This window comes from Astatotilapia calliptera, chromosome 6, assembly GCF_964374335.1.
Source record: "Astatotilapia calliptera chromosome 6, fAstCal68.1, whole genome shotgun sequence".
Lineage (NCBI taxonomy): Eukaryota > Metazoa > Chordata > Actinopteri > Cichliformes > Cichlidae > Astatotilapia > Astatotilapia calliptera.
In genome coordinates this window covers 8,311,265-8,452,014 of record NC_137427.1, presented here as the reverse complement: position 1 = coordinate 8,452,014, position 140,750 = coordinate 8,311,265, and the positions used below count along the sequence as shown (strand labels likewise).

Here is a 140,750-nt window from a genome sequence, read left to right as displayed (position 1 = left end):
AAGATTTTGTATCGAAGTAAAAGTATTTTAGAATCAATACTGTAAGATTCTGGAAGCCTACACTCTTTGCTAAGAGTGGACATGTGTTACTGGTTTCTAACGCTGACATTTTTATGAGTAAATTTATACTGGTGAACTCTGTGATGCTAGATCAGGTGGTTTACAAGGTTCAAATGAGGACTCAAAATGTTATTACGCGCGTTGATATTTTGCACAATATTTCAGTTACATAATCCCCGGTGCAGAGTGGACACGTCGCCAACGAAGCATGTCCACTGATGCTGGTTGATGTTATGACTTTAATCTTTAGTTCAATACACAGGGACACGGTAAGAGTCATGGTGGATCAGAGCAGGTGTTCAGAGGTGAGTGTGTATGCACACCTACACAGTCTGTGATTATAAACTCTCCTCTTTATTGGAAATTACTTTGTTCTGGCAGACATGAGAGAGTTAAAGCAAATCCATTTGGTACTGAAGAATCCAGCTGTTTTGAAAATGCAGAACACAAAGTGCTGAATTAATTCTAAAGGACACTTAACTTTAGACATTTCTCCAAAAAGCTCCATTTAAATTGGAAACAGTTTACATTACAGATTCTATATCCATCATGACTCTTGTGATGGCAGAGCTGTACCTCAGGCCTACATGGAAATGTACCAATACCTGCTGGGAAGACTACCACGGACTTTGACACTCATGTTCAGCTCCCCTTCTGTGTGAATTATAGTAATGCTTGTGACCCCTTTTATTTCATCTAGAACCACCACCAGGTTTAACATGATATAACATTTCCAGAATCCCTCAGGGGCCAGTTAACATACCAGCATGCAGACTTGCTGCTCTAACAAAGGGAAAGAGTGCTGCACATCCATCATTTAACCTTATTTACAGTTTGCTGCTCATTCAGCTCAATTTTTTTGCTCCAGCCTCCAAAACCTCCACGGTACGTTGCAGCATGCACCCCTGGATCGTATTTGCTCTGTAAAGTTCGTAGAAACATTTCCACAGTCACACTGTTGTCACCAAACCTTTGATGAAAAACCCCCCCAAATAGTGAATTTTAGTTCATGAGTCCACATTTCTCTCAAGCGGGGAACAGCAAACGTGTTACATAATAGGGTGACCGGACCTTGCAAATGGAGTATGGGGCAAAAAGTACGTTTGTTTTTGACAATGCTGGACACATTAGAAATGCTAAGAGGCATTTGACGTGTAAAGGTCATGTTTTATTTGAATGCAACCTTACCAAGTGTTATTAGAAAGCTCGAAGGTAAGATAAAGTTGTTGTCACCATGGCAAAGAAAAGAGCCATCAATGATTGTGCAGTGGGACTGGCTTTATTTCACTTTAACTTAAAGACACACAGGGGCTGCTAAACTCTGAAAGACAAAACAAAGTTGGACGTTAACTAATTAACTTAAAGGTTTAAACTCAGAAAAACAAATCAAACTCACCTCAGCTGTCACCCACTGTGGGAGTGAAAAGAGTGAGTAACAGGAAGCACAGTCCATATATAATGTGTGCCAGTTGAGTTCAATTAAGGTACAAAGAAACTCAGAAACCAATCAGTGATGAGAAAGTCAAGACAGTGAGTGAGGCGTGAGAGAGTGAGGAAATGGGTAAATACAACAAGAAACTTTACTACACTAAGTAAATATAAACACTATTAAAGGAAAGTAAATTTTAGTTTTGTGCAATAATCTTCTTCTAATACTTTTGAAAGTATTTCCACAAAATAAAAATGCCTGAGTTCAATTCCACCATCAGGCCGGGGTCTTTCTGTATGGAGCTGCATGTTCTCCATGTGTTTGCGTGGGCTCTCCCCAGGTCCCCCAGCTTCCTCCCACAGTCCAAAGACATGCACTTAGTGGGGGTAGGTTAATTGGAAACTCTAAATTGCCCATAGGTGTGAATGTCAGTGTGAATGGCTGCCTGTGTATATGTGTTTGCCCTGCGACAGACTCGCGACCTGTCCAGGGTGTACCCTGCTTCTCACCCTAAGACAGGTGGGATAGGCTTCAGCACCCCCCGTGACCCTGAAATAGAATAAACAGAAGCAAATGGATGGATGGATAAAAATGCTGTGAACTCTTTAAGTTGCTATTTTGTTTAGTAATGTCACTGAAGCAATGTGGTGACCTGCATTTTTCCATATTGGACATTGTGCAGATAGTGTACAATGATGGTCTGTCAACCTGCCTGAGAACCATGATAGCATCCTCTCATTAAAGTCATTCAGTGTCTGTCTTCATGCTAAACAGAATGTGGAACATTGTCTCAATATTTGGGACAGTGGGACAAGGGATAAAAAAGTGCTGTACAGTCCCACATAAAGTGGAACATCCAGTTGCTGCGTTGCATAATACCCTATGAGAAATAAACACCGCTCAGTTTTTGCATTGATTTTATAGTAAAGGAATACAAGTACTGCTTTTTCATTTACAAAACAGGTCAGCAGCATGAGAAATCTTAAGAAAAATAAATGCATTGCCAGCTGTATGTCTCAGTCCTTCCATATTCAGTCAGTGTATATTACAAAGAAACACAAACACTGACACAACTCCTTGGCCTGACTACCTTGCTTTGATGTGGTATAACAGGACATAGTTCATATTTATGTCTGTGAGAAAACGTCAAAACTAACAATAATTCAGGCCTCTGGCTTGGATGAAATGATGAAATTTGCACAACAGTTCCCATGACTTGATGAGATGTTGTAACATGATGCTTCTTTGTGCCAAATACAGTGAAAAATGATGCTCTCATGGACTGCTCTTTTCCCATTTTACATATCCAACTTTTGCCTTGATTGGACCCTTTGACCAGTCGTTTCTGGCTCTGGGCCGAGTCTTTGACACCCAGCGTAGATCTGCATAAATTAAATGAAAAGTATTGCCTTGTTTAATGGAAACTAAAGAGGCCAACACAGAAAAAGGAGAGGTTCAGTGTGAAGAAGTCCCATGTGCAAGGAGGAAGTATCACTGTGGCACAACGCTTATGGAACAGTGTTCCTTTTTTCTGCAAAAACTCACCCCAACTGAACTTTCAGCATGGCACAGTCCTCACATGCACTTTCTCTGAGTATTATGCAACAGCTTGCTTCCCCATTTACACTAGCTTTCAGGGCACAGTCTCCATAAAGATGTCTTTACATTTTTCATTAACAGGATTAAATAATTTACAGATTAGCTCATAGGTGTAGTATATCTGTGATTAGCTTCTCTTGTTTTTAACACAGCAAAGCTATAGTCCTGAAAGAGAGAAAACATACATGGTGAGCTACATTACACAACTATGCTGCCTAATAGCCTGATGTTGTAATGGAAAGAAAAACAGAATCATATTGTCTATGTGCTCATTTGAATGTAAGAGACACAAAAAAAGCATGTGCACAGTATTTTTTCCCCATGTTTCTGTGTACCTTGAACTGCCCGTTAGTGGTGCTTACTTGGAAAGAGCAAATGAGGACAACTTAAGCAACCACGAGCACTGCCCGCACAGGCTTTGGCAAACCTTATGACCTCATGTAAAAATATAATCAGACGAAACAAAGCAGTTAATGAAAATCTGCTTTTCTCCCTAAGCTTCCATAAAAAATATTTATCCTTAGTTATATCTTCTAGGTTACACAGCCATTCCAATTCTTATTTTTGAGAGGCCTTTATGGAAACCTAAACTATCAAGTTAAATTAAATATTTTGTTTACTTGATAAATGACATGCAGTTTCGGAGATTTCTAAAGCAGCACTTCCAGGCGCAGCTATAAGGGTAAAATTGATGTTGTTGTAGAACATACAGTATTCAACACTTAAAGCCCCTGAAAGGTAGAGTGAATAACATTATCTCAATATAATAGGACTTCGATACATCAGAGCACCTTTGATGAGGCCCAGACTGTGATAACTACAGAAATGGTTTCCAAAGTGGGGTCTGGGGACTCCTAGGAGTCTATGACTCATAGCCCAGGGATGCAAAGAATAAGGAGTAGTAAACTATACAAGTTTTTTGCCATATTAAAGAGTGTTTATCTACAGATGGGTACTAACTTTTTAGGACATTTTCTAATGTTATTGACCACCCAAAGCGCATAACCCAATCACACACATTCATACGGTGCTATTTTATGTGCACTTTAAGCATTGCACACACCCACCCACACCGATGGGAATCAGGGGTAGACTGGCGTTCAATATCTCAAACACTTTCAGACTTTCTCACTGACTTTATCCACAGCAGCACTTAGTTTTAACATCTGTGTATTTAGAGCAAGCGTTGCTCTTGAAACTTGGAGAGGCTTTTACATGATGTGGGTCACTGGGAACATAATTTACTTGGTGAAATAGTAGAAACAGGAAGTGTTATGTGACGAGAACAAGCTTATGGTAATATGATGACAAGGTCACTGGCCTCAGGTTTTTACTGTTTTATTTTTTTTTTAATTCTTGGTTAATATGTTTGAGTTGGGCTTCTGTGGTGTTTTGTCACTCCAAGTGTTTGAAATTTTCATTTTTTGTGGTTGCTGGATTTCTGGGTTTCTATTTTGATTTCTTTACTCTGAAAATGCAAGTTTTGTTTCTAGTGACATCTTTGAGTCTTTAATTCCTGTTTTAGTATGTGGTTGTTCCAGTAATGAGTTTCAGTTTTGTATCCCATGTTTTGGTTCATGTTTTGGTTTCTGTTGGTAGCAGTTAAAGTTCCCTCAGTGTTTCCCTATCTGCTCTTCTCTCTGTGCCGCTGTGTATCATCCAGTGTTCCTTAGTCTTTGTCGTAATGTTTACTGTAAGTCTTCTTCTCTACATGTTCAGTGTGTTTCCTTATCTTGTGCTTGTTCAGTCGCCTTTGGTTATCTCCTGATTTATTTTGAAGGTTTCTCTTTCTTTCTGTCCTGCGTTTGTTATGCTTCCTATTTGTCTGCTAATAATCCCCCCCCCCCCCCCCCCCCATGTTTACACATTTAAATTGGTCTTCAGCTTTTTGGTGCCCTCTCTAATTGGTGAAATTTCTTTAACATGGTTTTGTAAGACCTTCATAGTGACATTATTCCCAGTGGTCTCTTTCAGCAGGACAATGTGACATTGCAAAATTGATTACCGGTAAGCATGGTCTAAACATGCCAAAGAGAAACCACAGACCTCGATTCAATCAGATCAAACATCTATGTATAGTATGTCGGCCACTGGTTACAGGACTTAAAGGATCTGCTGCTTGAACAGGACACTTTTAGATGTTGTGTGCCTCCAAAGGTCAAAGCTGTTGGAGTGTATCATTTTAATCTGTTAGAAGAATCCTGCTGACTGTGATTGATTCATAAATTTATATAGTGCCAGTTCTTAACAACAGTTATCTAAATATTGCTTTAGTAGGTTAAAGACACTTTTAGAAAGAAAACATCAAAGTTCAGTCAGTCCCCTATGACAAAGCACCTGGCAAGAGTGGGAAAGGAGAACGCCTTTTAAACAGGAAGGAGTCTTCAGCAAAACCAGGGTCCCATAGGGGAAGCCATTTACCTTGTTTAGTTGGAGGTTTGAGGGGACCAAAAATATGAGGAAAAAAGAATGAAAAAGAATGGTGTGGGATTTACTGCTGTATCTGCTGAAGTTTAATAAAAAAATATGTCTGATAAATTCTGGTAAACTTCTGAACAACTGGACCCTCCTGGGAGGAGAAAAAAATTCTAATTTAAGGTATGTCTGCCACTTTTCAGGCCCGGAAACTACATCGATATTTTATATACAGTCTGTGAGTAAAAGGAAGGACATCATTACACATTATTAATCCAAGTGCATATTTCATGCCTAAAATCAAAATGTTCGACGATGTCAAGTGACCCATGGTGATCAACTTGATACTTACAGAAAGGTACTTTACAAAAATTAAGCCCATAAAAAGAAACTCCAAACTGTCTCAAACTCTTTTATCAATAATCATGATGAAACTTATCAGAACCAAACGTATTTTAATTGAATATGAGAAGTTTTACTTATACTTTAAAAACATTTCGACATTTCATCTTATTTCTGTTCAAACATAAAGCCAAAAATCTTATTCGCCCCCTGGTGGCTGGTTGCAGTACAAGCCATTAACCACGCCCCCTCAATGTTACTCGGTGAGATAAATTAAACTATAATTGAAGTACTTAAAGCTTAAACGTAGAGCTTCTGTCTTATTAAGGCCGTACATCATCGTAAATGTGTTTCTGATGATGACGCTAATTTGTCCTCCTTTTTTGTCCTCTAGTAACCTCAGATATGTCAGTTATGATCGGAGTCCCATCTCTGCGTGTCAGGCAGACACGTCACACGAGAGTTAAAAGCACCGCAGATCACAGCTGCCGTGGAAGTATAAATTTAACAAGCCCATCAGACTTATTTTCCCCCCTGCCTGTCTGTTTTGACTCGGCTGGCTTCCCGTTAGGAGGAGGAGGAGGGTGAAGAGAACAAGGAGGAGGAGGAGTGTGTTACCCGGGGTGAGGTTCCGACCCCGGCTGAACCAGTGAGCGGGGGAAGGAACGGCAGGGAGATGCGGTGTGTTGAGGAGCGGAAACGTCTGAATGACCGGCAGAGATTTGCAGTCTCCTCTCCGAGCCAGAAGGTTTTTATCAGTTTGCAGCTGCTTGATTTGTAAGTAATATACATTTGCGGCTTTTAAAGTAACCTTTACAGTCATTATTTTATCCTGTTAAGATACGTGTGCTATATTTTATTATTCTGTGTGGGGTAAACATGAAGAACTAAATGACCCATTACACATTTATGGCCATTTGATGCCAGTAAATCAAAGTTTTCATGTATAATTTTGGACAGAATCAAATAAGACATCTGGTATTTCTAAGTTTAAGTGAAGGAAGATTCATCCAGCTTTTATGTTTGTAATTATTCATTTTGAAAGCTTTTCCCTTTAAATCTTGTATTTAAAAATATTTTCCTGCTAACATTAATTTGACAATCGGTTTAAATTTTACAACATTACAAATTTTCATCTCACCACGTGGATTTTTTTTTCTCCTCTAGGTGGAGCCATTACAGCATATTTCACCGGGAGCTGCCAGCCCTACAGCTCCTTGCAGTCAGGAGTGAGTGAACATGACGGGTCAGACTGTGGGAGGCGTCATCCAGGATCTGTCGGTGCCCTCTCTGCTGGGTGTGGGGTCCAGGCCTCAGGGGGAAACCGGCTCCTTCACCGAGGAGGCTGTTTCCATCCTGACCTCCACGAGTCAGCTGGCCCGAAGCCTCCTGGGTCACACGTTTGCCTTCAAACGCAAAGACAGCTTTAACAACGCTGAAGCCATGGCTGGCAACAGCTGTGACGAAGACAGCGGTAATAATGCACGTCGCAAACGGGAGTTCATCCCTAATGAGAAAAAAGATGATGGCTACTGGGACAAGAGGAAAAAAAACAACGAGGCAGCTAGACGCTCCAGAGAAAAGCGGAGAGTCAATGACATGGTGCTGGAGAGGCGGGTGATGGGTCTGCTGGAGGAGAACGCCCGCCTCAGGGCCGAGCTGTTGGCCCTCAAGTTTCGCTTTGGGCTTGTTAAGGACCCCTCTAATGTGTCCATCCTACCGTTGACTGCGCCCTTCTGTCCTCATCCCACCCCCAGATCAACAAATCACTACCAGGCTCACACTGATGGCTCCCCATATGTCGGCACACAGGCCAGTGCCAACACTCACCAGATCCTCTCTCAGGCTCCGCAGCAGGGCGCCATCTATGGTGCAAGAACAGCTGAGTTGAGTCATAGTGGATCGCAGGAGACTGGGGTTGTGACCTCATGTGGCTCAAACGTGGGTAGCCCTGTGTTTTTTGATGACACACTGGGTGAGAGTGGCAGGCCTTCTCCGAGGGATGTGACGGAGGAGCAGCAGTGCTGTGAGAGTCAGTATTTAAGCAGGCGAGACTCATCGGAGGGTTTGAGGAGTCTTCCACACAAGCTTCGTTTTAAAAGCCCTGGGGGAGGCAGCAACGGAGGGGAAATTTCTGCATCACCTGACAGCAGGAATAGTGGCCTGCCTATAGCCATGGTGGGACCAAACATCCAAATGAGAAACCACCAGCAAGTGGGGTGGGACGGCCAGGTGGAGAGCCAGGCTTCTTGGTCTAGAGAGGATGCCTGGGGTGTGCAGTATCAGGGTTCACCTTCAGGATATAATAACTCATCTTTTCCGCAGAATTCAAGCGACCACAGATATCCAGCAGAGGACAACAGCCTCAGGTCGCAGATCAGCAGTTTGTCCCAGGAAGTGGCTCAGCTCAAGAAGCTCCTGTCTCAACAGCTGCTTCCTAAGATGGCCTAAAACCAGATGAGGGGACGGTCAGATCCACACCATATTTCCCCAAATAATCAAACTCATTTTCCCAGAGTGGGATGAGCATAAGCAGCTACCTCTGAAATGGCATGACATTTTTTAGTGGCCTGTTTGCTCCAGTGATGAACAATACAGCAGGAGCAGAATTAAGGAAAGTCATCACGTATACGCAACACTGTATGTACTGGACTGAAACACAAGAATGTGTCCATCATCTGCAAAAACCTCTTTCTCATCAGATTCAACCTCATCTTCAATCTTGTCATATTTCGAGACACCTGGCACTTATTTTGTGTGTAAAATTGAGCTGTTATGACGTTTTGGAGTGTACTGTGGTTTTTGTGCCATTCACTATCGTAACCTCGATGTTACTTTTCAAAACTGTGAGTGCACTCAACTGTGTGGAAATAAAATCCTGCTTTATGTAAACCACTGTGAGCATTTTTCATGATAAGAAATTGCAATTTTTTTTACTACAATTTTAAAATCACAAACAATCTGCATTTGGTTTTGCACTCACACACATCCCCATCTGTTTAATAATCATCACAAATAAGTGTCAAATTCTTACATTAATCCTAACCTAAAAGTTGGCTTTTAATACTAAAACCAAGGCTTAACCCTCAACACACCTTAAAGGGGTTTTTAAGGGTTTATTTGAAGGTATTTAATAGTTTAATTGTCTTTAATTGATATTTAATCATCTTTATCTTTGGCTACCTTAGACAGTCAACTTAAATGTTGTTTGGACAACCTATCGGCCTGCATATGCACAATCACAAACACTGAAAACTCCAAATAAATTTAGACTGATCATAGTTTAACAGTGAATGACTGTGTTGCATTTTTCTGAATGACAGATATTTTTAAGAAAATGATTTTTAAGCCACATCTGGCACTAATGCTGGGCACAACAGGAGCAATGGTGTGGCACTGGACCTGTGTAGGGTCCACTGTGCCAGACTTTGAATGTTGCAATCCGGCTCAAAAGCTGCAACATAAATATGGAGACTAACACCAGAATTTCACAGAGACAAGGTTTTATTTTAAATAACATAACAAGTTAGCTAAAAAGCTAGTACCACTAAGACAAAGACTAGTGAGGCTCCATGAAAGCCTGCCTCAGGTATACCTTTATCCACACCTGACTAGGTGTAGTCAATTAGCTGCAGCTGAAGACGCTTGCATTGCCAATGCAAAGAGATTAGGGGCTGCAGAGGGGTGTAACAACCAAAGTTTTCTTCTTTCCATAAACTAATATCATTTCAGTTTTGTTTATGGCCTTTCCTCCTTCAACAAATACTTTAAAACTGTAAACACCACCTCACTGTTGATCCATTTGCACTGAGTTAAGGATACTGAAAAAAATGGACAGTGGAGTGTGTGGGACAGAGCTGGGGAGAGAGGGGTGAATGCAGGGAGAGCGGTGTGACACTGCATGAGTCATCTATCACGTCAGCAGCAGAAAAGCTATTTTTAGCCTCGAAGCAGCTGCGGTGGAGACTGAACGACCCACATGGAAGTGAAGGATATAGGTTCAGAATACATTAGTAACACAAGAAAACAATAGAAATGAGCTCGCAGACATATGAAATGTAATAGTAAAACACACTCTGAGAACAGCACAGAGCCAGAAAGCAGTTGTAGATAAAATGAATGATTGCATTTTGTCTCAGAAGATGACTGAATGGCATAATTCTGTATTCTTGGAAAAATCCATTTTCACTTTTAGTTTGTTTTTTACCAGCACCAGGTGGCGCCAAGTGTCTTTAGCAGCATGCTGTATGACTTTCATTCAGTCATTCCATTCATTCACAGCAGTGTTACTCCTTTGTGCTTACTACAGTAACACATGCTGCACACGCACAACAACAAGATTTGCAAAGCATTGTTTACTGACTTCTTTCACCCCACAAAGCACAGTGCGAGTATGAGGCAAGAAAACAAAATGAAAACAAACTGAACAAAACAAATTTGCTTGCTCATTTTTTAAAAGCACATTTCATTTCAGATGGAAACACAATGAGCTGCACAAAGCATGAGCTATAATCGGGTTTACAGTCACAAAATCATTTAGAAAACAGACATAAGTGAATAAATACATAGAAATGATTAAGGTGAGGGAAGGGAGGTGTGGCATATGACTTGTCTCCCCCAAAACAACCAAAAAACAAAAATAGTAAATTGGATTCAAGAGATAAATCAATTTAAGAAATATGATTTTAAAGAGATCATAATTAAGACAACAATAGACCAGCAAAAATTGGTAAGTGGTGTGTAGTTGTGATTGAGTAAGGACCAAACCAAACAGTAACAGCACTAATAACAGTCATATTGACCTCAAAAACTGTGGCTTAAAGCTGAAATATGAGGTTATCTCTCTGCAGACCTGTGCAGCTGCAGAGACCCATCCTTTAGGTCCCGCTTCTCTCGCTTTCTCCCCAACAAAACCGCAACATACTTATGAGATCTTTTGTCTGTGATTAGACTGCTACCGCCCCCCCACCACCACCACTCCACCCATACCATAAGCCATATAAGATGGAGTAGAAGGGTTGCTAGGCAGACACCACCACACCACAGTTGCCAGGGGAATGCCTGCATGCAGAGGCAGCTAGAGAAATGGAGGAGTGTGTTGGGGGTTGGTGGTTCTAAATGAGGACTGGTGGTGGGAGGGGGAGGAGCCAGACAAGTTCAAGGCCGCTGTTTCCCCTGCATGGTAATGGTGGTGGTGGTGATGATGTGTGTGCGTGTGTGTGTAACTGGTGTACATGTGTGGATTCAGATAAAGCAGGGGGAAGGGACACGAGTGTGAAAGTGGCTTGGAAGTGGCTGTGTGTCTGATACAAAGCAGGGCTGACGTAACGGTAGATGAAAAATGGTGAGGATGAGAACAACGGGTTTTGTGGGATAATAGAAAAAGCTCCTATGCAGATTCCACTTCCTGTATAGAGAAATAAAAATGCAGACAAAACAAATTTATGATCATTTTTAGTCTGTGAGAATAAAATTCTGCCTTACTGCCATGAGTAGTGAGATTATTTCACTTTAGGGTTTTGCAATAACAGTAATTATTCCAAAAATCTTAGTGCAATGATCAAATATAATGCAATCAAAAGCTTAATGAATATAGAATTTATGTAAAGCTTTAAAAAAGTAAAAATCAATTACTACTACATCCAGGAGAAATGTATATTAATGCTAAAGTCAGTGCTTCCAGTTAGAAACAAAGCAGATTCTACATTAAACTCAGTGTCTTTTCAGGACAAACTGATGTTACATTTTTCCAAATTTCTCATTTTTATGTTTGTCACATCCATTTGTGCAGCATAAGCCATCCAGGTATATTGTATCATAAAAATGCTTACATCAAAGAAAAAAGCAGCATGAATAACAATGCTGCAGGCCATTTGGGGTTGAATGGTCCCTTTAAAATAATAATAATTTGAAAAATTACCGCAGGTTTTATCACAATAAAACTAACACCTCAATGTGTAAAACAGTATAAAATATGGTTGGATTGAAGGGTTAAGATTAGGGTTAACAAACTGCCCCTCCATGCATACCCAGATACAAATGACCCCTAATATCTAACACATACACACAGACTCATTCGCCCTGGTATTGTAACTGCTATCTAAGCATTGAATTTTCATATTAATAGCCTTTATGCAAAAATCTGTTGCATATATGCTTCAAAACGGAACATGCATTTATGTGGGTTTAAATTATAGGGAGAATGTGCAGGTAGAAGAGGGAAATAATTACAGGCCTGGATTTAAACTCACCGGCCTATGGTTCCACAGTGAAGGAAGGAAGGAAGGAAGGAAGGAAGGAAGGAAGGAAGGAAGGAAGGAAGGAAGGAAGGAAGGAAGGAAGGAAGGAAGGAAGGAATCAGAATCAGAATCAGAATCTTATCTGTCATTGTAGAGGTGGAGCTCTCTCAGTGAACAAGAAGACACAGTCACTCAATAAAATTAAAATTAAATTAGAACATATATAAAAATTTGGGAGGATAGATAAAGAAAGATGAATAAAAAAGAAAATAGTAAAGTTGTTACTTTCACTCATATTTCATACTCCACAAAGAATATTAGTATATACCTAAATGTAATAGTGTAGTAGTAATAGGACAACGTGTTGGAATTGAGTTCAAACTCCCATATTTGCAGGCAATCAGTGACAAAATCCAAAGTCTTCCTCTGTAAATAATTGAAAAAACACCAAGAAAAAAACACTAGTGTACAGTATTTCCTTTGCCATACCATGAAGTCCAGGTTAGCCCTAAAATTTAATTTTGTATCACAAGAAAAGCACGTGAAAACTGATTTTTACTTCTTTAAGTGAACGTACTTACTAAAGCACCCAATGTGCTCTTATTTTGTGAGAAATAGTTTTGGATCAAATTAATATTAATAATAAACAAATAAATAAACAAGCCAGAGTGGTAAACAAACATCAGTTATTATTATGATTTTTATGAAACTTTTGTTTCCCAGTATGTGTAATACGCTTCATCCTATATATTGTCAGTTAACAATGAATGTGTTTTCCTCCCTCTTCTTTCGTTTCCTTGGTGTCATTCGTTTATTTATACGGGTGTTTCTGATGATTAACAGGTCGTGCTGTTGTTGGGCCATGGCGTCTGTTTAAAGGCATTCGTGGCCTCGTTAGAAAATCTTGTAAATGAGATGACATTACAACGTGGAGTAAGGAAGAACCCGGAGATTAAGGGGCGGGCAGGAGAACAAAAAGAGAGGGGCTAATAACACACACAGAGAGGGGGGTGAGAGAGAGAGAGAGTCTCGCGCGGAGAGACAGTGGACAGAAACGTGACTAGGCAGCCTAAGAGCTGTTATGCAACTGCTGACCTACTAACACATATTTCTAGAAAGGGAACCGGAGAAACTGGAGCAAAGTGTCCTGCAGCGCACAACACACGGGCAGTCCGAGCCAAAAGACAGAAAGGACATCCAGCCGACCCACTGACTCAACGACAGCTGACCCGAGCAGCGACAGGAAAAGGAGAAGAAAGTTTTTTTTTCTCAGTCGGGAGGTTTCTTCTAAAGGGACACGGGAAGGAGGAAACGGGAGCGAGACAGCTTTTGTGTCGGGGAAGCCTGAATGTTTTCGTCCCTCTCCTGCGTGGAAAGGTAGGTTATAACTGAGCGGCTGGCTGCCGTGTGCTGTTTCTATCTGCCTATTTGCATGTTTTTTTAAATCATTCTGTGCGGGTAGATACGTCTCTGGGTGTGTGTGAGTGTGTTTTGAGGCGAGGACGTGATGCTCATGGCCGGTTATTGTTCACATGGCGACTCTCGGCTGCGCCGGCAGATCCCGCGTCCCTCCGTGACTTTCAGCCGTATGCGGCTCTTTTTGTGTCACGTAAAACACGCAGCTCACCGGGCAAGTGTGATACTTCAGTTGGCGTTTTGTTGCCTTTTTTGTTTCTTTGATGCTTTTACGAAACACCGAGTCCGCTTGGTAAAAACGTGGTTGGCCGTATCGCCGCACACTATGAGGTCAATGTCAAAGCGATGTAATTTCCTCTCATGGTGGTGTTTTCCAGGGAGCACGGGGCTGCTGCTGCTCGGCTCGGACTGTGCTGTGCGGTCAATACACCGTATTAGCTCCTGCACGTGGCATATTGGCATGATATTTTTATGTAGGTCATTGGATCAGTTCAGTTACCCAGATATTGGCAGCCCAGCTAATGCAAAGGCTGGGATTAACGCATGGCTGTTTTGAGGTTATGAATTAATTTGAAGGTCTATCACAGACATCTGTGGGAATCTCATGTCAGAGTAAATGATAAAAGGAAAAAAAATCATATTTTTTAAACGAGTTTTGGACAAATGATTTGCAGATAGGGTGTGTGTAAACATATGTTAGGGCTTTTTCTCCGTTGAGAAAGATTACTTGGTTGGGTTTTGGGGATTTATTAAATAAATGGTCACATGCAAAGGGGGAAATGTCTGATTTCTATTCAAAGTGGGCCACTGGGCGATTTTTTTTTTTTTTTTTTACTCATAAGGTGCGTTAAGTAAAGCACAGAGCTTTGCTTTGAGGGAGTTGGAGGCTATGACATAACCAGCACACAGCAGGGAAAAGCAATAAATAGCAGCTCCCTCCTGGGACAGAGACGCTTTGTAATTGATTCTCGTTCCCACCCTGCACTTTTCCCCTGTCATTTATATCTACATTAACAACAAAATTCTTGTATCTAAAGAAGGCATTTAGCCAGAAAAGCTGCTATCAGTGATGTAACCCAGCTACTCAGTGTCTGCGAGCTATTTTTAACTTGCTTAGTCTTTTTTCTTTTTTCTCCACCACAAAGGAAGCACCGAGCAGAAAAAGCAGAAGGCTGAACCAGATATAACACTGTTTTCTTTTATTTTTGTGTCTCAAACAAGATTCCAGTGAGGGCTTAGGGAGACCGTTTGTAAAGTTAGAATAACAAGTGAGCATTCAGGATGTGATGCAATGTGTGGAAACCCCTGTCTGGCAAAAGCAGGCACAGTTTTGGTTAGTCCACCTACTGCCAGCTGGTCTGGTTTCAGAGCCACTGCTCTCTGTCCCGACCAGCTTTCTGAATATAGGTCAGACTTGTATCTGGGTGAGGAGACATGAGGTTTAACAGGGCAAGCGGTGGACTACTTTGGCTGCTCTGTCTGTTGCTCTGAGGAATACAGGAACACAGATGGCAGAAGACTTATCTAAGTTCAGCTATTTCCATGGTTTTGGCAACTTTTATTTTTTTACTTTGCAAATCTGCACCACACTTATCTGGTGAATGTAAGTAACAAAAACTTTTGACACATACTTTAATGCAAATCAGATTTGACTAAAAAGAAAAAAGGCTCTTGAAAGGCTATTAAAATGCATATGAATAAAGAATTTTCACAGATAAGTGAATCGAGAATAATTTGTTGTCTTTAGCCCACAGTTCAAAGTGTCATTTAGTCACTTGTTACTTTGGGTACTTGCTAAATGACACGTAGTCGTATATATGTCCCCGTAGCTGACCTGGAATGTCTGGATTCCCGTCTCTTAGTTTTGTTTAACACAAAGCCGCAGGGCAAAATGGTTCCTAGCTGGGGCCCCTCCACGTGTGTGGTGTTGGATCATTTAAAAGATGGGGGAGAGGAAGAGGACGGCATGTGTTTTACTCACGCTTGCCTCAGAGGGGTCAGAGGTGAAGCATTCTTCCTGGAGCGGCAAGTGTCTGGGAACTACTTCAAAGTTGTGTCTCAGTGAAAAACACGGAAACAATCCGTACAGTAGCTGGAGTGAATAATTCTTCTTAATGGGGAAATTAGCTTCTGCAGAAAAAGCCAGTTAGATTATACCGCGCTGAGTATCCCTTTATTTTCTAGCATTAGTCTTGGGTAAGAGAGATTGGAAGACATTCAGAGACTTTAACCTGTAGCTCCTGCTTCTGTGTATTACGCATGTATTACACAAGCTTTTCTCTGTAGCAAGAGAAATTCAGAGCACGTACACTACGAGCAACAACAGCAGCCCCTCCCCTTGCAGTCCTAAGAGAGAACCTGTTATATGTGAATTTGGCTGCAGAGATGGGTGTGTGCTCTGACGTCAGTGCTGTATCGCTCACTATCAATTTTGCTGCCGATTCTTATTGTTGTGTGCAGCAAAAGGCGTAGCAACGTTTCTGGAGCGGACAGGAATTAATGTTGCGTGAAAATCACCGAGGCTTTCGTAATATGATTTTTAGGCACATGACGTATTCAAGTGGGTCTCTTTTTTTTTTGCTCCCGCTGCAGATTCTGTAAAATTCCTCTCATGTCCCCCCCCCCCCCCCCCCCCCTTTAGAAAAAAAAAAAGAAATCTCTCTGCTTCTGCGTCTCACTCCCTCACCTTTCTGTTGCTCTATTTTTAGAGTGCACTCTAATACTCTCTTTCCCTCTCCTGCCCTCCCTTCGTTGCAGTCCCACTGACCTATTTTATGGCGCACCGTCAAAGACAGGAGGAGTGTTTACCGCTTAGCGTCGTTTCTAGGTCACTGGGACAACATAGACGTATGTGAGCTTCCTTCCCACCCTCCTTTGTCTCGCACCACCCTCGCACCACCACCTCACACACACACACACACACTCTTCCTGCATGTCTTTACAAAGATTTTTCAGGATTGGAAAGGGGTGGGTGGGGAGGGGTCATCCTACGTGTTTCCACATCTGTTGCTATTCGTATTCAAAGCGCTTATGGTCCAGTGGGGCTTTACACAAGTTTTTTGAGAAGAAGCAGCCAACAAGACAAAGCCAACTCAATTATAAGACCAGCCTGCAGCATATCTACAATAGACCTTGCCCCTGAGTTACAACATAACACATGATTAAATAAATGGTTAGTTATTCAGGGCAGCTTTCAAGCTGTTCCAAGGTCACAATGTGGGTTTTTTTTTTTTTTTTAAAGTGAGATTATGTAACAGGGTGACTGACTCGCAGTGAAGAAGAAGAAATGCAGTCACCGGTCGGGAGAAGAGATCACTAGATTAGATAGTTATGCAGCACTGTCTTGTCTTGTTTGTTATAGGAAAACAAAAAAACACAATAGCAGAGGTAGATATGAACTTGTCTTGTTAGTGAGAGCTTTTGTTCTCCTCTCATTGACTTCGGTCCATCGTTTACATAACAGGAACAGTCTGTTTCTTTTGGTTTTTGTCTCATTTAAGGCTTCACTGCACTGAAAGAGCACAAGGCGAATATCGAAGCAAAACCGGATCTGCTTTCTGTTTTGTTTTTTAAATTCTGTGCTACGTCTTATTTTTACTAACAGAAGGACTCAAATAGGACGGGCAGCGATAATAAATCTGTAAATCTACATAATAAAAACGTAATCAGTAGAATTGCAGTAATCAAGTCACAAAGCAGAGAATATTCAGCGGGGATTCCTGCGCTCCTAATGATAGAAGAAGGTCATGTTTGTGCGCTGTTTAATTCCGTTATTGCAAATGAAAAGCGACACCAGAGCCATTGTTGCCCACAGGCACAGTGACCTAGATTATTGCATTTGCTCAGTGTGTGTGCGTGTGTGTCGTAAAAAGGATGTTTTTATGTTTGTAAAGGACTTCAGGGCCCTGTGTAATGACGTGTTCTTAATTAATGCATATCATCTGTGTAATCCAATGGAGTGAGTGAGGCAAAGAAAAATAAGGGCAGATCTAGTTATTACATAACACACCACGACTGTCAACATCCGCCTGCGCTGCGTTTGCCATTGTTTTTAACTTTGCAAGACAGGTCGGGTGGGCAAGGCTTCCTGTTGATAAGATGTTGACACCGCACAAGGAAGTTCAGCGGCTTGTGGTGTTGAGTAAATTCAGTCAGTGAGATGAACTACCAGAGAAGCTGTGGCAAAAGACAAACCCCTTTTTGCCCTCTTCCCCATATTTTAGAAAATGAAATCTATAAGTAGAAACCATAAATGCACAGTTTGTGTTGTCATTTTACAACTACGGTAAAGCCGAATCAGTGTGCAGATCACATTTGTATCATTCCCCCTCTAGCTTTTTATCTGTCAGTCTCTGCAGAGCTGGCAGCAGGTCAGCCTGCCTCGGCTCTAGTTATGTGATGGAGCTCCGTCTTACACAAGAGCTCTGCAGCAAGAGCACATACACATGTTTATTCCCAGACTCAGCCCTGAGTGTGTGTGTGTGTGTGTGTGTGTGTGTGTGTGTGTGTGTGTGTGGCTACCCAGACTCTGCAACCAGCTTCATTTTCTTTCTGAAGTCAGTCAAACACAGACAAGAAAGAAAAACACTGTCTAAACCCTCGGGGGTTATGTCATAGTTTTTTCTGTGCTGGCTGAATTGAACTGAATAGACGGTGTATTGATCTCAACCCTTAGACCAAAAGCACCCAGAGTAAAGCTTTGTACTACAGTTAATACATATAACCTGAACTGACTTGCATGTAAATACATGTCACAATGAACTGGAGTAATTTTACAGCTAATCTAACTCCCTCTCTGCTTCTGTTCCCCTCCCTTCCTCTGTCACTGTTTCAGTAACCCATTTAGTGGTCGACTAACGGCGGCGTTGAAGCTGGATCCTTAAAGAACCCAAAAGTAGACAGACCGACCTACATCCCATGTAAGACACCGAAAGAAGCGGGTCTGACAGACATCACAGCTCTGCTGAAGATCGAGGAAGACACTGATAAACTCAAAGTCACCCCAAACGAACCTCCAGAGACTACTTTGAACTACTTGCCAAGACAGCTGGAAAACCGTTTGCACAAAATACAGTTTCTTGTTTTAGTTTTCTTGCTCAGAACACTACTTCAATGTCTGAGGTTTTTGTGGAGTTCCACCTCTTTTTAATCTTCCTGGCTAATTTAGACACTTGAACATTTTGATATTATAATTTAAGTAACAGAAATCAATGAGGCTTTCGTTTCGAGGAGCACAAATACCTCATCCAGAAGTTTTCGCTGAACCTGCGACATAGGTCAGACGTCTTAGTAACAAAGCAGAAGGCTCATATAGTTTTACATTTTTTCCCTACTCCCCCTTTGCCCTTTGCTAGAGTGATACTCTAGCACCCTGCGGGGAAGAAAACATGGAAAGTCTCAGTATACACCTCCCATCCACCAGCAATAACAATGACGAGGAGGGTGACAGTTTTTCCCCGTACAATGGGAGCCTGCCATCCCCTTCTCCCGAAGGATCGGCACGCATTAGCCGCCAGTCTAAAGGTAGCAAGCCTACCGTCACCTCCCGTCGCAAGAGAGAGTTCATTTCTGATGAGAAGAAAGATGCTTGCTATTGGGAAAAACGGAGAAAGAACAACGAAGCAGCCAAGCGCTCAAGAGAAAAGCGTCGCCTCAATGACATGGTGTTGGAAAACCGAGTGATGGCACTGAATGAGGAGAATGTTCGTCTCAAGACGGAGCTCCTTCAGCTCAAGTTGCGCTTTGGCCTCATCAGCACAGCCTCCTACATGGAGAAAAGTCAGCAAATCTCCAACAGCGCCGCTGATGGAAACACTGGCGGCAATGGGAGCAGCACCAACGGCACCCCGAATGGTAACGCATACCTTTCGAGCAGCGGCTACTCCAGCGCATCCCAGGTGATGCTGAATTCAGACTCGTCAGAAGCTGAACAGTCGAGTCTCGGCGAGCGCCACTCCACGCTCCCCAAATATTCCCCCCGTGGCTCCGTGTCTGACATGTCTGACAGCTCTTCCAGCCCTGAACCCATGAGCTACAACATAAAGAAGGAGCCCACAAGCATGGAGATGGCTGGTCTGGAAAACAACATGATTCCCAGTGGGATCACTAATGGGATCCCCAATGGAATGCAGAATGGGGCTTACCATGGCAGCCACAGTGCTCTGGTTTCTCCTCACCAGCAAAGCCCCCCATTGGCTGAAAATGTCATGGACTTCCAGCATCATCATCAACAGCAACAGCAGCAGTGCCACATGGAGATCTCCAACCCCGCTCCTCAGGCCACCTCAGCTCAAAGGAGCGTCATTTTGTATCGCTCCAGCAGTGGCTGTTATCCCATGGAGAGCCAGAGGTCTGAGGAGCAGCAGTCCCAGCAGAGCAGAGCTCCTCAACATTGTCAGGACATGCTGACTTCCAAGTTCTCCGACTGCTCGATGACCATCACAGAGGTCGCTGAGAAGCTGGAGAGAACGAAGACCTTGGACTCTCCACAGTATGAGTACACCAACGGTCACTCTGAGTCAATAGAGGAACTGCAGCAAAGGTATAATCAGCAGCATGACAACCACAGTCTTCAGCACACTAAAAACCACCAGAACCCCTTCGCCCCTGATCTGATCCACAACAACGAGGAGCGGAGGTCCTCCTTCATACAGCACAATGGTTACCTCAACACACTGGACGAAGAGCCCCCGGTGCTCACCTATGAGGGAGGTCCCCAAGCTGATGGTTTCTATCAGGAGAACTCCTCTGCTAAAGACACTTGTTCAAGTGACGGAGACCCTCGTAGCTCTGATAAGGAGGGCTCCACAGATGATGAATCCCCCTCCTCATCCTCCTCAGATATCAGCAGCTACCACCAGAAGATTGAGGGAATTGGTGGTTTGTACGGTGAGTGCCAAGCCGAGGTCAAAGGCACTGCCCTTCCCCACAAGCTCCGCCTCAAGTACAGAGCTCTGTCCAATGGGGCATCGAGAGCACAGGTGGAGGGACTGGTCAGGACCTCGATGTCCCCTTCTCCCACTTTGCCTCAGCATCCTTACCTAGCTCTGTCCAGCAACCCTCACAGTGGCAATGGCAACGGGGAGAGCAAAGATGCTGAGAATGAGCCAGAGTATGTGGAAGACATCAAGTGTCAGGTGAATGAGAGGCCAGAGGCTAAAAATGAGGGAGGTAAAAGGGGATCCAGCGGTGGGAGCGGTGGGCGCAATAAGAGGCGAGATTAAGGACAAATAGGAGCAGCTGTCGTCTGCGGTGGACAGACAAAAAAGAACTGTCACTCACATTGGCACCTTGCGAGGTATAAAAGAAGCCAGTGATCAGTGTGAGATGTAGTTAGGATGTGATTTCACCACCAAGTTTCACTGTGTCACCTGTACCCCTTCCTGTACTCTCTCCTACCTCCCGCCTATCCCTCCAGGTAGATTAACGAGGGATGTGACAGAATGAAACTCTTCAGAGCTGGAGTTTGGGATATTTCCCTCATGGAAAATTCAAACATTATTCAATTATTCATTATTGTAAACTGCCTTAGTGGCTGGCCAGTGTTTATTGTGGCATTATGGGAACATTCCTTTAACCAAAGACACACATCCTTCCTTTAACATCTCCCCTTTTGGCAAAGAGTTACATTCTTCCTCCCTCTCGTCCCTCTTCTTCCTCTCCATTCTCTGAACGATCTGCACACAAGTCCTCTTCACTATTGAAGCACTTAGATTGTATATTACTGTGACATATAAATTTGCATATATGGAATATATATTTTAAGAAGAAAACTGTGGCAAAAACAATAAAAATTAAAGCATTGGGATGTGGAAGTCGTAGACTTTAAAGCGATCAGCTTGTTTGTTGTTTCGAGACACCTTGTACAGTCCTTTTTTGTTTAAAAAAAAAAACAAAACGCCTCAAAGTTTCTCTTTTACTAAAAGTATGAGCCACAACTTGTAAAAAAAAATAAAAAAAATCAAATAAGTGAGGTACCCTTCTTTTTTTAAAAGTTTGAGTTCAGATCGGGGTCCTTATTTAGAGGATCTGACCTCTTTGACACTCAAAGTTGTCAAAACAAGCGAAGGCCAGTTACTCGCATATCAGTCCAGGCTATGCAGTCACACTTTCCTGTTGGCAAGCACAAGGTGAACCTTGTTTGCCGGCCATCCAACAGAAATCAATACGTCTTCATTTCAAGACAAAAATCGTCTGTCCAGTAAATGAAATGGCTCTCCAGTCACAACCAGCAAAGCTGCTCTCTCTCTTCATAAGGTGCCTCTTTATTGTGTTGTTCCTTGTCCCCACGTTGGCAGCGTCTTAACGATCCCGCTCACCTCCGCACTGAGTTTTAGCAACTGTAGCTGCAGTAGATCATAAAGTATGTACAAGTTTAACTGTTTCACTTCCTGGTGCCTGCCTCTGGCCACTATGTATAAATGTAAAGTTGTCTATCTCTTGTATACTGCTGTCATTATTTTATTATTGTTTTATTAATATTATTTTCTGTTGTATTCGGTTATTCTTTTCGCTGTTATGTGTATTTTTCTGTCATTCACTTGTGTCATTTTTGCTCTAAACTCTTTCTGGTTGTGCTGTGTATTTATTCATGCTACCCTTTGCCCCAGTTACCGTTTGTACTCTGTGTTATTGTATAACCTTTGCTGAAAAGCTTTTTCAGAAGAGAAAAAAAAATGAATAAAGCTTGGCCAGAAGTGATTATGTAATGCTATACTTCACGTGGATATGCAAATGGTTAGAAAAAAACACTCATTTTCGATTGTGAAAGATTCAAAATGGGGGGAAAAAAAATAAAATGTTGTTGAATTTATATACGTCTCTTTTGGATTTTTTTGGAGTTCTTATGAAATTTGACAGGAAATTATCCAGACAAGGAGAAATCCAACTAGCTGATTCACAGCACTCAGATGGTCACTTCCCAGTCTGCCAGCTCGGTGTGGAACCACTTCAACACGTCATCACTTCATACTGTCGACTGGCAAACATTTACTGACTGTGGCACATCAGTACAGCAGGGCATCTGTTGGCTAACCCAGATCTCTGTCTGAATATTCATGTGATATATTTATACTGACAGGTACAAACTAAACATGACTGCGATGGAAACCAAAAATATCACCTTTCAAAGTCACACCTGCTCCCAGAGAGTATTTTATTCAGCAGATCAAATATAACAATATAACAATAAAATCAAACTTATTGCTTTAATTAATTTCATTTAAAGACCTGTTAGGAAATAAAGCTGACAAGGAATACAGTGTCAGTGCAATTACAGTTTGTATGCAACAACTAATAGGAGGTAACATTTAACCAAAACTAGGCAATAGTCTTGAAGAGATTTAGTAAAGCTATACCTAGAAATATCTTATGTTCTGCAACCTCAGTTCATTTTAAGCTTTTTAGCTCAGTGGTTTTGGTTTTAGGGACTAAATGTTTGAGGTTTTTGCCCATTTATTGGTCCCATTTACATGGAGGTTGCTGTTTTTACGTCATGTGTGCCACAGGAAAGACGAAACTTGCAAGTAGCTTTTGAGCACTATGGAGCATTTAGCGGCACTTTTGCCAAGAATTTACCACAAAAACAATCCTAAAAAGAGAATTGCAGGTAATATTGCAAAGAACACAGGTCAAATTGATGATGCTATTGTATATGTAAATAGGTACTGGTTAGCAAGTATGTGTCACCAGCACAGCCTTGCCTCACTTGATGGATTGAACCAAAAGTCAGACTTTTTACAGATACTCAGCTGAAATTAATTTTCATACTGCACATTAAGTTGTGTTTCATCAGAAAATCAAAGTTGAGGTTGTGATAAATTCTGTTTCTGGTGTTGTCCAGAATTGCTCAATTCTTGTTTTAGTTGCAGAAATAAAGGGAGGAAAAAAAGTGTTTTAACGTGCAACAAGCCAAAACAAGTTACACAAGTCTCTTGGGAGAAAACTGCATCAAACTAAATGCTGACATCTCCGAGCAATCCTGCCGTTAATGAAACACAAGCTAATGGGAACAGCAGGCTGGCATGCTGAGTGCATGCCACTGACACGGGTTACATAAGAGCCATAACAAAAAGGAGAACCTTTCAGATAGAGAGGTTTTGCAATGTGAAAGGAACACCCAAGTTGCTAGAGAATCTCAAGAGAGAGCAACTCTGGTCTGAAAAGGTCAACAAAGATGGGAGGGACCCCAACAAATATCTCATCAACATGTTTTCAGCCTCTAAGTAGTTCACATTGTGCAATTTATGACGCAGATTCGCTGCATCCACAGCACATAATGCTTCCATGTGAGTTTCACAAAAATGGAATAAGGATGTAGGCAGCTGACCACAGAGTGACCTCCTGTTTTCAGCAATTTGACACTGATGTGTTTTTATTTCAGCTATCCAAACCAACCACCAACCGACTCTAACAAGGTGACATTCCCGAGAAAACCGCAGTGCCTTGTAGTTCGCGCTCCATCCACCCCCAATTTCCTTCCTCTCCTCCCTCATCCCTGTCATCAATATCGCTTGCTCTTTTTCTCTTATCCCCTCCTTTTTTCCCCAGCACATCTTTGAGCTGTAAAAACTGCTTTGTGCAGAGGCTTGTGAAAACAAGCCAGGAGAGTAAAAGTAGGTCAGCGAGGAGGGATAGAAGAGAAGAGGGTGAGGAGTGAGAGAGACAAAGAGTGGGGTTATTCAGAGTGGAGGGAGACAAAGAGAAAGGGGGAAGGAATAGAATAGAGTTACATCAAATTCCTCTACAGCATAAACTTGAGCAAACTACTCATAAAAAGCACTCTTGCTGCTGCCTGAGGCAGCAGGTCAGTAGCACACAAGTACACAAATGCACAGTTACACACTGGAGTCAAGTTTGCGTTTGCTCCAGCTGAAATTTATAGATATACATGTATAAAATGCACACACAGTGGAAAGCTCTGAGAGATTTATTATTACAGTTTATCCATTCTTTGACGTAATTGATGCATATATATTTTACTTCATTACATAACCATAGTTTGAGCAGGTGGATATTTTTGTCTGCGAGATTCAATCTCCTAAGGAATTTATAAATATCCACCTTGATAAATGTCACTGCAACATTCCCACCGAGTCAGAACATCTGATAGTGACTCATGAGCTAGATACTCAGCTCTGATTTGAGTTGACCTCATTTCAAATTATAGTTTATTTTTACCTGACACAAACGCCACAGACTCACCTACCTGCCCCCCATGTGTGCACAGTAGCAGTGGCTACATGACCCACGACAGAAACTTTGCTAAAATAAAATATGAAAGAAGTTAAAAGTTGTAGTGAGAGGTATATGTGCGTGTTTATGAAAGAGAGTGAGCAAGGGGGTGTTGGCCCTGCTCTGCCTGCAGTGATCAACAGCCCCGGCTGGTTATGTAACTCAGATGCTGCAGTATGTAGGTCAGCAGCGCAGGGAGAGGCAGCGATCGGGTAAGGAAGATGAAGCTGAAGAGTGTGTATTTCAGCTTCCGCGTTGGTATGTGTGGATCTGAATCCTTTCTTTAAACCCTTTTCCACATAAAGAGAATGTGCAAATTTTTAAATGATGCCAAGCTGGTATCCAATACAATCAGAATCAAAAAAATCTTCTTAAAGAGCTGAAATTTACAAGCCAAGAGGATGAAAGAAGCTTGCTGCTGCGTTGCAGTGAAGACAAATGTACCTACCTTCAAGTCCTCATAAACTTTGAATAGCAAAAGTTTGAATGTTCTAATGCCTATAAAAAGATTTAAGCATGTCAAATTGAAAAAAAGAAAAGAAAAATAGCACCATTATGAGCTAAAAGCCCCCCAAAAAGTCTTGATTTGATTGCAATTGGTTAGATTTTGTTTTTCTACAAAAACAATCAGACATTAGCTCGGTTCACAGAAGAGAGATTGTTGAAGAAACTCTGGAATTCAGCTAATCAATTATTAAACTCTTTGAAGCATGACTAGACATGGTGGCTAGGAGAGTCTCAAGTTCCTTCTCTGAGCATTGTTAGAGCTATTAAAATCCCGTGCCTTTTCCTGTTATGATTACTCTAATGATCTGAATTCAGATTTGGGGTCGTGATTAGCTGCTGAGAGTGAATTTGCAACTTGAAAGTTACACCTTCAAAGTATTAAATTAAATCAACATAAAAGTGTGATATCAACAAAATGTAGCATATTTTATTTGCAACACAACAAATGGGGCTTAGAGTTGGTGCATGCCTGCAGGAAGCCAGAGAGAGAAAAAGGGAGAAAAATGACTCCTCTGTTGAACATGCTTGGTTGGCTGCCATTCAGGACAGAGTTATGTTGCTTGCCATGACCCATTCAGTCTCTGCTGCCTCTGACCGCCAGAGCACTGTAAAATAGGTCACTCAATGTATGTGTGTCTAATCCTACAGATGTGTGTAGAACAATGATTTGAGGACTGCCAACTTCAGTGACACACTTTAGCACACACATAGACACACATCTGTATACACAGCATTTACATCATAGCCTTAAAATAGGACACAAGAAAGTTGTGCACTTCTGAAATGAAAGTAGGCCACAGGGAAGAACTGTGTGCGTGTTGGTATGCGCATGTGTGAGAGATGAATCAGCTCCATGTTATGCAATGCTAAACCACGTATTACCATATCTTGTGCCCTTGTGCTACAGGAAGAAGGCTGTAGGCGTGTTTGTCCAAACGGAGGGTACAGAGAGTCGTACCCTTTCACTCTGACTTCAGCGATGCATCATGTGCCCGTTGAATTTAATGGGCTGTAATTTTGTTTTCCTAAAGCTTAATTCAGTTTTGCTCTTCGATGTTGAATTGTGGTCATGATCCCCGGTGGAGCCAAGGTGAAGCCAGGGGTGGCCATGGCTACCACTGACTAACAGCCACGCCAAACAATCAACAGTGAAACCCATTACACTGCCAGCTCACTGAGATTTCAGGAACACTGTGTTGTCTTTAAAAAGAAACTTGGCAAGGGCATTAAATTTCAAGTATGTAGAGCAGAGGTTCACGTCTTTTTTCCGTATTTGTTTCCATGCTACCCCCTGCTTACGCAGATCACAAGATCTGGAAGATATAACTAATGCTACAACTCAACTAGATACCTCCATCTTTTCCATTTGTCTTTCTTTTTCCATGAATGCCAGGTGTCACCATGATCTGTGCATTATTTAATGCTACAATCATATAAACTGTGTAACACTGTGAAATTTGTCCCCATCCTACAGCCAGCTTTGAACTTCTCTCACTGTCCGATGTAGTATGGTAGTTTCATTTCTTTCCCTACACAAATATCCACCCATTTATTCCTTAAACTGCTTATGCATTTCAGCGGGGGCTTCAGGCTATCCAGCTGTCACACAGTGAAAGACAAGGTTACATCCTGGACAGCCCTGCAGTCTGTTTTCGAGTTAATTGTAAGACATACAAACATTTGTGCTCACGTTCAAACCACGGCCAATTTCAAATCACCAAACATTCAACAATTCCACATTTTGTTAATCAGTTCAGCTTTTCACAAAAAGATTGTCGTGGTAATGGTTTACTCCAACAGGGCACTCATGCCCGGTAACAGGAAGTGACCACAAATCATTTGGCCACCAATGATTTGTCATGCAGAAAAACTGTAATGAATCATCTGTTTATGTTTAACCTCAGCGTAAGTAATGATCTCATCCTGGCCACCACTATAAAACTGGCTTGGTTCTGCCACTTGTCACAATCCAATTGCAGAAAGGTTTTCCAGAGTTGAGAGCATGGGAAATATCCCCAACACTGTTTCTAAGCTCTTAGCTTTTATTTGATCAAAATCTCAGAAATATACTCTTCACGCTCTTTAACCTTTCGTTATTCAGCAGATCTGCACAGTAAAAGATTCACATTACCTAAGAGAGAAACAGCTCCTGATTCAGTCTAGACATGTTGGCTTCCCACCTAGCTGTTGGAGAGCTCTGACTCAGCCATTATGCATGTCTCTTTCCTGTTTCCACATTAAAAAAAGATTCATATTTGTAAGATGTGTGTAGACAATTCAAATATTTTACTGACATCAAAGGAACTCTAATGGTCCACAAACACGTTGGTTCGAGTCCATAGCTTTAAATCAGCTGTTACAGTGCTCCATAAATATTTTAACTGGAACATCGCTGATCAATAAAGTTAATTAAACACAGAAGAGGAGGCTACCTGCATTTTCAAAGTTTTCTAGTAACAATTTGCAGGATGGCAATAAGGGCTTATATATTGATTGTAATTAAAACTGGCTCAATACTGATGGGACGTTTAACAGTTTAATATCCCGCAGTGCACCAAGGTGTGTAAGTTTTATCTTTTTATCTTTTTTTAATGACCAGTGAAAAACCAAACTTTTACACTCTTTATTAGTCTGATTTTCTACTTAAACCTTAAACTTTCATTTTGAAACAAGCCCACGTGTTTCCTGCTGGTCAAATAGCCGGCGTGTGGATGCATCCAGCTAATTGTTAGCCAGGTTTGCGCACCATGATTAAGATACTCTGGAATGTGATGTTCATCTCTAACGTTCTGGTTTACTGATTATTGTGTAATATTTACTGAAGCACATCACAAAATACATAGTTTAGCCATGAGTGTGAGCAAACAGTATAGATGGGGGAAGTAAAACTCACAGGTCCACGTACAGTGACAAATGGTTCTTGGTACACATCCCTTCTAAATCAATAGAAATAGGATCTAAGGAGGACAAAGTTACAGCTTAAATTCAAGTTATGCTCACGAGAGCAGGTTTATTTAATAAAGGGAGTATTTTCCACTGATGTGCGTGGCAAAGAAGCTATATAGTGATATAGAAAAAGTGATTTTTTTCAGATTATTTGGAAGATATCCAGTTGATTTGCTTCAACGTGCTAATTTTCAGATTTATTTGAGAGTACCTTTCCACTCAAAATGACTATATCGTATCCCCCATTGCTTTAGAGATTTAATCAAGGTTAGGACAGAAAGGAAAAATAATAACAGACATTCATGGATGCATGAAAGTATTCAAAATCATGCAGCTGCAAGACTGAAAGAGATTGTAAGCCCTTTGGCACAGCATTTTATATTTCTGCATAAATTCATAAGAGATTTTTAAGCTGATAAAGGGAGCAGAAGGTAACTGAAAACTCCATTATTTGGCATTTCTGTATTGAGGAAATATTAAAAAGCATGCAGACCTCTATGATTAAAAGTTCATTTGATGATAAATTGGAGTCAGGGGGTTTCCCGTTATTGACTGACTCAGGTTTAAGTCTTTTTATTTAAGGAATGGTGAACTATCAAAGCATGATCTTTGCAAAGCAAATAAAAGGAATCACTAGAAGTTTTAAAAAGAGACTACTAATGTACTAATGAATGATGCCACCGTGGGTGAGCGTTTTCCTTTTCGCTATCTCAGCTTTTTGAAACCAGATGTCAAAAGAATGGATCTGGCTGTGAAGCCGAGGAAGACTACAGGCCTGTAGCAGTAGTGGGTTGTCAGTCACAAAGCAGGCTTTCTGGACACTAATAAACTTCAAAATGTTCATGTTGTTTTCAGTATGGCTTGAATTCAGCAAGAACATAATCTTCAGGAAAGTGTTTAGTGAGAGCAAGAGAAAGGAGCCAAGGGCTGTTGTACAACTGTTGTGGACTTATTTTTGCAGCCCAGTGCATTTCTAATGGCCTTCTTCAGGCCATTAGAAATAATTCAGTCAGTAATTGAATACATTGATAATTCAATATACAATCAGATAAAGTGAAAGAGATGAAAAGATTAAAGAGTTTTGTCATCCTCACACAAAGGCAAGATGTGCAACGACTTCAGAAGTCATGAAGGAGCCCAGGGCAGCTTTGAAGAAGCTAAAGGCCTCTTTTATATAGGCTATTATCAATCATCAGTCCACCATCAGAATGATGCTTAATGATGGTGTAACCTCAGTTTTTACACTTTACTGAATAAACAGATGAGACAAAATTGGCTTTTTGTTTTAAATACAAGACATTACGTTTGCAGTAAAGCGTTATAACACTATCAAGCACTATCCACGTGCACCAAGACAGCAACACTTAGCGCGCGCACACACACACACACACACACACACACACACACACACACACACACACACACACACACACACACACACACACACACACACACCACTGTCAAGTAGAAGTCTTGATTTCACTCCACTAAATGTCTTTGATTTAGTTCATTGCAGTTCATTGCAGTAAACCATCAAAGATCACAGATTTGAAACGGTTAGTTTGGGGAAATGCCTCCAAGACAACAAAACAGAGGCAACAAAGGAACCAGAGACACAAAATTGAGTTATTACCAAAAATAATAAAATCTATTGTCCCTGTGTAAAAACAAAGGGAGACATAGACAATCAAAAAAAAATTGATAAAATCAAAAGCTGAACAAAAGAAACTCAAATACAATCATGACAGAAACATTGGTACACAGGGAGTCACATCAGCCACCAAAAGAAAAGGTTCACATATGTTTGACCCTTTTGTATATGCAATATTGCATCTTTTCTTCTATAAAATAATCACTGAAAATATTATTTTTTCTTCATTTGTTCAAACGGGTTCTCTTAATGCACTTTTTGCACTTCTGATGATGTTTTAGGTCATGTCCATACATTGTGTTTGTTTTCTTTTGTTTTTGTGAGCTCTTCTACATTTCTGCAGTGTTTGCAAAAAAACTCACAATACAGTGCACAAAGCTGGCGATGTGTTATTTAACCACATAAATGCCCAGTCAGCATTCTCCTCACAGTCAAACTTTAATGGCGCTCCAGCAGCTCGACAGACTACAAACAACATGTTGGAGCTGGAATCAGTGAGGTAACCTGCAGTCATTTGTAGTTGGTTATTAAGGGATTAACCCCTTTGGATTAGTCTCAGCTATGTTTCCCATCTGTCCACCGTTACAGCACAGACCTGCTGATGCACGAGCTCTGCAGGACGCACGCTAAGACACTAGCAAAGCACATACACGCAGGAGAACACAACAAAAGACATATTAGAAATATGTCTCCATGAGCATGTGAGCAAATCTTTTCCAACTGACCTACTGTACTGTAAATCTACAATATGTGTGATCATACATGCACGGGCACGCACACACACTGAACACATTTGCTCACGTCACATGCATGCATTCTGCAGACACGCTTATGAAAAATACATGCACACACTAATCTGTGATTAGCTGAGTGAACAGGAGACATGCAACTCATGTACACGAGAAGGTGGAATCAGTGGCGTGTGGCTTTGAACACAGCTGTCTCTGTTTAGATTAAATGTATAAGTATGTGACTGTGCTTGTGAGAAACTGTGCATAACTTTTCGTCTTAATGGGATTGTTGTTTAATTTAATTTATATTATTTAGCTGAAGAAAATCTAAAAGTTGAATATGAAGACCTGGGATTTACTACAGAAAACAGTGAGGTTATACATGTAGATATTTTCTGTGGCTTAGTTCGAAAAAGCCATTAAAGAAAACACTTTAGGTTATAGTGGATTTAAATGAATAATAGCTTTTCAGTTATGTGAGACCCCAACCTGAACAATTGCCTTACATGCATGTCTCTGTCACACTTTGTGTATTGTAGTTATTACCTAACTTAATAAATTACCCAATTCATTAACTTAAGCCAAAGGCTCATTAAACCAGATTAGTTTTGCTAGAGTCAGCAGCATCGTATGGGGATTTAAATAACTTTTTAAACATATAATGCATAAAAAATCATTTGTGCCATTTTAATAAAAAAATCTATTCATATTTTCATAATGTTTTAAAATATGTAACCAACCAGTAAGTGTCTTTAAAAACCCAACAAACAAAGCTGCTAATTAATGACTAATTTAATTTAATTTATTTATTTATTTTTGTAACATGCATTCTGCTAGATACACACCAAAAAACGTCCAGGTAAAACATTTCGTTCTTAAAATAACAAATTTACAGCATTAGGCACAATTTAGAGTTGAATGCTGAATGCTTTTCATTCAAGCAACCATATTTGTTCTGTATTGTGACCCAGCAGGACTAATCTGAACTGACATGAAATAATATCCACTCACATGAAGCCACTTTACTATTAGTCACCCTGTCAGCTGATTCCACAATATCTGCAGAGTAAGTTCAGATGAGGAAAATGGCCTGAAGTGACCTGTAAAAAACGGACGTCATAAACAATCAATCAGTCTGAGGCGTCAGGGGCAGCGGAGGACAACAAGAAACCAAAAACCACAAGTGGGAAGAGAAAACGGCTCTGCCCTCAAGGGCCATGCCACTGATTATTTCAGTTCATCTTATTATTTTGCTGCTGCATATATAAAAAGAAAAGGCAGTCTTTTAACATGTTGATACAATTTATACTGTTTTTTTCATAGATAAAAGAAAGAGTGTAAGGGAGGAAAAAATTTAATCTAAAGTATTGTTAAGCTTGATAATCAGAGGAGGGGAATATATTTGATTCACAAACACCTCAGTAACTCTGAGCTTGATGCTACTGACAGTTTAAAATATGGAAATCCAACATCAGAGCTGTAGTCACAGGCAGCAGAACTGGCCAGACAGGTCACAACCTCCCACACATCTGTCAGTGTGAACTCTGACCTCCCACACTGCCTCATCAGAGTAAAGGGTGCAGAAGCAGAAGAATGGCCTGCTTGACTAGACTTTCCTCATGTGTTCCTGCTGCTCTTTGGTTGTGGTTTTTGGACTTTTTTATTTTATTTTTATTTTTATTCTCATTTCAACTCAGTTTCCTATGAAACACTTTAAGCGAACACGTTTGATATTGCATCAAATGTAGGCCATGGCCAAGAAGTGTTTAACTAAAGGGTGAACCAGTTGTTTGTTTTTGAAAGGCGCCAAGCAACGCCTCAAAAGCAGTCTTTGTGACTATCGCCACCTAGTGGCCGCCTACAACACATCATTTATCCAGCAGGGTTACACTGTAAAAAACAAGCCTGTCTTCTAGAGAGCTAACCGACTTCCTTTGTCTCAAAAACAGTAACTTTCCCCCAGTTTAAACACATTTTAAGGTAGTTACATTTTTAACAGCCTATCTGGTTAAAAAAACCCACGAGGGGACATGCATTTAAAGGGCCACTCTAATGTTTTCCTTGTGTTGTAGGCTTCTAGCATATATACACTTCACAGTCACTTTATGTACACCTGCTCAAACGCTTGTTAATGCAAATATGTAATTAATCAATCCCATGGCAGTATCGTTTAGGCATGTAGACAAGCTCAAGATGATGTGCTGAAGTTCAAACTGAGCATCATAATTGCAGAAAAGGGTGATTTAAGTCTTGATGTCTTTGAGTCTTGTGTTAACCATTCCTCGCCGTCAGTCCCCTGACCGTGGTCGGGAGACACGAGGGGAGATGCTTCCTCCAGGGCCGAAGTTTGTCCTCCTTCGGGGTTAACTCCCTTCACTTCTGTGGAGTAGTGAGGCAGACAGAAATCAGCCGAGGCACCGGAGAGTACTGAAGAGATGAGGCTTTAATAACAGTACTGCACACTTTGGAAACACACTGCATAGCCTGTAGCCCGTTAGAACGCTGCTCCCGGTCGCCCTCTACCCATGACACACTCTCTCACTCCCTTTTTCCTCTTTCGCTCCCCGCGTTTCCTTCACGCGCATGCTCACACACACATTACATACACTCCTTACTGCACCCAGTCACACACAAGACAGCAATTCCTGCAACACTACCCCCACTCTGGATGGCAATTAAACAATAATTCCACTCCAGCATTGTAATGCATAAAACTGGTACACAATCCCCTTTACCACTTGGAGCCCACAGGAGATAAAAGTGTTAGCCATTACCGCATATAAGGTGAGGTATAGTATCAACGAGTGCACTTCAGTGACAAAGAGGTTGGCTCAAGTAAGGTGTACATACATGTGCAAAATAAAGCATTTCAAGTGCTGTTAAGTAGAAAAGAAATTACACAATTGTAACTATTACATGGCGACCGGGAATAACCAACGTATCCTAGCATCTAGGAAGGCACAAATACAAATGGATAAGTGCATGTAGATAACCCCGTAGGTCCTTCAGATACTTTTTTAAAAAAATATGTAAACACTGGAACAATGAAAAAAAAATATAACTCTTTTAAACCATTGTAGCTAACAGTATAGGAGGCTGAAACGATTTAAACTTGAACCGAATCTTCAGTCCTACTTGGAACTGTCCATGGTAGGTAAACCAAGTTAAGTGATCCACACTCCATACCGGTCTGGAGCTCTGCGCCGACGAGTTGGTCGCTGAAACTGCTGGCCCGGGTGGTCTGGCTCACCCACCACACCCCCACCATTCTCATGGTCTACATGGGAAGGGGACGATGGGACAACCACAACCAGAGCGGGATCAGCTGCAACTGAGACAGAAGGCTGAGAGGAGCTGGGGCCATTGCCAGTTGCAGTAGAGAACAGACTGTGCAGACCCAGATCACGGTCTGCTGGGTCATCTTCTAAAGCTGGTGGTGGGACCTCTGTAGGGGACCACTGATGAGCCTGATCAAGGACCCAGGTATTGTCCAGTGGCTCGCGGCAGCGATAATGCTTTAGCTGGTCATGGTGGACAACTTTCACTTTAGACCTTGGGTTCTTCTGGATCCGATAAACTAGGTCATCCAATTGTCCCAGGACAAAGAATGGTCCTTCATACGATGGGAGGAACTTTCTGACCTTGTTCTTGACGTGACGTGTTCCTTTGATGAGATACCACACAGGATCTCCAGTCTTATACTGTGTGTGGCAACAGTTCTTGTCATATTGCCTTTTTGCGCGCTTGACTGACTCACCCAGGGCTTCCCTGGCGATGAGGTGGGCCAGCTCCAGCCGCTCACGCATTTGCTGCACATACTCTGGAACTGAGGGTTGGTTGCCTGGATCAGGAGGTAGACCTGCGACAAGGTCCACTGGCTCACTCAGTTCTCGGCCAAACATCATGAAGTTCGGGGTGAAACCTGTAGCACTGTGTTTGGTCGCCCTGTAGGCCATAACAGCGTACGGGATCATCAGGTCCCAGTCCCAATGACAACGCTCTGCTGTGGAGGCCAGGATCTTCTGGAGAGTGGCATTGAAACGTTCAACCTGGCCATCTGACTGGGGTCGGAATGGCGTTGTATGAGTCTTATCTATGCCAAACAAACTGCACACCCCTTGGAACACATCAGATTCAAAATTGCGTCCCTGATCACTGTGTAGTGCTTGAGGTATCCCGTAGCGGCACACCCACTCAGACGCAACGACCTCGGCAACGGTTGCAGCCCGTTCATCTGGGATAGGAAAGGCTTCAGTCCACTTTGTAAAGTAGTCTTGTATCACAAGCACATATCGGTTTCTGCGCTCTGTCTCATTCAGTGGTCCCATAATGTCCAGCGCAACGCGCTCCATTGGGGCTCCTACCCGGACAGTTCCCATCGGAGCTTGCGGTGTCTTCTGGGGTCGGGCCCTGGATGCACAGCTGGTACAAGTACGGCACCAAAGAGCGACGTCTTCCCTCATGTGATACCAATAGAATCGGGTTCGTAGTCTGGCCACAGTCCTCTCGACACCAAAATGTCCACCCACTGGCCCTTCGTGCATCTGGCCCATCACTTCTGGTTGTAGCTTACGTGGCAGTACGATTTGGGGATAGAACTGGGTCTCGTCAAGGCAGTAGAAGCGACGGACCAGAACTCCATCTCTGAAGTAGAGCCGTTTCCATTGAGCCCAGTATGTCTTAGTTGCTGGGCTGCATGGTGAAACAATAGTCCATGGGGGGCGCTCACTGCTGGCCTCCATCCAGGCGCGTATGGGTGCAATGTCTGCATCAGCGTCCTGGGCTTGGCTCAGCTCCCCCATGGTCCAACCATGAAACAGAGAAGCAGTATCAAGGGTTTTAGCCACATATACTTTCTCAGTCAGCTTTACAGTGTGTGTATTAGTGGACATGTTCTGGTGTGATATGTCTGTTCTAGTGTGAATTGTCTGTTCTGAGATGTCTGTGTTGATAGAAGTGTTTTGACATAAAATGTCTGACTTTGTAAGAGCAGTTTGGTCTAAAGTCTTTGTTTCTGGTGTGGTGGTGTTATGACTTACCCCCACTAGACACACCGCTGTAGTAGCTGGTTGTCCCTCCACCCTCACCGGACTCAGCAACAGGGAGCTGGTGTCAGAGTCCAACTCGCATTGAACTGCCTGATGACTGGTCCCCCCGAGATGCTTGGGGGGGTCCTGCACTCTGCATGGACAAGACTGGCGACAGGGTCTTCTGGAGAGGCTATCAGCATTGGTGTGCACTCGACCTGGACGGTGGATGATCTCAAAGTTGTACTCGGCAAGCTTCTCGAGCCATCGAGCTAATTGTCCCTCTGGCTCTTTCATTTTTGTTAGCCACCGTAGACTGCTGTGGTCTGTGCGCACTTTGAAAGGCCGTCCAAGGAGATACTGGCGAAAGTGGGACGTGAAATCCACGACGGCTAGTAGTTCACGTCGTGTGGTGCAGTAGTTTTGTTCAGTTCTTGATAGCTTACGACTGCCATATGCCAGCACACGTTCCACGCCCTGTTGCATCTGTGACAGCACCGCGCCGATGCCAGTGTCGCTGGCATCAGTGTCTAGTGTCATTTCTCCATGGTCAAGTGGATAGCCAAGAACAGGGGCAGAGGTGAGTCGACACTTCAGCTTGTCGAAAGCTGCTTGGTGCTCAGCATGCCACTGAAAATGTGCATTCTTCTTGGTCAGGTTGTGCAGGGGTTCGGCTATAGAGGCAAAATCTTTCACAAACCGGCGGTAATATGAGGCCAGGCCGATGAAGCGTCTGACCTCCTGGATGGACGTAGGTGTGGGCCACATCTGAACCTTTTGAACTTTGCTGGGGTCGGTAGCCACACCATGCTCGGATACCACATGGCCAAGATAAGCAACTTCGCGGCGAAAGAGGCAGCATTTGGCAGGTTTCAGTTTCAAGTTAGCTTGTTGAAGTCTATAGAATACCTGGCCAAGCCGTTGCAGCATCCCCGACACGTCCTTAGCCAGCACGATGATGTCGTCCAAGTAGACCAGGCAGGTCTCCCACTGCATGCCAGCCAGGACGCGGTCCATCAGCCGCTGGAACGTTGCCGGGGCATTGCATAGTCCAAATGGCATGACGTTCCACTCAAAGAGGCCTGTCCTAGTGCAGAAAGCGGCGGCCCTGCGTGCTCTAGGCGTCAGCTCAACCTGCCAGTAGCCAGATGCGAGGTCTAATGTGCTGAACCATCTGGCAGTTGAGAGTGTGTCCAGCGTGTCCTGGATGCGGGGCAGTGGGTAGGCGTCTGTTATGGTGCGGTCGTTGAGAGCCCTGTAGTCAATGCAGAGACGGTATGTCCCATCTTTCTTACGCACCATAACGATGGGCGAGGCCCAGCTGCTGCAGCTGCGTTGGGCGAGACCGCTCTGTAGACTGTCGTAGATCTGCTGATCAGCATTTTGCTGCTTTTCCCCTGCCATTCTTCGTGGATTTTGTTTGACTGGGGCACCAGGACGGGTTATGATGTCATGCTGCACAAGGCTGGTTCGGCCCAGGTCAGCAGGCCCTGTAGAAAACACATGTCCATAAGTGCAAAGCAAGCGTTTCAGTTGGAGCTGTTCATAGTCATTGAGGTCTGTGGAGCTCTGGGCATAGAGCTCCTGCAGGTGCAGAGGAACCACAGGAGGGCTGGTCAGAGAGTCTGCAGCTGGGGAGACCATGGAGGGTTCCACGGCCTCAGCTGGCTGGAGGAGCCCGGCAATGGATCCCGCCTTAATTGTTACTGCTTTATTGCCAAGGTTAAAAAGGCGAAGTGGGACAGCTTTAGAAGGCTGTGCGTTGACTAGGACTCTGGCGATAAGTACTTTGTGCTTCTCAACAAAACCTTTGGTGGGACTAAGCATCATGTCACCTCGAGCTGCTGCACCAGGATGCACGTTGCCTTTCACCATATACTCTTGCCCCGGTTCCACCACCACAGTTCTAGCTATTCTCACTGCGTGTGACTTTGTACTGGCTTCGGTTTGGTAGTAGAGCACCTCTTCACCGAAAAGGATGATGCGGCGTTTGCCAAAATCAAGACGTGCTTCAGCTTGAGTGAGGAAGGGATGCCCAAGCAGCACCTCATTTCCTGCTATATCTGCCACCAAGAAATCAACATCCACCTGTCGATTGTTGATATTGACAGGTATCTGGGCTTCACCTAGCACCGGCACATCCCCAGGTCCCACACCAAGCAAGGTCTCAACAACTGAGGGCTGTAGTGGTGGTCTCACGTCTGGGTGGATGGAGTTGTAGTAGGGCAGCGGCAGCACGCTCCTCCGGGCTCCACTGTCCAAAACAGCACATACCTCCACTTCGTAGAGGCGCATGGGGATACTCATTTCTTGGCTTTGGCACTTAAGGTGGAGCACAGTGGGTTTTGGGCTGTCCCAAGGGCTACTGTTCAATGTTAAGGCCTTGGTGGTTTTGTGAGGAGAAGGGCACTGCTTTTGGACATGGCCCCAACCTTGACAGTTATGGCAGCGAACCCCACTCCTTTTAAAATTTCTGTGATTGTTCGGTGTTGTCGAGGGTGTGTGTGGGACAAAACGATTCGGTGAGGGGCTAGCTGCAGGTGCATGCTCAGCAACAGTCTCATCTCTGTCTTTTTCTCTGACGACGGCAGCTCGGGGCCGGCGTTCAGCTGCGTTACGGGCTCCTTGCTGCATGGCACTGGTTACATAAGATGCAGCCCTTTTAGTGGTTTCGTGTGGGTGGGCTATTTCGTATGCGCAGGCAAGTGTGGCTGGGTGCCTCTCTAGCAACTTCTGTACTATTTCTGCATCACCCAGCCCATTGGTGAAAACTTCAACAGCTATAGAGTCTTGTTCAATCTCTGCTCTATTACCATATGCAACAGCCACTTTCCCATAAATGTCATCTCTGAAAACATGCAGGGCCTCACCAGGTTTACGCACTCGCTGCCTCAGTTCTACAGCAACAGCAGCTGCATGGTCAGAAGAAGGGCCATATGCAGTTTCCAGTTCGTCCACCAGGCGGCGGTAATCCCATTTGGATGAGCGGGGATTTCTGTGGATAATGGCCCCTGCTGCTCCAACTAGGCAGAATTTAAGCTGAGTTGTCATTGTTTTTTCTGACCAATAGTTGGCTTCAGCGCAGCTCTCAAACCTGTGCAGAAATTCCTTCCACGGTGTGGTGCCGTCATATTGGCCCGGACGTAGGGTGGGGACTCTCTCTCTAGTGTCACCGTCCTCTTCACTGTCAGATGGGGGCTGACGGGGCACACAGCGGGTCTTGCCTGGTTTCGAGCGGGGTTTATGCTGTGCAGTGATTTCCCCATAGCTTATGGCTTCATTAAGGCTACTGGAAGGCATACATTGCATGGGTGTATTTAACATTGCGTTAAACTGAGCCGGTGTGCTGTGTACAAAACTGTCCATGTGAGCGGAGGAAAATGGGTTTGAGTCTGGATAGTGGATTTTCATTTGGGGAGTAGGAGCTGGATAATAGTTCATGCTGCTGCCTGTGTTTCTCTCACGGCCGTAGCTGCGGCATTCAGCATCAACGAAGGGATTCGTGCGGGAAAACTGCGGCCGGGCAGGACCATCGGGCGGCGCGAATACACACTCTCCATTAGCGTGTGTGTTAGCACAACTTTCGGCACACAGGAATGGGTTCATATGTTCACATTTAGTCACAGCTCTGTCTCTGTTAGCTTCCCTAATGCTCGCGGCACCCTCGGAGACACTGGTCAGCGATATGAACGGGTTGGAGTAATTGGTCTCAAGTCCGTACTTTTCACGAGAATGGCGAGCAGCGGCCATCGCGAGTTAGCTTAGCTGCGGGCTAATACACTTGTAATTACAGTCACTCGGCTTTATCGTTAGCCGCTTTAGCCTGTCGGTTTTTCTCTGTGCTCACCACTTCTTTAACAACGTGAGAGGGTCCCTTCGTGGTCGCCAGTGTTAACCATTCCTCGCCGTCAGTCCCCTGACCGTGGTCGGGAGACACGAGGGGAGATGCTTCCTCCAGGGCCGAAGTTTGTCCTCCTTCGGGGTTAACTCCCTTCACTTCTGTGGAGTAGTGAGGCAGACAGAAATCAGCCGAGGCACCGGAGAGTACTGAAGAGATGAGGCTTTAATAACAGTACTGCACACTTTGGAAACACACTGCATAGCCTGTAGCCCGTTAGAACGCTGCTCCCGGTCGCCCTCTACCCATGACACACTCTCTCACTCCCTTTTTCCTCTTTCGCTCCCCGCGTTTCCTTCACGCGCATGCTCACACACACATTACATACACTCCTTACTGCACCCAGTCACACACAAGACAGCAATTCCTGCAACACTTGATTTTTGCTGCAACAGCCCGATGGAAGGCCAGAATGTGCTGTGAACAACTTGAAAACATGGCTCTTTCCTACCTTTTGCCATTGGTTTTGGCCAGTGGTGGTGGTTTAATGGTGTGGACAATATTTTCTTGGCACACTTCTCGCCTCTTTGTTCAGTTGCACATCGTTTAAATGCCACAGCCTAGCTGAGTATTACTGCTGACGATATCTATCTCTTTTTGATCACAGTGTGCCTATCCACACGTGGCTCCTGTGAGCTGGATAATGTGCCACATCATGAAGCTCCAACTGATCATCTCCAACTGATTTCTTGAAGATGACTATTAGTTCATGGCCTCCACAGTCACCAGATCTCAATCCAATATAACACCTGTGAGAAGCGGTGAAACGGGAAATCTACAGTAACTGCGTGACGTCGTCATTTCAATATGGACCAAATTCTCTCTGCCGTGAATAAAGTCTGATACGAGTGTATCATGTCCCTATTGCCAGTCTTGGCAGCCGGGGGTCAGTCCGCCAGGGCCTCCGCTCCTGGCCGCCACCCGGCACACAATGCACCCGACCCCTATGGCGCCTCCTGCGGGTGGTGGGCCTGCGGGAGGATGGGCCCATGTCTCCTCTTCGGGCTGTGCCCGGCCGGGCCCCATGGACTAAGGCCCGGCCACCAGACGCTCGCCCTCGGGCACCCTCCCCGGGCCTGGCTCCAGGGCGAGGCCCCGGTAACCCTATCCCGGGCAGGGTAAACTGTTCCCTCAGTTTCCTTTTCATAAGGGTCTTATGAATCGCTCTTTGTTTGGTCCCTCACCAAAGTCTATGCCAGGGTGCTGGAAAGGAGAGTTCGTCCGTTAGTCGAACCTCGGATACAGGAGGAACAATGCGGTTTTCGTCCTGGTCGCGGAACACTGGACCAGCTCTTTATCCTCTCCAGGATACTTGAGGGTGCATGGGAGTTTGCCCAACCAGTCTACATGTGTTTTGTGGACTTGGAGAAGGCATTCGACCGTGTCCCTCGGGGTGTCCTGTGGGAGGTGTTGCGGGAATGTGGGGTGTCTGGCCCATTGCTACGGGCCATTCGATCCCTATACAACCGTTGCAAGAGCTTGGTTTGCATTGCCGGCAATAAGTCGGACTCGTTCCCGGTGGGTGATGGGCTCCGCCAGGGCTGCCCTTTGTCTCCGGTTCTGTTCATAATTTTTATGGACAGGATTTCTAGGCGCAGCCAAGTGACGGAGGGCTTTCACTTTGGTGGCCTCAGAATCTCATCTCTGATTTTTGCAGATGATGTGGTTCTGTTGGCTTCATCGGGTGAGGGCCTCCAGCTCGCACTGGAACGGTTCGCAGCCGAGTGTGAAGCAGCGGGAATGAGGATCAGCACCTCCAAATCTGAGGCCATGGTTCTCAGCCGGAAAAGGGTGGAGTGCCCACTCCGGGTCGGGGATGAGTTCCTGCCCCAAGTGGCGGAGTTCAAGTATCTTGGGGTCTTGTTCGCGAGTGATGGGAGAAGGGAGCCGGAGATCGACAGACGGATTGGGGCTGCAGCTGCAGTAATGCGGACGCTGCACCGGTCCGTCGTGGTGAAGAGGGAGCTGAGTGTAAAAGCGAAGCTCTCAATTTACCGGTCGATCTACGTCCCTACCCTCACCTATGGCCACGAGCTGTGGGTAGTGACCGAAAGAACGAGATCGCGGATACAAGCGGCAGAAATGAGCTTCCTCCGAAGGGTGGCTGGCCTCTCCCTTAGAGATAGGGTGAGAAGTTCGGCCATCCGGGAGGGGCTCAGAGTAGAGCAGCTGCTGCTCCACATCGAAAGGAGCCAGCTGAGGTGGTTCGGGCATCTGACAAGGATGCCCCCTGGGCACCTCCTGGGTGAGGTGTTCCAGGCATGTCCCACCGGGAGGAGGCCCCGGGGCAGACCCAGGACACGCTGGAGAGATTATATCTCTCGGCTGGCCTGGGAACGCCTTGGTATTCCCCCGGATAAGCTGGAGGAGGTGGCTGGGGAGAGGGAGGTCTGGGCCTCTTTGCTTAGGCTGCTGCCCCCGCGACCCGGCCCCGGACAAAGCGGATGAGGATGGATGGATGGATGGATGGATGGATGGATGGACGAGTGTATCATTTCTTCTGTGTTCAAGGAAGTCACACCATTAAAAATGGAATAAATTAAAACAACTGATTACAGTGTCACTATGACAAAAATCATTTTATTACTAAACATTTAACATCAGTTATTATGAGCAAATGCTTAGATGAAACTTAAATAAAGAATCTGCTGAAATAAAGTGTTTAAAAAATGTTCATACCGAACTTCTGATGTGCAAAAAAACAAACAAAGATGAAAACCTGCTAATTCATTTCCTTCATTTAATGCAGCTGCCACTCCTTTTGCTACCAACTTTTCACTTGATTTTTTTTAAACCAGATCATAGAAGCTTTAAAATGAATGGGTGATGCAAAATCCTGCAAAAAACAACCCACCAGTGTGCAAAAGCTAAAAAACAAAACAAAAAATATTTTATGTCGTTCAGTGACTGAACACTTTTGAACTTGACTTAAATTTTCATCTTAGATGCATAAAAACATCTGGCTGGTAGTTTTCAGGAGGATTAGCCTCACAGAGTAGCTCTAACCTGCTAATTTAATTCACATGCTAGTTCATCCTTATTTTCACATACGAGAACCATTTTTCAGATTAATTTCATGCACAGTGATGCATGCAAACTGACTTATTATAGTAGGCCTGGTGGTCTATAATTACCCCAGATTACAGACATTAGTGACCATAAGCGGCACCTGAATAACAGTTTGGGTAGGGGAAAATGATCTGTGTGATGTCCCATGTAAGCATTAAAACTTAAAACAAATGCCACAATCCAGGCAAGGCCACAGACTATATAAACATACATAATGTGCATATTATCTTACTTAAAAAGAGTCCTTCATTTCACCGTAGCAAATTAAAAAAGAAACATAGAAAAAGAAAAGAGAAATAGCTTTCTTCGATCAAACAGATACAAAACTGAGTTGAGCTTATGAGAACTAAATGTTAACATGATTTCTACAGCACTTCATCAAAGACTAGAAAACATGAAAAAACATACAGACACGTTTTTACTACATCACCGTAGCTCTAAAAGCTGAATACTGAAACACTATAAATAATTTTAAATGACGAGATTTCATTAAGTTACATTAAAATATTGAAATCATTTACTACAAAACAAATGAATACTTGTTGCAGACACGTCCACATCAGGGTCAGTAGGTGTTGGTCTAAACAGAGCTTCACTCCATCCAATGCACTCAGCATGAGTAAAATTCAACCTCGATCTGTTTGGGAATCTGTGCTCATCATCTGAGAGCGAACATCTCATATTTAATCATCCTGACTCACTGTTCTTCCATTTGTTCTGCCGGGTTTGTGAAAGACAGCAGCCCCTGTTGCTCACGCAGCCGAACAGGCTGAGAGAAAAGTGTCATGTGTGCTAAACTGGTCACAGACAGAAGCCGCACAGCAAGTTAATTTTGGGTCATGACACAGGACTGCTTTGTAAGACCAGCTGATGCTGATATGTGTCATCTCCTGCGGTGAAAGCTGAAGAGTTCTTCGTGGCACCAATCCTTGGTGAGATTGCACTTTTTGTTACTCAGGTTATTCTCTGCATTCAGTCTTATGTATATCTGAACATTTCCTTCAAACTTTTTCAAGGAGCACAGGATCGCTTTTGTTCCAGTGCTGCTCCTGATGAATATTAAGCTTCGATGAGAACTTCTCCGGGTTATGTTTCAGTCGAAGTCTGGGAATCTCTGCTCTCGTCTGCTGCTACATAGTAACAATCTCATCTTGATAAGTAGATGCAAACAGCCACAGATGTGTCTTGAAGTGGTTGGTGCAGATAAACAGCTCCACTCTCGCTCTAAAAAAAGTGTCCTTCGATCCTTTCATTCAGACCAAATACTTTTCACCTTCCACGGCGGCACCTGGGCAGAGCTCCAGGGCTGGTTGAAGAGCCAAAATTTCTCCCGTGGCTCCTCCAGCGCTGGCGCAGGACAAAGTCATAGTTGGCAGTGGGGCACATTGCATAAAACACGTTGGCTTTGTCAGGTATCTGGAGCTCTGTGGCAAGAAGAGAAGTAAAGTACCATTTAGTTTTCTCCATTTGCAAGACTAATGCAGAAACAAATTTCCAATAATGTCTGCCCTTCAAGTCTATTTAAGAAATTAAAAGCTATTAAAATATTACAAGAGCAGGAGTTAGAATATATATATGTCATCTTGTGCTGAGGCTGATTTGCATTTTAATTTATGGAAAGCTGCAGACTGATGGTGAAACATATCATTGCACAAGTGAAAATGTTTCCTGCTTTCAGAGATTAAATATTGGTATATCGTTTATCTAGTTAATGCAGTGCACAGTTTAAGGTCACATTTCATGATTTATTTACTTTTTAGAACATACTCTTGTGTTTTTGCAAACAGCTAAAAGCAGAGGAGACACACAGTTTGAAAGTCCTCACTGATAAAGGTTCATTCTGTTCTGAGCAGGTTACACCAGCACTCAAATGTTTAGACTGTTTGAATTGAAGTGTGAAGCAGAGATATTCACCTTTTCCATTTTTGAGCACCTGGTAGAGGCCGAAGTCACTGCAACTGAAGTCCTCCATGTTGTGCTTTTCAAGAGCTCTCTGAATCACCTGAGGTGTGTGCTCCTGACTGGTCAGCTGGAGAGGAAATAACAGAGTCAACACTTCACATCCGCATTGATGCATTTGAAATTTGAACGTTGCGCTGAACTGTCACCTTAAAAGGAAGCTAAAAACACACCTAACTTTTTCCGTCAACACAAAGGGGGACAAGAAAGTTCATCATGTAATCCCGACACTACTCTTCTAATTTCTTATTTTAGAACAAAGTTTGCCAAAAACATTCTGGCTGACCTTTAAAGAGCAGATATACCAGATCACCAGACGTACCACTATGCTCTTATAGACGTTTCCATTGCTGACACACTCCACACTGACTCTGATGATACACGAGTCAGAAACCTGTTTGTTGTAAACAGGCAGCGCCCGAGGAGAGCAGCTGGATGATGATGAGGACGATGGGTCTGGGTTTAGCACCAGGGAGGGGGATGTGAGGTCTGGATGTGAGGAGCTGCAGGAGGATCTAGACAGGGATGGGGAGGAGGACCCGGAGGAGGTGCCTTCTGTGACGTTGTGAAGGGAGCCCGAGAACGACTGAGGGGAGAGAGACGAGGAAAGAATATGAATACAACATTTGTCCCTGGTAACCGTTATACTGTCTGACTATATACAGGAGTGTGGAGGTTTCATACCTTTAGTTTCAGTCTGAGGGGGGAGAGCTGAGGCACAGACAGGTCCTCCATGTCTGAACCGCTCGAGCCAGAAGACGACACACTGATCTGGTCAGCGTGGGTCTTCCTGACAGGAGTGTCGACAGATGTTCTCAACCTGCAAATGCAATTTGAGTTGAGCACTTCTGAGCACTTTAACACTTACAGCTTTCATTCAACTGACTCAAAAAGCTATAAACAGAATTTAAAGAGTGGCTATTATGATTTTCCTAATTTTGTGTCATATTTATAGTGTAGCAAAAGTAGATACTCATGTTAAACATGACCAACACTTCAAATCATGAGGCCAAAGTATATACAAGTGATCTCTGTGAGCCAAAATCTCAGACTGCAGACTGATCTACATGCTCAGATCTCTTGTTCTGCTCTTGGCTCCCATGAAGCCTCCTCCACCTGCTTTTTTAAAAAACCTTCTATTTAAGAGGAACAGCCAATCGGAAGAAAGCTGTTTTACAGAGAGAGGCATTAAAGCGACTGACTGGTCGTGTGTAAGATAAATAAGGATGACATTCTAAAGTTATGGAGTCAGAAATGAACACCCACCTTAACTAAATAATGTTCAATTAACTAAAATTGTAACCTCTAAAGCACCTAAAAATAAACCGACAGACTTTAAACTTACGCGGCGAGCTTCCTTGTGAGCAGATAACTGCTCCATGTGTTGGGAGAGCTGGGGCAGAGGTCAGCTGGAGGCTCCAGTCCACGAGACAGTTCATAGCTACAACAGACAAAAACAAATAAAATAAGGCATGATGGACTTCACCAAAACCTACTTCATAATGTATATGAAGGGGTTTTATGTGATTCTCACCTCTCCTGGTCTGTGAGCAGCGTGTGCGTCTGCAGCCAGGCGGCGATACGAGGGTTGACTGGAAAACGGTAGTGGGAACAAGAAGCTTGAAGCTGCCTAATCTGAGAAAGAATCTCAAATTCCTATAAAGGAAACAATAAAATACAGCAGAGGTTAAAATATAGAACAGAAAGAACAAGGCGGCATATAGAAATCTGTCAGTAATTTATGCAAGACACCACTAGGAGGCGACACCTACCCGTCTGCGTTTCTCAAAGTTTATGAGGCCACCCTGTGAACAAAAGAGGGAAAAATAAACAACCTGAGTTATATTGGATAATAGATCCACTGAAGTGCCATAAAGGCAAACAAATAAAGAACTCACGTCCACTGTGTCGTTCAACGCTGTGTCCAGCATGGTGAGGACTGTCAGGTAAGTGCCCAGGTATGGTACCACACCACTGCTGTAGTTCTAAGCACAAAAAAGCCAAATCCATTATTTAAGACTGAGAACATCCCCGCAAAATGAGCAGAAAAAAAAACTAGTGAGATTTTAAGACGGTGGTGAGCAGAGCAGAAGGAAACCAGGGAAAATGATATTTAATACGTAAGCAGGCACAGAAACAAAACAGCAGAGAGAAGAGCATCTCAGTATATAGACATCATGACTATGGGGGTATAAAACATTTTACACACAGCCACACCCAGACTGAGTAAACAAATGGACGTGGGAAATGCTACACACACCTCTTGGGTGTATGCATCTTTCCATACATGCAAACATTTGTGTGAGCTGTCAGTGCATTTAAAATTTCCATTAAATATATTTCTATTAAACAAGAAGTGGAACTTAGCAACATATCTAGAAATTGAGAACAAGTGATATTTAAGGAAGCTAAATTGATGATGGGGGGGAAAATGACTTCTTTCTTTTAGTTTTACCAGCCTGCTTAGTTGACAGATTCACTTTTTTTTTTTAGGTGAAATCTAAAATTGAGGAACCAGAAATGATGATGAGTATCCTCTTACCATCTGCCTGGACTCCGAGCAGAGCCGGGGTGATTTATCAGCCGACATGCCACTGCTGTGTGGGTGAGTCCCATCCTACAGGAAAATGGAAATTCAGGTTTGTAATGTGAGATGAAAACAAAGTAGGCATGTTATATAATTCTTCCTGTCAGGGTTGAGGGCCTCCTAACAGGGTGCTGTGGGAGGGTACTTCTGAAGAACAAATGTGTTTAAAACTTGCAAACGAGTGTTAGACATGTGCACTCAACATATTAATAACCACTGAGTAGGACAAATGCCCAGGGAGTAACTTTTATTTGCAGTTTTATTAGTGTCAGCTAAGAACAATGGGCTTCTCTTTGTCACTGATAAAAGCAGTATCATTGAATACACACTCGTATCAGTTTCTTTCCACAGGGAAAGGCTCTCAGAACAAAAAGCAAAGTGGTAAGTGAACTGGACACACCTTTAGACTTGTGAATTAAATTCAGAAGAATATGTGACTCAACCATCAAAAAGGAGAAAGTAATTAATGAACAATAACAGGCCACTTGACAGGACTTCTCTATGAAGCTTCTCTATGAAATGATTAAGGACCTCCTTTGAAACATTTTAGTTTGAAAATGTGATCACGGAGCTGTGTGAGAATTCATGTGACTGTATTGGTATTCGTGGCTGGAATTTTAAGTAGCAGTACACTCTCTAGGCTAGTTTTTAAAAGGTGTTTCTCTGTCCATGTTTGTTTGTCAGGTTTTAATTTACCACAGTTTACATTTATCATCATCCAGCTGTAATTACAGACCCAAGAGGCACATATACAAGTAAAGCAGGTTTTATGAGAAGTCAAACAAGGCTCTTGTTGTACATTCCAGGAAGAATCCTGGTAATGTCTTCCTGCAGTGCATTCATTATTGTATTCCTTGATTCTCTGAGGACTGAGCTAAAGATACAGATACCCCGAAGGCAGTACAGTTCTGCCTATTTCAAGAACACTTGGTACTAATAACAGCTTTCTTCTCTCATCTTCGGTCCACGTTCTCCCACATGTGTATGTGTAGAAAATACATGTAGTTACCTCCACCAGGATCTCCCTGTTGGTCAGCACACAGTTCTCATCAGGAAAAGTCTCACAAAGGTGGTCAAAGGTGGCCATGCTTTCCCTGAAAACCCCAAATATTTATTACATAAAGATCGTTTCTTTTTCCTGCAGTAGTATATTCTTCTTTTGAGTGAAACAACCCTGTAATATAAATGAAATATTTGCTGACCTGCTGACAGCAGCCCATGTCTTTTTGAGGCGATACACAGCGTTGGATTGCAGGGCTGAAAGGATGGCCCTTAAAGAAGAGAAGTTCTTCAGCTCTCTGCACTCCTGCACAGATACAATAAGATTGTTAGTGTCTTTCTTGTGTCCTCATTTTGTTTTTGGATGGAAACTTTTTGTTAATCTCTAAATATTTTGTGATGCAAACCTGTGCAACAGCGATCCACCGCTCGATGACGCGTGCTCTGTGACAGGGGCTGGTGCGCAAGATGCAAGGTGAGCTCGGAGCAGAGGAGGGGTACAGGAAGTTAGAGGACAAAGAAGGTGACAAGCCAGGGGAGGAAGTGGAAGGGAGGTGCGGGGATGTGCAGAGGAGTGAGGTGATGACACTGTTGGTGACAGCGTTAAACTGGGAGATGGTGGCGCGGACCGTTGGTGCCAGGTTTCGGTTTTCTTTTTTGTCACGTTGGGACCAGACGCAGCCCAGGCAGTGGAAGGGCTCCACTTTGACAAACAGGTCCTGGGGGAAAAAATTGTCATAAGACAGGAAAAAATTAATGAGAAAAAAAAAACCCTCCCACAATCACCCGAGAAACACAGAACTTCAATTTTTTATAAAAACGAAACCTACAGCGTCCAGTCTGGTCAGCTGCTCAGCCACTTCCCTCACGGGCAAGTCCATAAAGTTGTATTTGTCTTCATTCTTAGTGGACATCTCGGCTTCATCTACCTGCTGCAGTGATTCACTGCTGTGCTCTGACGCAGGCTGGCCGCAATCTGTCAAATACGCCAAATCATAAATGACATTAAAACGTGCAGCTCAATGCACACGTGAAGGAAAACACTCGTGAACCCGCGGCGGTATTTGTAAATAAGGAGAACTGTTTCAGATGCTGCAAAAATGACCTTGTAAAAATCAACAGACCAATGAGGTCATTGAAACAAGTATCTCACAGGTAGCTTCCTTCTTTTAGATAAATAGCCAAGATTAGATTATTAGAAGTAATTAGCTTAATCTGGACCTGTAAATTAAATGATTTATTGTTGATATAAGGTCTTGAACATCAGGTTATACTAAATTCTTCTGATAAAAACTGATTCACACATTATGTATCTGTTTTTTGTTTTTTTTACCTTGTTCCTGGAACCTCTTGAGCAGGCCCTCTGCATGATGAACCAAACATCTGAAGCAGAGCCGATGTTGCATGTGGACACACAAAGTCCGGAGAGCCTGGTACTGAGGGGGCTCATTGAAGTCTTCGCTGTATTCCTCTAACCAAAGCCGGATCACTGGGACCAAGGTACTAAAGGAGATTCATGGGAGATGACGATTACTGATTGATTGTTAATTTTACTCCACAAGGTTAGTTTACATGAGACTTGATGATATCTGAGGAACACATGCATAATTTACAACAGATTAACTAAAAAACAAACAAACTTGTAACTGTTTTTTGTACTCACCTGTTCGCGTTCACTGAGTTATCCAGGTTTGTGACCGAGTCATTTCTGTAATCGGCAAGGGAGACAGGATTATGTATTATCACCACAGAAAAGGACAACATAGTGAGCGAATGATGACAGAATAAACCCTGTAAACAAGGAAAGTCCCAGGGTTGCAGCTTAACAACTGTTCATCCTGTGGAAATGTCCTGCAACACTCTAACTCCCTGCAGACACACCGTGTCCTTGTTACAGAGTGTAAACAGATAAATGCCCCCCATGGTGTTTAATAATGATATGCGTGCAGTAAAACTGGAGAATGGTGCCACGTTGTCGCATGTGCAGGAAGTTTTATAACAGGATCCTGTGCCTTTATTGCATGAAAGCAGGGAACAAAACAGAACTTTAAGAACCTTAGTGGTCACAGCACAGGAGCAAGTCAAAGACTGTGTAAGCTGGGTAAATTAATTCAACCCAACTTATGCAGTTAAAATATAGTTCTTTAAGAAGTTTTACAACAGCAGCAAAAGGCCACATCCTGTACAAAATCCTGTAAGGCAAAAGACGGAAAACACAATTCAGAGTTTGTTCTGATGGTGATCGCTTCTAAGAAATTTCCCAGGAAATCTTTTGCCACCAGCACTGCAGTCATGAGGGCGACTGTTTGACAAATAATATATGAACTCCACACTAGTGGTCACAGATCCATACATGATGTAATTAGCAAAGTTGAGTTAGAAAGAAAAGAGACATAAAAGTTTCTTTGAGCTGTGTTTGTTTTATAACTTTAGAACATCCTATTCTCCTCCTAATAGAAATTAGGAGGAGAATAGAATAATTTCTATTATCATCCTAACACATTGGTGTATACACAACTCCGAAATATGTACTTTGCAAAAGATTCCTGAAGGTATTTCCTGAGGCAAAATCAATAAGTTAACTGTAAATAGTTGCTGGGTGTGGAGGGTGTAGCCATGATCGTTTCACAATGGAATAAAGCTCGAGACTGCTTTGTTTAGTTCATGACGATAATACCTGTCATAGAAACCTGCTGAGGCGATGTAAACAGGCTGTTAAACTGCTCTGTCCTTTGGAAATTGATTTGTGCACTGGGCATGTTGTAAACCTGGTTATTACGCATGCGCTCCACTTTCATTTGTAAGCAGTGATGACCTTTTTAAAAGCAGCACAAAGTGGAATAATAAATAAATGTCAATAAGTTAGAAGGCAATTATTAAAGCCTTCTTATCTGTGGCTTCTGATAAGGAGCGATGATTAGGGCTTAACTGATTTCGTCTTTCAAATGGTCCATTTCACAAAAAATTAAGGCCTTCATCTGACTCCAGCTGTGTACATTTATACATGTTAAATCAAGCAGCAAAATTATCTCATATACGGGCTTACACACCAGCTGACAGCACCCTCATGCTTTCTGTTAACACAAGTCTACAAAATCTCACCTCTGAAACAGCAGCTCAATGAGGGTGCTGGTGGAGGTGAAGGCCCTGTAGGTGGAGAGGAACACTTGGATGAAGTCGGACTCCCTTTTCTCAGGGTCCAGTAGATGGGTAACCAGACGCTCCAGGGTAGCTGCCTTCAGCCTGCGCACCTTCACCGTGTGGTACTGGACGAAGCTCATTGGAAGCTCTCCCATGGTCGAGGTCGGCACAGGCTCCCTGCGTAGCGTGATCCCAAACACTGCCCCGTCCTCCTCCTCTTCGCCCCACTCCTGAACCGGGTCCTGCAGGAGAAAATTCAGGTAATGATCTGACAAATCTGGACCTAGCACATGAAATTTCTTCCTGTGTTCTGCTCTGGTCTTTGTGATTCTGCAGAGCCCCCAGAATTCATTCAGTGTATAAGAGAGAATAAAAAAATGTGATCTAAATTTGTTTAAAGCCTTGGAATACGCAGATGATTGTTTCAAAATTAACTTAACAAATTCCATGATTTTATTTAAAAAGATCGAACTCTGCTTCGTTAAACTCACTGATGACATACGCACATACACACACACCTAGTGACCAATGACAGAAAATTTTGTTTTACTGACGTATTTGTTTATGCCAAAAAACATGGGGATGATTCATTGCACCTGACACAGTTGACTACAATTTGATGAGGAATTTGAAAGTCTTAGTTAGATACAACCTCATATTTCCTCCTCCAAAACTTTAGAGAAATAGTCAGATGTAATAGGGGAAAAAAACGGGCCATTGGTTTATTTTTACGTGTGACACAAAATTATGACATTTTGTAATGGAAAGATTAACTTAAAACTTATTTTAACATCAGATCGGAGAAAACTCCAGATGTCTCTAGATTGGAATTTTGTAATTTAGTCATATTAATGACAAACAACAACATTATAACATCTTTGACAGTCAAACAACAATGATGATTTTTAAGAGCATAAAAATTTACCACTCTTACTTTAAAAGGAATTTAAACAGACCACTGATCAGCTGAATTATTAATTATATAAGCTATGGAAGACATGTGAGATCAGGCAGTGAAACTGCAGAGCAACTCTTAAAGCACAAATAATTATAAATGCAGAAAAGACAACAATACTTATTTGATCTAGCTTAAACTGATCCAGCAGCCCTTCAAACTAATAACTATAACTCCAAATAGATGGTGTTTTACAAAGCCACAGACATTAGACAGTAACTGGGTTCCAAACCCCACAGGCAAACAATCTCAAACTTGCCATGAGATCTGGGTGTCACCTCATCTTCTAATACTCACAGACCTGAAATGAGGCTCGCTGATCCTGCTGGTAAACAAGCGTTATTTTGTGCATGCATGACAATAGGAGCAGAGCACTCTTTAAAATACCTGACACCACATGACAGAAACCAGTGTGCAAAGCATTGTGACACCAGCGCATACTCAACAGTGAATGAAACTTTTATATTTTCCCTGCACACCATAGAATCACGATTAAGTTCACATGAAGCTGACAACAAATGAAAACAACCAAGAATGAAAAAGCTGCAGTCAGATTCATGTGTTAACTTATAACTAATGCATGCCAGAAAGAAGATCGTTCATTTGACCTACCATGGATAAGTGCCATTTTCCCATCTTTATCCTGCTCTTGGGGTAAATAAGTCCTTCTGTGTGTAAACTCTCGTGGCAGTGGATTTTTAAGGATTCAATCACGGTCTTCGACACTTGGCTTGAGTCTGAAGTAAACCTGACACTTTCATCCTTCATAAATAATATAGCGAAAATGTCTCTTTAAAAAAATAATAAATAAATACAAAGATACGCGAGCACAACTTTCCAAACTGTCGCTTAACTAGAATGACGCCTGGTCGGGTAAAACGAATAGAAGTTATTTCGGTGGGCGGAGCTAATAAACAGGTGTGGGCCGGCTCAACACAAACAACCAATAAGATTAGCCAAATAAATAGCATCAGACGCTATCGTGCATATGTTAAGCCTGAGGTTGTGACTGGAAATTTGTTACTGATACTGGCAATACTGTAAAGGTTTCCAGCGCTGTTATCACAGCAGCATCAGCAGAGTAATATGATCACTGCTGTTTACGTGTGACATCAGGAAGTAAGGACCCCATCTATCCGTCTGTCTGGCTACTTTTTAAAACTGAAAGCCACTCAAGTAAAATAAACCACGGAGAGTCACAAAGACATAATTACCCGAATGGTATTAAATTGTTCTATATTTATTTCTCCAACCATATAGAGTTTGCTGTCTGAGTTTCCAAGTCTCCAAAGCACACATGTCGGATAAAAATATTATTTTATTTATATTTTCATGAGAAATAAAGTGGAGTAAGAATGGTCTTAAAAACCAACTTGTTTTTGCATGAAACCTCTGTAACGATTTCATATTCTATCACTGATGTGAGTTTGACTCTTTAAAAGAGTTTAGACGAACCCAGCACAGCCATTACAGGTGAAGTCTGTGACTTCTAGTGTCAGAGATATCACATTTTGTCATGGGTTTGGCATGTTTGCTGGTCATAAATTTAGCCTCACCTCCCTCACTGAAGCCACCATGATGTTGTTATGGTCCAGCACCCTTCCTAGAATGGGAAGCTTGACTCCACAGTGCCATTTGAGTGTTAGTACCAGACACATAATGCAATGTGACGGCTTACAATATGTGTGGTAATAGTGAGTCATAGCTATATGTTTTTAAATAACTAATAAGTATAAGTAAGTATTTAGAAATGTTCAAATTTATATCACATAAAACTCATAAAACAATGATAATCGGCAACTACTGTGACATCTGCTGGCCATGGTATAAATAGTAAAAGATGGACTTGATGAAACCTTAATTTCCTTAACTATCATCTTTTTCAGTATGTCTTGACATATATTGGATTCTGATGCACGGTTACAAGAAATATTTTGAGATGGACGCACATGATCTATTGCGACAGCCCCTAAAGGGAACAGCCTAATGAAAAGGAGGAAACTTTTTATCATCATTTAATGATGGATAAAAAATTGTGCTATGTGGGAAGTTAACAGTTTTGGGGGCATGTCAGAAGAAGTTTGTGAACCTCTGTCTCAAAGTCTGGGTGGCCTTAATTGTAGAGCAAATAAAACTGTAGAGGACCATCCAATCAGGGCGAGACTAAGAAACAGCATTTAACACTTCCTAATCATGTGAAAGAACTTCTCCTCATCCTATACTGTTTTACTGAAATACTACTACTACAATTTACTCTGGGGATTTTACTTTCTGTTGTTTATACATGAATATATCTGTGTGTACATGTAGATTTGTGTTTATGTCTGGCCAAAACCTCACACTCTATTTAATTGGGGACCTTTTAGATTTCAGTGTTTTGAAAAGCATTACAAAATGCCACAACATTTATTATTTTCTAGACGTGCATTAAGTGTTTTGCCAAGATCTTGTACTGATGATGCAGGAGTCAGACCACTGTCTAAAGTCTTCTCCAGCATGTCCCAAAGACACTATATTCAGGCAGGGTTGATTTAATATTAAAGACCTGACTAACCGAAGCAAACACATCATAATACTGCCCCCACAGGCTTGTACAGCAGATGCTATTCATAAGGGGGAAAACCTCATTCAGCTCAGTTCTTATCCTAATGGGCCAGTCACACTGGAACAGGATAAATGTGGAGTCATCTGACCGTTTGACCTTTCTGTTGCTCCAGAGTCCAGTCCCTAGCAAAGTGAAAGTCTTTCCTTGCCAAACAGCCTCACTGATAAGCGGTTTTCTTAAAGCTAAACAGCTGTTTACCCCCAATCCATTTAGTTTGCTATGAGCTCTACAGTTTATTTTATGGTCTGTTTGGTTTTCTGATTGATGCAGGCTTAAAATCGGACACTTCTGAAACAGACGATCATCTCTTCCACGACAACAGGAGGCAGCTTCTGAAATTGTGGTTTTAAAATATTTTTAAAAAATGTTTAAAAAGTTAGTCACTGCATCAGTCAGGGTTAACTAACCAGTTCCCACCCAAAGAATGTTAATCGCTGCAGTAATTATTTAATGGAAGCCTCCCACCAAATGATGACTTCTTGTTGGCCACCTACGTATATGTAGGTGTGTATGCATATGTATTCATATATAAGAATGTGTATATATTTTTATTTTCCTTTTCTTATTTTTTTGTTTTCTTGACAATAAAGGCATCCAATTCGAGATAAACAGGGATTGTTTTGAACTGTGAATCATATAGACTCCAGTAGATACAGCGCTGTAAATAGACATAAACGCTCCTTTTAAACAGGCCCAAGTGCTTTCCACTTGCTTCATCTTCTTTGAGGAAATATTATTTTTTTGTTTTTGGAAAATGTTAAGGGAAGATTGATCTTGCAAATGCAAAGCTAATTCTAGGCCAGTGTGAAAAAACTAGAAACAATGCAGTCACACCATAAAAGAATCCAGTCAGGACAGTTTTTCCCCAAGAGCTTAATGTCGTGTTAAAGGCGCGGTGACATACCACAAAGACAGGTCGTAGTTCTAAAAATATGTGTGCGATTTAAAAAGAAAAGGTACAAAACAGCGATAGGCATCTACGTATTAAAACCAAAGAAATTCTTTCATATGAATTTGGAGACAAACTGACAAATGAGCAAAACACAAGCTGAGCGGATGGAGCATCTTCAGTCAGGCTTCTGTCATTGATCATTAAGCCCAAAAGGAAGAATGAGCTTTTTGTTTGCCTAATGAGTTTCACTCTCATTCACTCTCACAAAGCCACCCTCTATTTCGAAAGAGGCTAAACAAAAATGTGGAGAAACAGAGGAAGGGGAGACCTCAATTACTTCTAATTAGACACAATAAATGGTGATGTGATGGCAGGCAGGCAACAAGTAAAACCCAGCCTACAAACAGTTAACGATGACTACTTTGAAAAACACGCATGATCAAAAGGCTTTTTCTTTGGTCTGAAATGTGATATATTTTCTGGAGAGTCTAATGCACTATAGTTCTTCCTTAGTTTTACTAAAAGGCTATTGTTAGTGATGACGTCATGACTGTAAAAACAACGGGACAATAGCTGAACTCACCCCACCCATGAACACACACACACACGCACACACACAGGACACAGGATTTTTAAGTAATCAGTTTAAAACTATTATATTTGACTTCTTTCTTAGATATCAGTAAGTTCTTGTTTTCCAGTTTTATCCCAGTCATCCATGATAGTTAGAAAGAATATTAGGTTTGGTTGTTGGCAACATTAACCTGAGATATAGGAACCTGTAACAGGCAACTTCTATTAATGTTTCACAATGATTCAAAGAAAAATGAACCTTTAATGAAAAATAATTAATTCCAGTTTGAAACTGATGGATCAGTCTTTGCATAAATAACTTCCTTTCTTCTCTAGAAATTGAATATATTTTGCTGGTTACACAAAACAAAGAATATGGAGAAACTTAAGTCTCCTGAGAGTGAACGGTGCTTTTCTAAAACATATTTTGCTAAATGGTGTGAACTATCTTAACAGTTAATCATTAATGAAAAGTCTTGCAGATCATTGTTTTTATCAGCTGTGGGTTATTACATAAACTGGCAGGGCTGGCAGGGCCTTGCCACTACACAGGACTCTTTAGCAATAATGGACTGTAAGTGCTTTTACAGCTCAGTGCAACTTTGTGATTGCAGAATCTAACAAATGTTATAGGTAATTCATTTATTTATGTTGTGTACTGGTTTTGTTTACTATTGCTTACAATCCAAATCTCAGTCAAATAAAAGTTGAATAAAGGCATATAAATCTCAAAATGTAATAATATTATAGATTATATTTCATGTAATGTTCTAGTGAGTCATATTATATAGAAATCATACCTTGTGTTTTCTATTCAGAAAATAAACGGCATTTTTGAACTGGGGTTACTGATGTTTTGGGTTAGTTTCACTATTGACTTTCAGGAGGTTCACCTGAACTATTTAGATGAAAATGTAAAACACAGTTGTTGACAGTGCACCAAGAATAGCACCCCACTATTGCATAAAGCTGAGCGTGACACCAGCCTTTTCTCAACATTGCTACAAAACTCCAAACTCACCTCACACTGTCCATCGGTGTCCAAAAACTGGAAACTCCTTAGCCACACTCCAGGCTCCGTGTTCATGTGAACGCCCATGCACTGACTCTGCCTCAGCCAAAGCAGCCTCTTCATCCTGCCAACCCTGCTGCGGAGGCTGCGGGGTTCCCCGGCATCACTGCCTCCACACACAGGCAGGATGGTCCTCATGTTTTGGCTCTGTGCCGGTCACGCTACAGGCCCACGCACACCTCGTCAGACCTCTCCCACACCTGATGCCTCATCTGTGTCATGGAGGAGAGCGTGAAAACAACCACCACACATTTACAGTCATTTAAAGTTTATTCTAGAGCGGCTAACACTGTAGTACTGCTTGATACCTCTGATATCCAGCCATTTTAAAATCTATTAAACAGACCAGTGCTAAAAACTGGAATAACGGTAGCTGAATAAAATCATATTCAACAGAAAACAGCACTGCACTATGACATAAAACATTTTAATTTGATTAATTCACTTCTTAATGAAATACATCTATCTGTTCTTCTATAGCATAAAAAAACAGAAAGAACTATAAGAAAGCATTAAGATATGGGGCATTTATCTTGAATTAATTTAAGTTTAATAAAATAAAACTGACCCAATACTGAGTGTATACATGAAATGCGCCAGTGTTTGCTTTGTTAAAATGACACTGCTTACATTTTTGGAATCATACAGATTTTTTAAAAGCTGCCTATCTTCTATTAAAAAGGCTTTTAATGGGCACATAAGACAATAAACAAAAACATGAACACTGAGTGACATATTACTTTCATTTTGACCATTCAATATTTCTCTAATAAGGTACAAAATTAACATATTGAAACACCTGCAAGATGCAGAAAATGCGTCGGCCACAGAATCTCCAAGAAAAATCTTAATCAGTCTGATATTAAATACGATCACATCTACACAAAGCAAAGAAAACGACAGTCACTTACTGCTTCTCAGTAATCCTTGTTCAGAGCTGCACTTGTCCAACCAGAATACTCATTTAGAGCAGTGTGAAACTTGCAAGGAAGAGACTCTGGTATTTATCACCGAGGGCTGATTGTTCTTTGTGTTTGTGGGTGGATGATGCCCTGCGCATGTACGTACGTGTGTGTACGTGTGTGTATGTGTGAGTATGTGTGTGTGTGTTGGAATGGCCTCCTCCTTGTTTGGCTGTACTCTCTGTGATATGTAATTATGTCCCATTTTAATCGTTTCTCACAAAAATTCACTGCCTTCTTTTCCCCCCCCTCAGCCATGGATAGAAATAAGCACCTCTGCTGCAGAAATGTAAAAAAAAACCAAAAAACGTGCCCTTTTTTTGTTAAACAGTGCAAATTGTCATGAATTCATTTTGACTGATGAGAGTTTGGTGGTAAAATGCCAAGCCCTTAAATAATTCTTCTTACCTAGGAATGTATTATTTCGCATTTGAAAGGCAAGGCAAGCATGCAGTCACACCTAAAGCCTCCACTAACAGCTGAGGCATGTTCAACAGAAAGCATTTTTGGCATAAGATGCTGAAGAATCGAGCCTACACTTGTGGCAGTGATTCAAATTCTGCAGCAGAAGGAGCATGCCTGTCTCCTCTCACGAACTGGTTGGTAAAGGCAAAAAGGCAGCGATAAAGCAGACATACATGTGTAGATTTCAGGAAGCTGAGGAGACAAGCCCCCGTCAGAAATTTAGATTCTTAATAAAATTAAGGAAGCAGAGGAATTATTGAGAAGAAATGGGCAGTGCAGGAATGGGCATCTCTTTTACTAGAAAATATGAATTCTGTGTTTATAATGCAGCGCTTTTTGGTAATAAACATCCTTAAACACACGCAATGTTGTGATGTCAGTCAGCAGCTGTATAGCCTTTCCGCTGCAACCATGCACAGACGACCAGAAGAGCTGATAGCCATGAAAGAGCCAGAAAGAAAAACAAGGAAGTCTAATATTAGGACATCTTTTCTCTAGAAAGTCTAAAAAACAAGTGAGCCACTTTGTCAAAGTACTGCTGCTACTTCCCTGGCTAAACCTTAAAAACAACAAAGCAGAGATATGCATGATTCCTAATAAATAAATACATAAAGTGCAATTAACATTGACATGAATAGATGCCAACTTTAAGAGGTTACCTTCTCAAATTGTCTAAAAGTAGCCTGGTGCAGTATTGTCTCCTTATGCTCTGACTTCCTCAAATGGAACCAAGCAAACATAAATGAGGACTGAAGAGCAAATTGTGCGTCTGCCTTGATGTATCAAAGCCAATTTACAGAAAGAAACCTGGAGCATAATTAAGCAAAATCAACTGCAGTCTTTGTTGAACTGTTACCTGGTGCCTGATTATATGGGTCATTGGCATTAATAAGAACATTCCTACCACATATTGATGCATAAAATAGATACATTTGTGCAGATTCACTTGAATGTGGCAAAGGAAGTGTCTGATGCTTAAAATATCACTATAGTAGAAATATTTTGTGTAATATTTTTTGACGGTGGGAGAAAGCACAGTTCCTAAAGACTTAATCAGGGTGGCATGAGTGCCCAGCATTCTCTAGTGGGCCCTGTGATCACTGTAGAGCCTGTGGCCAACAGAATAGCAGAATTGATGGGTTCAGACCTGTGCTTTTCACAGAGACCAGGGTCACCACACCAAGAGCACATGTAGTAGATGTGAAAGGGTCTGGAGAAGCTGTGGAGAATGTTATGCTGTCTGAACCATCGTTCAGCGTGACCACTTTGGTGGTGCGTCAATGATGGTTTGGGGAGGCATAACCATAGATGGACACACAGACCTCGACAGGCAACAGGTTGAACTTCAGACTATCCGGAAACTCAGTGATGCCCTGGAGGAGAGGTCCAAAAAACCATCCATCATGTCATTAGGAGCATGCCCTGACATTGTCACAAAGGCTTACAGGCACATAAGAGCCTGAGTTGTTGCAATGAAATTTCGGTAAAAAGGACAAGCCTACTGCATCGTGTTTTCTCTTAGAATTTCAGGGTCTCTTTGAATTTAGCCATCTGTAAGTTGCTATTTTTAATTTCCACCAAATGACGTGGCATCATTTCATTTGAACATTACCCAGTCCATATCAGTACAGATATCCATTGTGATTTTTCCCTCACTGAGATCTGGTGTATTTCTCTGTTACTGCTTATCCTGGTGAACTAAACCAACGGCCTTCTCCGTGTTCCTTTAATGTTTTTGAGCAGTGAATATAGAATAAATCACTGTGGGAATGTATGGTTAAAATGTGATTAGTAGCTAAAGTGCTTTTTGTGTTCGGTAAGACCAGAGAAGTGCTATAGAAATTCCAGTACATAACAATAACTTTAGGTATAGGCTAATGTAATGTTTCAGATGAACTCAAAGTGCATAAGTCTGTGAAAAAACTCTCTAAATAAATGTTCTCAGGAGCTTTTATTAGTCCATCCATAACAACAAACAGAGGCTTAGTACTAATTGCATAATTGTGCTGGGATCAAATACGCATTCAGATAGTTAAGCTACGCTCTAAGTCAGATTTATTTTGTTTCCAGTATCACAAAATCCCCTTTATATTATCTTCCAAACATCATATAAGTTCTAACAGCTTCTATTCCCGCATAAAATATACTGAAATGTAGATAAACTTAGTTTTAGAGAGCAATGGATAAAAAAGACATGAACAAGCAGTCAAAAAACTTCAGCAAAACTTATAAAATGAACACAACATGAGCCATGTTAGGCACAATGTTTTATCACAGTTGTCCTTATTCTAACCTTTTTTGGAGCACACACACATATATACACAAAAACCTAATAACTGTGCTCAGAGAGCTTTTGTTCACAGCACAGAGTTGTCTTTCTGGTTGCTTTTGGTACGTCATTCAATCACTGTTGCTGACCTAGCCCTGTGCGAGACACTGAGACATTCACTGTGGTTATTATCTGACATGTTGGTATGGAGATGTATTATTCAGTCTACTCAACCAGTGGTTAAGAAGAGAAGCAACAAACACTGTCTGAGATGCCAATCGTTGCAGAGATAGTTCAGGTGTACGCACTTTAGGGAGGGTTCATATTCACATCTGTAACTTATAGCAGGACAAAGCAAGTTTGATGTAATTCAAGCATGAATAAAGGCTGGATTCGTCACAAGTATTGGCTTTCAGAAGGCTACTATACTTTGGGTTTGTTAGATAAAACCGACAACATTCATTGTTTCTAACAACAGGAAAATAACAACATTAACAACTAAGGAGTTGCTAGTTACTGGGTTCTATTCCACACACTATACAGGGAGTTATGGTAAAAAGAATAAAAACTAAAAACAGTATTTTTTCATTGGCTTCCAGGAAGGCTCAGGGTGAAATGTGAGCTCAAAAAACAGAGGTGGGGTAGAGTGTGTTGGTGCAACAGTGACACCTGACTATTGCCAAAACAAACCCAGTTACACAATAAGTATAGACACGAAGCATCAATTTATGAAAATCATTTAATACTGTTATACTGTTAAAATACATGTTTTCATTTACAGTACACTAAATATCTTTATAGCACCGGCTAAGACACAAAATAACAATTACAGAGGTGAAACAATTGTGGTGGAAAGTCTTGGACACAATCATCCCATTTTATATTTCATGTTTTTGGGAGACATTGAGGATTGTGTTGTCGCTTTATAACTTGCCCTTCTTCTTCATCATCTTCATCTTGGTCTTTCTCTTGGAGTGGGAGTCAATGATTAGCTGAGACTGAAGCTTCAGCGCTTCACGCGTGATGACCTTAGCTTTGCCCTCGTCAGTCTCATTCTCTGCAACAGAAGCGGTGAAGTAAGTAGGGACAGTATGCAGTCATTACTGTTGGTGTGTAAAAGGATACCAACTTACTGTCATGGAGGGGGTCATGTGCTTGATCCACAGGTGGTTTGGCTCTGGTGATGTATGCTGACAGTTTTTCTTCACTTCTTATGTACAACTAATAAAGAAACATCAAGTCAGAAATTAAGATGTTTTTTTAAACACTAAAAATCTCAAATTCCATTAAAAATCTGTGAGTCATAAGCCCTGCCCACATTTAAAGCAATTCACTTACTGGCTTGTGCCTTCTTCAGTGTGTAGAGATACAAAGATAGCAACATAAGATTATAGTTTCATTCTCTACAGGTGTGCAACACTAAACACATGCATCCTTTTCTGTTTTTTATGTCACCAGGGGGAACAATGAGTACAACATTTCTGTAACCTTGCAAGTCACCTCCCAAAATTATTCAATTGATAAATAAAGGGACACTGCCCTGTAAGATCGCAGCTATCATAGGGTGAAAGACTGTTAAGGTTGTACCCTGATAAATAAAACATCAAAGTCCACATTCCTAACAGGTGGACATGTAAAAAAAAACTCTTTGAAAAAAAGTACATGTTTATAAAAACGAAGTTCAAAAATCTTTTTTTCATGCCTAAAGATGATCAAAAATACTTAAGAAAAAAATCCTGATTGAGGTTGTCATAATTCATACATGAAAGGGTTAAGTGTAGTGAGCCAGAGCGTTGAGTGAGCATGTCAGCATTCTCAGGTTTGGCCTGTGCTTTGATGCAGTGTTTCCTGCTGCAGAAAACAGATGTTATGTTGATGCAGATGATCTTAATTAATGTTAAGAATAATTCAGCTCAGCCTAACAGCACCAGATCTTACATCCTTCAGAAAAAACAAAACAAAAATAACCTTTTTTATATTTAAAAATATTAATACAATTTAACTAATATAATTTGATATTTTATACTTGTTTAAATCTGCAAAATAATATGGAAATAGTAATAACCTTGAAATAAGGTGTCGTAAACTGCCTCTTTTATCACTGTGACAGAAAATGGGATGGCTATCATTAGCTTTCAGCAAGATGCCTAATCTAGACAGATCATCTGCTTACATACATTTGTACTGTAGTCTGCTTGCATTAATGATGATTGCAGTAACAAGTGTTGCTGTTTCAATTTTTCAAAAGTTTTTTGTAGTGAAATGATTTGATTTACTCAATGAATCATTGCAGCCCTTTTAAATACAGTGAATAAGTTAGTTAAAAGCTTATTGAAATTTAACCACCTTATCACATAATACCAGCTACTTGTTTTATATTATCCAATATGATTCTTAACATAGCCCATGTGTTAGCAGTGGTTACTAGGCTTATGTATGTCTACAACATTAACCCTCTCAGGACCAAATTAAGTTTTTTGTTGCTAATGCACAACCAAGTCCTGCAGTGGTACTTCTGAGTAAAAAAACCTCATAAAATATGTATGTGGGGTAATCAGGTTGTTAGGTCTTAACTGTTGCAAATCTGCAACGTCTGCCTGGAGAGGGTTAACTTGCAAAAGCTAAGATGAACAGACTGATCTTTGCCACACTTCAAATTCTCCTTTAGTAGAGGTACAAAGGAAAGCCAAGTAAAGTTCAACTGCACCAGCCAGGCAAATAAGGCTGGACTGATTTCCAAATTATCAGCTCAGAGTTGCGTCAGTTACAAAGATCGTACCATTTAAAAACGGACCTGTGACCCATATTATCAATGTCATGTTTGAATGTCAGGCAGACTGTTGCATGTTTCCTGTCCTCATATTCTCAAAGTGAGAAGGTGCTGTTGAGTGTTCAGTCAAGAACAAACACTTCAGGTGCCTCTAATGGTTACCTTTCCATCCTGATAAGTAAAGCAAAGAAAGCACAGCAGCTTTTACACAGCAGCTTTTACACAGCTTTATGTAAGCTGTGAAAAGCTCAAGCTCAGACAGTGTTTAAATTTCAAACTGTGACAGTCTAATTATTACAAGTTGTCTGACAATGTTCCCAAACGTTTTCCTGTTAATAGCTCTGATCAGGTGACTCTCAGCTCTTCAAAGGCACCTGTTCATAAGTGTTATACTATATACGTATAATGTTCTAACATTCTCTGTTAATAGAGACACCATGTGCAATGCAATCAATGTTGTGCCCATGCCTTTCCCACTCTGACTACTACATCTTTGCTAGAACTACCTCTGCAAATGTCAACCATGTTTTCTATATCCCATCCAGACTCAGGACCAATGTTCCCTCTAAGCTGCGCATGTGCGCAATTGCACACTGCTGGCACAGTCTCTGCACACAAAAAATCTGCCTTGTGCACAAAAAAAATCTAACCTGAATTGCATTGAATCATGCGATTTACATTTGTATATATCGAACTAAACAACGTGGTTGACAGGCTATGACAGCGTCCTTATGTGCCGACACCGGTGTTTTAGCTAGCAAAGTGGCGTGGCTGATAAGGAGTGAAGCCGTTAATGACAACGTGTACAACCACTGGAGATGTGAGCAGGACAGACGGAACAATTGACGGGAAAAGTGTGGACTTTATACCAGTTTTTAAATTGTGTTGATAGGCCACGTTATACCAGAGGGATTCAGTGCTGGCGTGACCAGACGTCTGCTGTTGCTCACAGTGGTCCAAGGGACCGCTCAGGGAGTTTGTGTGTTCGCTCAGACACATGAAAAATTAGAGGAAACATTGCTCAGGACCTGTCTTTAAAATAGCCGTGTTGCTACAGAGGGCCTTTGTCTCACCTTGTTTTTTTCCAGCTCCTTCATTATACCAGCCACATCCTTCCCCTGAAGTTCTTTGTGCAGTGACAATAATTTCTTCTCACACTGGGCCATCAGCTCCAGAACAAAGTGATCAGAATCTGGATCCACTTCAGGAACTGTGTCCTCACTCTTGAAGAAGATGAGTGAACAAACATAAAAAGGAATTACACTTAAAAAGCTTTGTGTTTGAGGGCAGAAAAATATTTTAATATTAGGAATAAGTGATAAACTGGCTATTTCAATATTATGACTGGTTGAAATTGTTAGTACCAGTGAGATGTGTTGAAGTTTGTTGGCCAGGTGCTCAACTCCAGCTTGGGCAGTGTGAAGAGTCTTCAAGAGCCAATCCAGTTGCTCTTTGGCTGCATCACACTTCTGCTGCTGAGTCTGCAGTTGCTGCTCAGACTCCTGCAGGGCCTGCTGGTCACTAATGAAACAGAGAAAGAGCAGAGGCTATCAGACAATGTGATAGCTGTTGCATTAAAGTTTTAAATACATGGCTTACCAAATGTATTTTTATTTGCCTCAGTTGCCCTAAATTAACAGCATTTGTAATAACCAAAATCATATTTATGCTTGAGTTTTTGTTGTTATCCATGAATATTCAATTTCATGGACAACAATTCGAAAAAATTAGTAAAGCACATTATTATTTGTGATTAAGATGTCAAATTACTGTTATTTACTTGCATTTCTGGACATAAAAAACATTTTTATGCCCAGTGTGCCGGCTCAAACCTTTGTATAAGTTACACAGAATAAGTTATAAATTATATTTATCTGACTAAATATAATTTTTAGTTCTTGTAGTTCTGTAGTTCTTGACAGATTTCTAAAATATTTGTGTTTTCTTGTTTTTATCACAAGCGTAATAATAGATTTCAACCATTGTCAAGCAGATGTCTATACTTCACCTGGGGTGTTTAGCCTGTCTAAAATATTTCATCTCCTCAAACTGTTGGCTCAGAAGCTCCTTCTCTTCCTTCAGCTGCAGCAGGACTTTCTCATTCTCTTCCTTCAGTTTCAGCAGATGCTGGTGTGTCTCCTCCTGAGAGTTAAAGCACTCCAGTATCTCCTACACAAACACAAAATGGATGAAAAAAAGAATAACAGCAACTACACGGTGTGTACTAGAATCAGTGGGAACATTTATACCTGTGTGTCTGTGACACCTGTGGTCTCGCTGATGCGCCTGAAGGCCTCCTCAAAAGTAGAAATTTTTTTCAAATCTTCTTCTTCCATCCTGGTGATGATGTGCTGGGCCTCACCGCTTAGTTTTTCTGGCAGAGTTATCTGATCCTGCAGGTATTAATCATTCCAAATGTAAATGACTCTTCTTCCCTTATTATTATTTTACCAAAGAATAGGGAGGCCTTCACTGTGGATTAGGTTTAGGCTGCTCTGCTTTAGCTTTCTTTCCTTGTGAAAATCTCCAGTTATTCGCATCCATACATTTAATACCCCACTGATATAATTACGGCTATACATTTCTTGGTAAGTAAAATTCAATACATACATAATGTGTCACCTTATGTCTCTCACCCTTATATCGACTTTTTCAGCCTGGGCCTTGCATTCCTTAACCTTTTTCCTGTAACTTGCTATTATACACGCCCTCTCCTTACTGTCCTTGTAAAGCAGCTCCTCCCGCTTCTGCAACTCATCCTGCAAAGAACAAGAAGAATGGCTGAAAAACTTGTTTCAGTTCACTTAAACTAAATGGAGACAGTGAAACAAACAGATTGTTAGTATGACAGAATCGTATTATTACCTATAATATAGACCAGAAGGAGGTGTCTGAGATAAGTGTGGACAGACATGTTATCCTCAATCATTTCATTTTACCTTCACAAGATAAGATAAGGTAAGGCAAGGCTAGTGTATTAGTGTTTCCAAGTTATAACTCCTAATTTATAATTCCAGCACATCGTCTAACTTATGATAGCAATAGGGAGTGGATTCTAATTCTTACACTGTATCTTGAAACATTTATGCTTTTAACTCATCACACAGGATATATCTTATAGGTCACCTTAGTAGCTTCTTTGGAGAGCTGTTGGTCATTATTCATGATCTGCAGCCTATTCATCTCCTCTCGTTGCTTCAGGATTTCTGCTTCCAGACAGTCCAACTGGCCCTTGTAAGTGAGACTCTCCTCCTGAGGCGGTGAAGGTGGAAAAGTGAGTGAACATGAAATAAACAGAATCAGAAATAAGGTTGTCCATGTGAGAGAAATAAAGTATTTAGATTACCTGACTGTGATCAAGGAATTAAAACCAAATCAAGACAAAATGTGCACTAACACAAAATTTAATTTAAATAATATTTTAATCATATAATCCTTACGATTTTCAACAGTCAGGTCCTATTGATGCTGTTATTTATTGCTAACATTGTATTTAAATTAGGAACTTATCGATTGACATCCTGTAATTACCTTTCTATTTTGTAGTTTTTGATGGGTTATTTTTTTTCAGCAGGTTTAAAAATTCCTGACCTGGATTTAAAATCTCCACCTGTGTATGTAACAGTGTGTTTGTTTGCACTATAAACAGACAGATCACTTGCTCTATTTCTGTCAAAGGGGCTTTTGATGGTGTGGCAGCAGTTATATATACCGTACTTGCTCTTACAGTAGCAATTAAACCACACATTAAAAAAAATGGGAAAAAAACCTTAAATGTAAATAAATTTGACTGGTTTCCTTGGAAAACAGGAATCAAGAACTAGTATGTCAATTGAAGAATAAACAGGGACAAAAAGTACAGTATCAAACAGAGTCCCATATAACAGTCAACCAAGCGCAGAGTACAGCGAAGATGTACTATTTTCTGCAAAACTGCCAAACAGCAATGAATAATAGACTCTGTACAAAACACTGCTCATGTTTGAGTGCTTCCACTTGCATGCAGGCATCTGCTAATGCATAATGGAGAGTTAACAGCTAGCGTGAATAGCAAAATAATCACTACAAATTTACTGATATTTCAAAAATATCTGAGACAAACCATTATAGGACAATTAACAAATTCTTTAACAAAAATCACATCAAATGAAGATAAGTTTAAGCGTAACAAAACATTTTCTCACATGCTGGACTTACATGTAAGTGATTTTTGAATTTCAGATAGTTAACCATGATGTTCTTAGCTTCCATGCATTTAAACTGGGTTTTCTCCAGATCATTCTCCAGAGTCCGCAGTTTCTAAACATAAACACAAATCATTGGTCATCGTCATCTATGATCTGTCATTTTGCTCAAGTCTGCAAATGAGCACAACAAACAACAAAAAGTAATCCCAAGAAAATTTGATTTTTTTGGGGGGTCAGAGAGGTAATTACCATGGCATCGTCCTTTTTTTTCCGAGTGCGAGCATCAGAGGATACTTTACTGCTGCTGCTCTCTGATTTCAGCCTCTGGTACTCCATCTTCAACTGATTGAGGCGACGCTGGTAGACCTCATTTGTGTGTTTTACAGCATTGATACACTTCCTCTTGAACAGCACTCCTTCATTTAGCATTTCATTTACCTCCTGAAAAACATGCAGGCGTTTGTGAGGAATGCAGTACAGTCAATAAAACATACAATAAAACTATATTTACTGACACTGTATACAGTAATGAAAAAGAAAGTTTTCACGGGGTTGTGAAAAACTATGTAAACCGCTTTCTAGTGGAATTAAGTGGATGAGTAATTACACACTTGATTAACTGATCATCAACAAGTGTGATCACCTGTATATAAACACATTTTGCCAGTTTGCTGGTCCAGCAATCATCCTAGGAGTAGATGCAAATGAATTCTGAGGTCAGGCTGTGCATTGGTCAGAAAATAGCAAAAAGACATTAACCTAATTCTGCTAAAGGATTCAAGGCTTCTTTATTGTCATTCGCATCACATGTTTACATAAGGTGGAACGAAATTACGTGCACACGGTCCCGGAGCGAATGAAACAGAATAAGAAGAAACAATAAGAAGTAATAGGTAGTACAAATAAATGGAGTGCAACAACCTGAGTAATATAAATGCAAGTATTAAAGTAATACAAATAAAATAAATAGAGTACAACAACCTGAGTACCAGTATGGAGTATAGATATAGCAGCAAACGGGCATTATGTAAAGGTGTACTTAGTTTATAGAAATCAGTAGACTGCTGTGAAAACTTTCTTCTATTTAATATAAAATAGGAAATCCCATCTTATTACACTTTGTTTTTTCATGATGTGTATACTGACTTCCTCTCACCTTCACTGTGCTGTTGCAGAAGGCCTTCCCCTCCATATCTCTGTTTTTAAAGGCCACTTTGATTATATGTTCATCAGGCTAAGAGGAAAGACAAGACAATGACTGAGACACATTTGATCTGGATGACTCCTTGTGGGGAGTGCAAAGCATTTTTTAAAATCTCTTGTCTCTGTGTCTTTTATTTTGATGAGTTTTAGTTTATTAAAACACTGCACTTCAGGACACTTTTTTCTAATGTTTGACTTTTACCCAGTAGAAATGATTTTTTACAAGTGCAGATTAACCTGTATTTTGCTGCCAAAGCCGTGCCCAGGTGCAAGTCACTACTAGCTATACAGACTGACATAAATTAAAAGCAATAAAGCATAAAGAAAAGCAAATGAAGCAAAAAATAAACACTGAGAAACCACTTCTAATTAGTTGTGGTATGTGTGAGATTCCTAATTTTCCTAATGTCAGGTGTTGCTCAAAAGAGATGTACCAATCTATGGATCTAGGGTTAAAACTTTCCTTCTTGATAAAGTTTATAGTTAAGACCCTGGACCCTCCCTCAGTTACCCTGCAATAGGCTTAGAGTGTTTCTTCTTCACTTACCTCCCCTCACAATCAAGTGGCAGTGGCAGAACCACAATCCCTCCTTTAGCCTGGCTCTGCTGGAGGTTTCTTCCTGTTAAAAGGAGTTTTTTCCTTGCTATTGTCACCAAGCACTTGCTCGTAGGGAGTCGTTTGCTTGTTAGAGTTTTATCTGTATTATTTTAGGGTCGTTAGTTTGCAATATAAAGTGCCTTAAGGCAACTGTTTTCGTGATGTGGTGCAATATAAATAAAACTAAATTGAAATAAAATGTGCCCAACCTTGATCTGTAACCTTTATTATTTCAGTAAGTTGGATTTATCCAAATTTCAGACCACTTCCCCACAATTAAAAACATGTTTCATGCTTAGTTTGTTGTGATCTGATCGCCTTACTTACAGCCTTAGTTTCTGCCAGCTGTTTACGCAGATTCTCGTTCTCCTGCCTCAGCTGACGGATGAACTCTTTTTGCTTCCTGGTGGTGGCCTCAGTCCTCTCATAACGTAATGTTTTTTCGCCCTCTAGTGGACAAATATAATACTGCATGGAAATAGGCGATCCATAACTTTATACTTAATAGCTCGCTTATTTTATTCGACTTAATTATATGAATTATAAAGCATTAAGAATTCATGTATATTCATTCACGCTAAATATGGCAGTTAGCTGGCTGATTCCAGCTAACCCATGCCTACTAGCATGAAATTAAATCAAGGCACCCACTGCATTTCAAACAAACATACCAAGAAATTTGATTTTACGCTGAAGCTCCAGTTTCTGATCAGATATGCTGCCACTGACCGCCATTTTTGTGAGTTAGCACAGAGTGCGCAAAGGAGAAATTATCCCGTATTTCGTTTTAGCTTGAGCTAACCGCAATGTTTTACGTGCACACGTTGCCTAGCAACATGTACATTTATAACGGGACTGAAAGTTAGGGATCTTTCGAGCATTCCTTTTTTTAAAAGCTGTATTTTCTGTCTCAAAAGCCCACAAGTCTAGTAGAATTATTACACTTTCACAATTATTCTAATTATAATAATGTACGTTGTATGGGCTGCTGTACCTCAGAATGAATGCTGAGATTTAACGGCTTGACGGCCGTCGTAGAGACGGTTCTCAACTTGTTCCCTGTAGAACCCTGTTATAGTGTAGTAGTTTTTACCAAGATAAAGATATTTACAAAAATAAAATTATTTTGTATATGCTATTTCATTTTATGTAAATATTACTGTTATTTGCCAACATTATCAAGCAGCACCATATAGTAATGGACAGCTGGACTGAGTAAATCAGTCATAATGATAATCCAATGATAAAGAAAAGCTTAAAGAAACCAACAAAACACTAAAAACAAAAAAGGATGTCAAAACCAACATTTATTAGTTGAATACAAAAGAAAAGACAATGTAAACATTTTACAAAGTCAAAATTCACACAGTATGAACATGTTTCATTTTCAGTGGCATGTATGACACAAAAAAGAATAAAGACAAAGCTATTAAAATATTGAGTCTATATCCAGGTTAAACCACTTGGGTCATTTGTAATCTCTTAAGGCTTTGGTTATCATACTAAGATTTAATCACTTGCAGTTAAGGAATTTTGCTTTGGTGAGTTAATTTTTAAACAGTGCAATATGCTTAGTTAAACTAATAAAGCACAGCTTTATTCAATCTGCCTTAAACTGTACCCACTGAAACTTCCATATAGACATAAAATCCAAATATACAATGAAACAGAAAGCAATAGCTCTTAAGGCAACAGGGCTTATCATCTGTAACTCCAGCTCACATTTTCCTTCTGTAATAAATCTCAACCTGTGCATGCAGGTAAAGAGAGATAATTAAGAGTTTGTCACAAAATACAAAACAAAGAGTAATATTATAAAACCAATATAAATGAATCCGATTTGACAGTTAGATACAAATACACTGTTTATGTACAAATGAAATGGCACTGTAATTCCTCCTTTTGTTCTTTTAACTTGAGACACACACACACACACACACACACAGAAAAATACACCCATGAATACAAACTGAGGCTTAGTCCATTGATTTGTAATCTTCATTAGACTTCTTGAGGAGTGTGAGCAGGTCCTGTGACATGAAATACGGCCTCTCCTGTGATCCATCATTGCGCTCCAGGTCCTCCACTGCAACATGGACAAGAGAGAGTTGAAGAACAATTTTCTCACACACACCAACACAGATCTGTAATCTATCTTTCTTTTATTTATGCATCGTCTATCTGCCGCCAGTTTTATCTTACAGCCCCCTAAGGTGTACTTAAGTAAATTGCTTTGAGTATTATCTAAATAGGTGGGGGGGGGGGGGGGGGGGGGGGGGGGGGGGGGAATCCTTTAAATACTCCTAAAAAACCCTGAATGACATGACTAAAAGGAAAAAAGGGGAAAAGGCACATTTAGGTTACAATGTATCGTTTATTTTAATGACTTTTCTCATTCCTTTCTTCATGTACCTCATCATGTATCTCTTAGTTCAAACTGTTCACAAGTAACTTCCACACAAAATTCAATAGCATGTGATTAAGGGTCACAATGTATACACGATGCCACTTCTTTTAAGGGCTCACAAGCTATAAATGGGAAACAATTGTGAAGAAAATGCTCTTAATAACAAAGAGAGAGATATTCTGATTTAAGTATCTAAAGCCCAACTGTAGATTTATTCAAGTGATAATTATTTTAAGAAGGAAGAAGAAGAGAAATTTATACAGACTGATTTTGGCATGTAAAATTTGTTGTTGTGTGCTTTAAAGGTGCTTTAAATCATTGCCAGGGATTTATTTCACATGAAAACTCACCTGCTTCAAAACACCAACCAAACTTGAAATTCTGAACTACTACGATTAAAATACAATCACCTTTAATCAAGATTGACACGCAGTGATGACGGAATGTCATCAGAAAATTTAGTGGAAAAACGACTTAGATTTTTCACAAAGTGACAAGAAAAAGGTACAAAAGCATCCAGAGACTTAAGATGTTAGTTAGCATTCAGAAGGTCATGTCAGTACCATGCAGTGCTTAAAGAGAGAGAGATTTAAGGGGAGGGACAGAGCAAGGCAGGAGGCATCAGTAAACAAACTGGGGGGTTCGTAGAGTCCGAGAGGTCACGATGGCTTCATCATGGCGACACAATCACAGCACTTACGTCAGTCCAAAATACCAAGGCAAGTAGGTGGAAAGACAATATATGGAACCCCTCTCTGCAAGGATCTCCACTTGACTGAAGCCAAAAAATACATAACAGATGTACACTACTGTATATGTACAAGTTCCATAGGGGAAAAAATCCAATATTCATACAGTATATCAAATATGTCTGTTAACATTTTGGCGTCAGCTGGTATTATTGTAAACAGTGAAAGAGATTTGATTGAGATGTGTTTGTTCTGACTGTAAACACGGTACTTAAGTGTATCTGTAGTGCATTTGTTAACAGCATTAAGACAACAAATATTAGTGACAGTAATCAGGCACAGGTTCAGCACTCACGATGTTCAACAGATCTTCACGATATAAAAACCAACACTGTTCTAAAACCAACACAAAGAGCGTTTTGTTTTTTTTCAAGCTACAGAGATGCACTGGGCTTTTGACCTGCTTCAAACCTTCAACCCTCTCCAGGTGGACATCCCTCCTATACTCACATAGCAAAGCAATCTGAAACTTTAGCTTGTTGTATGGCATACATTTAACAGGTCCATATCACAAAGGTATAGTTGCACATCTTTCATTCTTTATGCTCTATGAGATTTTCTGAGCCTCAGGTGCTTTGCAACATCTACTCCTGTGGTCCAGATGAAGGTTTTTCTTCCTTAGTCTCCTCTTTTTTCTCATTCTTTTCACCAGTCTCCTCTTTCTCTGCCTCCACAGGTGCAGCGGACACCTCCTCCACCTTTTCCTCCGTTTTCAACTCCTGCTTTTCTGACATCTCTTTCACTTCTGGTTCTTCTTTCCTTTCAGTCTCATCTTCCAGACTGATCTTTTGTTCCTCCGTCTTCTCCTCTTTTGACTCGTCAGCATCTATCTTTGATTGCAAAGCCTGCTCCTCCTCATTTTCCCCCTTCAGCTTTGTCTGTTCTTTCAGCTGTATTTCTCCATCCTGCTGCTGAAGAGGTGTTTCCTCCTCCACTTTAACTTCGTCCACTTGTTTCGCAGCATCCGCCTGCTCAACACCATTGCGATCTTCCTCCACCGGCTTTGATTTGGAAAGGATATCATGCAGCTCAGGGGACATGAAGTAAGGCCTTTCAGAAGAGCCGTCATTTCTTTCCAAGTCCTCACCTTATAAGTGCATGGGTATGTTGTGTTTTTGAATGGGTTAATGGAAAATTAAGGGAAAATGAAAAGGTGAAAGAAAGGAATGTGTAGGGTTTAAAGTAAAGTGAAATTAATAGGAAAAATGAGACAAAGAGAAGAAAGGTCAGAAAACTGTTAGGAAGAAGACGAAACCAGCAGCTCACATTTAGACAGCTGTTTGTAAAAAAGGAAGAGAGGAAATGTGGATATTTGGCAAAAATTACTCACAGAAGCAGAGGAAAAGTGTGTCCACACACATAGCATACACACTGAAGAAGCCATGGGCGATGAGGTAGGATCCCACTACCACTGTCTAACAGGAGAAAGTCACACATGTCATTAAATGGCCACAGACAAACTGAAGACTAACACCAAACCTTATTAATATAATTGTGCCTACCAGTATTGGGACCCAATAGTAGTTGAGAGATGGAGCAGCCTGCTCTACAGCTTTGATTCTTCCGGAGAAGAAGAAGAAAGAGAAAATCCCTATGCAGGAAAAAGGTGAATTAGTAGATCTACACTAGAAAGGCAGATTTTTCTCTCTGCAGTTGGATCTAAAAATAAAATTAAAAAAAACTCTCTTACCAACAATGCCAACAATAAGGAGCTTCCCAAGGAACAGCAGGAAGTCGGTCACTTTATCTAAAACAGCCACCCTGTGCAGAATATGAGAGAGTGTTGAATTAAAACACGCTAAGAATAGCAAATAGTGAATAAAATATGAATATGAATGAAATCTCACCGAATAATGTTTCTCATGAGAAGGAAAAAGGCATCTCGAGCTGCGGTGCAGAAGTTTTTTCCATAGATTGCAATCTAGAGGAAAAAAATTTAAAAAAGACGATCGTGAAGCGCTTTAACGGTTGAGACGGTCTGTCAGGCCGCTGTGTCCAGTTACAGGAACTCACCATGATGTACGCATTTCTGTTCAGGAACTTGATACATTTCTCCAGACACCAGAAGCAGCACTTCAAGCAGCTTAGCAGAAACTTAGCAAATTTGTTTTGAGCACCTTAGAAGCAGGAACAGTTTATGATAACATAAGAATCAAGTACTTTACATGCAAAACTTGCAGTTTGCATGTATATTTAACAGTCTGTATCAACAACGTAAATGCATATAAACACAGAGTTTAATTATAAGACAATAAACAGAGACCAAAAGGCAAATGTAACATGTTATAGCTCACCTTTTAACTTGTGATCCAGATACTCCAGAAGGACCCTGATAACTTGGACTAAAGACAGGATGAGAGAGCCAAAAGCCAGAGAGCCTGTGTGGTATCTAATCAGCACAAGGAAACAGAGGCTAGTTGTGAGCATCAGTCATTCTATCTTAGGGTAACAAAAGTTTAAACATTTTGGAGAAAACTTCCTGTCAGCGTTGTAGATATCTTACCATGTAAGCCTTTCAAGCTGCGCTAAAACAATTCTACAAATAAAAAAACTGTTATTATTAAAAATGTATTTTCTAACCTTAGGGCCCTTCCAAGAGAGGAGAAGATGGGGTAGGCAGGGATATCCTCAGGCTTCTTGAAGGCCCAGTAATATGATGCAAATGCACCCGACAGAGTGACTTGGCCCAAGGCCGTCACAAAGTTTGCACACCAAAAGAAAAGGAAGACGTTGTAGAACTGAAAGAGGATGAGGTATTTATGGTAGAGAGTCTCACCACCATAAAAAGCAAACAGGCACTCTGCATCTGGACACACAAGTGATGCATTGGAGGAGTTGAATGTCTTTGAACAAGAGAAAGAGAGAGAAGGGGCATATTGTAAGACATCTTTCGTTCTGTGATCTATGCTGCTGTGCAGGTAAACAGGTGCTTGTTTACAACCAATAACTTTGCCACCTTGCCACCTACAATATCTTTAGCAGGCTAATTTAACAGAACAGTGACATTTAGAAGCATACCTTGGGGTTACAGGTCTCTCGTGAGAATGGGCAGACAGAGGTGTTGAAAACTTTGTACACCTGCTCATTAGAGGTGGATAAGAAGCTGTTCAGACATGTCAAGGAGAAGAATGCAAAGTACATCCTTGCTTAAAAGTCATGCTATACCTGCTACCGTGATGAAAGGAGACAATTAGGTTCGGATTATCTTTGATTATCATAGACAACTGAAAGGATACACTGCAGTAATGGCCCAGTAAGCGATCACCACAGCCAGAAGGGCAAAGGTCAGCAGTGGGTAGAACAGCGATGACATAACGTGGCCAACAGCTCTGACAAAGAAAATGGTATACATTTTTTTTTAAAAACGTCATGTCAAAATTCACACAAAATTTGTTAAATGTGTCCAACACATTTTTTTTAATACATTTGTTCTAAGAGTGCAATACTGTATAGCAGGAGAGGTAAAGCTGATTTACAATGATGTTTTATTGCTAAGGAAACAAATGCAATTAATCTTTTAGCACCAGCAATGATTACAGCATTAACATATTATTGCCTAACACTTGCTGGGACAGAAATAGTTCATGCACATCTTATGAATGCATGTGCAATAGTCCACTGAGCTACATTTGGTCTTCGGGTTTGTCATACAGGAAATATCTGATTCTTAAGAAGTGACGTACTCTGCTACTTTTACCCACTGGTGGTTAATTTTGTCTGTTTTATCTCAGCTGTTTAACACTAGACAGGCGTACTCTAACATAACAGCTGGCAATTAAATTAATAAAACTCCATCTGATTTCTAGTCATGCCAGGCTAGAGACGAGATGTGCAACATTAAAGCTGCATACCATAAGATCAAAACAGCGAGGGATAATTCTCATCTGATCTACTGCTAACTTTTTAAATATGTGAGCACATCTGGTTACTTTTTAATTTTAACCAGGAGAACAGACCAGGGAGATCCTGGTGTAAATCACATTTCACACTGACCTGCTGGCCTCTTTGATGAGGGCAATGGCAATCATTATTCTCTTCCTGAGGAAGATGAGTAGCAGGATGATAATGAACTCCACAATAGCCAGGATAATCACTGCGAACAGAACACAACAGATTAATGGGATTTGTCAACTCTTCATCCACAGACATGCTAAACAATGAAAGTGTGTCTGTGCTTACTGAAAGCCAGCCAGGTCTGCCTGATCTGCAGGTAGACAGAGAAGTCCGTTTGCAGGCCCAGGTCACGGATGGTGACATCAGCACCAGGCTCACCCTTCAAGCTGGCAAACTCCATGTAACAGTGGAAAATGCCTAAAAGTGGACAAGTTAATTGGCTGACCTTTTTTTCAGTCAGAACAATCTTTAACTTTGTCAGAAGCTAAGGACTTACCATAACCAATGACTAGGATAACCAAAATAATCATGATCCAGACCATGATGCCAGCCAAGAATCGCAGCAGGACGATGAAAATCAAGCTGACGACCATGGCTATCACCAGACCGCTGGACACATATTATGGTTAATGACTTGGTGATGAAGGTGTTCTGTCTATATATTCTGGTTTTATATCCTAATTTATAAGTTATGTAGTTCTGTGATTGAACATTTAGTCTATTACTGTGATAGCAGAGAGTAGGGAGACTTACAGTAATATCCAATGCCAAGAATGAGTGTAGTCCTCAAAGATTCTCATGGCAACCTGACGAGCTTCCACAGCTATATTTGACTTCCTGTAACAAAATGAAATGAGTCTAAAAACATGACCAATTATATCCTTAAACATTTAACTGTCATATTAGAAATATTATGTTTATTAGAGAACGGATGCTTAAAAAGAACCCCATGTTGTATAGAGCCCTAAAAGTCACAAAAGATAAGAAAAGGTTACTCAAAAAGTCAGAAATGGTCATGTAAACAAACTGATCTTCTTCTTCTTCAGCTTTTTCTTTCAGCTGCTCCCTTTACAGGTCACCACAGTGGATCTGCCCCCTATCTCTTCTGTCACACTAACCCTCTTCATATCATCCTTCATTACCTCCATTAACCTTGTTTGAGGCCTCTTCCTCTTTTCCTTCAACCTAGCAGCTCTATATTTGTCATCCTTTGCCCAATGAATCCACTGTCTCCTCTGCACATGTCCACATGAACCGATCAATTACTGAAATATATCATAAGCTCTCTGCTATTTTAACACATTTTCAGAAACATTTTGTCTTTTCAGTTTACCACCATTCTGCAGCTGTCTGTAAAAACTTACTAAAACAATGAAGAGGACTGTTTTGCCTGCTACACACGGCTAAACACTAACTTCATTTAGTAGTGTTGCCCTGACATGATATGACTTCAGAGTGACTACCCATAGGTTAAAAAGGTTTAAGAGACACAAGGCTTCCTCCAAAGGTTGACTGACCTTCATCAGAGGCTACAAGGATGTTTTGGGGTTTTGTTCAGTTATTTCTTGTTATATTTCACAGGACTTTGCTTTATTTTGTTCAAGGGAATTCCTTGTGTTGCTTTTGTGCACGGACTCAGTAGTTTTGGACCTTTCTCCTAACTATTGTCTGTACTGTTTGCTATGCTGATGAATCACTACCCTATGATCTCATGCTAGGTCATTTATGATCTGAATTTTGGATTTTACACCACTTCCAGTGTTCCAGTGATGTTAGTGCTACAGTTTTAACCTTTGAATATTTAACATTTAACATTAGCTGTCCAATAACCTTTTGTTAGCTTTGGACATCTATACCGAGGAACTAATAGACTAAGATTAAGAAAACAAGCATAGCTGTCACCAGACAAAATAATTAAGTTATAAATTTATATGAAATTTATATGAAAACATATCTGACATAATATGCCACATACAATTTAGTATTGGAGCATGAAGCTATCCAGCTCTAGGAAGCTGTCAGCTGCAAGAAAACAACAGGAAGTATTACTCATCATCTTCTTGAATAACATACAGGGAGCAATGAAAACCTCTCTGCAGTGAGAGCAGGAAGGAAAACAGTAACACAAGGACCTTCTGAGGTAAACACAAATAGAGCAGAACTGAAGCACACAGAGGCTTCAGCCAGGGTCACTGCAGTGAGATGTAAAGGGAGACTGATAAGCTGATATGCCTCATGTCTAGCATGATAAGTGCCAAGGTCATTGAAAACAAGCAATCATTCACTAAACAGCAGTTGGACAGGGCTGAAAGAGTCTTACGCTTACAGCTTAAGGCTGATATTGAATTAATAAATTAATCATCAAACTAGCTAATCAAACATTAAATTTAATGAACAAAGAAGAACAAATATGAAGGAAAAGTTTCACTTGGTCAAACTCATTTCACACACTTTGTTGTTTATGTTTTATGGGTTTAAGACAACATAAAATAGCAACATGCTGCACATACATGTTGCTATACAATGAAAAACACTCACTTTGATGCCTCCAGCACATCACTGGCATTGACAGTGCCACTATTTCCGTCATCGAAAGTCGTCTCGTTGCCCACCACCACAACACCACCTTTTAATGTTGCCAAAGCAGGAAGGCACCGGCGTGTGACTGTGGAGGGAGGGGTTTTATTAGTTTCACTTTCCTGCAGAAACAAAAGTCCTTTAAAACAGTTTAACACAGAGAATCTCACTTACAGGCTTTACTGGGCATCAGCATAGCTGGGCACAAGCCTTCTTTAAGGATCTCTGGCGGACTCTGATAGAAAACAGTCAATTTACTTCACATTTAGCAGAACCCCTTGAAATGTGTACAATATGAATAATCTAATTTTTCAATGCTTACCAGTCCAGTGAAGTCCACTCCTTCCTTGCAGTATTTTTTGTAGTATTCCTGGTCATCTTTATTTCCTACCTTGGCTTTTATCAATGTAAGATGCCTATTAGGACAGCTTTCCACGCATAACTGCACACATGTAACAACAAAGACATTAACATTTAACCGCGTAACTTCAACACTTTACAGTAGACTGAGAACAACTTAAAATAAAGTGAGTAATGCTTCTGACCTGTGTGGTGGGACACTGAAACTCCAGCAGCACAAGAGGGCTGGCACATTTCAGGATGTTGAAGTAGAACAGAAGTGGTTTCTTCCTGTTGTGTCACAGTGAAATGACAATGTTATTAGGTCTTCATAGACGATAAGGATGCAGTCATTGTAATATAACTCTATGGTTTCTGAAGTCTTGATTTGAAGTCCTATTTTATCCATTGTCTTTTAGGGAACTTTATTTCTTCTACAACTGTGATCACCATCTTTTGTGGTTTGGTTTTGTTTCCTGGTCACCTGTTGGATTTCGCTATTGATTAGTGTATCTACAAAAGAATACCTATTTTTTTCCTCTGTACCAGAGGAAAAACCTCATCACAATGTTGCTAAGAATAATGTTTTTTTTCTGGCCTTTTTCAACTTTTATTTGATAGACACAGTGAAGAGAGGACAGGAAAGCAGGGGCAGAGAGAGTGGGGAAGACATGCGGGTTGGACTCGAACCCGGGCTGCCCGCCCGCTCAACACTTGTCAGAAGATTCAATAAACTCTCCAGTTAGAATTAGAATAGAAAATTTGATTTGATTTCTTGTAATTATTTCATAGTTCAGGCTGAGTAACATGCAATTAAAGTACCAGTATTTCCTCCAAACAAATCCTTTGGTGTGTGTTAGTAAAACAGGCCATATCACTTGTAAAATAACTGCATTTGCTGACTGCTACAGTGGCCTGTGTTGATCAAAGTGGCCACACAAGTAACTCTGAACATTTCTTAAACTGTTGTGACCACCTGCATTCATCATAAATAAATGTAAGCACTAAATAAAGAGTATGAGATTAAAGCAATTATTTTTATTGTTGTTATTATAGTATTATCATACTTAAGATCATCCAATTATAGAAGGTTTCCAAGAACACAAATGCTCTTTTACACTGTAACTTACTCCAGAGGTGTTCCAGCTTGTCCGCAGAACTGACCTCTGCTGTCTGTGGGATAAATGACTTTCCTGGGGTCCCCTTGAGACCAGGCTGCAAAGAGAACATCAGGAAGTAAAGAAATAAAATACCATCTTAAATTCCTCATGAGCACGCTCCTTTTATTTAATGCTTAAATAAAATAAACATCTTCTAATACATTTAGAAATTCAGATATATGAACATTTCTGAATTAAAGTCTGAGTTTAAAAAAGCTCCTGGTCTTAAATTAGACAACAGCCTCATGAAGGAGTTAAAAAGAAAGACTGAGAAAGTAGACCCACACAGTATTGTGACTTTAATGTGTAAACACCTTCCAGCTTTGACAGCATACACAGAGTGTGGGACAGACTGGCGTGATCCTCAGTGTAACTCATAACATAAAAATAAAACATGTTGCGTAACGCTTATCTATTTCAGCTAACTTTGGCTTCAGCTATATTTCCTTCCCACTGGGTGGTGTCTGAGACATTTCCTGGTTTTTCTAAGCTGCAATCTATTTATAAAGTCACTAATAAATTGCTAGATAAGTCCTGTGAGGTTGGGAATATGTGTTATAATTTAACAGTAAATGTACATTGTATGTTTTGCTTGAAAACCGATGACCACTTATGTTGCTTTTCAAAGGTATTGGTTGTAGTGGGGGCTTGTGGTTGGGTGGAGGGAATGTAGCCGATGTGCAAGACTTCAAGTCGCAGATAATGCAAATAATTACTTTGTAAACAGATGTTGTAGTGCGTGCAGTAATCAGTGTGCATGATGCACAATAAACAGGCAGGTGTTTTGACCTAAATAACTTTGCCAATGGTTGAATTTTCACAAATGTTTCCAAAATGCAAGTAGCTGGGAGCTGTTATTGGTAGTGTTACCTCTGTGGTGCCTAATGATGAGAAAACCTTTGGAAAAATCACTCTCACTTGTTTATTCTGGCTTCGAGCTCATAAGTAGCTTTCTGTCTCATCAAACCTCACAATGGAGGAGAGCTGCACAGAGATGTTGAACAGGATGTTTTACTTCCTTCTTTGAGGCAGTAGAATTACAACCAGTCAGAAACTATTTTATTTATAACTTGGCTTATGTAGACTGGCTACTGTAAAAACAGGCATTTTCACACGACTTGGACTACATGTTAATAAAGTTCATCTCACTCCACCCAAGGTAGTGCCTCACTTCCCACTTCTGATTAATAATATTAGACACCACCCATGCACAAATTTTGTATGGTAAAAAAACATAACAACCTAAATATAAATAATGCTCAGAACACACTATAGTGATGAGAGATCAGTCTTACCAATGATACCCACAGCAAAGTACCCCAGCAAGGCTAAGATGAAGAGTATACAGCAGAGGATATCTGTGCAGCCCCTGAGGAAAGAAAAGAGGAAGGGAAAGCAGGTGCAACATGTTGCCATTAAAGTCTGCTATATACAGCCGACAGCAAAAGATCACCAGTAATCAAAGCAGACGTCTCACCTGTTGTGGATCGGCCCTTTGAAGTTTGGATCAAACTTTCTGGACTCCCCTGTGGACGAAAACAGAACAACAGGTTTAGTAATGCCTGTTATTAGAAATTAGACTTCAAACAATGGCTTTCAGTCTGTTGATACTTGACAAAGGCTGCGGTGAATTGATCCCAAAATTAAACCTGGGGAAATGAAACCCGAGGTTTCCTTAATTTGTTCTCATTTCAGAGATATTTTTTGATTAATGGTCGTCTTTTAAAATGGAAACCACAACCACAGCTGAGAGCGGCCAGAGACAGAGGTGATATTGCCATCCTGAAATATGACAAATTAATTGTTAAACCGAGGTCACAGAACGCCGGAATTAATATTTAGACTTCAGCAATGTTGCCATTTGTAGCTGTTGAGATCGATCGGTCTGCAAATGTTGGATCCTATACTTATTCCCGGATTCTCCGGTAAAGATTTTTCAGTGGCTCATGTCAATATTTGTAGCCTTAAATATAAGGTTCAGGAAATTCAGTCACTGTTGTCAACAAATACGATAAGTGTGCTGGCTATTTCCGAGACACATTTAGATGCTGCCTTTGAGAATAATAAATTTGAAATAAACGGTTATAAGTTGTATAGGAAGGACAGAAACAGATTTGGAGGGAGCGTAGCCCTATACATTAATGATAATATGGCAAGCAAACTACGTATGGACTTAATGTTTAACGACCTGGAAATTGTGTGGGTTCAGTTACACCCGCTCTATGGCAGGCCTGTATTAGCAGGTTGCTGCTATAGACCCCCAAGTAGTAATATGTTGTATGTAAAACGAATTTGTAAAATGCTGGAAAGAGTAACTGAGGAAAACAAAGACATGTTCTTATTAGGAGATGTCTCACATCTACACGGGTGGTACATTTATAAGTAAAGCTAAGGACATAGCCAATTATTTTGTGAATTATTACAGCAATAAAATAACAAATTTAAAATCTAATATGAGCAGAGGTGATCCCACCTTATCACGTCGTCTTATACAGGATGTTATCATGAATAATAAGCAATGCCGATTTAAGTTTGAGGCAGTGAATGTAGAGATGGTAGAGCGCTTATTGATATCACTTCCTGACGATACATCCTCCGGCTCTGATAACATAGACAGTAAACTGCTCAAAGTTGCAGCCAAGTTTGTGTCCCTTCCTATATGTCACATATTTAATAGATCTTTGGCATGCAGCTTATTTCCATTGCAGTGGAAAGAATCGAAAATAATTCCCATTCCTAAAAACAAGAATGACGTTTTTAATGGTGTCAATAGCAGACCTATTAGTCTACTCCCCGTTCTAAGTAAAATTATGGAGAGGATTGTCTATGAACAAATTCAACATTACCTAACAGAAAATCAGTTACTCACTCAGTTTCAACATGCCTACAAACCTGGTTATTCCACCAGTTCAGCTCTCATTCACATGACAGATAACTGGTACAAATATCTAGATAATGGGAATTTGGCCGGGGTGGTATTTTTGGATTTTAGTGCTGCATTTGATTTGATAAATCATGATCTTTTGATAGATAAACTAAAATGTTATGGATTTTCACCAGCTGCTTTGTGCTGGATGGAAAGTTATTTGTCTGGAAGAAGGCAAAAGGTTTATTATAATGGTTATTTCTCGGAGGGCTGTTATATGAACTGTGGTCTACCCCAAGGCAGCTGCCTCGGTCCACTTCTCTACTCAGTCTTTACAAATGATTTGCCGTATGTCCTGGATAAATCTCATCTTGTAATGTATGCTGATGATTGCACCATGTTTTATTCAGCCAGTAGCCACTCTGAATTGACAAGCGTATTACAACTAGATTTGCTGAACGTGTTTGATTGGATAAGTAAAAACAACATGATTTTAAACGTGTCGAAATCCAAAGCCATGTTAACAGGAAGTAGAGTACGCTTAGTCAACAGCCCACAACTAAATCTTTCCATAGCTGGATCAGTATTAGAACAGGTCACCCAGATTAAATTACTTGTGTTACCATAAACCACCACCTTTCATGGTCTCAGCACATCAACTCTGTTATTAAGAAAATGGGACAGGGCATAGCTATAGCTAGGAAATGCTCTTTTTATATCACTTCTTCAATTATGAAAGATGTCATTAATGCACTAGTATTATCTCATCTAGAGTACTGCTCAATCATTTGGTCAGCAGCTAATAAGACAGATCTGAACAGACTTCAGTTAGTCCAAACTAGGGCGGCCAGATTAGTGTTAAGGTGTTCATATTATACAAGTATTGATAAAATGCACGATAAACTTTGTTGGCTTTCTGTACAAGCTAAATTATACTATGGCTTACTTGTATTTTTAAAGAAAGCAATACTGGTAAACACACCACACTTTTTTTATGCTCAGTTGCAGTATCCAGATGAAATACATAACCATGCCACACGATTTTCAACTAACCACAATTTAGTAACTCCTCGAGTTAAAAGTAACTTTTTGAAAAACTGTTATATTTAGAGCATCTTTTCAGTGGAATAAGTTGCCTTATGCAATTAGAGAATTGGCTTCTATTCATAATTTTAAAAATCACCTAAAAGCCTATTTAGGCAGTTTTTAATTTATTTGTAAAAATTGTAGAGGGTAATGTCACTTGTAATGGAAATTGCGTATTTTGTTTGAGTGTTTTGTTTTTTGGGTTTTTTTTGGTTTTTTTATATAATTTTTAATATTCACATGTTTACATTTTCAGAATTGTAAAACCTTATTGTGGATGTAAAAGCCAAATTATGTGGACAATTTGCATCCAACTCATTGTGTAACATTTTATTTGGTGGTATTTGATGGTTTGGGCCCCAGGAAGACTAGCAACCACTGTTGTGGAAGCTAATGGGGTTCCTTATAAATAAACAAATAAACATATGCTGAAAGAAGTGGAGCACAGTGGGGCAGTGGTTAACTCTGTTCCCTCACAGCAAAAAAAAAAAAGATCCTGCTTTCAAAGCTGGCGGCCTGGGGCTTTTCTGTGTGGAGTTCATGTTCTCCCTGTGTTTGAACTGATTTTCTCGGGGTACCTTGGCTTTCTCCCACAGTCCAAATCACATGTTTGTGGTTCGGTTAACTGGTGATTCTAAAGTTGGTGTAGGTGTAAATGTGAGTGTGAATGGCTGTTTGTCTTTCTGTGTTATCCCTGCACTGGACTGGTGACCCGATGGATGAATGGACAACAGTCAGGTCGGCTCTGACACTGACCGGTCAGCTATCTGAGACAGACACATGTCGAAAGATCTGGGAGATACAGCTCAATATAAATTCACAGTATAACAGTGTACTTGTACAACATTACGTTTATGGGATACACTGTCTATCTTAATCATACAATTTTAACAACTTTTAAGGGCATGGTTATTTTTTTAATTTAAATTTTCTTGGAATTTATTTTGATAAGGGGCAGAACAACTACACCAAACATGTATTAAAAGTTAACAACACAGGTATACAATTACATTGTTGGGCTTTGCTTTTGGATTGTGAATAAAGTATATAAGATACATTTTTGTATTACAGAAAAATAATATATAATTTACAGCTATTTTGAGAGTCCATAATGATTTTTCATAAATATTTTATGGTCTTCACCAAGACTCCCGTCTTTCCATTTGCCTCCCATTCCCTGTGTTTCTTGTCCCCTGTGTACGTCTCTGTGTTTGTGAGTTTGCCTCGCCCATGTGGGTGAGGCACCTCAACAACTTGCACATTTGCATCCCATCATTCATCGGCCTCTTCAGCTACCCAGGAGTTTCACTCAGATTTCTATGCCATAATGTTTGGCAGCAGAAAATCTTTGGCCCGCTTAGATGTGTTTAGTTCTGTCAATGTGATTTTTAAATGGGACCTAATATAATTTCCCCTTTTTTTCTGTAAAATAGTACATACTGCATTACTACTACTTTATTAATAGGTAAGGGAGCTTGTTTCTTCGAAAGGAAAAACAAAGGGTATGCCTCAAGACTAAGATAAAAAATTATAAATAAACATTATTTGAAGCAATGAATCATGCAAAGCTACTCTAATAAAGTGCATAACATAGGCAGCTGGGAATATGTCAAGATTTATCCTCCTTTCTTGGCTTATTAGTTTAACAGCTCACATGCCTCCTTCTTCTGCAAAACTCCATCCTAACCTTCAACAGCCAGCCTGAGTCACAGGTCATTATTTTTCACATTTAACAATTGACCCCTTTTAACCTTCATTGCTGTGTCTTGTCTTCATATTTCATTTTTGCTGAAAGCATAGAATTAAAAACTCCCGGTGAAGCAAAAATGTTGGACAGTGTTGTTTCTCAGTAATTTGTATCTGCTGCATCTAATGTTTAAAATAATACCAGATTGATTATATGGGTCTTGGACTGCTGACTGGAAAATAAGCAACCTGATTGCTCTGACAGCTTTGGCATCAAATATGCAAAAAATCAGGAAAGGGCCTTTTTTTTTTTTTTTTTTTAAATATAGCACTATCTATGACTGACATAGCATATGTCATAATTGTAATGAAAAAAGTTTCCTCTTTTATGTAACACGTCTGTCTAAGTGTTCAGTAAAGCTGCTCAACACTTTTTTGGGCTTATGGTAAAAACACTTTATGACAGGCCCGCCCTTTCAATAATGGAGTCATGTTGCACATCCTCCCTCTTTGTCTCTCACCACATTTCCTGTCTGTATCTGTGATGTCTACTGTGGAAATGCAAAAGAAAAAGAAAAGAAAGAACCAAAAACAAAAGAGAGAAAAAGAGAAAGACGTAAGCTGCTTTACATATGCAGCTTTTGGTACATTTTTACACGAAAATAAATAAGTGAAATAAATAAATGAAATTTGGATAATAAGAAAAAATTAGGCATTCAAAATATAGCTGTCACTGCCTCTGTGTTTAAACCAAAGTGAAACTAGCTACGAAATAATAGTCACTACATTTACTACACATTTACAGGTAGGCTGCAGGCCAAAGTGTTGCAGAAAATGCTTTTATCTGGAATGTATATATGTGTACAAGGGAGTATTTCATTAGAGTGACTTCATGTAGTGACTTCTACAGAACAAAAGGATTCTTCTGCCTGACCGTCATGCCTAGCAACCCACAAAATGGCTCCCCGGTGACAGTGGGAGCCCCCTGTGGACATCGCCAGCCGCCATGGAAACACCTCATACTCAACAGGGGAGAGAAGCATAAACCAAACCCACGTTGGTTACAGTGAAACGAAGCCAAAAGTGCAAGCCAACGTTTTTGAGAATCAGTGAGAAAAGACTTCTCACTAATAAACACAAGCTACATCCTGTTAAAATATGAACTGATGTCAGACTCTGTGATGTGTCACACATGACCTATTACTGTCAGCGTCAACCTGGCCTACTACTTTCTCCTAAAATCTATAGTTGAGCAGTTTTTAACATTTTTTTAAAAACAGATACTTTTATTAAAGGATCTATAGCACAAACAATGGGCCGAGCACTAGAGCCAGCCCCAGCTGTTTCTTCTAACTGCATTACACTTACCGAGGAAACAATACACTCTCCCTTGCACACACGCACACATATAGAACTTAAACACACGTGCTCTCCTCACACAATGGAGGAACGACCAAAAAGCGTCACGTTGTCTGAGACAAACTATGCTTATTAGCAGTGAAGCAGCACATTAGCCATCACAATTAGAGGACTGTGAGCCATTACTCAACTATCTCACAAGTCTATCAAAAAGACGTTCAGTCACAGTTATGTAAGAAATGCAGGCTTGCGAATTACCTTTTCCATCATATTTTGTCATTCCGGTGCTGTTTTGCTCTCAGTTTGTGTCACGGATGGTTTTACAGATACGTCTCAGTGTTCTGTGTTCTGTTGTTGTTTCTTTAAAGGTCCTTCCTGTATAACAGTGCTTGCGTGTCCTCTAGCTTCTTACTCTTCACTTCCTTATTTTAGATTTCAAAGCTCTGCCTTCACCTCCAATTCCCTCTTTTACTCTGTGGGTTTCCTCCTTGCAAAAGCTGCGTCAGCCCAATTGCAGCAAAGAAGTATCGATGGAAAAATTGAGACAGGATATCGAAATAAACAGAGACTTGTGGCACCTGATAACTGCCAAAGCTGCCAAAAACATGAACTAAAAACTAAAATGTGCCAGTTTTATACATCTTGCTGCAGAGAGTGTTTGCTTCAGTTGTGGGTGCTTGTTCTCACATCAAAACAGTCTTTAACCCCAACACATAATGGTTATTTCAGACTTCAGCTCAGTTCACTGAATCAACAAGATAAGCTGTGTTTTACAGAGTGTGCCTGCATGTGCTGCAGCTGCACTGCCACCTGTAAAAAAAAATTTCTCACCCCTGAGCTACTGTGTCGTTTGTTCTTAAAATTTTAGCCGACTTGCCCTCTTTCTGTTTCCTCGGCGTCCTGTTTTGTTTTATCAGCTTGTTACCTCATTCTGAGTGCACCCACCTCTCAGTGGTTTCAAACGGAACAATGAACAAAGCCATCATAACCACAGTCATCCAATGGCAAATGTTGATGCATTGCGCATGTCTGACATATACACAGCAATGAGCTGATAAGCACATCAGAGATAACGCCATCCCACTCTGGTGGCACATGACCACCTCTGCTGGCATGTGACAGATTACAGTGGAAAAACATTCTCAGTGCAACATTATGAAAACAGTTTCAGAATCACATAATGAAACAATGTTTCATCTCAGACCTCAAATACACACTCAGTGTTGGATTGTAACAGTGTGGGAACATTTTATGAACTGAAACGTGACAACATTCTTTAAACACTCTCAGAATGGTGCAGTTAGAACATAAAGTCTTAGCTAAACTATTAATTTCACAGGAAGTTTATCTGAAATTTTAAAAAACCCTAAAACATTCTCAGTACATTTGATTACATTTTTTTCTTCATAAATAGCTATATAATGGTAAAATACACTAATAAAATAAAATAATAAAATAAAATAATGGTAAAACTTAAAAAAAAACAAAAACAAAAAACAAAAAAAAAAACCACTAGTTGAGTTCCTGGGGTTACAGGTTAATGAATCAACCTAACCACCGGTGGTGCAACGTGTGCAACGTGTGAACACTTGTGGTTGTTCCAAAGCAAAGAGGTTCTCAGTTCAAAGCCGATGGCCGGATGGAGTTTTAGTGCATTGAATTTACACATTCTGAGACTCTGGCACAGCTTCCCATGTGATCATGTGCTGGGTCACTTTAAACATGTTTGCTGTTTTGTTTTGTGTCTAACTTACTTTTAGTCTAGTCTTAACTTGAGACTTGAAATATCTCAGTCTTTTAAAAATGAGAGGAAACTTGACAAAAAGAGGATGAAAAGAAACAGACAAACAAAGTGGCAGGCTTAAAAAGCATCTACAGCAGATGCACACTATCTGAAGGTCATGTCTTTAAGAATTAGCCAAAAATCGAGTAAAGACCTGACACAAAACCCGAGAGATGTATCTGCCCCTGAGCTATTTTAAGTAATTACAAGAATGCAGGTATAAGAGAGTTCAGAGTGCGCTGAAGAATAAAGGCCATCATGTCAAATATTAACTTTCAAACCCATGAGAATAGTGCAAGTTCTGTTTTTGCCTTACATACTGTATCCCTATGAATGTTTGCAGATGTTTTGATAATTTGCTACACCCATTTCTCATTTTTCTAGCAAAATATAAACAAATGAAGGGTGACTTTAGCCTTGGGCACAATATTGTATCTTGGCCTCTTCTGCAAATAGACATGACCACAAAAATCAGCCTTGTTCTTATGAATCAAGCATTTTAACCTGTATTAGCACTGACGTACATCGATTTTTTTTTAAGAACAGTAGTAGTAGATTCGCTTTTTCTCTTCAAACAAAATGAGTAGGGGCCACTGGGGACATAATTTTGAATGATCTACACATACGTAGCACCTTTTGAACCTTTATTAGGATCTACAACCCACTTTACAGTGTGTTTCTCATTCATAAATTTACCAATGATAGCAGAGCCGCTAAGCCATAGCACCTGAATGGAACAGAGCTCAAACTACCAAACTGTTATAAAGCTATTGGTGTAAGAATATTTATTCTGGGCAAGAATACTGTAAAAGAAGAGTTGCAATAAATAAATAAATAACAGAGTGCTTAGATATTTCTTCTCCAGCATTTATTATTGTTGCTTTTTAGTTTTACCCCACACAGTCTGCCATCACTACTAAGTTTCCTCTGTCTCTCTTCTGAAGATAAACATTAAGAGATTCTCCCTTCAGCCTTTCATTTGTAGGGCCATCTGTGAATGTGAGACACAGCTCCATTAGAGCTGGAGGAACAGGCGGCTCTTTGCCTGTTTTGTCCATAAAACAATCTCTGATTGTGCTGAAAAGCATGCGAGCAGATTTGTTCTTCTTGTTGTTGTGTTCAGGCTGCCAAATATCGTGTAAGTCGTCTTGTTCGTTTATGTAATTGGCAAAATGTTCACTGATGTCAGTCTGCCACCTTAAACACATTTTTTAAAAGGTTAAAAATACATACATATATTTTTTTCACTTTGGTAACCGGATGTCCTCAGGTACTTCATTACACAGAACCTAGGCTGTGAAAATGTATAAGGCCCTTCAGATCTCAGGTTCAGGTCAGTAACGGGTTAAAAGTATCTGCCAATGATCCAGCCTTTAGTTGTATAGTACTGTGTGTGACTCTGCGTGTATTTGTTTGTGTGCGTGTATGTGTGCGTGTTTAAGGGAGAGATGATGTCATGACTGATGATGTGCTAATGGGCCCAAAGGGGTTATCAGATGAACCTTTCCCTGCCTACCTTAATGGGATAGTGGCTACTGTGGTTGTGCATGATTGTATGTACACTCACAGACTGCATACACAAGGAGACATTCTGAATATATCTCGTCACAAGAGTGCTTATCCCTGAATTTTTATCTTTATATTCCAGGCACGCAGATTCATTGAACATCATTACAATACAGGACAGAAGCCACTCTGTGTAAAACTGTTCCTGTACTGTGCCAAGCAGCTGTAACTGCTTCAAATACTCCCCCTGAAGCCACTAATGAGGTCAGTGGAACAAGGAAACATACTAAAGTCTTTTTAAAGGAGATACATAAATCTGTCATCCACTGGCTTTGATCACTGTCTCTTGTTACTCCTCAGAGTCGCTACTTTTCACATCAAGAAAAAGCAGATTTTCTAAAACCAACTAAATCAATGATCGTCAAAAATGACGAATATCGTCAGCGGCATCTCTGTCTGTGTACAGAGCTGTATGTGTGTGTGTGTGTGTGTGTGTTTGTGTTTATTTCCCAGCTTGATATTGACTGAAAATCACTTTCCTAAATCTGTTGAGTGGGTAGTACAGACAAGGCTGAACACAGGCGAGGCAGAGCGGGTTGTGGCCTGCCTGCAAGCACGCACACTTTCGTAGACATGGAGGAAATGTGGCAATAGTAGTAAGAAGCCAGTGACTGCTTACAGTTTAAACTGAAACTCCAAATAAAAACTCATGTTTAAGGAGCTGAAATGTGTATTGTACATTGGTGTCGTATAAACCTTTATCTTGAGTTTAAAGGGCTTATGGTCTTTGACCCTTGAGTCATGGGAGAGGGCAGTTGAGGAAAACAGATCACTGTATAGCAACAGGAAAACCACAAGGAAATGGCCCACTATGGGAGTTGACTGGAGAAGATGTGGATTTAACATTTCAATTTGCATTGTGAAATAAGGAATAGCTCAATAGTAAGGCAGTATTAGGGCAGTTTTCCCAATGCATGAGGATTGTGGTTTGGTTTTTAGCCTTCTAAGAACAACCTTTCATGTAATAATGTCGACATGGAGTATTAAAGAAAGAATAACAGTGGTTACAAAAACTTCATGACTCAACAGTCCATATGAATAACAACCCTGCCCAGACCACGCCAGGCTGCTGTGGGCTGCTAACTTGGTGGTGGTGGAAAAAATGCATGTGTGGCACATAATAATCTGCAATGAGTCATACGTTTGACTGACATAGAAGATTATTTTTCCACACTAAGTGTACGAAAATGTAATAAATAGACAAAAGCTGTGAACATCTGTGAAATGTATGTGTTTGCAAAAGGCTGTGTGCATCTGTGGATGAAGCAGCCATATGTCAATCTACAAAATACCAAATGGTTATGGAGCCCAAGAGACAGCATATGTGCTCTCCTTCTCCACTCTGCTCTGTTTCTGTGTGTTCCTGCAGTACAGAATCGCCTCCATATAAAGCCTAATAGGGAAAAACCCGGCAACCTAGTTCTGTTTATTACCCCCAATTAACCGAAAGAGCAATAATTAACTACCTTTAGTTTTTGTTCGATTTTTTTTTTTTTAGCTATATTTAGTTTGTTATACAGGCTGTAATTTAATGACAAATAAACGACTCGTTTAGAGTACGCATTCTACACCCGCTGTGCAATGCAAACTGAATAATTAAATGCAACTTAAAGGGCGTTTTCTCAGAGTTTAAAGATAAATCGGGAAAAAAAAATAGTCCGGTTGCTGAAGATGTGGATAGCTCCAGATCTGCATGACACTCATGAGGTCCACACCCATCCATCCATTGCAGTCATTGTTTCCATTTCTTCCCCCGTTTAAAGAAAAAAGAAAGAAAGATCGAAGAGAAAGCCGTAAAACAAACTGTTCTTACCGTATTTGGGGTCCGGGTTTTTCTCCTCCATCTCCATTCTCACGCACTGCTGCTTGCTGCTGATCAGACCTAACCCAGGACAGTTTCCATGGAAATGTCGAGGCAAAAAAACATCAATAACAGTGACCGACTGCAACAGCCACACAGCAGACTGAAGACGGAGACCACCCCAAGCCAAATTGGAGCAAAGCGCATTCCAGTCTAACGGAAAGGAGAGCCAGCCAATGAGAGACCGGGGCCTGCTGACCGACAGCTGCTGCAGCCACTCAGGATTACCCTGACGAGGACAAAGGCTGTGCAATGGAATGTGTAGAATTTAAAGACCAAATGTGCTTTTAAAGAACATAACGCATTCAGAAAGATTATTGCATAATACGGTAATTATTTTAAGTTATTTATTTTGTCTAAACATCATTACGTCGTTTGCTGAGAATCGAAGAGAACTACTTCCCAAAGAAGACGCATACAAAGAGCACGGTGATGAAAAATACATTTTTGTCAAATTTACCTCAAATTAATGAAACTTTCCGCCCCATAAAAATGAAATTTTATTGGCAATCTTCTCTTCAAAAGAAAAAGTATCAACTGGGATTCTGCCACCGAGAGAAAATCCAAATTTGTCAATACAGTCCCCTCAGTCTCTGTGTTTACAAGTAAACGTGGCTTAAATGTGCAAATCTCTGAGGCTCTATGAAGAGAAAATTCTCTTTAACCTATGTATTTTGTATCATTGCTAGTAAGTGATTCTTCTTCCACCAGCACAGTCGTGTAGTCTGAGAAATGATGTTTTACTAAGAAATAAGTAAGATAATTATTACCATTTACTGACTCATAACATGGGAGACTCAAGCTTATAGAAAAGTGGAGTAGGAAACTCATGCATACCAAGAAGATACTATGACCTGGAGACATATTTTCATCAGAAGGGTAAAGGGAGAAGGGCATCACTGGCAAAACTGCTGGCCTGCTGTTTCTTTGCTCCACGCGGGAGGTATTGACATTACAGATATGCTGTGTTACACAAAACCAATTTTCACATTCTTGGAAAGATTAATTAATGATTGAAAGACGAACAGTTTGGAAAGACTGTAATGCATCTTCACATTGCATAATAGGCTCCAGCCTTTGGTTCCAAAAGTGTCATGTAAAGGTTTGCCAGGAAAACAATAAATAATTAAAGCGTTTGGCACGTTATCAGGTTACTTATGAAAAGCGTGAGGATGTTTTTTATTGCTTTTTAGTACAATATGCCAAACAAATAAACTGTAACATACAACATTTTACAAAGCTCACTGGTATTTCTTTCTTTTTAAAATTTGTAAATATATAGGTTGAGATTTCATTTAATTGGCTTTTTTCTGTGAGCAGGAAAAACATCAAAAACATTTATATATGCACATTTACATTTTACAGATTCATTTCTTTGCCTTTCTTCTTTATATTACCCAAACTTAAAAGTTACAGTGTAACCTACATATGTGCTTCTTGTCACTTGTAAAACTTCAGTGCAGGGTCAACATTCTGCACATGGCTCATTTTACCGGCCAATGAGCTCGAAGGCTGGGCCAACACCTTCCACACCCCTAACTCATCCATCCATCCACACACGCCATTTTGAGTGCGTAAATATGTGCCAAATTCAGTCCGCAGACCTGCTGAAACTTCGCACACTTGTGTAAAAATAGCGCAGGAGCAGCCTCGAACACCTCCAATATTCAAACTTCCCGCACTTATCTTATACAAATCTGTTACAAGCGCAAAAGGCTCTTCAAAGTCCGTTGCGTGACGTTCACGAGTTGCACTACTTTTACTGTCATGCGCTGGCTCAGTGTTTTGCCTCATCTATCATGGCGGAAAAGTCTTCCCGTCTTACACTTTACGTAAACCTGTGACGTTTCTATTACTTAAGCAACTTTTCACAGCTCATATCGCCATCGAAAAGTCATCTTATAATCTGATCACCCACCTGAGAGGGGAAAAAAGGTAGGCTACTATAAAGTATTTTGTTTGGATATGTTGATCTTGATGTATTTGGCATGCTTTAAGGAGAAATGTGTGAAGCATTTTACACAGGTTATAAGGAAATGTCTGATTAAACATTTTTAACATATTTGTTTAACCCAAATAAAAACTACACACCAAAGTTTGCCCCTTATATAATAAGATGATATAACAATACCCAAACACAAAAGTAACTTTGCTACAACTTGCACTCAGGTATTATTGCGTAATAACGCCTCAAACACTGTGAGGTGTACACTCTAATATGCATTTACTTTTATTTTGTGCCCTTTAGTAAAATGGCTCTCAGAAGTGCCTTCACACGTCTACTCTCCAACAGCCGTATGTCCGTGGCTGTCACTGCATCCAGAGCTCAGGGCACAGCGGTTGCAGCACAAAAAGGTACGACTGATATTTTAGATACACAGGAAGGTAGTGTAAAGTTTGGAATCACAGTCTATGGGTGTCTTGAGGTAGGAAATGCAATTTTTAGTTGTGATAAAAAAGAAAGCACACATAAGAGCTGGAAAAACATGAATATGTTTTCTATATTTGTCTCAGATGATCAACAACACTTTAAATTTACATCTTTAGGTGCTGAAGAAGCCAAAAAGCCAGCAAAGCCAGGTAAAGATTTGAAGTGAATCTTATGTTCTATTATAGTGATGTGATCATAGTGAATGTGTGTGTGTTAATGTTCTGGCGCTCAGCCAAGGTGGCATTCAACTGGCGGGATGCACTCAACCTGGAGGGTCAGCTGACGGAGGAAGAGATCATGATCCGGGACTCGTTTCGGGACTACTGCCAGGAAAAACTCATGCCGCGTGTCCTTATGGCCAACAGACATGAACGTGAGTTAAGCAGGATTAATATGTGTGGTTCAGGCTGTGCACACTGTGAATAATTCAGAAAAAAAAATCTGTTTCTGTCTTTAATCCGCCTTTACATTAAGGTGTGTAAAATGAATCTCATCTAAATATTTGTCATTTTCTTATTTTCTAACATGCGCCATGCTACAGATTTTCACCGTGAGATTGTCTCAGAGATGGGAGAGTTGGGAGTCCTAGGCCCGACTATTAAAGGTAAAACAAACAAAAAAAACTAATGCTCCCCCCTCCCTCCTTTTTTCCTGCTTTTTGTTATATTTCACTGATTACACTTAGTAGTTTTTTTAAGTTGTTTTTTTTCCCTTTACACTGCAGGGTATGGTTGTGCAGGTACGAGTTATGTGGCATATGGTTTGATTGCCAGAGAGGTTGAGAGGGTGGACAGTGGATATCGGTCTGTAATGAGCGTCCAGTCTTCACTGGTCATGCACCCGATTAATGCGTACGGCACAGCAGCCCAGAAGGAGAAGTACCTGCCCCGGCTTGGTAAGTGCGACATTCTCTCCTCTTGTACTTGACATTTAAAATTTGCAAAGGGCTAAAATCCATCTGATTTCTGGTGTGTGTTTATTTGTTCTGCAGCTCGGGGAGAAATTGTAGGTTGCTTTGGTTTGACAGAACCAAATCATGGCAGTGATCCCAGCAGTATGGAGACTAAGGCCAAGTACAACCCATCGAGTGGTACCTTCACCATCAGCGGAGCTAAGACCTGGTAGATAGACACATATAGAACAAGATGTATTGGTTTGAAACTTGCATGGAGTAAAAATAAGACAATGGAGCAGAGACCTGTATAAGTTTATATAACTTGGAACTGTGTGGATCCCCATACTGCCCATATGGAAAAGAAATAGTAAAAACTTATATGTGATTACTCATGAAAGTGGCCACTTTCTCATTACTTTCATACATTGTTTTAGTAAGTATCCAAAACATACAAGTTTCATTATATAATTTTTCAAGGGATCTTATATCCGTTTTCACTCTTATATGCTTTTCATACAAGTTTCACACAAGACAGATACAAACTTTATAAGATTTATATATATCTTTTCCATATGGGTGAGGACACAATAGTTCTGCCATTTGATGACTAATCATATAGAAGTAAACATGTGTAATAATTTAGACATGCTGACAAAGCCTGTTGCTCTCTGTGAAACTAAATTACTTAAATATCTAAATAATCAAATACACTGATTTCCCCACATCTTTTCCTAGGATCACAAACTCTCCTGTGGCAGACATTGCAGTAGTCTGGGCGAAGTGTGAAGATGGGAGAGTGCGGGGTTTCATCTTGGAGCGTGGCATGAAGGGCTTTTCTACCCCCAAGATTGAGGGAAAATTTTCTCTTAGGGCGTCTGCCACTGGCATGATCCTGATGGATGAAGTAGAAGTTCCTGAGGAGAACCTGCTGCCCAATGTCTCTGGCCTCGGTGTAAGTTAATGTTTTATCTAATGAAGTTTGGCAAACTTAATTTTTACAGCTTGTATGAATATTAGTAGCTTAAATTTTTTGTTGTTTGTCTTTGTATACAGGGTCCTTTTGGTTGTCTGAACAATGCCCGGTATGGTATTGCCTGGGGAGCTCTGGGAGCAGCTGAATTCTGCTTTCACGCTGCTCGACAGTACACTCTGGACAGGTACACAACTGTGTTTGCAGACATTGCCCAAAAACGTGGCAAAACATAAAAATCCAGAGAAAAGAGATCCATGTTACCATTTCCCCCGCACATGGCTCATACCTTTGTATCCTCCAAACAGAATCCAATTTGGTGTGCCACTGGCCAGAAACCAGCTGATGCAGAAGAAAATGGCTGACATGCTAACAGAGATCACCATTGGGCTGCAGTCATGCCTGTACCTGGGAAGGCTTGTTGATGAGAAGAAGTGAGGGCTGTCTTTCACGTGTCACTGCCTGCTTTATTGTTTGCTGTTCTACTGCCCCTCCCCTGCAAAAACCCCCCCCCAAAAAAACAACTAAAGAAGGGTTTCTTTTGTTTTTTCTTCCTCATCTTAATAGGGCGGCACCGGAGATGATCTCCATGCTGAAGAGAAATAGCTGTGGCAAGGCACTGGATATTGCTAGACAGGCCAGAGACATGCTAGGAGGAAACGGCATCTCGGATGAGTACCACATCATCCGTCATGTTATGAACTTGGAGGCTGTCAATACATATGAGGGTAGGGAAAATTAAAAGTAATGAAAAGGCTTTTAAACTCAGCAGCAGTTACATATGTCCACCACTAGATGTCAGCAATGTACAGATTATTGACGGAACGTTTTTGGTTTACTTATTAAACTGTATTTGAGATATTTTTTGTATTTGAAAACAACTTATGACCTTTTTTCCATTTCACTACTTTCTTTATAGGAACCCATGATATTCATGCCTTGATCCTGGGCAGAGCGATTACTGGACTTCAGTCTTTCACTGTGGAAAACTAAATGATGTCAACTATCTTCTTCAAACTGACTTGAAGTGATGAAATTTGAAACTAATTTACCTCATATTAAGAGCAATTCATGGTGGGATACATCACAAACACCTCATCATATTCACATTTATAGCATACTGGGGGAGGCAATATATTATTGCCTTGTTAAAGTGAATATTAAAGGTCAACCTAACATAGCTTACGGTCCAACTGAGATATGATATTTATGATGACAATGCATGTAAATAAATGGCTTGAAATAAACAGGAAGATGTTTTAATTGAAGACCCTAAATAACGCGTCTCGAATTCTCAAATGTTTTCATGTCACATTGGTTGATTTCAATCTAAAGAATCGCACACTGGGATCACTGTAAAGACAACAGTTTATAACAATACATAAATGGTAAAACACAAGTAATTTAGAATATTTTGCTTGTTTGTTGTCATTTTATTTACTAAATCAACTTATGTTAAAACAAAAGAGAGAGAAAACAGTATTCAACTTTTCTTATCTTGGACTGAAGCCATCAATGTTAAGTAGAACTATTGTCCTATAAGCAACCAAAAGAAAGAGGAAGCAAAACACTGAACATTACACTGAATATATTTACTAATACTGAATAACTTAATGAGTTCACAATACGATTAACTTCAGATAGAAATTATAATCTCATGGCATGTCTCCTTCACGGAGACATGCCAGGGCTCTGTTGGCTTCCAGCAGCTCATGACTGAACTTTGTGCAGCTGTCCAGCACCTCCTGCAGCTCCTGCAGATTCACCTGCATCCTGTCACTGTTCTCTTCAAAGACCCTGTACATGTGCTCCTTCATCTGCATGCACAAATCTGTCACCTGATAGATGGAAAGGATCAGAACAGATCAGAGATGGTCAGAAGCTTTGTAGACATGACAGCCGAGCATCTGCTACTAGCTCCAGCTAGATGCATAAAATTAATTTTGTACCTTTTCTACCAACGTCTCCTGAAAGCTGTCTATCATTTTCTGGTTACTGATGCGGCTTTGGTTAATCTTTTCCACCAATTCCTGTGCCTTTCTGCTGATATCATCTGTCCTTGAGCTACAACAAATGTAGATTAGATTAGAATCCAATTCCTTATTGAAGTTAAGATTCCTATTTAATTAACATTTTCCCCACTTCCTTTACCTAACGATCTGTCCTCTATCCCCCATCACAGATTGGTTCTTTTAGCACATAAGTGAAATCCTGTCTTCCTGATAATTTAAGGGCTGCACTCTCTTTCACTCACTCTTTTTCATCACATTGGGCAGGAATTATTTTAGTTTAGTAACTTAATGTAACCAATAAATTCATAACTAGTGTAAATTGGAAACTTTGCTTATTTGCCAGACATAGCAGTCCATGGTTCTTCCACCCATTTAATTCACAATTGGATTAAATATACAGTAACTTAAACCTTTAAGTACAGAAGCACTTATTATTTGAGGAAAGATACAAGTGATCTTAAAGTAACGTTCCCAACATTACACAGCTGGGTGAGTAAAGATGACTGATCTACCTGCTATGGTGCTCTTGAATCTCAGTCACGCTCACACTTGAAGATTCCCCCCTTGATGAATCACAGTCTGTGTCTTCTGTCTGCCTCATCAAACATAATGAAACAAAGAAATTATTCTACTTTAATCAGCTGTATAAGAAATATTAATCATGGAGATCTAATGCTGCAGATGCTCTGAATTTCAGGAAGAACTGAAATTATAGTTTAACCTGTATAATCATCAATCACCCAAAGTAAAATCTCAGATAATTAAGGCACTAGGCTACAGTACCTTCCTCCTTAGAGCTCAATTTGAGGGATGGACTACTACCGTTCAAAAGATATTCCAATGTTAAAGGAAAGAGCCGCCTGTAAAGTGCTAGTCTTAGGTGTTTATTAAGCAGTGGTGTGGTGATACTGGCCCCTCCTGGAATACACTGTATCCACAGAAACACTGGGGCACCTACACATTACACCTGCAGGAGCTGTTCATCCATGGAAACCCACACAAGAAGCTCCCAGTGAACAGTTTTTGTGCTGATATTAAAACCAGAGGAGGTTTGAACCTCTTACTGGGTCAAAACCATTACAAATTATGCCCTAAACCCTATTCTGCAACTTTACCTTGTAAATGGCTGATCCTAGATGCATCCACTTTGCAATAATAACACTTAACAGCTGATCACTGAATGTCTAGTAGGGAGGAAATTTTACAAACTGACTTGTTGCAACAGTAGCAAAGACCCATCCTTTCACAAATGAAGAAAGATTTCACGGCTAGGTGCTTGATATGACACACCTGTGGACCATTATTTATTTTCATATAGTGTTTTTAATCATAACTGCACATAATCTTTGTCACCTTATCTAAATATGCCAGTGTTGTTTTTATTCTTGTATTAAGAGAATACACATTACCATCCGTGAGACTTCACACCCTTTCTTGGGAGTGTACTGAAAATTTGATGGTAGGTCCTCAAAACCAAAATCCATTTGGGTCTTTTGACTCTGCAAAGCTAAATCTGAGCTGAACGGGGGAAAAACAATCACACCATTACAAAAAAGTTTAAAATACAGTCATTAGCAAAAGTATATAGCTAGTTAGGCTAGTCTGTAAAGCTAGCTTAGTTACAGGCATATTTGCGTCAAAAAGAACCCCTCTATATAACATACATATTACATTATTCAGTTGGTCATATACAGTAATAAACAAGGGCTATAACCTAGCTTTGGCCCAAAACTGCTACACAAATAATGCTTTACACTAGCTAACGGCTAACTACTACCTATTTAGGATTAAAGCTAGAGTCATAATCCGGCGGTTTTTCTACTAAAACCTATTCAGCCATACTTACTTGAACATTATTGTGTTAAAACCACAGAATGTATATATCATGTGTGTCTGCAATTAATGGTTAAACGGGGAGATGTTCCCAGATACCTCGAAAAGTTGGGAATAGTAAAGCAACAGTAAACCACACTCGACTCCAAACCCACCGACGTATGATTATAATTTTGTAGATATAAAAGCAAGGTTATCATAGTTAAACTAAATGAAACTACTGGTTAAGTTTTAGTTAACTGTAATAAATTAATAAAACAACAACCATCTGAATGATCCTAAAAACAAAAAATAGTCCAAGCGGCTTAATTTATGTATATACTTTATTTTTAGAATATCCTAATACAAGAAAAAGCAGCTTAGATACACATATTTATTGAAACTGAGACGTCTGGATACCTGAGAGTTAACCGACTTTAAAAATGGACGTATTTGTCATATTTCTTACATACCTTAATACCAGTAAATGTCTAAGCAGAAAACGCGATTCATCAGGTCAGGCAATATTTTTCTAGTCTTCTTTTGCCCAGATTTCAAGGTTTTATGTTTATGTGCATTCAGAGATGATGTGTTTTCACTTTTCTTCTGATATCAACAAGGTAGAGAAGAAGAGAGCCAGAGAACTGCCACTCACTGGATACTTACTTTTGGACCATCTATAAACTCTGTAGATGGGGAAATGTGAGGAAATTCAAATAGATCAGCAGTTTCTAACATTTTCAAACTTCTGCCTGGTGTTAGAGCCGTTTGATGTTTTTGGTGCTATTACAACTTGTCACCACAAGAGGGAGTAGTAACGCTACTTGCCACTGTCTCCACTCCCATTTAATCCAGGTTCAATGCTGCTCAGGTGTGATGTGTTAGGACAGAGGCAAACAGTTTTTTAACCATGTATCATGTAAATGAGCGTGTATCATCAAGTATGGTTATGTTAGATCCTTTTTGCATCATCTTAAAAAAATCAGAGCACCCAACTTCGGACGGGCAGATGACCTGCTCCACCTCCTGAGGCACAGCCATCCCACTGAACTTTAGCAGGTCACCTTGATCAGGTCCACATACCTAAGTGCACTGAGAATTCAATAGTCTGAACTGATGTTATGTATATTTCTCATGTATGTAAATTGACTTTTATTTGGCTTAGAAGAAAAAGTTTGAACTAAAATTCACGTTATTTCTATCAGCTTCCAGAAATGGTGGTCTTCTTGCAGTAAGTGAGTGAGTTAAGCTTTTTCCTACAAGTGATATTTGGATGTGTTTTGCACTTTAACTGCAAAGTTTTTGCAGCTGCACTTGAAAACAACAGTTCTTTGCATATTACATTAGATTGACTGGTTGATGTTCCAATAATATGGCACCAACATGACCAAGACGAGCAACGCAGCTCATGAGCTCAAAAGAAGGCAAACATTAGGTAATGTTTAAGAAGACCCAGCTTTTTAAATTTAGACCTTTCCAGGTGATGACCCCATTAAGCTGGTTTAGATATTGCCAATAGTGTCTGAAGCTATCATGCAGACAACTTCCTGTTAAAAGGCTGTAGAAAGAAAACTCTTTTTTTATGTACTTTTTCACAAGACATAGGTTCATTTTTTTATATGTTGTATCTTTTTTTTTTTTTTCAAAAGAAAGGATGCAAGCTAGTAGTAATAGTGAAACACCTTTAGGAAGCTGGTTTGTCTGAGCTTTTCACTGGGATGCTCTTCATATGTGTGGATTTGTGGGAATGGGTTTAATAGTAAGTGAGTATTATAGCTGAGTAAGCACTTACAAGATAGTTGTGGATTAGGTGCTCTGTCATTCTGTGGGCTGGGATTGGGATGGGATGAGGAGTTGCTTGATCGCTGCTGTGATTTGGAGCTTAATCCCTCCCTTCATCTCTCTCTGTCTCTCTCTCTTGCTCTGCTGCTGATCATAGTCTGGATTATTTCAGAACAGAGATTGCAGCACGCAGGAGGCAGCACAGAGGCTGATATCCTGATTTTTTTTTTTTTTTTGCTTTACTGGAGGATGAACTGATGATAACAACATGCATCATAATGCAAATTAAAGAATAAGCTGGGTAGAAATATGAGCTGGAGGGATCCACATGTGTTAAATCTGCAAGCAGCAAACACATGGTCTTGGCAGGTGGGTAAATTTACTCCTTGACTGGATTTGAAATGATAACAGATGTAGATTTTGACACTTTTCCTGTAAACTGTTGGGAGTGACGTCTCAGCAAGAAGCTAAATTATACATGCAATGGAATAACTGCTTCTCTGTGCTGGACGTGGAGGCTGCTAATCTGGGAATATGGACAGTTTTAACTACACAGAAGAAGGATTGCCATCATTTCAGTATTTGGTTTACAATGAGGAGCCTCTCTATAAGGAGTACAAGCCTCCTCCCAGAGATCTCATCCAGCTGCCCAAATCGGTCCTCTACCTTCTGATGGCCGCCCTGGTCGTGGTTGCTGTAGCTTACGCTATTGTGGGTCATCTCATCAAAGACCTCATGCTGGATATAACAGGTAATCTATTCTATCAGAGGTAGCTGCTCACTCCAATGATCTGAAATTTTTTTTATATACAAGACCATATTTTATTTTATTTTTTAAAATTGGAATAAAGTGATGTGCTGTGGTGTTTGCTAATGTGATGTAGTAGTTGGAGTAGTTTGTATTAATAGTCCAAACCTTAAATCCTTTCACCTTGGAGATCCCTGTACTGGGACCAGGCTGTATCCTTTTTAAAACACACCCGCTATTTTTAAAGGACTGCTAAACACAAGTGAAGAGACTGCAAACTACTATCACTAGAACAGAAACATTATGATTATGGTCATTACCAAAGTTTCAGGTTTGGTGGAGTTGCAGCTGAGGTTTTCTGACATCATTGTCAATGTGCAATGCAACCATGAACATGCTCTTTACTAGTTCGCCGTTTTATTTATTAGTTTATTTCTTAAAGAACCCGAGGTTACTCGATTTGCCTTTTACTGCTGTGCAGACTGAATTTTGGGTGTTTCAGAAGTAAATTATAGGACAGTAAAGGTCAATAATTTTGATCTTATCCCTGCTTTTTTATCCATCTACAGACTGTTTGCTGGGACCAATTGAAGAGGAGCTAACGAAAGATGGAGAGGTGGAGGGAGTCAGCCCTCACCACATGCCACCTGCCCTCACTCACTCCCACCCAAATGCCTTCCACGTGTGGGATCAAGACGACATCATCATCCCTATGACGCCCGAGCATGAGAGCCCGCTGCCCAGCCCTTTGATGACTGTCTCCCACTACATACCGTCCTTTTTCCCCAACTCCATCAGTCTGGGCAGCCCTTCTCACAGTCGACCAATCCCAAAGGAGAGCGATGCATGAAGAACACAAAGGATCTGAGACAGGATCTCAACCTTCTTCTGCTGAGCTTCTTTAGCTCCTTTTTGTCATGTCTGAAACACCTTTCCAAACCTGCCCTAGAGTCACCCTATCTGTCTGGAAATACACAAGTTGTATGACTCACAAGGCCAGTTTGCATGCATGGATTTCCTTCTCTTGGAGCAGCTGATGTGTATTCGACCAAGACGGGAACAGACTACTGCACATTTCCTGCAGTCCTGAGCTCACGTAGAGCCTGTGATACTTTGTTTAACAGCCTTCACTTGTTGTGGATTTGTGCCAAGTTAGCGTCATGATTATACCTTTTTCTCCTGCCAGTTGTCATGTCATCCTAAACTGTCACTAAAGTCTGTAGCTAAGATATAAAGAACTTAATTTTGATCATTTAACCACATTTATAATTGTGAACAAAGGCAAAGGTTCAAACTTCAGTTAATATCATGTATTAAAGCTTTTATTAACAACTGTTAATAATATCACAAAGTTTATTCACAAAATTTAAATACCTAAAGAGAAATAATAATGAAAGCAGTGCACCTTGAAGGTGTTTGTGCTGAATTCATGTGGTGAATATTGGTGCTTAGTCTATTTGCTAACACAGACTTATTCCTATACTAAATATATTCTGAGCCTTAGGAGGATAGGCTGAACTCGCTAATTAATAGGGTGAAGTTGATTCGATTAGTGTGACCTCTTTAAGGTGACTGTGTGATGCTTTCTAAAGATGTGAAGGTTACTTCAAAAAATGGAAAATACAAAAACAGAACAAGAATCTCCACTTTGATATTGAGGTTAAGAAAAGCAACATCAACAAATAAAACAAGTTTTTATTTCTAAGAATTTATAATTGATTGTTATTTAAATTCTAAAAAAAATGTGTATATGTAATGAACATCTGTAGAAGGGATACTTTTTTTTTTTGCTTGTTGGGATTAAAAAAACATGGTTATACAACACCAAATGACAGATTTCAGGGGCCATTTTAAGCAGCATATTGGCCGGCAAAATCCGTGGAGATTAAAAGCACATGGAGGCTGTGACAACACACACACATATTTGCACGCTGTCAGCACTTTCACTCATAAAAACAGACCATGTTAATACGACGTTTGCCAGCAAAGGTGGAGTAATCTCCTTTTTAGGTACAGGCCTGGAGCTTAAAAGGAGAAAAATGACCAGAGTAACATATTTCAGGGGGAACGCTCATTGAGTTCACATTGCTCATTCCATCTGTGAAACCCGGAGGTCAGCATTCAGTGAGGGGTGGAGATTACGGAGAGAAGATTAGATGAGCGGCTTAGCCTTTAATACAGTGTCCCTTTATTACTTTTGAGCTGTGGAATTAGATAATCGGACAGCATCGGGCCATTCTCAGTGTATGAACTTCCAAATCTTGTGTGAGACGAATGACTGAAGATCTTCAATGGCTTCCGGGGAAGAGAGGGGTCAAGAGCAGAAGCAGGAAGTAAAGAGCCAGAGATTAATGGGGAGAGGAAATGATCGGATTTAAGTGACCCAGGATTGAGCTCTCTGAAAGGGTTTTGTGTGACAGGGGCACAGAGGGTTAAAATTTCTATGACTGCATTTTTAAACACTGCCTCTGATGTTTGCTTTTGCTTGAAAGGAAAACAAATGCACAAATGTGGAGCTGAGCATTGCAGATGTGCAGGTGCACAAACGCTTCTCAAGACAACTCAAACAGCTAATTGATGACACAACTTTTTTATTTCACTAAATACATAGATTAAAAAAAACTTTTTAAAACCTTTTTTTCCTTTTGTTTTAAATCAAATCAATGTTTTCCTTTTTCTTGTTATTAATCCCACATTTTGTGCTCTCTTCTATTTCAGTGGTGTCAGTGGCAACAAACCTAACTAACTAACTGAGCTAACTTTGTAGCAGCAGAGGGCGGATCAAGGACTTCATCTGTATGTTATTTTAACAGTTTTCTTAAAATTAGTTTTAAGAAGTCTAAGATGTATATTGGTCTCCTAAAGAAGATATTTGTGACTTAATCTGCTAAATTTTTGCCTTTTTAGTGCTTTTTTCCATTCATGCCAGTTCTGAAAATATGTATGATAGCCACTTAAAACCTGAATTTTAACTGCTGCTGATGTACTGCTAGAACATACAGGCATCCACTAGATGTGAAAGATCAGTAGACTGACTCACTTACAGGAACTTTAGAAACTGCCTAATCTTTAGTGTCTGACCTGACATGTACCTCAGTCAGGTTTTCTTTTGGTCTACAGTGGATTTAAATAAGTCAGGGTTAAGTGATCCTTGGCAGTCCTCTATCTTCAGGTGATGGCTTACCCTCAACTGACTTCTCATCAGCATTGACTCACTTGGTGATTCTTGCTCTCACTCTGATGATGCATGACACTAGTGGACTTTAACTCATCCCAATTGGATCAGGATAACACTCACCGGCCCTGTAATAGCCTCGGTGTAGTTAAGGCAAGGCCAAGCTTAAGGTAAAAATGTTTGTGGCATTACATCATGTAGAATAAATTATAGTTCTTGCCTGTTGTTGTTTCTGAAAGCGATGGGTAAACATATTTTGACAATGGAGAATAAAAATCAACGATTCTCATAATTTTATATGAAACAGATTTTAGTTTATGAATTTTTTTAATATATATCAGCAGACGAAGGTAGAAAGAATAAAAACCAGCCTGTTGTCAGTCTCTGCGTCCTTCCCAGGTTAACTTTGACTGGCTGGCTGAATTTATTCAGATCACTGCAAATCTGCTGTCGTCGAGCCTGATCCTCTGCTGGCAGGCCAGGTGGTTCTCTCTCACAGACAAAAGAGCTCTCCCTGTGAAAGTCTTGACCTCTCCTGTCCTTCAGCAATAGCCAGCCTCATCAGTATTAAATCTCCTGATGTGATGAAGTGCTGTTTCTGGCACACATGTAACACAAGAATAGATCAACTCTAAATTCGTCACAATATGTCTTTTATTTGCAAAAAAAAAGTGCCTTTCTTTTGATGCATACCTCACCAATGCATTGATATTAACAGTCAGTTATATCAGAACTGGTAATAAAACGTGTACATTTCTTAAGTCTTTGGATTGAATAAGACTTGACAGGTTTCAGAAATCAGTGTAAGCCCCCAAATCATTCAATGCTTTCTCTAATTTCTCATTTGTTTTGAAAGACATAAATTCAGATGCACTTGCAGAGTAAGAAATTCAAGCACCACAGCCACATTTTCAAAAGTTCAGGACAGATGACAAAGGCACTATTTATTTTACAGTAGCATAAAGTCACATTTAAAACCAGATGATTCTTTTAAAAATGCTTTGAAATTAATGCCAAAGATTTAAAAAAAAAATAAGAGATCAAGACTCATTACTTGATTTCACACTTACGCTGCAGATTACACCGTATATAACTGTTCCTGCTCATCAGTCTATTCAAGATCTCTTTGCGAGAGAACTGTGCGATAGAGAGAAGTGCCTTTCGCCTGGTAGAAAGTCACGGTCATCTTGTTCTTTGTCACTTCTGCATGGATGAATCCTCCCAGTGTTGAAGCCTTGCCGGTGAAAAACTTAAGAGAATCTTTGGGAACATGGTGCCAGTGACGGGTGTCAGGATCCAGGAAGTTTCCAGCACCGCTCACCACATAGCCTATGTTAGACTCTTCGAGGTACTGTGGGAAAAAGAAGAGGAAAATTCATTGTAGCTCTAAGAGTAGCTATGCAGATTTATATCAAATGTTAAACATACTCTTCCCGAACCAACCTGCAGGTTGTGGTCATGGCCGCAGAGGTAAGCAGTGGCCTTGTATTTGATGAGCAGTGGACGGAGGCTTTGCACCAGACACTTTGTGGGGCCGTGCTCGGACACAGACCAAACAGGGTAGTGGCCTGCCACCAACAGGAAGTCTGCCTTGGACAGAGCCAGTCTCTCTTGCAGCCAAGCCAGCTGGCGATTGGCATCCAATTCATTCAGGGGTCCACTTGGCTTCTTGTCCGAATTGTCGTCAGAGTTACCACAAAGCATCACAGTGTCAAGCATGATGATGGTCAGAGTCTTCCCCGTGTTGGGAATGCGGAAGTTCAGCTCATAGTAGTACGAGGGGAATTTCCTATCAAAGGTAATGAAGAGGCATCAAAATTTAACTGAGTATTTCCTAAAAGCTTAAAACTTTAAGATGTCCGAACTTTATATTCTGCCCCTTACCATCTGTTAGATCTGCTGCTGTAGTCGATCTGGGCTTTGACATTCCCTGCGTGGTCGTGATTGCCAGCGATCACATACCAAGGGACTTGGAGGGACTTTGCAGTGTACACAGATTCAAAAGTTTCCTGATAAGAAGAAGGAAAACATAGTTACTGCTTTCAACACACAGTTTTAAAATACAGTGTTGTTTTTTCACGCCACATTTATTCTACTCACCTTAAACCGAGGAGAATCCACAGTGTTCACACCTTTGTAGTAGAAGTTATCGCCCAGAGCAAGAACAAAATCAGCTCCCATCTGGTCTGCTATTTTGCTCATTTCTTGAGCTGTGGCCTTCTGCACAGCAGTGATGTAGGGGGGATAAGGCACACCACCCCAGTCGCCCACTGCCAGAAACTTAATGGAGGTTCTGTTGCCTGTAAGAGGAAAAGAATATTAGTACTTCTGATTGGAAAGTAAGCTTATGAAAGTCAGTGTGGCGTAATACTCACTGCGACTTTCCTCCAGGTTTTGGAAGGCAGTTGGATAGCAGTAGGCCACGGGGATGGCAGCAATCAAGATGGATAAAATAGTGACTGCCATCTTCAAAGACAAAGCATTGGAATTTAAGTTAACGGCAAATTTAAACTCGGCTCAGTCACAAGATGTGACACCACAGAAATGAAAGTCAGCACCTGCAAAAGCAACAAAGCAGAAGCAAAATGAAACAACCAAAACCACAACCTACCATGTGACGCTAAGCTTCGCGCTCTCTCTCTCTCTGCCTCCCACTACGCTAAAGAACAAGTCCCTCAGTTATGCTTTTTTTTTTGTCCTAAAGGTGACTTGTGATTGGCTGCAGCCTAAAGCTGACATGCCTCAGCTGGAGTAAATAGAAACCAATCAAAGAAACCGTGTGTGTGTGAGGCAAAGGTCAAACGTCTACATAATTAAACAGATAAAAAGACCCTCAACAGAGACGCCACAACAACAGTGTGAAGTGCTGCCTGATTGATGAGGGGGGGAAACAGCTTTTCATGTGTAAAGAATAGGTGTCAATATGCAGAGATAATGTCGTCAAAGACAAAACACTCACGGCTGATGGGATCTGTTGGGACACTCTCCACCCTCAGAGTGATCGTCGTTCCCCCCTCGCCTTTTATCAGCAGTCCTGGAGGAGAGGATGTAGGAGGACCAGCCCCGGGACACGCTGGAGAGGCATGATCATTGCTCAGACACTGACTAGAAGGTCATAAGGGCACACATGTGATCTATTGTGGTTAATATAGCTGGTGTCCAGACATGTTTTCCACTTCAATATTATTCAGATTTTCCTGTTTAGCTTGTTTTCTTTCCATCTTTTGCTTCCTGCTTTTTGAATAACTTCAAAATAACACGTAAAACACTAAGTTCAGTAAAATAATGGGTCAAATTGCTGAATATAGTCTTGCAGCATTAAACATGAACCAAAGAAAGTTGATTCTTTTCGTCTGGACGTTGCATTTTCACTGGTTGAAATCTTTGATCACCCATTCAAATGACTTCAGTTTCAGCTGACTGCAGCTTTCCCAACCTTACAAACACTACATTTGCATAACGACTGAAAACACTGACTCACAATGCTTTCCAAAAAACGTGGTTAATCCCAGTTAGTTCATTTTGGTTTGGGCCTTTTTCCCCTTAATAAATGACAATCATCACCTGAAAACCGGCCTTATCTTTATCTCATATTAGAACTTGCTTGATCTGAAACACGCAAGTCTTACAAATATCCAACAAAAAAAAGAGGTTGAAGACTTTTTCACAGTGTTTCACACAAGTTTTGGTAAAAGGTTGAAGTATGTGAAGCCTCTATCAAGAAAAACTGCTGTAAGACATTACTGGAATTGTCTCTCACACCTAGAGGTGTCACATACTAATGCAAAAACAAAGTATGCAGTTCTCCTTTTAGTGTGGTTACAGAGCTCAATTCCCTAAAGTTGTTTTCGAGCGATATTCATTTGCTAAAACAAAAACACAAGATGAGTTTTACTGTTAATAATTTGCTGTCCTTAAGTTTTTTGTTTTTGCCGACAGTCAGCAAACCCTCATCTCTGGAGCTTCCACTTGTCCCCTCCTTTAATCTTTATCAAATTTCACTGGGAGTGCTAATATTGGATCAAGCTTGCAAAATGTGCTTTAAATTTTCAAATAACTTTTAACTACACTCCTCTAATTACGGGTCAGTGAGGGTTCCTGTCAGCTTTGATAGCAGCGCAGGTAGGGAGCGCGTGGGTGCCGTATGCTTGTCCTGCATGCACAGCAGTCTGGCTGTGCATGCACAAATCATTTGCAGCTGTCACATGTCAGAGCTTGAATAAGATGAAGCTCTTAAAATGCCAACAATCATACTAACAAGATCTCTGCAATGTCTGTAATTAAGAAACTGATGGTCAGAAGCTCAGCTCCAAAATAAGTCATTTATTTGTACAAGGATTAGAGCGTTTTTATGAGACAGAAAGGACTTCAGTTTAAAACAACAAGCAGCTTTACATAAAAAAAATATACTGATACAGAACCAGTACACTACATTAAAAAGACAAAACAACCCAACGTAACACTCATGTCAACATTGACGTGATGAAGGCTACAGATAAAAGAAACGTAACTTAAAACTGGCTTACTGGTTTGTCAAAAGAACTGACAACTGAGGTTAAGAGTATCAAACAAGATCAGCAGAATTCCAGTTTCAGAGAAAACACCAGCATTTCTTTTTTTATTTCTTTTTAAGAGAGGTACCTTAGGATGATCCCTAATCATCAAGGTGGGAAAGACTACATATTTCATTATGCTGACATGCTTCCTTGCACTCTTTCCCCTCCCCCTCTGCCATCACAGAGGAACTCTGAACTGCTTAAATCCCACCTTGAGGAAATGAGGAGGCATCTGCAGGAGCTCAGAGCTGGGAAACAGGCCTATCCTTCCTTATAGCATTGCTTGAAGCAGTCAAGACATGAGGAAAAAAAGGGAGTCATGTAAGCATAATAAAAAGCACCAGTGATGTTATGATCAGTAATTCATGTCGCCGTATCCAGAGTATGAGCCCTGGGTGTGTCCTCCAAATCCCTGGTACATGCTGTACCCCTGATTCCCCCAAGACGACTGGTTTTCCCAGCCTGTGAAGAAACATTTATAACCCCAGATCATTTATATGTATAAATCAAGATTAAATATAAAGAAATAGGAAAAGCGGGAAGTTACTGTAAGAAATAGAAAAGGAACTTGCCATAATTATTATAACTCTGTCCCCCGGTGACAGAGCTGGGGTAAGCAGTGCTGTACATAGAGTAGTCTCCACCTTGGGTCAGCATCTTTCTCTTCTCATCTCCGTAGCCGTAGCTGTACGGACTCTCCTGATCAGCAGGAGGCGGCATTGACTGGTAGCTTTCTTCTTTCGTGGTGCTGGTGTTGGAGCTGGAGACGGGTGGGGATGAGTACGTGATGGTGGTGCTTTCGGGGTAAAAGGTGCCGTAGGCTGAGGTGGTGGGGGCGGTACCTTTGGCTGTGGCAGTGGCTCCATTATTGCCATATAATTTATCTTTAAGATAAGAGAAACAAGAGGTAAATGAGAGGTAAGTGCCATTTTCTTAAAAGACACGATCCTAGAGCTGCAACTGACGACAACTACAAGTGACTGTTGATCTATTTGCAAATCATAGAACAGAGACAGTTCACGCTTGTTCAAGTTTAAACAAACAAACAAACAAAACCCCACCACACACATAAAGATAAAGATCTTGATGCATGCTCAATCATCCAGGTAAGGGAATCCCAAAAAGTTGATCCTGTTTATCTGGACATAGCGTAGCAGGGAAGCAGAAAAACATCATTTGAAGAAAGCCCTGAGTGAAAGTCGCTATCCCAGCTGGACATTTGTCAAAGGTGGGAGGGCACCTAAAGAAATCTCCAGGCAATCCAGAAGAGAAGAAGGACAACTGTTACCTAAGTGAAAACCTTTAGTGATCCCTTATGTGTCAGGAGTATCGGAACGGCTGAGACCTCATCTCTGTGGCTTTCAACCCCCAAAACGTGCTCTGGCAGAAACTGGTCCACCCTAAGTATCGGGTCCCCCGGCACAACCAGAGTAATTTAGCGTACGCTGTTAAGCCATTGCACACACACACACTTAGGCTGCTGCCCCCGCGACCCGGCCCCGGACAAAGCGGATGAGGATGGATGGATGGATGGATGTTAAGCCATTGCCATGATTTATACACTGGGGAAACCAAACAACCCACAGGTCTATTCACACCTACAGGCCAGTGGACACTCTTTCAATGATGAGGATGTACACATCCTGGGCAGGGAGCAACACTGGTTTGAGCGCAGAGTCAAGGAGACCATTTACATGAAAAGGGAAAGACCTCTGAATCAAGCAGGGGGCCTAAGGGCACCATCTTACAACACTGTGACTGCAGCCAATCCCTAACTCTCTGTGAATGGCCATTGACCAACTATCACTTCTCAATGTTTGTTGATCAATGGTCATGTCAATTTGCATATTAATGATCAAGAAACTGACCTCCAGGCCATTTTTCACCAGTGGTGCTAGTTTCAGTCTTTATGCAAATGTACTGGGTTGGAAACCTGCAGTGAGCTGAGACTGAAGAAGTCATTTGAATGAGTGCTGAAACATTTCTCCAACTGAAAAAGCTACGCCCAGAAGAACAGAATCAACTTTTTGGGACAAAGATAAATAAGTGAAACACATCTTGGAATGTTTACCTAGAAGTTTTAAATTTTGGTAAACATAATTACAAAAAAAAAAAAAAAGGTCTTTTAGCCTTGTTATTGCATGCATCATCACATATATCCATCACATATAACTGTAATTAGGCATCTTATGCCTTTCAACGAATCAGCAAAGCTTCTGCATGACATTTAAGCCTTATTTAAAAAAAAGTGTACATCACAAAAAACATGTAAAACCAAATACACACACCCTAACATAAAACCAGAGTGCATAAAGCTAACAGACATTCAGATACTTACGATAGCCTGTGCCAGTGCTGCTCTCATAACTGTAGTTGGCTTTTAAAACAAGAAATCACCATTTAGTGCAAACTCCATTTACAGGTTTAAAGGTTTCCTACGATGATTAAATTGACTCGTAAATAGCATAAAGTTTCTTACTCTTGTTATAGCTGGGTCCTGCTGGAAACTGCTTGCCTCGACCCCTGCCCCGACCCCCTCTGTGGGGACCCCAGCCACGGGACCCTGAGTCTGAAGGGATGCCGCGGATGGTGCCGAATCCTGGGATGTGCTGTCAAAAAGGAAACGTGAGAAAAATGACATTTTGAAACAGCCTGATAGTTAAATTGCTTGAGTTGTGCATTTTAAAGCTCACCAGTTGGATACATTACCATGTCAGTGTAGGTGACTTTCTTCTTTGAGGGATTTCTGTTATTTAAAAGTCCACTGTCATCTGGGAACAGCTTCTCTAAAGCAGCGAGGGCAGCGTAGGCCTTTGCTTCCTTCTTGTTGGAGCCTCGTCCTTTGAACTTCTGCCCATCAACTTCCACCTGTGAGACAGAAATGAGGAGAAAAGATTTTAGGATTTTATGAAGCATGTCACAGCATTTATACACAGAGAGTGACTCCTGCTGGTAGAGGAGATGGAGAATGTGTGTTGTGCACGCCGTGTCTATTCTTTTGAGGAGCAGTGCAAAAACATAGCTACAGTGTTCTGCTGAACCTCCACATGTGCAGCATAGCATAACATTAGAATTTTAGTGAGTGGAAAGCCACCACCAACAAATCGCCTGTTACACCCGCACAGCCTAACAGCTCATTATAGTAACTCTAATGTATCCTCTGATCTATGGATGTTTATTAGTTTGGGTTTATCCTGCCGAGTTTAAACATCTATTACAGACCATATGCTGTTAATTTTGGGAAGAATCCTGTCCAGAATAATGGCTCACAGGACCAAAGGAAATCGTTTATCTCCCACCTCTGTCCTTCTTTCTGAAATAATCCCACCCACATGGGACTTAACAGATTAAACACAAATACAGAAATCTTTACTTGGCTCTACAGTTGCCTTTACAAAGCCCAAGATATCAAAGCTGCTATACAGTGCAGTGCTCACTTTACACCTGATTTCTGTTTGCTGTATACAATACTGCTGACTCACCTCCATCACAAAGCACTTTTCATGGGAGCCACCCGTCTCTGCCGACAGCTCGTATTTCAGGCTGCGGCGCTTCTCGTTCAGCTCCATCACAGGGTTCTTGCCATTTTTTGTTAAGATTGGACCCTGACCAGTCTGTTCACAGCAAGCACACATAAGAAAAAACTGTGGTGAAATGCACAAGTGTTTCTCTCTGTGGGAACTTTTAGGATGCATTTGTAAATACGGAGTCCAAAGAGAGCTCAACGACATACATCTTCAGATGTAGAAGAAGTCGGTGCAACAGCTTTAACAGAGTCCTGGCTTCCTTCATTTTCACTACTGGGCTCTGATTTAGATTCAGAAGTTGTGGGAAGACCGAGATCTTGCAGTACCTGTGAAAAATGAAAGTAAAAAAACTATAAGACACATAAAACAACATTGATTTCTTTGCCCAGTCTGACTTTACAAATGTTCAAACTTACAAGTTGGGCTGCACTTAAACAAACAATCAATTAGCAAAATGTATGGAACCAATCAATAAACAGTAACTAGTCCATCAGCCAAAAAGTAACCAAGAAGAACACAGTACTGAGTATTTATACTAAAAGTCAGCTTGTGTAGATAACAAACACCATTACCTTTGTGGCTACATTAAGCTTAGCGGCACGTTTGGAAGGCCCCGTTGCCTCGTACGTCTTTCCATTTAGATCGACAGCCATTGTAAAGACCGGCTCGTGAACTGGGCCAGTCTGAGATGTAAGTCTGTAATCCAGACCAGGTCTGTACTGGTTCAGACGCATCACGGCATTCATGGTAAGATCATCGGTGACTACAAGGAAACAACAAAATGAGCAAACAGATTCATTTTGAGAAGCACACACAGAAAAATAAGGCTACAGAAGTCAGCATAAAGAGTAAAAGACAAATGTCACATTAACATAGGAGTCACAAAGTTGTCATTTTCACAGCACTACTCAGCTTATGTGACTTAAATATTCTATCCAAGGACACCAAAAGATTTAAAAAAGTAAATCTAACTTTTAATAGCATTTATAATTATTTTGATAAACAGAATGAAATATTATGGCAAAAGGAAATTATGTACACCTTGCCAGAAAAGCATGTTCATGTATGTAAACATACAGAATATTTATTCCACAATACCAAGTCTGTGTTTTGTCATACAGTTAAAGATCAAAGGGATTTTACAGCAGTATTTTTTGTGTTACAGTGAATAATTTGACATTCATTACTCACAGGATTTCTTCTGAAAGCGTTTCTGGAACTTGAGAAACTTTCTCTGTTTGCTGTTGAGGTGTGTGTCTTCTTCTCCTGTGTCCACGTCTGTGAAAGGTCTCTTAGCTGGCAGGTTCAGTTGTCCAACAGGTGGTATCTGGGCTACAGTTATTAAAAAAAAAAAAAAAGGGAAAAAAAGGAGATTTGATGGAAGTGTTGATTTTTCGAACACAGGAAATAAAGAAAAATAAAAAAAATAATAGCCCACCCATGCCATCTCTGTAATTTGCTCCCAGCGATTTTCGTGACCTCAGAGGTTTAGAGTCCATCCCCAACACTTTGTGCATCTGTCCAAATGCACACAGCCTCAAGGCAAACTAAGAAAAACATCAAAGTTATGCACTAATTTGTTGATTTAATTTTAAAGGTGTACATGTGTGTGGGTGCTTCTACAGGCTCACCTTACCTGAGCACTCTGTGTGATGTCTTCACACTGCTGCCTAGTCAAATAGCCAATGGCATCAACAGCTTCCTTTTCACAAGGATCTTTAATTCCAGGGCCATCTGTGCACAAATACCATTCAACTGGTGCATGAATGTCAGCTCAGTGTATAAATTTACATGCAAGTTGCACAACTCAAATAAAATCTCACCTTCCATAAGTATTCCTGAGGCTACGCACTCTAAAACCCTGCGGAGGGCCTCGCCCGCTCCCAGTGATCTCTCAGATGTACCAATAGCTTTCTCCACTAGCAGTTCAAGTGGCTATGTGGAGACAAGAAGACAAAACCGACACTTCAGGATGAAAGCAGCTGAAATGACTTAAACACAAATCTCCGCTTTGCTGCTGTCGGAGTAGATGCACAAAGAGTTTCCTCACCCATCCTGAGAGTGGCGTCCAGGTAGGAACGCGGTTACACAAGTCCCTCATGAGTCGGATCACAACGACGGCAGAATTCAGGGTGTTAACTTTTGCCTGGAGGCAGAAACAAAGCCCATTAGGTTAGCAGAGCTTCTGTCTGTGATGGAATCCTTTCTGAGATTTCAAACAAACAAAAACAAAACAACCCAAGCACAGAAGAGTAATAAGTACTGAGCCTTCTCCAAATCAACAGTAAGTAAAACTTATTCAAGCTATGTTAGCCTTTTATGACCTTTGACGTTGAAATCGAGAGAGCTCAGTCTCTCGACATGTACTCATGTCGATACCAATGATTTATCCACTTCTGTCATTGGTATAGATGAGCATTAATTTAGACATTTTATAAAGATCATTAACAATATGAACAAAAACTGAGAGCAAAAACTGTTACGGTCCTCTAAATGGACAGGAAATAAAAGATCACTCAAGGAAAACAGTTCAACCTGATGTACAAGTAAGGACGTGAATGCAAACCTGGAACCACTTGGCGTGGCGGAGAGACGCCAAGGCAGTTAGGCATTTCTGCCTGTCCAGAACGTCCGGCGGATCGTTGACTGTTCGCGTTTCTATTGACGAGGTGGGGTAAGAAGAAAAGGTACAGTTTGACCAAGGGGGTTGTCTCTGTCTTGCAGCTCAGGGAGTAGCAAACAAAAACCAGCAAACAACCAGCAGCAGGGAAAGGGGGTTTACATAAAGACACGTTTTGTCCCAGCAACCATAAAGGTCTGCTAAAAGAGATCCCAATTATATTTTCCACAGTGTATGTGGAAGTAAGACGACTGTCAGAAACAGCTGTAGTATTTATTTATAACATTGCACAGCATTAAAATATATGCACTGCACTACATCAAATACCCCCTCCCCTGAGCCACTGGGATTAGGTTTGTTGCTTCTCCCCCCTCCTGAGACAGTGTGTCCAGTTGGTCAAAGGTCCAGCGTTCCTAAAAAACTTGACAAACTAAAAGGTAATCAGTTGTAAATCACAAGCATTTAAGAAGCTTTACGTCTGCCCTACGCTGCAGCAAAACTGATGAATCCCTCAGAAAAAAAGTGGCCTAAAAAAGGCTTTATGACAGACTGACTATATTAAAAAACAAAAACAAAAAACAACAACAAAACAAACAAAGAAAAAATACCAGCTTTGGGCAAGTTTTAGCTCATTTGTTCTACATTATACAGCTAGGGATACACCGGCTGATAATCTATGCCAATGCTGATGACAAATAATTTGTGCAGTAACCTATGCCATGATTTTTTGTTAGTATTTATTACCCCTAGAATTGATGTGAAAGATCAACAAGATCAATCTCTGCCACTGTAAATATGCAACAGTAAATATGTTTTGGGAAAAAAATATCTGCTCACTTAACAAGGCTGATCCATGTTTGGACAGTATACTATGCACAACTCTGCTTGGACTCTGTTGAGTTGAGTGGAGTTGACTGAATTTAAATTGATAATATGCATTTTCATCAGGGGTGCATGATATTAGCAAGGATTTTAATCACTGTGGCATTTAACAAACACAACTTAAAGTTTTAAAATATCAACTTGCACATTTAACTTGTCCAAACCTTGACCTTAAATTAGACCTTTGCCTAAAATGATTGTTTTATTGAAACAGAGTAAATATGGTTTGATCCAACAATGATTAAGCATTAATAATCCTACCCCAGGACGTAACAGCTCCAATAATTATCCAGTCTAATAATTTTATTACTAATATTGCAGGATTTTTAATGTGCAGTCCCAGTGTATAGTGTATTAAAATGGACTAAAACTGCACTGAGACTGATATGGTTCTCAGTCTGAGGCTCCCCCTGAAATTCAAATAAACTTTAGACTACCAGATAAATGCAGCTAACGCTAATCAACACAGGAGCTTTCAAACACTACACCAACCAAAATATTCACCTGAACAATGATTTTTTTGCCTTAGACTGTAAATCCTCCTAAGTTAGGCAACAGCTGATCAGTTTTGCTGCAGCTAGTTCCAAACACATGTTCAGCATCAAGGATCATGCATGCGCGCTTGAACTTGTTATTCTTAAAAAAAGCCTTCACTTGAAACATGAAAACAACAAGAATATACAAGTTTTTTTTTGTTGTTGTTTTAAATGACTGAGGCACTGTCACTAACAACATGAGCAGGATGCATCAGTGACTACAGAGGAAATATCCTGCATACGTCAGTTTGCAACAAAAACGACGAAAGGACTCTCGTGCGAGCAAAGAGTCAATGTTCACTGGCATCAGTCTGACACGGTCACTGTACAAGCTCCACTGAGGTTTAATGAGATGGGACAACTGGTTTGATTTCAAACAGTCAGTGCAGATTAATAAATCAGTGGAGCAGTACAGCGCCTGCATACCGACAACACAGATCAGGGCTGGGCCGACATACGCACCTTCTTCTTCTTCTGCTTCTTCTTCAGCAGTTTCACTCTCTTGCACTGTCCTGACAAGAGGTGATGTCAGGTGGATAATAAGAGTCAGAACTGACTCCTTGGTGCTCGTAACAACAATGGCTGCATCTCCTGGACACTGGCTGACTGCATATGTCTCAGGTGAATTAGTCTATTAAAAAAAGAGAACAAATAATTAAGACGGTTAAACCTGGATTAAAATAATCCAAGTCAAAATATGTGACATGTGTTTTTAAAGTATGCTGCAGGCACTCATTTCTACCTCTAACTGTGCAGAGAGTTTTTCGGCCACTTGTTTCAGCAGAGTAACTGTAGGCTTGTTGGAACAAAGCAGCACCAGCTCCACGTTCTTGTCCCCCTTCAGAAGGAGTCCCTTAGCCACCAAACCAACTCGCATAACCCCACGCAGCACACGCTCTTGTGAGCCATCACTTTAAGTTGAGGGGTGCAAAAAAATAAAAAATAAAAATTGCCAATTAAATCATTTATATTAAAACAAAAGCAGTTTTATTTATTTATTTTAAAAGCTTGCAGATATCCTTTTAAAAGCATCGCAGGTTATTCTCTCTTACCTCTGTGCTTCTGTATTTGCTTCGTCATCTTTTGGAGCATCCATCTGGTCAGATACAGTCTTGAGAGCGCACTCCACATGGGAGACGATTGTCTGTACTGCCTCCAACTCCTCTGTTGGGGGGTACACTTCAGAATGTTTGGCCAACACGTAGCGATCATATGGGCCCGCCTGTACGTGAGTTGTTGCAGATTCCTTAAATAGAAAAAATAAATAAATAAATAAAATAAAGACAAAGTTCATACTGGAGGAAACTCACTGCAGATAACAGTAAATGTATAATTACTTCATATTGCAATATTATTTCATGACAGGTAAGTGTTAGGATTCATTAAAGCCATTTTTTAAACTACGTTTTACTGCTGCTGATATATTCCAGTGAAGACATATGAAGAAGTATAATAATAGAGTAATAGCGGTAATAGGAAGTCTGTGATTTAAAAAAAAAAGGAAAAATAAACAGGCGACAGCTTTCAAGAGGAACAATGTTTTTGCAGAACGAGGGGAAACAAAATGGGGATGGAAAAATACGACATGTTCTGTGAATTCAGGGTTTCCACCAGGGAAGTTGTTGGACCTGGCGGCTACTGTGACCAAAATGGGGGTTTATTACAGTAACTTAACGTCACAAGATATTCATGAGACAATATTCTCCTGTTATATTGTCACGACTAAAAAAAGACTTAAAAAAAGGTTGTGTGTTTAAAATCATAGAAATACCAGAAGGACAACACTTAATAATATTTAATCGTTAACCTCTGCTAAACTTAGACATGGAAAGCTGCAGGGTTTGTAATACAATGGAGTAGAAACCCTGTGATTATCTAGTGTATCTATTTATCAGGCAAAACAGAACCAACCTCACGATAACGTTTATCCTCCATATGCTCGATAGCAGCAATGTAGTCATGGTACTGTCTAAGCTCCTCTTCATAGCACAGACAGTCATACCAGTAACGCAACTCCTCATATCTGGAAGACAAAAGAATTTGAGAACATATGAAGAAAAGTTTCAGAGCTCAAGTTAGAAGAGATGTGTCAAGTGACATAATTTATGTCACTTAATTTCAGTGTTGGTCAAGTTACTTGAAAAAAGTAATCAGTAACTAATAACCAATTACTCCCCCAAAAAAGTAATCCCGTTACTTTACTGATTATTTATTTTCAAAAGTAATTAATTACTTAGTTACTTAGTTACCTTTTAAAAAACACGATTTACAACCTGAATAGGTGATAAAGCGATAGATCTTTCAGCCCAATTCTACTTTTTCTGCATAATCCATCATACAAAATGTAATCAAATGGAAAAGTCTCTTTTTAAAACTTGTTTTATCAGTTTTAACCTTTTAACTTTAGGCATCAAGCAAAAATTAAATTATATGCAACATTCTCTGACTGGAAGAAATTTGTTTTAAACCTATTTAAACCTATTTTCTGCACATTCCAGCACATAAAATATATATTTTTTGTGTGTTTACACTCACTCTTTCAAATAGATGCAAGTAAAACACAGCAGAAAATAAACAACATCAAAGACTAGCGGTGCTTTTGCTCTATTTTCACCTGTACAGCAGGAGTGGCATAGGCGGAGGTTTACCCTGGTGCAGGTGTGCCGCAGCAGTCAGTGGAAGAATCCGCGAGTTTCTCTGTGAATTTCCCATTACGTCATAGCGCACTCCGTGCTTGCTTGGAAGTTTAGGGGTTTTTTTTCACTTTAAAAAGAAGTTTTCTTCCCACGCACAACGGACACTAATGTTTTTGTCACTTTTTATGGAATCAAACTCAAAATAAGGTCAGTACTTCCACGCTTTAAACGCTGCACGCTCATACTCTCTCCCGCACTCGATATATGATGCACTGTTGATCTGCACACAGTTGTTGTCACGAACGTCGCACTCGCTTACGTCACTGTCATGAGACATTCTCGATAAAAATCACGGTTTTAGTAACGCAGCGTTACTACGGGAAAGTAACGGTAATCTAATTACCGTTTTTGCAATAGTAATCCCTTACTTTACTCGTTACCTGAAAAAAGTAATCAGATTACAGTAACGCACCCATCTCTGCTTAATTTCACAGGACAGGGAAACATACTCTTGTTAATGTATCGGCTCTTAAATTTGCACTGAAACGGCTGATCTACTCAGTATGCTTCAATGATAATAACAACAATTTCTTCTATAGAGTAATAAAGGTTGTTTTCAGCACAATAATAACAAGCATTTAGCTTACTGGAAAACAAATCTATTCCTCATTATCTGACAGAGCTGTTCAAAGGCTGCAGACTTGTTCCAGCAGACAAGTCGAACTGTGCCGCATCATAGACACATAATGTGCCTTATTCTACTTGCGTGACATCCCAAACACTCAATCAATACCTACGTGCAAGGGAGGGATGTTTACTCGCCTCTCACAATTTTATAGGAAGCATATTTGGAAGGACTGAGCCTAGAATTTAAAGTCTAAAACTCTGTGTCCCAGACACAAACTAACCTTAGATTAAAAATGAATTTTAAAAAAGTGGTATTCTTTTTTAATTTTTCACACTTTAGAACTAGGTATAATGCAGGTCTGTAAACTGGCTGTGCAAGTATAATCACACTAGGCACACTCCGTACAGTGCTCAAGTATGTTTGACCCCCCCAAAGTCCACATTATTTGACTAGTGCCAGTATGTGATGAATGTAAACTGTGCCCAAACATGAAACTCAGATATTTTGTCAACAACAGCAGCCTTGATTGCTTTGTTATTTGACAGATCTAAAAGCCATTTAAGAGAAGACTTACCTAAAAAAACAAAAAAACAACAAAATACATGAAGTCATGAAGCTCCCTATATTTTGCAAGTGTGCCTTTAAAAAGTGTGTGTGTTCAAGAAAGCGAGAGAGGCAATGAGATGCACAAACAAACCTGAAGCATACTCCAGCCAGATGTTTAAGCATGGTGTGAACACAGGCCAATGTGGCAACATGTGAGTGAACCTTTATTCTGTGCTTGCAATGAACCAATTCCTTGAACATGAGCTGCCTGACTGAAAGAGACTTTTCAGTCTTCAAGAGATTATTCTTCATAGTTTGTGTTTTGTTTATTTCATTTAGGGCTGTTCGATATAACGATATATATCGGATGGTTCATTTTACACTATCGTTTGTTTTGTGGTGTCATAAAATAAACTGTTTACAGCAATATTTTTTTCATCGTTTTGATGGTCACTGTAGTGGCTATATTAATTTCTTAAAGTTCTCTCTTTCTCTTATATTTTATATAACCACACTACAATGGACAAGCGCCTGTTTTTATGCATTGTGGTTAGCAACAAAGATGGTAACAGCATCGCGTGTCCGCTTGTTTATTTTCCACACAAACCTTTCACAATAAAGCTCAAGATCCTGTTGAGACTTTTCAAAATAAACTGAATCACGTGAAAGAGCAGATTATTTACGGATGAGAATTAAAAAAAGAGCCGCCAGGTGCTAAAAAATAAACCTTAGACTCAAACGTTAGAACAGGCTTTTCCCCGCAGCACGCTGTGTAATAAATACTCACAAAGAAAACTGTTACAGTTATGCTGTTACAACTTATGTCTAAAAATGTATAGTTTCATGCATCGGTTAAAACACTCGACTCCAGCTACATGACGCGCAGCTGGAAACACTTCCCGCAAGACGAGCTTCCCGAGAGTCACAGAATTTACAGAAAATGTTACATTTTTGTGATTTATGTCGTTATCGGGAAGATAGAATTCTTATATCGGGATATGAGATTTTGGTCATATCGCACAGCCCTAATTTCATTAGTTTTTTTTTTTCCTTTATACAGAACCTGTTGCTGTATTTTAATGAAAAGTACAGAGTGTACTATGCAAATGCTAGCTTTCGGGCATCTTTTATTCAGGACCATGCATCATGTGCGTGTACCTGTCGAAATCATGCGGATGGAGGCGGTGTCCCTGTTGTATCAGGCTGTCCCAGTACAGCAGCTCCTCGTATGCCTGGTGCTCGTCCCACACTGGCGCTGCAGCGGCCGCCATGCTGTCGCGATCGCAGGACCCAAGCTACCACCTGTGCGCCCCCAAGTATACACCACTGTTAAAAACAGTTAGCAGGCAATTGGCTGTGTAATAACAACCACAATAAAGCAGCAGATGATTTGACATTATCCATGTATATGCTAACGTTAACTAAGCGGTACACTTGTTACGCTGCAGGCTGAGACATGTGGTTAGGATGCAGTAACTACGCTCACAGCAAACTAAATATATTTATAATAATAATAATAATGATGATAATAATAATAAAAAAACTGGTCCCTTACACCCATAATTATTCCATCCACATAAGTCAAGGCAGCCAATTAGCCTATGTTTACAGCGACTGGATGCTAGCAAGCTAGGTGAAGTTACCCAGAATGTCAGTGCTGTTAACGTTGCATTACATTTCGATTATGTCTTTAGAGCTCACCTCTGTCAACGGGCCAGTAAACAGGTGTAGGTCCCTTAACGTTGTTAGCTTCAGGATGTTAGGTTAGTTTGAGATGAGCCAGGCCTGCGCAGGATCGGTCACTCCGGTGAAGTTTCGCTTCTTCTTCTCCTAGTTTAATTGCGGGTCGCACATTACCGTGTTTAGGTGTATACCGCCACCTGGTGAACCGGAGTGTGCGTTATGTCATAACTAACTAACTAACTAACTAACTAACTAACTAACTAACTAACTAACTAACTAAATAAATAAATAAATAAATAAATGCAAAGTAAAAGCAAGAGTAAAAAGGATGACTTGTTTGAACATGTTCCATGTTGGACATTCCACAAATGCACTACAAACTAGACCTTGGAACAATATGCTTATTTGCACACCTCAGTCACATAGTTATTGAACACGTCTACAATATATTTGCACATTTTGCATCTTGCACATGTCTTCGTCCTGTCTTGTCTACAATATTGTGAGCATAACATGAACCTGGTATTCAATACCCACTGCACAATAGTCTCACTTTACTGTAATTGCACATGACCACTTTGTATTGTCTCTTATTCTGTCTTTGTTTATTGTACATATATTTGGTTAGTAGTAGTACATTTTTATCTTTTTAATTTGACTTAAATTTAGCAAGGGGTGAAATGGCATTTTGATATGCTGTATACTGTGTATATTGTTATACTGACAATAAAAACCTTGAATCTTTAATCTTGAATATTCAGAGGAGGGACAGAGGATAGACTGGGCAAAGGTTGTTGAAGAAGGAGCTCTGAAGCAGGAGGAAAGGAGGAGAACAGACTAGTGCAACAGGAGGAGAATGCAGACGGGAAGGAGATAATCCTCAATGGAAAAGCTGCATACCACTTCTTCTGTCACAAATCCTTCACTGTCTCCCAGTTTTCCATTATGGTATCGCTCGACTGTCATCCATTAGTTCATCAATATTTCTTCTCTTGAAGTTCATTATGCATTTCTGTTTATATTTGGATCTTGACCCACCCATTTGCTGAGACCTAACTATTCGAGGAAAAACATTCTAAGTGGAATATGATGATCTCAGTGTCTACTTATGGCTCTGGGATCTAAGCCTCTTGGGCCTCTTCTATCTGTTACAAACCAAAAATTATTGGAACTAACTGCTCTACGTCAATTTTTTTTTCCAATATAGCCATCAGACTCAGTTGTATATGTTCAGATATCCACTCCCCTGATCATCCCAAGTAAATATTTGTATAGTATTAAAGTAATTCCTCTTTACATAAACTCAGACCATCTTTCTTTTTTGAATCCATTTTCTCTTCTGTTCTGTGTGATGTAAGTCCACATCTAACACTGAAAATATCCACGGAGGAACATTACATCACACAGTTACTACTCTTACCTTTTCACATCATATTCTTCTGCTATCGTTATTTCCCTTTTTGTAATATGTCAGCTTTCACCAGTTTGCATTATGCAATCTGGTTAGACTTTGGTCCTGCTTCATACTAACAAAGATATAATGCAATGTTGTTAGCTGCTAATATTTTGGAGAACAAATAGGAATAAATATGTTAATTTAATCAATTTTTTCTATTCATGATGCAGATTATTTTTTAGTTTTAAATGATCTGATACAATTGCGATCAGTCCAGGTTGTTCTGTGCCTCTTGCTCTATGACAGCTGCATAGGCTCCAGCCACTCCCTGCAACCCTAAGCTTGGAAAGTGATTTAGAAAATGGATGGAAAGATGATCCAGTCCACTTAAAAACAGTTATTTGGTCCAATATTTCTGTTTGAACTTAACCTAAATGGTTCTTGTAAAGGATTCTGTTGTTTGAGATCCATTTTAATACAGGTCAGTATTTTATTTTATTTCAGACACACATAAAGTTAACTGTATTTAATTTAGAAACGCATACACAAAAAACAAAAATGTAGAATTTGTATCAGTGTCCTCCATTGCATACAGTGCTTAACAAAATTATAAGATCACCACCCAATGTAAGGCTCAACTGCCCTAAATTAATAATTTAAAATTTGGTAATTGCGAAAATCATTATTTATGTTTCTGTAATGTTAATCCATCTTCACAAGCTATTTTATCAAAATGATATTTTTTTTATGCAAAAATTTTTGTTATCCACAAATTTTAAAACTTACTGTTCCATAAAAAAAGCAAAAAATTAGTACATAAAAATATTTTTTTGAAATTGAAATTACAGTTATTTACTTGGAGTCCTGAACAAAAAAAATAATATTATTTTGTTGTTGTTGTTGTCGTTGTTGAATGTTATGCTGGATTGGTTTCGGACTTCTCAGAGAAGTCCAGTTTGCCAGTTCAAATGTAGGTATTACAACATGAATTCAGTTTATTTTTTCCCCTAATAAACATCAACATGACTTTTAGTTACTGACAGATTTCTAAAATATTTGTGTTTTCTTGTTTTTATGTGGTCTAATAATTTTGTTAATCACTGTATGGGTAAATGAAAAAACAAACTTGCAAGAAACATGATCATGATTGAATTATTTTACCTGCTCTGTACCCCACAATATAACCAGTCCAGATCCTGTGATCAGCTGAAATAAGAAAGGGTCAATAGGGCATATGTCCACTCACCAAGATTGGATGGCAAAACCTATTATGATTGGACTGAAAGCTTTATGGGAGGTTAAATAAATATCAGATTTCATTTATTTAACATTTTGCAGTAATATTTAACATTATCCAGAATAATGAAGGAGCAATTGGAAATAGCAAGTCTAGATCTTCTAGGAATTTAGAGACATTTCTAGGACAAAATAAAAAGGCTTTTATGTGGTTGTAGGTGAACTACTACTACTACTACTACTACTACTACTACTACTACTACTACTAATAATAATAATAATAATAATAATAATAATAAACACTGATGTCACAGACATCTGTATGATAGTAGAGTACAACATTTTTTAAAAGCTAAAAGATTCTGTTTCTAGCTTAAGGAAAAAATAAATACAAAGTTCTGGAATAAAATCACATTGAATCGTTTTTTATTTACATTCAGTCTTTACACACACTCAGAAAAATGAGTGTATAATTCAAGTATTACGTTATAACCTCTTACTTTATTTCACAAAAAGAAATATATAAGCACACATAGAGCATATAAACATACATAAACTCCACAGTATTTGAATATTAACATTCCTTAATGAAACACATTCAGCAGAATACGCTCTAAATACTTCTGGGTTTAGTACGGTGCTCCCTCCAAATGTTAAAACCAGTACAACCGATTTCTTTTGCAATCATACAATGAAGGCATGCCAACTGTGCAATTCATGTCTTTAAAAGCAGATAGAACTGAGTACAAATAAATCAATGCAATACTGTATGTAGTCCCTGTATAAGTGGCACTTCTGCAAAACTTTGAGCTTCTCCAGACAAAGCGTGGTTAGTACTGCAGCCATATGCGGCCTAAATCGTTCCCTTGTCCTCTTCAGAGTTTCCTTATGAGGGTATAATAACAAGGAATGTTCACTCAATGCAGGTAAACAGTAGAAAAGTGTATATTTTGTGCAAAATCATAGCATTAGCTAGCTTTCATTTATAAGGTCCAGACCATGAACTCAGGGTAAACTTTGATGATGTGAGAAAGAGAAATGATGATTAAATCCAAGAAGCACTTTTTTAGAGAAGGTTTAAAAGCCACGGAGGTGTTTTCAAACATCCTGCTCTTCTGTTGGCTTTTCTTTATAAAGATCTTTGCTGAGTTCTTCATATGCTCACTGACCTGGTAACAAAATATATCCGCAAATTACTATGTCAGCCTTTCTCTCAGATCAGACTTGATCTACATCATTCTTCTCTGAGCTAGGAAAAGAGGACGGCTCCCAACGGCCCAAAATAGTACCCCTCAGGCCTGCCTGGCACTTAGCGATGAGGTAGATTTTGCGGAGCACGGTGCGGCGCAACAGGATGTAAACCCAGGGGTCGAGGATCTGGTTCCACGTGGCCAGCCTCACTCCCATCACCATCAGGGTTTCATAGTATGACAAGCTGTGTCCAATGGTTCCCGTGTAGGAGTGAATCACGGACATCAGGCCAAAGATCTGCAGACATGAAACATAAAACTGCAGTTAGTAAAATGAAAAGTAAAAACAATATATTAAAAGAATAGCAAAATAAATGTTTATAAAAATAGAATGCCACTCTGCCCTCCTTAGTGTCATAGATACAGTGACATTGCTTTATAAGGTCTGGCTATAGTTGTACTAACCTCTTATTGATATTTTAAAGTAGAGACTGCAGGAGTAAAAGTTTAGCTGGACTGCATTGCGCCTAATACCTGGTATTAAAATCTTCAGCTTTGATACCAATACTTTTAATTAGTGAAATCTATAATATGCAATCATCTTAGGGAGAGCAATGTAATGAGATCACTTGTATTTACCATTTATTTAATAATGATAGTGCAAATTCTCTGATCACATGCAGGTATCATAAGACAAAAAACCTTCTGCTTCATATATGTTTGTGCACAGAAGTAACACCTGAGCCTTCTTACATTACATTACATTAAATTTGCATGCTACTGATATGTAACTATCAGCAATGTGCTGATGTTTGACCAAAAAATAACAAAGTCACCATGCCTGTCATGCCCAGTTTGAAACTGTAATGGACTGGTCACCTGTCCGAGGTGCGCCCTGACTTTTGTCAGGTGGCATTGGCTCGAGCCCCACACAAACCCTGAATTTGGATAAACAGTTAAGAAAATGGAAGGATGGAAGCAACCGATGGAAATAATTTCACTTTAGTAAAACAGAATTTGGCTGAATCTTTACGTGAGTCAGTCAAGCAAATGACAATCTGAGTAAACTGAAATCACCAAATTAAAAAACACATTGTAAGCTTCTTAATATGATACAAACCAGATACCAGCTGTGTACGGTATGTTGTTTTGTCCTTGAGGACTGCTGCACAGTTCACTTGAGTGGCTGCATGAAAGCTTGAGCAAGAATTTTTGGACTGCTGTTGTTCCTTGAGATGTAAGCTAGAGTTTGTTGGCAGGTCTAACTTGAGAGATACTTTCCCATTCTCATTTTCTGCTAATCCTATATAAACCCTTGATAGCGTGCAAAATCCCTCTGTTATTATGCATGTGACGCACTTTTTAAATATGCGGTCTTTCTTTCTGACCACATTTCTGCTTCAGTCTCTGTTTGCACATTGTTTTTTTGTTTTCTTAACTGAGCTTGATATTTAAACAAAGTGATTGACTTACACAAAGTAAGAGCACTTACTCTTTAATTTAGCAGTTGTTGTTCCCTGTCTGACATTTGATCCCATAATGATCCAGCTGTGTAATGTGATCCAGTTCTCTTCAGAAATGTGTTAAATAAGAATTTCATGTTTTGTTTTGTTTTTACAGAAACAAGGCCATTTGGACAGAAGATTCTTTCTTTCTTTTTTTGTCTTTGTCAGCACTGATCCTGTTGCTAATGCAGTGTGACTTTAAATATTACTTCTAACTTCACAGTTTTTAACCAAAATTCTCAGTTTGCCCCTAATCTCACAGTTGCACTATGTGACATAACTTGAAAACCTCCAAAAATTTGAGGAGTAAAAATACTGCTTAACCACCACATAGGTGCTTTCAAACATACTGGCTAAAAATCCACTTGTAGTGAGCTGCCAGAATGAGTAAGAGAGCTGTAAAGCTGTTGTGATCTAACAGCTGCAATAAAACTGACGAGAGTTAATAAAGCACAGTATGGGCATGAAGGCAAGCATGCTCAGTGTCGCTAATCATCCAACCTAAGTAGAAACATCTGTGTGAGAGAACATTTGATGCGTAAGAGCTCTTTCTTTTTTTATTTTTAGACAACAGGTGAAGTCTACCATCTTACTGACTTTTCTTTCTTAACCTTGTACTTCCTGACACTCACCAGCAGAGGGCTCCAACAGATACACGAAGTGACCATTATTCCAACGAGCTGCACCACCATCTCTATGTCGTGGGACTTGGCTGAGTGATGGGAGCCGGGCTGCCTCCTGAGCCGGGCGAAGACCAGTGTCAGTCCACTGATGGTGTTACAAACCAGCGCCACAGCTAGCGAGGCCAGCCCAAGTCCAGAGAACAATACTACAAATGCCACATCCACCTCCTTAGTGTCACTGAGCACTTTGATGAAACACCAGGTCCCTGGCTCTTGATAGGTGTAGGAACCCAGCTGAAAGCAGGGTAGCAAGGCCACACTTAAGGCTGCCAGCCAGATGATGGAAAGACAAATTTTTGCACGTCTTTTTGTGACCAAAGATGAGTGCAGCAGTGGTTTAGTAACACCCAGGCATCGCTCGGCAGCCATGGCACAGCCCATGAAGAGAGGGCATAGTCCGAAGAACACCATGCTGCCACCGAGGAACTGGCACATCCCATCAGAGGAGTTGACATACTGAGGCCTTGCAGCTCCAGAGAGGTAGAGTCGGAGAACCAGGGCACCAGGAATCACATGGCCAATCGAGTCTGTAATCACTAGTGACGTGGCAAACAGAAGGAATGTAGCTTTGGAGCGCCGGCGCTGAAGGGAGTAAGCATTAACCAGGATGAAGAGGGCCACAATGTTGGAGATGATGCCCAGTGTCATGGACAATATGACAATGAACGCTCCACCAGCGGTAGGCTCCTCAAAGGTGAGGTTTTCATGGTGTGACAGCCCTTCAACAGCAGCCCTGACCTCCACCTTCCCTCCACTGTCATTAGCCACATGAGGGAGAAGCAGGGGGGCTGAGGAGTTGTAGTGGCTCAAAGCTAACATCTCTGAACTCTGAAGGTCGTGAGATCCATAGTTAGGTGAGGCTGCAGGAGATAGAAAAGGCATATTTAGTTATAAAGCACTCTTAAGCTGCTGTTGATCCGTGTAAAATGATATTGATGAGTTGATTTAACAAAAGCTGTAATAACTATTCACACAAATACAAATAAAAGCTCAGGAAATATCCTGGAAAAAATGAATGCAGAAAATCCCAACCCAACCAAACATCTACAATAGTGTTCCCAGATTTGTTTATTTAAATGTGATGACACAGGAGGACACAAAAACCAACCAGGTGGGGGGAACATGAGACTAACGGTTTTATTTGTGAACAGAATTCCTGCCTCGAAGCATAAACAGGGAGACGTGGCTGCCTTGCAATGAGGCATGGTGGCTGCACTGAAGCACACGATTGAACTCTGGGGCACAAAATGCAGTACGGTTACAACCGTAAATATGTTTTATCTTCCTGAGTGGGGGACAGTGCCAGGTCAGGTGGTCCTTTAGCCACAGCCCTTAGAGGGTAGGCTATTAGATATTGGCAGATTGTTAAAACGCCAAAAGAGACAATAGCTTTCAGAAGAAATGCGTTCATCTCTTTCTCTGGCCAAAGAATCACTGACAAGAGGCAGTAAAGCCGCTTCTGAAACCAAAGGCACCACCTTTACGTGACATCCTATAATGGTCATCTTTTAAGATTTCAGGGCTGCTGACATTTAAAAGATTCAAAAACACTACAAGAAAGAAAAGAAGGAAATTATTGTTTTCACATCTATTGCGTTCCCCACGAATATGGCTCTTGTTCTTTTATAACTGAGTTTGATTCAGGTGGAAGTATGTGAAAGAAGTGCAAAGGAGAGAACTTTAATAGTCATATGACACACAAATGTCTTATAAATGTACTTATAATTATTCATCATAGGCAGGAACATTTTTTCAATCTTTTATACATATATTTAATATATATATATTTAATAGATGACAAATGTTTAAGTTCTTCTTCTTCTTCTTCTTTTTGATTTGTAAATATTCCTTTTGAACCCAACCTGACACACTTGAGCGATGAAAGGACACAGGATGACAGACAGCAAGTAGAGGCTACTGAGGCAGCTGTCAGGACTGCAGTGCTTTGTTAATCAAAGTGGAGCGTCACTGTTAGGTTTAGTTTGGAGGTCAAACATAGTTAAACAGAACAGAACTCCCAGCAACACAAAAAAAAAGACTAAATATTGGGGGAAATCAGAGCTGAGCATTATTCAGCTCACTGTTCACGATGCTTCATTCCATAATCACATACATTTTTTTAACACAGAGAATCCTTATACCTCGTTTGTGGTGTCTAAACAGTAACAGTAATTGCCTTAATTTAAACTAATTAAAACAATTACTGGATCCAGTTTCTACCAGAAAGAAATATTATTTTTTTAGGGCTGTCTCCTGCCTACTGTTTCAGACTTCCACAGAGCCCAGAGACAGCCAGTAAGCTGCTTTTCTGCACCACAACACACCCTATCACAATTTCTTCTCACCACTTTGTTAAATCTATGAGAATTCCCACACTGATCTGTATATTTTCAGAAAAGTTCACATTTCCACTAAATAAGAAACATATATACAGATGTTAACAAAAAATAATACATATAAAATGAACAAAGACTTATTCTTTTTTATTACTCCTCTTCATCATTATTATTATTTAAATGGAAGAAATTACTTACCACTCGACAGTTGATTAGTTATCTTATAAGTCCAGCTGGTTTATCTTTGTGATTCATAAGGATAGTCCAAAGAAATCCAGAAGAAAAAATCTGTTTTCATTAGAAGTCATGTTTCCTTTCGACAAGCTCCACTGCAGCGATGTCCGTCGCGGAGTTTTTTCCATTGCTTAAGGCTCCTGTCTATTTCACTGTGGCTTTTAAAGGATCCCCACTGACGCTGAAATACCGACTCACATTTTTATAGCGCGGTGTCCTCCAGTCTGTGTGGGCGTCTCTGCTGCTGTTCGCCCCCTGAGTCAAGTCCGTCTCACCCCTGTGCTGCACTTTCCCTGCAGCCTGTTTACATTACCTGCACGACCAGTAAGCGCAACCTAGCGTCACTATTTCTCAAAAAAAGAGTGAAGGGAAAAATAATTTAAAAAGAAAAAGTCATTATTTTTTACCTAAGCAGCTGTTAGAGTTTTAATTTCCCTGTAAACTTCAAAATGTTGGTCTCGAAATAGTTAATAAAGCTTTATTTGCAGTAATCAGCTTGAAGCGAAGACACTTTTCAGCTCCTGGCTCTTCTGTAAATGAATCGATCTGAACAGATTCGGTTCCATAGGCTGCGCTATTAATCTATTTATTTTTGCAGTTGAATGCGTAACTCTGAGCTCAAAATAACCTCTGCTGAGGTATCAGTTGTCCAGTACATGGTGGATATTAGTTCTTCCTATGAAGGGTCTTCTATTTCAGTAAATCCAATAGACCTCAGTATTCAGGAGCAAAAGGCTGACGTTTATAGATATAATTTAAAAAACAATTAAATAAAAAAAAATGTTTAAAAAAGACGAGGATACATGTGAAGGTGTTTGTTTTGCAGTTGTAGTTTAGATAATTTGGTATGGAAAAGCCATATTCACGCTCTAGAAAATAAAACAGATGTTCCTCAAGGACCCTGGTGTTAGTCTTGAGGGTTTCTGCAGCTGTGTAAAGGAAAAATGTATTCTGCTTGATTGACATTTTTCCTGTAGTACATACTGAAGCCAGGTGGCTTTGTTTGTTTGAATTTTACAAGGTCGTGGAATGCAAGCTGGAGCACACTAGCACACATTTTGGGTTGGAAACTGAGCAAAAGCAACATTAGAGATTGGCTGCTGGTTCACAGGAAAGAGCAGAGATGGGCACTGACATGTAAATTGTTTTCATTTTGTTTTTTTTCCTTTAAAAAAATTAAATCAAGACACCTGGAGGAAGAATTTAGGCCCTGCGAGAGTCTTAAAGGGAGGAGTGCGCAGAAAATATCAAAACATCTATTAGATGGGATTACATCTTGAAAAAGAAGCCCAGTCTCAAAGAGGTTTGTAAAACAGGCGAAAAATTTAGTTGATTTATGAGCCAAGACACAAATGTCATACTTTTTTTTTCTTGTTTATGCAGATGAAAAACATTTTCCTCTACGAAAGACTGGTGCAAGTGGATTCTTGGCGTAAGGTGGACCAGGCTGCTTGCTGTCTCATTCCAACAGAAAGATAGTCACTGGTGGCACCTATAGTTTACCCTCAGTGTTGGGAAGGTTACTTTTAAAATGTATTCCATTACAGAATACAGAATACATGCCCCAAAATGTATTCTGTAACGTATTCCATTACGTTACTCAATGACAGTAACGTATTCTGAATACTTTGGATTACTTAATATATTATCATGCTTTTTACAACAACGTGAATGTACTATTGCTGTGTGATTTATTACTATTACTGAAGGTCCGCGACTCCGAACTGTAGTAAAGGGACCTCTGACTAATACGGCGGGGTCCCTGTCGGCTTGTAGCCGAAAAATAGCTTTACTTTGTTGTGTGGGTCAACTTTTCTTGCGAGAGACAGAGAGAGGCGTCGAAAGGCTGCTCCAACGGAACTTATTGTTTTCGGAGGAAAACACGAACACGGTGTACAGTCGAGTCTTAATAACTTACTTACAACTGGGCTCGTCAGGCACTCTTCTTGGCTGAAGTGGTTATTATTACATTTACATGCTTCCAGCTGCCGTTTTTGCTCGATGACAACTCGTACCTTTCCACTCCCCTTTTTCTCCCTCCTCGCGCTCACAGACCCATAACGTGTATGGCAGTCCATTCTCCCTGCAACACGGACTACACTGCCCATGATGCTACATTCTTTAGAGCTATGCTTGTAGCATTCTGCCTGTTAGCTTAGCACAACAACAACAACAACGAAAAGGCGCTCTCTCACCCAGGAAACACACAGTCGCAGAGAGAGAGAGAGCATCGCCCTGTAACCATGGCAACCGTAACGCTGCCGCTTGGAACAACAGCTGTCAAACAAAACCCAAACAGTCCTGACCTGCGACAAAATGAAACAGGAAAGTACTGCAGTGTAATCCATTTATTTCAACAAAGTAACTGTATTCTGAATACCACCTTTTTAAACGGTAACTGTAACGGAATACAGTTACTCATATTTTGTATTTTAAATACGTAACGGTGGTACATGTATTCCGTTACTCCCCAACACTGTTTACCCTTGACTTGGTTTATTTCACACTGACACACATTGATGCAAACAGCAGAAGTCCAAAAATCCTCCTCCTGGAGTTAATTTCACCTGAGCAGGTGAAATTACTCCATTCATAATACATCCTGATTGAACAGGTTTAATCAAGCGTAGACACTTAGCAAACAATACACACAGACCATTTAATGCAATAGATCATTGCTCCACAATCAATAAACTAGAAACCACAGTTGTCTCGTTAGACATAGACCAGGTAAAGTGGAAATTTTTATTTGCAGTTTTACACAAATTTGGATTTGGTACATTCTTCAAAAAATGGATCAAAACACAGCTATCCAAATGCATGTGTTAGGACAAATAAACTTAATTTGCAAGGCTTTAATCTAATGAGGGGCACCAGACAGGCCTAGCTTTTGTCCTTTTCATTGAACCACTAGCAGCAGCAATCCGACATGCCTATACGCTGATGATGCTATTACTTTTCCATGGGAACTCACAAAACTCTCTTCTGGAGCGAATTACGCTCATAGATTTAACTGGGGTAAATCAAGACCTCTACCTGTGAACTGTAAATATCAGAACACCTCCACCACTCCATTACAATCAGGTAACATTATTTACATCAGTAAAGATCTCTACTCTGCCTTTCAGAGGTTTCACTATTAAGCATCATTACTTCTTAATACTGAAGCATGCGGGGCCCCGTCCTCGGCTTGTACTGGGGTCAGCTTCTCGCTGCCTGCAGTCCCTTGGCATTCTTGCCCTCGGCTCTGTCCGGGACCTTTCTCTTCCCCCGTCTGATTTGAGTGCTCAATCGTCATCTGCATGTGTGGCCTTGGGTTTTGGGTTTTCTTAGGGCTTCCCATGTATTCACTGTTAACCTCTGGCTTTTGAGGGGGCATAGTTGTTGTTGTTGGAGTCTCTCACCCTCATTCTTAAGTATGTTTCATGACAAACGCTTATACAAAGACACTCACATTCTCTCTCTTGCTTTCTCTCTCTTTCTTAATGACAAACACACATACAAAGAGCAAAATTGTATGTTTGTGTACTCCATTTGTTTGGTCTTACAATATAAAGTGTGTTGAAACAACTGTTGTTGTAAGTTGGTGCTATGTAAATAAAACCAAATTGAATTAAACTGAACTAACGTCATTTGGGTTCATCCTTGTGTACAAAATATGAAGGCCATCCAGCAATTATTATTAATGTTTAAATGCAAAGCGAAACTGTAAGCGCTCTTTTGGATCCCTGTGGTTTGAAGTTTCGTATTCAGAATCACATGTACCCAAACAGATGTTTCAGGGTCGAAAGTGCCCACCAAAATAAACACATAAAAATTAAGGCATCCTTAGTTGCATCTTACCCCTGTCTTCTGTTATAATTTTTTGTCTGCAATGAAAAAAATGTTTTTTAAAGCTTGAGGAGAAGTAATGTGATAAAGGTCAGCAGGAAATATTTTCTCAGGATAATGAACGCCTCCCCACAGGTCCTTAGGGATTTGCCAAAAAAGAGGGCTGCCAAAACAGAAGTGACTGGTATGATTTGAGAAATGGAGAAAGTGGGACAAATTCTCATAGAAGCAGGCAAATTGAGCTTCACGTAGGTGGGTTGGAAGAAACAACACAATGCAAGGCAGCTCCAAGCCAATCAGCAAATCCTCCTGATTTGCTGCCTGGATGATTTGATCTGTGTCTTGCCACTGGATTGTAGATGAAAACCAGAAACTAAACTAACTTTGAATCATAGTGCATCACAGAAAGCGCTCCAAACCTGAGAGATGAATCTTTGTCATTTGACAGAAATAATGTCTGAGTGAATTCCATCCAACCTGAAAACATGTTAAACTAATTGTTGGTTTGTTATGGTAACTGTGGGAAGTTTAGGCAAGGCTAAGAAATGCATTACTTTTAAGAACCTGTCAATGACAACTGAGCCTGGCCATGAAATAGGAGTAACTGGTCAGCGCATTCAGCTTCTGGAAATGAAGCAAAAGCTCTGGAGGTAGAAGTGAGATGAGTTAGAGGTGCTGCTACCTGGTTATAGTTTGTGATGAATTGGCAATAGAAGCTGGCAAAGCCCATAAAGTGCTGTAATTGTTTCCAAGTGGTTGGAGTGGGCCCTTTGGTCATGGCTTTGACTTTCTCCGGGTCCATTTTCACTGGCCCACTCTTGAGAATATAACTCAAAAATGATACTAAAGAAGTGTGAAATTCACATCTCTTTTCCTTCACACACAGTCTCTTTTCCAGTTACTTTTGCAAAGCCTTAATGAAATGGCATTTTATTTTTTTCTAGAATGTCATCAAGAAACACAAAGTTGTTCAGAAATTCCTTAAGAAAGTAAAGCTTGGAGGGCTGAAGCTGAGTTAGTTAATCCAAAAAGACACCACGCGATACTATAAAGGTGTATTAAATGTGGTCTTCCAAAAACCCAGCACCCACTGGAGAAGATGGATGGATGGATGGATGGATGGAGCCACAATTGGTCATCAAGCAGGATTTGTTCTCCAGTGGAATCAACAAAGACTTGGAAAGCTGACTATCGTTTCTTGTGGTTAGAGATCTTAAGTCTTTCAGAGATGCTGGCTCGTCCTTTAAAGCTAGTTTATGTTTAAGCTGATTATTTAAGAAATGATGGTAACCGATTTTTAGTGCCTTTGTCCCTGACACAATTCAGTTGAGAACTCAGTGACAGTATTTGTCTGGTATAAATTAAAGAACCATCTAGCTGATCAAACACTCTCTTAAACGCCTTACAAACTTATGTGGATGACTCATTTGACCTGCTAATTAAATAAGACTCAGCTCTCCGAAGAGATGAGATGAGAGATGAGATAGCCTTTATTTGTCAGTTGCAGATCTTTTGCCCACAACCGAGATGACAGACCTTGCCGACCGTACATACAATACAAACATCACATTGGGGAGACAGGTCAGGCCAGGTAGCGAGGAAAAAAAACATTGAAATGTGCAACACAAAAGGATAATACAGGAATGCACAGGTATCAACACACCATAACACAATAAACACAGACAAGCAACATGGGAAAGAGTTCCAGTGTGTACATCTGATCTGGGACCGCTACAATTTTTCGACTGCGCCTCCAGCTGACCCGATGTCCACATCATGGGGGAGGTAAGCGTTGGAGGTGGCGTTGGATCCAGGGTAGGGAGGGTGATGCATCAGTGAGTGCTTATCAGTATCAGTATATGTATGTGTGTGCGTGTCCATAGTTCAGCTGAGACAGTGTCCTTCGCCCTGCCAGGCTAAGTAAAGAGTCTTCCAGCCAACCCAGGTGGCCTTGTAGGGAATGGGAAGGAACAGACTCAACACAGTCGTTATCAGCTCAATCATTAAGCAAACCCACAACATGAGAAATCTTTGGGTAGTCGTTAGAGAAGCCACGGGGTGTATTACTGAGCAATAAAGGCCACTTCAACAGAAAACCCCTGCAGTAACCCAGCTCACGTGTATACACAGGGGTTGCACACACAGGGGAACAAAATCAGATTCCATTACATTGGGCTGAACTGATGTTTCAGTGACAGAGGGTTGTGGCAATTTCAAATTCACTGATTGAATAGTGCGATTCAGTGGATCTAGCCTCTGATGAGTTCCCTGTTGTTGTAGTATTGCAGTGTTTTTCTTTGCAGGAGCAGTGACTGGCTGGATGGTCCAGGCAAGTGGAACTGGAAGTGTCTGTGACACTCCTTGAAGCAACAGGAGTCCCAGAAAACAGTGCAATCACTCTGATTTTGGCTGGGCAACTGAAGAACAGTCAAGAAAGCAGGTATACAGACTGAAAAAACACAAAAACTTTTTAGAGGCATTAGAGGCTTAACACCCACTACAATAGGAACAACAACGTGGCAAAGAGTAGCTTCTCTTACTGCCTCCTAAAGGTTTCTCCTTTTCTCCACTTGTCTTCCTTTTAACCAGTTACTTTGTCTCTTGATCCTTTTACCTAAGTGGGATTTATAGTCAAACACAGGGAGCACGTTCGCCGTCCGTTCCACTCCAGGGACTGCCCGTCTGCCTGCATTGAGCTCTGTTGTCAGATGACGGCAGGGTACAAAGCACGCGCTCCAGCCATCCATGGTCCACTCTTGGTTGTGTTGCTGTTGCTCTGTGAACCAGACGGAAAGGAGAGTGAAGTTATAGGACACAATGAAATAATGAAAAGTGTCAACTGCAGCCTCTGTCTGTGCTTTTAATCCTTTTTCTTTTGCATGGACGCACATTTTTCCCAAAAAAGTGTAAGTGAACGGACACACTATAAAAACCCACTTTAGCCAGTCAGAGGGATAGCTCAATATTACTCTTCATGAACCAGAAGAGTCATGTACTTGACCTAATCGCCACAATTTCCTGAACATTTGATTTCTTTATTTGGTGAATTTTCTACATGAAAATAGTTTTTACCTCATGACATTGTTCACAGAGTCCAGATGGAAGGCAGAGAGTAGCAGTGCCAGCCAGTGCTTAAATACCATGAGCTAAAACACAGCAGGTGTGAAAGAGAACCAGATAGATCACTTCAGCTAGTTTTAGTTTTGTTGTTAAATCCAACAGAAAGAAATTCACTATTTGATAGAACAGAGACATAACGATGGCACATAAAGATGTTAATTCTAAACTAGATAGTTTTATATTTTATTGGCTTCATTTATCTTGTTAGGACATTCAATTAGACATGTCTCTATTTATGTTGGTCTTGGACTAAATCATTTAGGTCTGATCCTTCTCCTTTACCAGTGCCCACTTAGAGAGCGCAACAATCGAGCGTTTGGCTGCCATACATGTTTGTTATCCTACCTCTTAAAGGAGACCCTGCTGCCTCCATTTTCTTCACGAATTACTACAAAATATGCCATTTGGCATCTGCAGTCCACTGGCTTGTCCAATACTAAGTCTGAGGTTTATGGGTTTGAGGCTCCTTCTACACCCTTACATTCACCGCAAAGAGAAAAAACTCACTCACTGCATACCTGATTTTTTTTTGTCGCACTGGGAGATGGAAATGCTCTTCAGAGGTTACAAAGGCCTTTATCCTTTAACATGCAACATGGAAGAAAAAGAAATTCTAGTGTTGCATATGCAGAAAAAATCTTCTTGACAT

At 40.5% G+C, this 140,750-nt stretch overlaps 12 protein-coding genes across 23 annotated transcripts; 4 read left to right on the top strand and 8 right to left on the bottom strand.

The window, feature by feature from the left end:
* Positions 1-6,482: 6,482 nt before the first annotated feature.
* Positions 6,483-8,737, top strand: LOC113023213 (uncharacterized). The gene is made up of 2 exons (XM_026169237.2): positions 6,483-6,622; positions 7,013-8,737. The coding sequence occupies exon 2, from the start codon at positions 7,085-7,087 to the stop codon at positions 8,294-8,296; it is 1,212 nt and encodes a 403-aa protein (XP_026025022.1). The 5' UTR covers positions 6,483-6,622; positions 7,013-7,084; the 3' UTR covers positions 8,297-8,737.
* Positions 8,738-13,062: 4,325 nt separating this feature from the next.
* On the top strand, positions 13,063-22,312 carry nfil3-5 (nuclear factor, interleukin 3 regulated, member 5). The gene is made up of 2 exons (XM_026170010.2): positions 13,063-13,461; positions 18,335-22,312. Exon 2 carries the CDS (start codon positions 18,888-18,890, stop codon positions 20,721-20,723), a length of 1,836 nt encoding a protein of 611 aa, XP_026025795.1. The 5' UTR covers positions 13,063-13,461; positions 18,335-18,887; the 3' UTR covers positions 20,724-22,312.
* Positions 22,313-32,992: 10,680 nt separating this feature from the next.
* Positions 32,993-39,344, bottom strand: LOC113021785 (uncharacterized). The gene has a single exon (XM_026166503.2). It carries the CDS (start codon positions 39,342-39,344, stop codon positions 33,732-33,734), a length of 5,613 nt encoding a protein of 1,870 aa, XP_026022288.2. The 3' UTR covers positions 32,993-33,731.
* Positions 39,345-42,052: 2,708 nt separating this feature from the next.
* On the bottom strand, positions 42,053-58,612 carry LOC113023708 (ral guanine nucleotide dissociation stimulator-like 1). 2 transcript variants are annotated; one of them, XM_026170008.2, is made up of 18 exons: positions 58,256-58,612; positions 57,294-57,556; positions 51,209-51,489; positions 49,770-49,814; positions 49,440-49,609; positions 48,937-49,082; positions 48,514-48,825; positions 48,310-48,413; positions 48,117-48,201; positions 47,063-47,137; positions 46,419-46,505; positions 46,293-46,325; positions 46,055-46,176; positions 45,866-45,961; positions 45,205-45,340; positions 44,843-45,106; positions 44,476-44,590; positions 42,053-43,985 (listed from the first exon to the last, which is right to left on the bottom strand). In XM_026170008.2, exons 2-18 carry the CDS (start codon positions 57,480-57,482, stop codon positions 43,831-43,833), a joined length of 2,415 nt encoding a protein of 804 aa, XP_026025793.1. In that variant the 5' UTR covers positions 57,483-57,556; positions 58,256-58,612; the 3' UTR covers positions 42,053-43,830. The 2 variants fall into 2 exon arrangements, with proteins under 2 accessions (XP_026025793.1, XP_026025794.1); XM_026170009.2 differs by lacking the exons at positions 57,294-57,556; positions 58,256-58,612 and adding an exon at positions 52,815-53,059.
* Positions 58,613-61,761: 3,149 nt separating this feature from the next.
* Positions 61,762-70,628, bottom strand: LOC113023707 (outer dynein arm-docking complex subunit 3-like). 3 transcript variants are annotated; one of them, XM_026170004.2, is made up of 13 exons: positions 70,470-70,628; positions 70,126-70,247; positions 69,154-69,231; positions 68,247-68,438; positions 68,008-68,109; positions 66,937-67,062; positions 66,447-66,569; positions 66,060-66,203; positions 65,819-65,979; positions 65,175-65,331; positions 64,884-65,033; positions 62,174-62,261; positions 61,762-62,097 (listed from the first exon to the last, which is right to left on the bottom strand). In XM_026170004.2, exons 1-13 carry the CDS (start codon positions 70,531-70,533, stop codon positions 61,964-61,966), a joined length of 1,641 nt encoding a protein of 546 aa, XP_026025789.2. In that variant the 5' UTR covers positions 70,534-70,628; the 3' UTR covers positions 61,762-61,963. The 3 variants fall into 3 exon arrangements, with proteins under 3 accessions (XP_026025789.2, XP_026025790.2, XP_026025791.2); XM_026170005.2 differs by lacking the exon at positions 69,154-69,231; XM_026170006.2 differs by lacking the exons at positions 70,126-70,247; positions 70,470-70,628 and adding an exon at positions 69,748-69,810.
* Positions 70,629-71,087: 459 nt separating this feature from the next.
* On the bottom strand, positions 71,088-93,259 carry LOC113023705 (choline transporter-like protein 2). 3 transcript variants are annotated; one of them, XM_026170003.2, is made up of 22 exons: positions 93,084-93,259; positions 82,402-82,450; positions 82,220-82,293; positions 80,895-80,979; positions 79,971-80,055; positions 79,748-79,867; positions 79,600-79,660; positions 79,387-79,513; positions 77,602-77,685; positions 77,345-77,457; positions 77,134-77,265; positions 76,948-77,047; positions 76,191-76,283; positions 75,973-76,057; positions 75,535-75,797; positions 75,249-75,343; positions 74,968-75,071; positions 74,802-74,875; positions 74,645-74,715; positions 74,457-74,545; positions 74,285-74,369; positions 71,088-71,884 (listed from the first exon to the last, which is right to left on the bottom strand). In XM_026170003.2, the coding sequence occupies exons 1-22, from the start codon at positions 93,118-93,120 to the stop codon at positions 71,775-71,777; spliced, it is 2,136 nt and encodes a 711-aa protein (XP_026025788.1). In that variant the 5' UTR covers positions 93,121-93,259; the 3' UTR covers positions 71,088-71,774. The 3 variants fall into 3 exon arrangements, with proteins under 3 accessions (XP_026025788.1, XP_026025786.1, XP_026025787.1); XM_026170001.2 differs by lacking the exon at positions 71,088-71,884 and adding an exon at positions 72,153-74,041; XM_026170002.2 differs by lacking the exons at positions 71,088-71,884; positions 93,084-93,259 and adding exons at positions 72,153-74,041; positions 88,180-88,342.
* Positions 93,260-94,705: 1,446 nt separating this feature from the next.
* On the top strand, positions 94,706-98,695 carry LOC113023703 (glutaryl-CoA dehydrogenase, mitochondrial-like). The gene is made up of 12 exons (XM_026169995.2): positions 94,706-95,066; positions 95,380-95,486; positions 95,679-95,711; positions 95,795-95,935; positions 96,104-96,166; positions 96,287-96,457; positions 96,554-96,683; positions 97,193-97,409; positions 97,511-97,614; positions 97,736-97,861; positions 97,995-98,155; positions 98,347-98,695. Exons 2-12 carry the CDS (start codon positions 95,384-95,386, stop codon positions 98,418-98,420), a joined length of 1,323 nt encoding a protein of 440 aa, XP_026025780.1. The 5' UTR covers positions 94,706-95,066; positions 95,380-95,383; the 3' UTR covers positions 98,421-98,695.
* Positions 98,696-98,839: 144 nt separating this feature from the next.
* Positions 98,840-102,051, bottom strand: syce2 (synaptonemal complex central element protein 2). Of its 4 annotated transcripts, none has more exons than XM_026169998.2 (5): positions 101,918-102,051; positions 100,849-100,957; positions 99,952-100,031; positions 99,377-99,491; positions 98,840-99,265 (listed from the first exon to the last, which is right to left on the bottom strand). In XM_026169998.2, exons 1-5 carry the CDS (start codon positions 101,926-101,928, stop codon positions 99,083-99,085), a joined length of 498 nt encoding a protein of 165 aa, XP_026025783.1. In that variant the 5' UTR covers positions 101,929-102,051; the 3' UTR covers positions 98,840-99,082. The 4 variants fall into 4 exon arrangements, with proteins under 4 accessions (XP_026025783.1, XP_026025784.1, XP_080158838.1 ...); XM_026169999.2 differs by lacking the exon at positions 101,918-102,051 and adding an exon at positions 101,725-101,863; XM_080302712.1 differs by lacking the exon at positions 101,918-102,051 and adding an exon at positions 101,372-101,526.
* Positions 102,052-103,203: 1,152 nt separating this feature from the next.
* Positions 103,204-105,120, top strand: LOC145429378 (uncharacterized). Its single transcript, XM_080302713.1, has 2 exons — positions 103,204-103,784; positions 104,351-105,120. Exons 1-2 carry the CDS (start codon positions 103,568-103,570, stop codon positions 104,629-104,631), a joined length of 498 nt encoding a protein of 165 aa, XP_080158839.1. The 5' UTR covers positions 103,204-103,567; the 3' UTR covers positions 104,632-105,120.
* Positions 105,121-107,592: 2,472 nt separating this feature from the next.
* On the bottom strand, positions 107,593-110,036 carry acp5a (acid phosphatase 5a, tartrate resistant). 2 transcript variants are annotated; one of them, XM_026169992.2, is made up of 6 exons: positions 109,916-110,036; positions 109,332-109,422; positions 109,057-109,256; positions 108,841-108,965; positions 108,400-108,745; positions 107,593-108,307 (listed from the first exon to the last, which is right to left on the bottom strand). In XM_026169992.2, exons 2-6 carry the CDS (start codon positions 109,420-109,422, stop codon positions 108,068-108,070), a joined length of 1,002 nt encoding a protein of 333 aa, XP_026025777.1. In that variant the 5' UTR covers positions 109,916-110,036; the 3' UTR covers positions 107,593-108,067. The 2 variants fall into 2 exon arrangements, with proteins under 2 accessions (XP_026025777.1, XP_026025776.1); XM_026169991.2 differs by lacking the exon at positions 109,916-110,036 and adding an exon at positions 109,568-109,835.
* A 1,223-nt stretch (positions 110,037-111,259) lies between these two features.
* Positions 111,260-124,730, bottom strand: LOC113023699 (interleukin enhancer-binding factor 3-like). Of its 3 annotated transcripts, none has more exons than XM_026169989.2 (20): positions 124,589-124,730; positions 124,046-124,213; positions 120,989-121,100; positions 120,130-120,323; positions 119,820-119,988; positions 119,540-119,708; positions 117,606-117,697; positions 117,090-117,185; positions 116,863-116,974; positions 116,676-116,773; positions 116,478-116,586; positions 116,231-116,371; positions 115,612-115,802; positions 115,246-115,365; positions 114,995-115,126; positions 114,222-114,380; positions 113,992-114,121; positions 113,851-113,889; positions 112,085-112,396; positions 111,260-111,974 (listed from the first exon to the last, which is right to left on the bottom strand). In XM_026169989.2, the coding sequence occupies exons 2-20, from the start codon at positions 124,156-124,158 to the stop codon at positions 111,868-111,870; spliced, it is 2,595 nt and encodes an 864-aa protein (XP_026025774.1). In that variant the 5' UTR covers positions 124,159-124,213; positions 124,589-124,730; the 3' UTR covers positions 111,260-111,867. The 3 variants fall into 3 exon arrangements, with proteins under 3 accessions (XP_026025774.1, XP_026025773.1, XP_080158836.1); XM_026169988.2 differs by having other exon boundaries at positions 124,046-124,189; positions 124,589-124,728; XM_080302710.1 differs by lacking the exon at positions 113,851-113,889 and having other exon boundaries at positions 124,046-124,189; positions 124,589-124,728.
* Positions 124,731-127,611: 2,881 nt separating this feature from the next.
* Positions 127,612-134,343, bottom strand: LOC113023698 (prostaglandin E2 receptor EP1 subtype-like). The gene is made up of 3 exons (XM_026169984.2): positions 133,115-134,343; positions 130,530-131,440; positions 127,612-128,690 (listed from the first exon to the last, which is right to left on the bottom strand). Exons 2-3 carry the CDS (start codon positions 131,397-131,399, stop codon positions 128,421-128,423), a joined length of 1,140 nt encoding a protein of 379 aa, XP_026025769.1. The 5' UTR covers positions 131,400-131,440; positions 133,115-134,343; the 3' UTR covers positions 127,612-128,420.
* Between the last annotated feature and the right edge of the window lie 6,407 nt (positions 134,344-140,750).

Bases quoted from the DNA above. Each gene is read 5' to 3' on its own strand.
- nfil3-5 (XM_026170010.2), top strand. From the start codon at position 18,888: ATGGAAAGTCTCAGTATACACCTCCCATCCACCAGCAATAACAATGAC.
- LOC145429378 (XM_080302713.1), top strand. From the start codon at position 103,568: ATGGACAGTTTTAACTACACAGAAGAAGGATTGCCATCATTTCAGTAT. The intron at 103,785-104,350 runs GTAATCTATTCT...ATCCATCTACAG, and splicing joins CCTCATGCTGGATATAACAG to ACTGTTTGCTGGGACCAATT.
- acp5a (XM_026169991.2), bottom strand. The intron at 109,257-109,331 runs GTGAGTATTACG...TTCCTCTTACAG, and splicing joins AAACCTGGAGGAAAGTCGCA to GCAACAGAACCTCCATTAAG. The intron at 108,308-108,399 runs GTTGGTTCGGGA...TTTTTCCCACAG, and splicing joins GCCATGACCACAACCTGCAG to TACCTCGAAGAGTCTAACAT.
- LOC113023708 (XM_026170008.2), bottom strand. From the start codon at position 57,482: ATGAGGACCATCCTGCCTGTGTGTGGAGGCAGTGATGCCGGGGAACCC. The intron at 45,962-46,054 runs GTGAGAATCACA...TGTCTGTTGTAG, and splicing joins CTGCTCACAGACCAGGAGAG to CTATGAACTGTCTCGTGGAC. The intron at 44,591-44,842 runs GTACGTCTGGTG...TTTCCTCTCCAG, and splicing joins ACGTCTATAAGAGCATAGTG to CTGACCAGTCAGGAGCACAC.
- syce2 (XM_080302712.1), bottom strand. From the start codon at position 101,472: ATGATAACCTTGCTTTTATATCTACAAAATTATAATCATACGTCGGTG. The intron at 100,958-101,371 runs GTATCTGGGAAC...TCCCCCGTTCAG, and splicing joins ACTATTCCCAACTTTTCGAG to CTCAGATTTAGCTTTGCAGA. The intron at 100,032-100,848 runs GTAATGTGTATT...TTGATGAGGCAG, and splicing joins GGTGTGAAGTCTCACGGATG to ACAGAAGACACAGACTGTGA.
- LOC113021785 (XM_026166503.2), bottom strand. From the start codon at position 39,344: ATGGCCGCTGCTCGCCATTCTCGTGAAAAGTACGGACTTGAGACCAAT.
- LOC113023699 (XM_026169989.2), bottom strand. From the start codon at position 124,158: ATGGCGGCCGCTGCAGCGCCAGTGTGGGACGAGCACCAGGCATACGAG. The intron at 121,101-124,045 runs GTACACGCACAT...TTTGTCTTCCAG, and splicing joins CATCCGCATGATTTCGACAG to ATATGAGGAGTTGCGTTACT. The intron at 116,774-116,862 runs GTGAGATTTTAT...ATTTGTGCACAG, and splicing joins CTCAGGAATACTTATGGAAG to ATGGCCCTGGAATTAAAGAT.
- LOC113023698 (XM_026169984.2), bottom strand. From the start codon at position 131,399: ATGTTAGCTTTGAGCCACTACAACTCCTCAGCCCCCCTGCTTCTCCCT. The intron at 128,691-130,529 runs GTGAGTGTCAGG...TCATGTCTGCAG, and splicing joins TCTGTTGGAGCCCTCTGCTG to ATCTTTGGCCTGATGTCCGT.
- LOC113023703 (XM_026169995.2), top strand. From the start codon at position 95,384: ATGGCTCTCAGAAGTGCCTTCACACGTCTACTCTCCAACAGCCGTATG. The intron at 95,712-95,794 runs GTAAAGATTTGA...TCTGGCGCTCAG, and splicing joins CAAAAAGCCAGCAAAGCCAG to CCAAGGTGGCATTCAACTGG. The intron at 97,615-97,735 runs GTACACAACTGT...TCCTCCAAACAG, and splicing joins CGACAGTACACTCTGGACAG to AATCCAATTTGGTGTGCCAC.
- LOC113023705 (XM_026170001.2), bottom strand. From the start codon at position 93,120: ATGGAGATGGAGGAGAAAAACCCGGACCCCAAATACG. The intron at 82,451-93,083 runs GTAAGAACAGTT...TTTCGTCCACAG, and splicing joins AAACCCGGACCCCAAATACG to GGGAGTCCAGAAAGTTTGAT. The intron at 76,284-76,947 runs GTCAGTGTGAAA...TTTCTTTGTCAG, and splicing joins CTCATCAAAGAGGCCAGCAG to AGCTGTTGGCCACGTTATGT.
- LOC113023707 (XM_026170004.2), bottom strand. From the start codon at position 70,533: ATGGCGGTCAGTGGCAGCATATCTGATCAGAAACTGGAGCTTCAGCGT. The intron at 69,232-70,125 runs GTAAGTAAGGCG...CTTTCCTCTTAG, and splicing joins AGCTGGCAGAAACTAAGGCT to CCTGATGAACATATAATCAA. The intron at 65,332-65,818 runs GTGAAGTATAGA...CTGTTTCATTAG, and splicing joins AGACAGGCTAAACACCCCAG to TGACCAGCAGGCCCTGCAGG.
- LOC113023213 (XM_026169237.2), top strand. From the start codon at position 7,085: ATGACGGGTCAGACTGTGGGAGGCGTCATCCAGGATCTGTCGGTGCCC.